The sequence below is a fragment of the Rana temporaria genome, chromosome 1 (genome assembly GCF_905171775.1).
Source record: "Rana temporaria chromosome 1, aRanTem1.1, whole genome shotgun sequence".
NCBI classification, from domain to species: Eukaryota; Metazoa; Chordata; class Amphibia; order Anura; family Ranidae; genus Rana; species Rana temporaria.
The window spans coordinates 553,816,935-553,961,113 of NC_053489.1; positions in this window are offsets into that span (position 1 = coordinate 553,816,935).

The window sequence follows — 144,179 nt, forward strand, 5'->3', positions numbered from 1 at the left end:
GAGAGAAATCTCCCTGTACTGTGGTGATCAGGAAACAGACAACCAGGAAGTGTCCAGAACAGAGAGGATTTACAGCAACATCAAAGCAAAAACGAACAATGAGGACATGAAACCGGGACTGCAGTAAGGTAAAGGAAGCTATTTAGCTAAAAAAAAATTCCTTTAGTGACCCTTTAACTGCGCTTCTGCCTATGCTTCTGTACTGCGTTGCCTGCCCGCTGCTGACCTTGGCTACTCCTGTGACTTTAACTACCGTCTCCACGTTATTTCTGAAGTGCCTGCTCTGGCTGTCACCCATATCAGCTTCAATCATCACAGTGTGTCCCTGTCTTCAGTCTGCTGGAAGCTCTGACAAGCCTTACACCCTGAGCCTGTGGTACATACACAGTGCTCCTTTACACTCAGCTATCTCATAATATACAGCTACTGCTCCTGACCCGACGTTCTGCTGGACTGTTCCAGCCTGCATCTCCTACTGCAAGTTCTACCAGCAACAACCAACTGCCACACTTGTGTTCCTCCTGACCCTTGGCACCATCTGTTCCTACTTCAGTGGGCTTTGGGCTGAAGATATGTGACATCTTCCCTGTGGACTGTAATTTAGCAGTATTCCAACACCTTTGACCTAATTATACCTGTGAGTGCATTTTATACTTTTGAATACAATTCTCATTTCTTTTACATACTACACTATGTGGGGCTTGCACTGTGTAATCTTTCCCTCTTTGTTTTGTGCACTGGCTGGAACACCCTGTCCTGAATACCTGACAGCATACCATGCATAATTAGAGTAGTTAGCATACAGTATACATAGTATTGAGCTACCCTGTGAGTTCTCTGTTTATTAGCCTTTTCTATCTACCCAATGAACAATGCAATAAGGGAGCAAGAGGTGATAAATGCAAACATCAAAAGGTGTATGCTAGTCAGAAGACTTTTCTTGGGTGTGTAAAGTTCAAGTTCAATCGCAATATTCCCATATGCACACATTCAAGCAACTGGTTGTTCAGCAATGCTGTGTGATGTAATGACCATAAGCTGGAAACTATGGATGATTAAAGTGAAAAAAATGTCAACAGCAGACAAGCTGGGCCCTGGAAATAGTATACTCATTTGAAGGGAAGTCCCCAAGGCTGCACTTAATTAAGTATTATGTCACATATAGAAGTAGATGATTATAGCAGCAATTAGTATGATTATCCATCTAAAAATGAAAGAGAAGGGCCCACATTTAAAACTCCCATTGCGTAGTCCATGGAAGTAATTGTACTATTGTAAATACGTATTTCGTAAATATGATTTGTTTAAAATATTGAATTCCTATCCTAATGTGTAAGAATTTATTGTAAACTATGAGAAGTGCATTAGCTCTCAGTTTGAAAAATATATATGTTTCTGCCTGTATTCCAGATTCCACCACCAAATGTAGATAGCATGCTAAATCTAATAAAGTTTAATTGGAGCCCATAAACAGTCCTTTTTACTATACTCCTATGATAAATTTGCAATAATGGTGAGATCCTCCTTCTGATTATCACCCAAACACATTCAAACCACATGCAAAATTTACCACATCCAAAATTGGCTTGAATGTATTTGGGTGATATTTAGGAGGAGAATCTCACCAATATTGCAAATTAATCATCGGAGTACAGAGAAAAAAATCTGTTTATGGACACTTATTGAATTTTATTTGTTATGCTGCACTATTATAATTGCTTTATCCTGATTTTTGCTCTTGAGGTAAAAACACTGTGAGATATTACAGCTAGCAACACATTTTGGTTTATCATTTATTCACATTGTTAATAAGTCATACAGTGATTGCACTGATTGTTCACAATTATATATTGTTTTGATTTATATCTTTACTGAATTTAAAGTGGTTCTAAAGGCAGAAGTTTTTTTTTTTGTTTTTTTTAATCTTAATTCCTCTTATCTGAACTACCATTGATATAATTGAGAGTATATCTCCTTCAGATGACTAAGAATACACTGATATTGAAATCTTGAACAACAATACCAATGCTCATCAGTTCCTGGACTGTGTAACTAGTGACTCTAAGTTAAAATCTACTTCAAAAAGCTAAATTATTATTTTCAGAAGACTAACTGAAATCTCAGTTCTGTTATCAATGGAACTGTAACTCCTGCAAACTGCAAAACAATAAAATGTCTTCATTCAGAGAGTCCTAAAAAGAACTGTAAGGATCTTTATCATACAGTTCATAAGTCTTCAAAGAAAGAAAGTCCTGACCTAACCTCCATCTTAAAGGGGTTTTCCACCCATTTTTTAAGTTTATTAAAAGTCAGCAGCTACAAAAAGTGTAGCTGCTGGCTTTTAATAAACTGACACTTACCTGCTCCAGCGTTCCAGCGACGCGCCGGCCGGGGGTCCGCTCCTCTCCCCCCCTCCCCGGCCGGCGTCTTCATTGTCACTGTGGGCACCCGGCCGTGACAGCTTTCGGCTTCACGGCCGGGCACCCACTGCGCATGCGCGAGCGGCACTGCGCATGCGCGCGGCCCGGCGCCGTGCTGTTTGATTGGACAGGCGATCGCCTGGGACCTGTCATGTGTCCCAGGCGATCGCCTACAGGGAGGGGCTGGCAAAAGGCGATATGACGTATCGCCTTTGCAGCCCCTCGGCGGAAGGAGGAAGTGGGACAGGAAGTCCCCTTCTCCTGAAGCCCCCACCCCCCCCCAAAAAAAATTACATGCCAAATGTGGCATGTAAGGGGGAGAGGAGTGGGATAAGAGGAAGTTCCATTTTTGGGTGGAACTCCTCTTTAAGCTGGCCATAAAATGTTCATTTGATTTTCTAATGGTTAGTGGGGTCAAACTAACATTCATATGTGATTATAGTGACAAGAAAAGTCAAAGGAACAGGATGGAAAATGTTTCTCAAATGGAAAGATTTATTAAAGTGCATGTGGCTTTCATTTGGGAAATTCCATTTATACCAAAATCAAAAGTTAAAAGCAAACAAGGTTTTAAAGTACTTTCGAATGACATTTGTCAAGTCTCATGACATGTAGTGACAAGATTTTTCATAAGCCTGTTCATTCAGAAATCTAGTAGCAGTAATCTATGTATAGAAACATAGAAAAGTGACGGCAGAAAAATACCACGTATTCCATCGAACCTGCCCATTTTTTCTAATGTTTTATTTTTTTTGTTTTGTTTTGTTTATCCAATAACTTTTTTGTCTGGGTATAGAATTATGTTTTTTTTTCAAGCATTTTTAAAGCCATTTACTATTTACTGTCTCACTGCCTCTGCTGAACTACCCTTTCAGTAAATAATACTTTCTAAAATTTGTTTTAACCAATTAAGACCTGGACCAAAATGCAGGTAAAGGACCTGGCCAGTTTTTGCGATTCGGCACTGCGTCGATTTAACTGACAATTGCGCGGTCGTGCAACGTGGTTTCCAAACAACGTACTTTTTTTTTATTTGATCACCTCTGTGGTTTTTATTTTTTGCGCTATAAACAAAAATAGACCGACAATTTTGAAAAAAATGCAATATTTTTTGCTATAATAAATATCCGCCAAAAATATCTAAAAAAAACAATTTTTTCCTCAGTTTAGGCCGATACGTATTCTTCTACCTATTTTTGTTAAAAAAAATCGCAATAAGCGTTTATCGATTGATTTGCGCAAAATTTAAAGTGTTTACAAAATAGGGGATAGTTTTATTGCATTTTTATTAATAGTTTTTTTTTTTACTACTAATGGCGGCAATCAACGATTTTTTTCATGACCGCGACATTATGGCGGAACACATCGGACAATTTTGACACATTTTTGGGACAATTGTCATTTTCACAGCAAAAAATGCTATAAAAATGCATTGTTTACTTTGAAAATGACAATTGCAGTTTGGGAGTTAACCACTAGGGGGCGCTGAAGGGGTTATGTGTGACCTCATATGTGTTTCTAACTGTAGGGGGTGGGTCTGGACTTGTGACGTCATTAATCATGCTTCCCTATATCAGGGAACACACGATCAATGACAGCGCCACAGTGAAGAACGGGGAAGCTGTGTTTACACACAGCTCTCCTCGTTCTTCAGCTCCCGGGACCGATCGTGGGACTCCAACGGCGATCAGGTCCGCGGGTCCCGCGGTCACGGAGCTTTGGACTGGACCCACGGCTGGGCTCTTAAAGAGGACGTACAGGTACGTGCTTGTGCCCAGCCGTGCCATTCTGCCGACGTATATGTGCAGGAGGCGGTCCTTAAGTGGTGAAACTTTCCTCCAGTTAGTTTGAGGTCATGTCCCCATGACTTTGACTTTGGTTTCATATTGAAAAAACTGCCCTCCTGAACCTTATTTACCTCCTTAATATATTTAAACGTTTAAGTCATGTCTCCCCTTTCCATTCTTTCCTCCAGACTGTACATATTAAGTTCCTGAATTCGCTCTTGATATGTTTTATCCCCCAGACCTTTCACCATTTTTTCTACTTGTCTCTGGACTCATTATATTTTATCAATATCTTTCTGTAAGTGAGGTCTCCAAAATTAGACACAATATTCTAAATGAAGTCTCACTAAAGATTTATATAGAGGAATTTGAACCTCCTTCCGCCTGCCTTTGAGCATCCTAGAATTCTATTTGCTTTTCCCTGGTCACAATGTTTGCTCATTTTGCAATCATCTGAAATAATTACAGCCAAAGAGTTTTGCTCTGTAGTGCTGGCCAACACTGTACTGTCTCAAGGGATTATTTTTCCATAGATAGATTATTTTACATTTAGAAAGACTGATCTGGTGTCTCCACTGCTTTGACCAATCTTCCAGCAATGCCAAATCAGGTTCCATATTACAGACACCCCCAGGGATATCAAATTACACACCTTTGTATCATCAGCAAAAATACATATCTCGCCTAACAAAACTTTATTTATATCACTTACATAGAGATAAAATAATAAAGGACCTAGTACAGAGCCTTGTGGTACACTACTAGTGACTGCTCTCTGTTCTGAGCGAACCCCATTTACAACCACACTCTGGTATACATCCTTTAGCCAACTGCATATCCGCTGAATCACCAAAGTGTTAGGTCCTAGCTTATACAACTTTTGTATTAGATCAGTATGTAAAACTGTATAAAGTGGTTTGCTGAAATCAAAATATGCTATGTCCACAGCACCACCCTGGTCATCATCCTGGTAAGGCCAACTTAAGGTAAACATTTGTCTATCAAGATCAAATTTGGCATACTTGTTATCTCAAACAGCTTTATGAATCAGGGTCAATTCTGTGCTAAACAGACCCAATCATTTTTGTGTAGGGACCGAGGGAGATAGTATAGCCTTTTACATGGTGTCCGACTTTCTCATAATGTCAAAACATACAAAAGACTTTAGGGCATTCTGGAAACAGTACAGTTTATTGCCTTTATAGATAAACAAGCGAGAAATTGAATATAATTGAACCCCAATGTCTTGAATTTATCGTGCACAGTTAAATATTTCATGTTATCGATTATTATGGTTTAAAAATTAAATATAAAAAATTGTTTTCTTCAATACATTTTAAAACTATAAGACCAAGTACTCTTGTTATAAATTCTGAACAGATTTTTCTCTAATAAGAAAGTGAGATGCTGAAAATCTCAAAATCTCATTAATTAAGAAGAGGTGAACTTCATTAACCCAGAGGGCAAGTTCATAAAGATGCATTTCAGGATAGCTAATAGCATTTAGTGAACGTACAGCACTAGCTATAAATTGTGTAATTGGCAGATTACAATGATGATGTGAGTAGGTATTAAAGGCAAGAAGGATAGACTTACAAAGATTTTTTTTATATGTAACCAGTATTAATCATATGTAATTACATAACACAGTATCCAATATTATTAAAAATCTATTTCCTACTTCTGAAGGTAATGCTGGTGACTAGGGATGAGCTCCGCGTTCGATTCGAACGTATGTTCGACTCGAACATCGGTCGTTCGATCGTTCGTCGAAACTCGAACAAAACGGGTCGTTTGCGCCAAATTCGAGTGACGCAAAACGTCCCATAATTCACTGGGGCGTTGAGCGCTGATGATTGGCCAAGCATGCTGTATGTCCCGCATGCTTGGCCAATCACAGCGCTCAAAAAACGAAGAGCCATAATTGGCCAAAGCCAGGGTGGCTTTGGCCAATTATGGCTCAGGGGGATTAGTACACGCCCCCCACTATAAAAGGCAGCCTGCACGGCTGCCTAGTGTAGTGTGTTGGCGGTTCTAGAGAAGATCAGTCAGTCAGACAGAGAGAGATAGAGAGATAGAGACACAGTGTCTTAACTAGATAGATAGATAGATAGATAGAAAGATAGATAGAGTAGGAAGTGTAGTCAGTATAGTTAAAAGTACAGTTTGTAGAGAATATATTCACATCCTTAGGCGTTGTCAATATATTTATAAACTGTACAGCTCAGCTAGTTTATCTATCAGGCAGGAGATTGTTCTACATGCAGCGCTCTAACGTGTTGTATTGCCTGCATTAGGGATTTACTTTAAATATAATTATTCTGTGTTATTTAACGTGTGCTAGTTAATTGCACACACAGACGCATTACCTGTTACTGCACGTGTGCAATTTATTTGCACAGAAGCGCAGTCGCTGTTAATGCAACTGGGCTATTGAATTGCACAGAAACGCAGTCGCTATTACTGCGTGCGTGCTGTTTAATAGCAACTAAAGGCAGTTGGTGTCACTGCGTGCGTGCTGTTAAATCGCATTTGACCGCAGTCGCTATTACTGCGTGCGTGCTGTTTAATAGCAACTAAAGGCAGTTGGTGTCACTGCGTGCGTGCTGTTAAATCGCATTTGACCGCAGTCGCTATTACTGCGTGCGTGCTGTTTAATAGCAACTAAAGGCAGTTGGTGTCACTGCGTGCGTGCTGTTAAATCGCATTTGACCGCAGTCGCTATTACTGCGTGCGTGCTGTTTAATAGCAACTAAAGGCAGTTGGTGTCACTGCGTGCGTGCTGTTAAATCGCATTTGACCGCAGTCGCTATTACTGCGTGCGTGCTGTTTAATAGCAACTAAAGGCAGTTGGTGTCACTGCGTGCGTGCTGTTAAATCGCATTTGACCGCAGTCGCTATTACTGCGTGCGTTCTGTTTAATAGCAACTAAAGGCAGTTGGTGTCACTGCGTGCGTGCTGTTAAATCGCATTTGACCGCAGTCGCTATTACTGCGTGCGTGCTGTTTAATAGCAACTAAAGGCAGTTGGTGTCACTGCGGCTATTTTGTTACTTTACACTTGAGCCAAGTCGCTCTTACTGTGTGGTTGCTGTTTAATACCATCTGGAGGGGCGTGGCTTGGCGCGCAGAGTGGATGGCCGCAGAGTAGAGGAGCTCCGACATCCAGGGAGATAAAGCAAAGTTACAACCTGATTACCTGCTGGAAAATGCCCACACCGATAAGGAAGGGACATCACAACCGATCACTGCGATCGATGGGCACCCCAAAAAGCAAGCTATCGTCAGCTAACTTGGTGAGATTCAGCTACAGCGGAGCTGGCAAGAGTCCCAAGATGGCGCCGTCTCGGAGTCCGGAACATGGAGACGACAGAGAGGACGATGAACTATCGCTTCCAGCCTCCGAGTCCTCATCGAGAGGTAATATACCCAACGACCACCCGTTGAACTACGCTATTATGACTGACATTGCAGCCGACATAAAGAACTCTTTTGCACTAGCCATCACAGACATCAAGTCAGAATTAATGAGGCTCTCGGAGCAAATGGCGGTACACGACAGAGCAGGCAAAAGGAGAGACAGGGCCCTGATCAGGCTGGACGACATAGCGACGACCCACTCTTCCCACCTCATAAATATGAACAGACAATTAGAGGATTTGGACAATCGGGGAAGAAGAAACAATATTAGGGTGAGAGGGGTCCCCGAGTCCATCACCCCTGATCAGATTAAACCCACCCTCACCTCCATCTTCAACAACCTCATGGATAGGCCTGAAGCCTCGCCCATTGAATTTGACAGGGCCCACAGAGCCCTCAAGCCCAAAGCCCCTGATGATAACCCCCCGAGGGACATTATCTGCTGCCTCCCAAACTACACCCTAAAGGAGGATATACTACAGAAAGCACGGCAGAATGATCAGATCGCTTTTAATGAAACCCCAATCCAGCTTTTTCAGGACCTGTCCCCTATAACTCTAAAGAATAGAAGAGCCTTGCGCCCGCTATTAGATGTTCTGAGGGGGAAAGGAATCACATACCGATGGAAATTCCCGTTCGCGCTGCAAACCACATACAATGGCAGGCAACACATGCTTAGAACACCGGATGAACTCCTGAAATTCTGTGAAGGCCTGCAAATCGCCCCGGTCGACTTGCCTGACTGGTACATAGACTTTCGTCTACCACCAGAAATTAATAATCATCCACCCAAACAGGGCCCATCCCCTGCTAAATCTCCCTACAGACAGGGAGCCTCCAGAAGGAACGCAGGCTGGAATGAATACAACTCCCCGGCTGCTAAGAGCCCCAAGATGTGATAGAAGGTTAGTCAACATCTAGAGCAAGATTTGACTCTTTCTTTCTCCTGACTTCCCCACGATGTCGTCCATCTTAGTTACACGGATATGCCTTTATGTTTTATTTTTCTTTTATTTTTACTTAATTTTTTCTAAATCTACTCAACGCTTACAATTGATCCTTTGGAACCTCATGTTGTCCACGGAAGACTGTTCTGTCTCCCTCCACTTGAGAGCAGTGACCTGCTGGTAACACATACTCTACATGATAGTCTCTATTTTAGACTTCCATACAACCTGAAAGATATTTGACTGCCAGCTTGCTGAGTCCAGCCCTCGTTTTAAGTATCTTTTTTTAAGTACCCCAGATGCTCTATTACCTCCCTCCTATGGTTATAACTGGAACTCACTTCACCGTAGAGGATTTTTATATACATGCAGAACTTAAAGTAAATTTTTGATGGTTTCTACACAAGCAAAATACCTATCTCTTACGACCGACACGCGCTGACAAGCACAGGACAGCACAGATTTGATCAAGCTAAAACTTCTAGCACGATCCTTTCTTTCAGGTTAAGGGCTGCCTAAAGGGAGGTCAATTTTACACTACAACCCCCAAGTTAGAAGTAGTGGCACCCTTATGTTCTCTTATGGATCAGAAATGTGATCACTGTTTTGAATGATTCCCATTTAATTATTGCTTACTTAGTTCAGCATGTACCTTTTTTTTTGTTCTGAGTTATCACCCTTTAACAGACCCTCTACCGGCTGTTCCATACCACTTCAGGAAGTCATCAATCCCTTCTGACTGAACATGATCCTCTGCAGTCAATGTTGATGGACCCCGGATAAGCAATGCCTGGTATAGTACCCGGGACACGCCTAACCTACACCTGTACTATTAAACTTTCTTCCAGAGCACGATCCTTGCACTATACGGGTTATAGTCTGTCTTGGTTGGCGCAGAGACTTTGGCCCGGAGCCAACCAACTATTTTAATTCCATAGCAGACATAACCACTAATGTCCCACTCTAGAGTTAGAGGGTCCACGCTTAAATGGGAGATATTTTGTCTGTACAGTTAAAGGAATCTGGCTACCCTGGCATTCCTCATAATTGTTGTATGGACTTTATAGATCTAACACTGTTTAACCACCGAGGGAGCAGACGGGGGAAAAATTTAATACAAGGTTCCCTGGGAGTGGAGACCCAGGGGCAGTGATTCTATCCCTGGCTCTGGCTGCTCTTTTATCCCAGCAGCAGACATAGGGCAATTTCCCATCTGCAGACTCGTGGGGAAATGTTACTAATGTTACTCATGTTTTAGTTCCTAATGTTATTTACAAACGTTTTAACTCACATAACCATTTCAGGTTGTAACTCATGTATGCTTTAATATCTTTTTTCAAATGTTCTCCCTGGTACCTAATGTTCCTCGTTACATGTTATAGTAGTCTATAAAGACCCACACCCATCCACCTTGACACCTCCCACTTTCCCCCCCTAGAGACACCAGAGGTGTTCACTTTGTAACACCTGTTATTTCTGCGCTTCTACAAGCGATATCCAGAATAAGGTCTTGTCCTACACTTACTCCCCCTCTTTCATTCCCCCCCACCTCTACCTTCCACTCAACCCCCCACCCCTCCCACCCCCCCTCCCCACCCCCCCCCACGTCCCCTCCCGCTCGTCCCCCCCAACTCCCTTTTTGGCCACCCGTACTGCTAACTGACTACAACATCTACACTCCCCTACCCCAACATGTCATACTCTCACTTAGGCAGATCGCCGACGGTGATCTCACATAATATAAACGGCCTCAACATCCCCGAGAAACGAACAAAACTTTTACGAGAACTTAAAAAGGTGAACCCCTTAGTAACTTTCCTACAAGAAACGCATTTCAAAGGTCCAAACACCCCTAAACTCACTGACAACTTCTTCACTAAAGTATATCACGCAACAAATCCCCTAGCAAAAACCAAAGGAGTTTCTATCCTTCTAAGCAAACATGCCCCCTTTGAACTGACCGGTCAATTAGCCGACCCAGACGGTCGATATATTTTCCTGAAAGGTTCATGGGCAGGGACCCCGGTCACGTTAGCAAACGTATATTTCCCAAACTCCGCACACATCACATTTTGCACCAAAATTGTATCAGAATTGAAATGGTTTGCAGAAGGCTGTATCATCCTAGGTGGGGATTTCAACATCCCCCTTACCCCCTCGCATGATACCTCCAATGGCCACTCCCATGTCCCGTATAAATCACTGAGGAGGATTAAGATTCTACTAGAATCACTTAAACTAGTGGACACCTGGAGACTCCTACACCCCACGGACAAGGATTTTTCCTTTTTCTCCCCTCCCCACAAAAAATATTCCAGGTTAGACCTGATTTTTATCTCCCAAAGGAACCTAACCGAGTTGTCAAAGGCGGACATAGGCATCATCGCACTCTCAGACCACGCCCCAGTAGCTGTGACATTATCCCTGGGTTCCAAACAGAAATCCCCGTTCAACTGGAGACTCAATGCATCCTTGTTGACTGACCCAACTGTCCATGACAGCATTCGAGAATCTATTCAAACATACTTTAGTCTAAACAAGGACTCTGACACCAACCCACTCAATAACTGGGAGGCACACAAAAGTGTTGTGAGGGGAGAGTTAATTAAATGGGGCGCGAGACGGAAAAGGGAGAGAGCAGAGGAGATCACTCGACTCTCAAATATCATTGCCAAACTCGAGACACTGCACAAGAAATCACTCTCGGAAGGAATAATGGCTGACCTGACCAGACACAGGAAATCCCTCACACAACTATTGAACTTCCAAACTCAAAAATCCCTTTTTTTCAAAAGGAACATATTTTATGAAAAAGGTGATAAAGGAGGGAAACAACTCGCCAGGGCCCTTAGAGATGCTACTTTAGCAAACCAAATTTACTCAATCCGAAATAGCGCAGGCACCCTGGAACATTCCTCGGAGAAAATAGCTACAATTTTCCATGACTTTTACGCAGGCTTATATGATCTCCCACCACAACACAAACCACACTACATACACTCATCCAAGGAAGAAATGATTCTTAAATTCTTGACGGACAGCAAACTCCCAACACTTCCTTCAGAGGAGGTCTCCATCCTAAACGAGCCCATCACAGCTAATGAAGTCCAAAAGACAATCAAAGAACTGAAAGCAGGGAAAAGCCCTGGTCCTGACGGTTACACGTCCCAATACTACAAAACATTCTCCCTTATCCTCACTGACCCACTACTTAAAGCCCTTAATCACCTTGCACAACAACCACATGACTCCAACTCCTTACTTTCAGCCCACATTGCCGTAGTCCCAAAGCCGGATAAAGACCACACAGACTTCGTAAATTACAGGCCCATCTCCCTCCTAAATCTGGATATAAAAATCCTGGCAAAAATTCTAGCAAATAGGATTAAACCCCTCCTATCGAAAATCATTGGCCCTGAGCAAGTAGGCTTTATGCCTGGTAGGGAGGCCAGGGACAACATAACCAAGTCACTGAACCTAATCCATCACGCTAACATCTCCAAAATCGAGGGCCTTCTCCTGTCCACAGATGTGGAGAAGGCCTTCGATAGGATATCATGGGACTACCTTTTTGCTGTGTGTTCCCACATTGGTCTCAGGGGAAATATCGCGGGTTGGATTAAGGCTCTCTATCAAAACCCGACTGCACGAATTAAGATCAATTCCACCTTATCTGACCCTATTAATATTCGCAATGGCACCCGACAGGGCTGCCCCCTGTCCCCTTTACTTTTTATTTTGTCACTAGAACCACTCATTAGGACTATAAACTTATCCCCAGACATCAAGGGTTTCACGGTTAAAGATAGGGAATTCAAACTAGCGGCCTATGCCGATGATCTTTTATTTTTTATTACCCAGCCACACATTTCCACGCCTAATTTATCTAAAATATTCAAAACATTCGGTTTCATATCAAACTTCAAGATTAACCCGGCCAAATCTGAAGCGCTCAACCTTACCCTACCACCTGATAAACTTAAACTACTTAAGGAAAATTTTAAATTTAAATGGGAAAAAGAATCCCTGAAGTACCTGGGAGTCAGACTCACCCCTAACCTAAACTCTCTATTTCAAACTAACTTTGTACCCTTGCTAAACTCGATCTCAGGAGACCTCAGGAGATGGAACTCCGGATTTTTCTCCTGGTTCGGTAGGGCCGCCATCTTAAAGATGGTAGTTCTCCCAAGATTATTATATCTCTTCAACGCTCTCCCAATCCACATACCAAATTCCTTCTTTTCCAAACTCCAATCAGTGCAAAGGGGATTCCTCTGGTCGCACAGGAAATCCAGAATCTCATTGAAAATTCTCAAACTCCCCAAAAATAGAGGCGGCCTGAGCTTACCAGATTACAAAAAATACCACTACGCCTCCCACATTACAAGGATAATAGATTGGCACTGTAACGGCCCTAATAAGGACTGGGTACAACTGGAATTATCATACTCCTCACGTTCCCTTTTGTACTACCCTTGGACCCTTCATTCCAAATCCTCTAAAAATTCCACCAATCCACTCATAGCCAACACGTTAAAAATATGGCACAAATTAGCTGGACCCTACAACCTAGCCACAATTCCAGGCCCTCTGACACCGATCACTGGAAACCCAGACTTTCCCCCAGGACAGAACCAAAAGTCCCTACCACTCCCTAAACCCACCAAAAAATTCCTAGTCACACATTGTATGTCTGGCAATGCGATCAAAACTCTGACATCTCTTAGGACCGAATTTGGCGACAAAAGCATAAATCCCTGGTTCTACCTACAACTTAAGGACTTACTAGTAAATAGCAAACACAAAACTTCCTTCTCTCAAAACCTGACACCCATGGAAGACATCTGCCATAGGAGGTCGCCAGTACTCAAAACCACCTCCATGGCATACAAATGGCTAGTTACCCATGACTCTGCAGAAGCTGCCAAACACAAGGAGAGATGGGAAGGTGACTTAGGCCGGCAATTTAACGAACGCCAATGGGAAAGGGCCTGTATATTTGCACATAAATGCTCACTAAGTACCAAACATCAAGAAACCTCTTATAAAGTACTTACACAATGGTATATTACCCCTGTGAAAGCCCATAAATGGTCACCAACGATCTCTGACACCTGCTGGCGCTGTAAATCAGACTTGGGCACATTCCTGCATATCTGGTGGGAATGCCCCCAAATTCGCACTTTCTGGGAAGATGTTTCTACCTGGATCAAGCACATAACTGAAACTACAATCACTTTGGATGCTGCAGCCTGCCTACTTCACGTCAACTCCTTCTCCATACGGAGGTATAAAAAATCATTAACGAGGCACCTGCTTACAGCGGCAAAGTCATTGATCCCCCTGTTCTGGAAAACAGACAGGGCCCCAGGAGTCAGAGATTGGTTAGACAAGGTGAGCTACATTCACAAAATGGAGGAACTAGTTGCAATGAAAAATGAACACAGCTCCACCTTCATTGAAAATTGGTCACCCTGGGTTACATTCACTCTCTCAAAAGAATATAAGTCCCTCTCCTCTCACTAGATTTACCATTCCATGGTCTAACACTCATTAACCTTATACTTTAACCTCTGTGACCTATACCCCTTATAGGGGAGTCTACCTACCTCCTCTTGACATTGTCTAACGATACCCCTCTCAAGCCTTCAGCCCACACACTTCAGACAAAGTGCCGTGTCCTCATGCCTCTAGATCAAACCCCCACCACTCACCCACCCCCCTCCTCTCCCTCCCTTACCCCCCCTATTTTTCCCTCCCCACCCCTTCTCCCCCCACCTTCTCTCTTTCCTTCTTTCCCAACGCCATATCAAATAAGATTATCCAATCTTCCCATATTAGAAATATGTTCATTTCTATATCAAACCAATTGTATACAACTATTTTTGCTATATAAGCATGTTATTATATCTTATTTTCTGTACAATCATACTTTTGCTTCAATAAACCTTGATTGTGAAAAAAAAAATAATACCATCTGAAAGCAGTTGGTGTGACAGCGACTATTTTGTTACTTTACACTTGAACCAAGTCGCTCTTACTGTGTGATTGCTGTTTAATACCATCTGAACGCAGTCGGTGTGACAGCGACTATTTTGTTACTTTACACTTGAGCCAAGTCGCTCTTACTGTGTGGTTGCTGTTTAATACCATCTGAACGCAGTTGGTGTGACAGCGACTATTTTGTTACTTTACACTTGAGCCAAGTCGCTCTTACTGTGTGGTTGCTGTTTAATACCATCTGAACGCAGTCGGTGTGACAGCGACTACTTTGTTACTTTACACTTGAGCCAAGTCGCTCTTACTGTGTGGTTGCTGTTTAATACCATCTGAACGCAGTTGGTGTGACAGCGACTATTTTGTTACTTTACACTTGAGCCAAGTCGCTCTTACTGTGTGGTTGCTGTTTAATACCATCTGAACGCAGTCGGTGTGACAGCGACTATTTTGTTACTTCACACTTGAGCCAAGTCGCTCTTACTGTGTGGTTGCTGTTTAATACCATCTGAAAGCAGTTGGTGTGACAGAGACTATTTTGTTACTTTACACTTGAACCAAGTCGCTCTTACTGTGTGATTGCTGTTTAATACCATCTGAACGCAGTCGGTGTGACAGCGACTATTTTGTTACTTTACACTTGAGCCAAGTCGCTCTTACTGTGTGGTTGCTGTTTAATACCATCTGAACGCAGTTGGTGTGACAGCGACTATTTTGTTACTTTACACTTGAGCCAAGTCGCTCTTACTGTGTGGTTGCTGTTTAATACCATCTGAACGCAGTCGGTGTGACAGCGACTATTTTGTTACTTTACACTTGAGCCAAGTCGCTCTTACTGTGTGGTTGCTGTTTAATACCATCTGAACGCAGTTGGTGTGACAGCGACTATTTTGTTACTTCACACTTGAGCCAAGTCGCTCTTACTGTGTGGTTGCTGTTTAATACCATCTGAACGCAGTTGGTGTGACAGCGACTATTTTGTTACTTTACACTTGAACCAAGTCGCTCTTACTGTGTGATTGCTGTTTAATACCATCTGAACGCAGTCGGTGTGACAGCGACTACTTTGTTACTTTACACTTGAGCCAAGTCGCTCTTACTGTGTGGTTGCTGTTTAATACCATCTGAACGCAGTTGGTGTGACAGCGACTATTTTGTTACTTTACACTTGAGCCAAGTCGCTCTTACTGTGTGGTTGCTGTTTAATACCATCTGAACGCAGTCGGTGTGACAGCGACTATTTTGTTACTTTACACTTGAGCCAAGTCGCTCTTACTGTGTGGTTGCTGTTTAATACCATCAGAACGCAGTTGGTGTGACAGCGACTATTTTGTTACTTTACACTTGAACCAAGTCGCTCTTACTGTGTGATTGCTGTTTAATACTATCTGAACGCAGTCGGTGTGACAGCGACTACTTTGTTACTTTACACTTGAGCCAAGTCGCTCTTACTGTGTGGTTGCTGTTTAATACCATCTGAACGCAGTTGGTGTGACAGCGACTATTTTGTTACTTTACACTTGAGCCAAGTCGCTCTTACTGTGTGGTTGCTGTTTAATACCATCTGAACGCAGTCGGTGTGACAGCGACTATTTTGTTACTTCACATTTGAGCCAAGTCGCTCTTACTGTGTGGTTGCTGTTTAATACCATCTGAAAGCAGTTGGTGTGACAGCGACTATTTTGTTACTTTACACTTGAACCAAGTCGCTCTTACTGTGTGATTGCTGTTTAATACCATCTGAACACAGTCGGTGTGACAGCGACTATTTTGTTACTTTACACTTGAGGCAAGTCGCTCTTACTGTGTGGTTGCTGTTTAATACCATCTGAACGCAGTTGGTGTGACAGCGACTATTTTGTTACATAACACCTGAACGCATAACTATGGCTGGAAGGACAAAGAGAGGCAGAGAGTCACGAGGGCAAGCAGGCTCTGCATCTAGAGGTAACGCTGGTGATGGATGTGGTGCATCCTCTTCAGCACGTGGCCGTGGCCGCTCGTCCTTCTTTTCGGGAGCTGGCCGTGTTGAGCCTGAGAAATTAGTTGAGTGGATGACCAAGCCGTCCTCATCCTCCTCATCCTCTCTCACACAGACTGATTATAGTTTGTCTGGCAAAGCAGCTGCCAAGGCGTCCTCTACCCTCTGCACAATGGGATCACACAATCCTTCCCTAGTCCCACCGTGTCCTCCTGAGGAGTCCCCCGAACTGTTTCAACACAGTGTTGGGTACATGCTAGCTGAAGATGCACAGCGTTTTGAAGACTCCGATGACGGAACACTGATAGAGGAAGGCATTGATGTGAGCCCAGGGAGAGGGGGTGGCCGAGAGGGACAACAATCTGGGAGTGATGTTCCCCCAGCTGGAGCATACTGCCAGGTTGTCGCCAGTGATGATGAGGAGGGAGGGGATGATGAGGTCATTGACTCTACCTGGGTGCCTGGTAGGAGAGAGGAGGAGGAGGAAGAGGACGAGGCACAGGCACATCTTCAAAGAGGCAGGAAGCCCTCCAGGGGTCAGCTTAAGGGCAGTACACCAACTGCATTACGTGGCGCTGCTGTGTCTCAACGGTACAGCAAAAGTTCTTTGGTGTGGGCCTTTTTTGAAACCTGTCCATCAGATGCTACCTTTGCTGTTTGCAACATATGTCTCAAGCGTATCTCGCGTGGCCAAAACATCACCCGCTTGGGCACCACATGCTTGTCCAGACATATGTCGACCTGCCATGCAGCTCGTTGGCAGGCATACCAGAAAGACCCACACCAAAGACCAAAGCGGTCCTCCCCTTGCCCTTCTGTGACCTCAAACCCCACTAGACCCCTAGTCCTCTCTGCAGCCTGCACCGAAGGTGTAGAAATAGGTGTGTCACAACGTAGTAGTGGTAGTACATCCGGCCAATCTACTGATATTACCAGACAAATTTCCCTGCCCCAGCTGCTTCCCCTACCATCTGAACGCAGTCGGTGTGACAGCGACTACTTTGTTACTTTACACTTGAGCCAAGTCGCTCTTACTGTGTGGTTGCTGTTTAATACCATCTGAACGCAGTTGGTGTGACAGCGACTATTTTGTTACTTTACACTTGAGCCAAGTCGCTCTTACTGTGTGGTTGCTGTTTAATACCATCTGAACGCAGTCGGTGTGACAGCGACTATTTTGTTACTTCACACTTGAGCCAAGTCGCTCTTACTGTGTGGTTGCTGTTTAATACCATCTGAAAGCAGTTGGTGTGACAGAGACTATTTTGTTACTTTACACTTGAACCAAGTCGCTCTTACTGTGTGATTGCTGTTTAATACCATCTGAACGCAGTCGGTGTGACAGCGACTATTTTGTTACTTTACACTTGAGCCAAGTCGCTCTTACTGTGTGGTTGCTGTTTAATACCATCTGAACGCAGTTGGTGTGACAGCGACTATTTTGTTACTTTACACTTGAGCCAAGTCGCTCTTACTGTGTGGTTGCTGTTTAATACCATCTGAACGCAGTCGGTGTGACAGCGACTATTTTGTTACTTTACACTTGAGCCAAGTCGCTCTTACTGTGTGGTTGCTGTTTAATACCATCTGAACGCAGTTGGTGTGACAGCGACTATTTTGTTACTTCACACTTGAGCCAAGTCGCTCTTACTGTGTGGTTGCTGTTTAATACCATCTGAACGCAGTCGGTGTGACAGCGACTATTTTGTTACTTTACACTTGAGCCAAGTCGCTCTTACTGTGTGGTTGCTGTTTAATACCATCTGAACGCAGTTGGTGTGACAGCGACTATTTTGTTACTTTACACTTGAACCAAGTCGCTCTTACTGTGTGATTGCTGTTTAATACCATCTGAACGCAGTCGGTGTGACAGCGACTACTTTGTTACTTTACACTTGAGCCAAGTCGCTCTTACTGTGTGGTTGCTGTTTAATACCATCTGAACGCAGTTGGTGTGACAGCGACTATTTTGTTACTTCACACTTGAGCCAAGTCGCTCTTACTGTGTGGTTGCTGTTTAATACCATCTGAACGCAGTCGGTGTGACAGCGACTATTTTGTTACTTTACACTTGAGCCAAGTCGCTCTTACTGTGTGGTTGCTGTTTAATACCATCAGAACGCAGTTGGTGTGACAGCGACTATTTTGTTACTTTACACTTGAACCAAGTCGCTCTTACTGTGTGATTGCTGTTTAATACTATCTGAACGCAGTCGGTGTGACAGCGACTACTTTGTTACTTTACACTTGAGCCAAGTCGCTCTTACTGTGTGGTTGCTGTTTAATACCATCTGAACGCAGTTGGTGTGACAGCGACTATTTTGTTACTTTACACTTGAGCCAAGTCGCTCTTACTGTGTGGTTGCTGTTTAATACCATCTGAACGCAGTCGGTGTGACAGCGACTATTTTGTTACTTCACATTTGAGCCAAGTCGCTCTTACTGTGTGGTTGCTGTTTAATACCATCTGAAAGCAGTTGGTGTGACAGCGACTATTTTGTTACTTTACACTTGAACCAAGTCGCTCTTACTGTGTGATTGCTGTTTAATACCATCTGAACACAGTCGGTGTGACAGCGACTATTTTGTTACTTTACACTTGAGGCAAGTCGCTCTTACTGTGTGGTTGCTGTTTAATACCATCTGAACGCAGTTGGTGTGACAGCGACTATTTTGTTACATAACACCTGAACGCATAACTATGGCTGGAAGGACAAAGAGAGGCAGAGAGTCACGAGGGCAAGCAGGCTCTGCATCTAGAGGTAACGCTGGTGATGGATGTGGTGCATCCTCTTCAGCACGTGGCCGTGGCCGCTCGTCCTTCTTTTCGGGAGCTGGCCGTGTTGAGCCTGAGAAATTAGTTGAGTGGATGACCAAGCCGTCCTCATCCTCCTCATCCTCTCTCACACAGACTGATTATAGTTTGTCTGGCAAAGCAGCTGCCAAGGCGTCCTCTACCCTCTGCACAATGGGATCACACAATCCTTCCCTAGTCCCACCGTGTCCTCCTGAGGAGTCCCCCGAACTGTTTCAACACAGTGTTGGGTACATGCTAGCTGAAGATGCACAGCGTTTTGAAGACTCCGATGACGGAACACTGATAGAGGAAGGCATTGATGTGAGCCCAGGGAGAGGGGGTGGCCGAGAGGGACAACAATCTGGGAGTGATGTTCCCCCAGCTGGAGCATACTGCCAGGTTGTCGCCAGTGATGATGAGGAGGGAGGGGATGATGAGGTCATTGACTCTACCTGGGTGCCTGGTAGGAGAGAGGAGGAGGAGGAAGAGGACGAGGCACAGGCACATCTTCAAAGAGGCAGGAAGCCCTCCAGGGGTCAGCTTAAGGGCAGTACACCAACTGCATTACGTGGCGCTGCTGTGTCTCAACGGTACAGCAAAAGTTCTTTGGTGTGGGCCTTTTTTGAAACCTGTCCATCAGATGCTACCTTTGCTGTTTGCAACATATGTCTCAAGCGTATCTCACGTGGCCAAAACATCACCCGCTTGGGCACCACATGCTTGTCCAGACATATGTCGACCTGCCATGCAGCTCGTTGGCAGGCATACCAGAAAGACCCACACCAAAGACCAAAGCGGTCCTCCCCTTGCCCTTCTGTGACCTCAAACCCCACTAGACCCCTAGTCCTCTCTGCAGCCTGCACCGAAGGTGTAGAAATAGGTGTGTCACAACGTAGTAGTGGTAGTACATCCGGCCAATCTACTGATATTACCAGACAAATTTCCCTGCCCCAGCTGCTGCAGCGCCGAAAGAAGTACGCTCCCAGCCATCCACATGCCCAGCGGTTGAATGCTAGCTTAGCAAAATTGCTAGCACTTCAACTGCTACCTTTTCAGTTGGTAGATTCTGCCCCCTTCCGTGAGTTTGTGGAATGTGCAGTACCTCAGTGGCAAGTACCCAAACGCCACTTTTTTCACGGAAGGCGATTCCGGCTCTCTACCGGCATGTGGAAGGCAATGTCCATACCTCGCTGGACAGGGCGGTCAGTGGTAAGGTGCATCTTACCGCTGACTCATGGTCCAGCAGGCATGGACAGGGACGTTACCTGTCTTTTACGGCCCATTGGGTGACTCTGCTAGCAGCTGGGAAGGACGCAGGTCAAGGCACAGTAGTTTTGGAGGTTGTTCCACCACCACGCCTCCAAAACACTACAACTGCTTGTGACACACCTCTCTCCTCCACCCCCTCCTCTTCTTCTTCCTCTGTGGCCTCTTCCTGTGGTGATGTTGGCTCAGAACCAGCCGTGCTCCGTAGGCGTACGACGGGCTACGCAGGAATGCAGGCCAAGAGATGCCATGCGGTCCTAGAGCTGGTGTGCTTGGGAGACAGGAGCCACACTGGGGAAGAGGTTCTTTCAGCTCTGCAGGGGCAGGCTCAGAGGTGGTTGACGCCACGCCAGCTGAAGCCTGGAATGGTGGTCAGCGATAATGGCACCAACCTCCTCTCTGCCCTGCGACGTGGAAAACTCACCCATGTGCCCTGTTTTGCGCATGTTCTCAATTTGGTGGTGCAGCGGTTCTTGGGCAGGTACCCTGGCTTACAGGATGTCCTGAGGCAGGCCAGGAAAGTCTGTGTGCATTTCCGGAGGTCATATAATGCCACTGCTGGGCTGACAGACCTCCAGAGGGAATACAACCTGCCCAAGAACCGCCTAATCTGTGACATGCCCACCAGATGGAACTCTACGTTGGCCATGCTGCAGCGGCTGCACACGCAGCAGAGGGCCATCAATGAGTACCTGTGCCAATATGGCAGCAGAACTGGCTCAGGGGAGCTTGGGTTTTTTTCACCACGCCAGTGGGCCTTGATCAGGGATGCATGCACTGTCCTGTCACCATTTGAGGAGGCCACGAGGATGGTGAGCAGTGACAGTGCATGCATCAGTGAGACTGTCCCGCTTATTCACATGTTGGAGCACACCCTACGTGGAATAATGGACAGGGCCCTTGAGGCAGAACAGAGGGAGGAAGAGGAGGACTTCCTTACCTCTCAAGGCCCCCTTTATCCAGACACTGTTCCTGCTTGCCCACCTGGAACACAGGAAGAGGAGGAGGAGGATGAGGAAGAGGAGGAGGAGGAGGATTGTATCAGCAGCATGGAGGAGGAGCCTAGCACTCAGCATCAACAGCAGCAGTCTTCAAGGGATCATTTACAGTCCCAAGGAACACGTGGACTTTTACGTGGCTGGGATGAGGTGGCTGAGGATCCTGTCGTCCTCAGTGACCCAGAGGACTGTGCCCCGAATGCCTCTGCAAACCTACGCTGCATGGCCTCCCTGATTCTGCAAAGCCTGCGTAAGGATCCTCGTGTACGTGCTATCAAGGAGAGGGATCATTACTGGCTGGCAACTCTCCTTGATCCACGTTACAAGAGTAAGGTAACGGATCTTATGTTGCCATCGCAGAGGGAGCAGAAGATGAAACTACTGCGGGAGGCCTTGCAGAAGGGTCTGTGCAATGCGTTCCCAGAACCGGGGGGATTACCAAAACCTGGCCCTGGACAACGTCTTGCTGAGGCTTCGGTGAGTCAGAGAAGGAGCGGTGGAGAAGGTGGCCGTCTGACCGATGCGTTCAGACAATTTTTTAGTCCGCAGCCCCAAGGTCTGACCGGTTCCAGCAACCATCGCCAGCGTCTGGTTTACATGGTCCGGGAATACCTAGCGGCAAGATCCGACTTGGACACCTTCCCCACGGAAAATCCTCTGGCTTACTGGGTCTTGAGGATGGATCACTGGCCAGAGCTTGCACAGTACGCAATTGAGCTACTGGCTTGCCCTGCATCCAGTGTTCTTTCAGAACGTACATTCAGTGCTGCTGGAGGCTTTGTGACCGATCACAGGGTACGCCTCTCCACCGACTCTGTTGATCGACTGACCTTCATCAAAATGAATCAGGCTTGGATCAACACCGGCTACCAAGCACCTGATGCTGATGTTACTGAATAAGAATTTTGTGTTGAAATATCAGATCCCTTTGAGACTGCTGATGCTGAGTGACTGTCCTGTTGTGCTGCTGATGGAATATCCTTCTCCTCCTCACTTTTCATGCTGTTAGCTAGTAAGAAATTTTGTTTTTCTGTGCTCCGCCACCAGTGCCTAAGGCCTAATTTTTCTGCCCCTGTTTAACAGGGGCGCCTAATAACAATTTTTGATGCAATACTTTGCACGTGGCCTAAGGCCTAATTTTTGTGCCCCTGTGTAACAGGGGCGTCTAATAACAATTTTTGATGCAATACTTTGCACGTGGCCTAAGGCCTAATTTTTGTGCCCCTGTGTAACAGGGGCGTCTAATAACAATTTTTGATGCAATACTTTGCACGTGGCCTAAGGCCTAATTTTTGTGCCCCTGTGTAACAGGGGCGTCTAATAACAATTTTTGATGCAATACTTTGCACGTGGCCTAAGGCCTAATTTTTGTGCCCCTGTGTAACAGGGGCGTCTAATAACAATTTTTGATGCAATACTTTGCACGTGGCCTAAGGCCTAATTTTTGTGCCCCTGTGTAACAGGGGCGTCTAATAACAATTTTTGATGCAATACTTTGCACGTGGCCTAAGGCCTAATTTTTGTGCCCCTGTGTAACAGGGGCGTCTAATAACAATTTTTGATGCAATACTTTGCACGTGGCCTAAGGCCTAATTTTTGTGCCCCTGTGTAACAGGGGCGTCTAATAACAATTTTTGATGCAATACTTTGCATGTGGCCTAAGGCCTAATTTTTGTGCCCCTGTGTAACAGGGGCGTCTAATAACAATTTTTGATGCAATACTTTGCACGTGGCCTAAGGCCTAATTTTTGTGCCCCTGTGTAACAGGGGCGTCTAATAACAATTTTTGATGCAATACTTTGCACGTGGCCTAAGGCCTAATTTTTGTGCCCCTGTGTAACAGGGGCGTCTAATAACAATTTTTGATGCAATACTTTGCACGTGGCCTAAGGCCTAATTTTTGTGCCCCTGTGTAACAGGGGCGTCTAATAACAATTTTTGATGCAATACTTTGCACGTGGCCTAAGGCCTAATTTTTGTGCCCCTGTGTAACAGGGGCGTCTAATAACAATTTTTGATGCAATACTTTGCACGTGGCCTAAGGCCTAATTTTTGTGCCCCTGTATAACAGGGGCGTCTAATAACAATTTTTGATGCAATACTTTGCACGTGGCCTAAGGCCTAATTTTTGTGCCCCTGTGTAACAGGGGCGTCTAATAACAATTTTTGATGCAATACTTTGCACGTGGCCTAAGGCCTAATTTTTGTGCCCCTGTATAACAGGGGCGTCTAATAACAATTTTTGATGCAATACTTTGCACGTGGCTCCTTGTTGCGCTCCAATTACAGATATTGGGAGGGGTTGCAGTGTTATGTTGCGCCTACGGACACATTTTTCTGCCCCTGTGTAACAGGGGCACCTAATAACAATTTTTGATGCAATACTTTGCACGTGGCTCCTTGTTGCGCTCCAATTACAGATATTGGGAGGGGTTGCAGTGTTATGTTGCGCCTATGGACACATTTTTATGCCCCTGTGTAACAGGGGCACCTAATAACAATTTTTGATGCAATACTTTGCACGTGGCTCCTTGTTGCGCTCCAATTACAGATATTGGGAGGGGTTGCAGTGTTATGTTGCGCCTATGGACACATTTTTATGCCCCTGTGTAACAGGGGCACCTAATAACAATTTTTGATGCAATACTTTGCACGTGGCTCCTTGTTGCGCTCCAATTACAGATATTGGGAGGGGTTGCAGTGTTATGTTGCGCCTACGGACACATTTTTATGCCCCTGTGTAACAAGGGCGCCTAATAACAATTTTTGATGCAATACTTTGCACGTGGCTCCTTGTTGCGCTCCAATTACAGATATTGGGAGGGGTTGCAGTGTTATGTTGCGCCTACGGACACATTTTTATGCCCCTGTGTAACAAGGGCGCCTAATAACAATTTTTGATGCAATACTTTGCACGTGGCTCTTTGTTGCGCTACAATTACAGTATGTTTGAGGGGTGCCCTTTTTTCTACAATTTTGCTTTCCCAAAAAGATAATGCCACCCCCCCACCACCCCTAAAATAATCGAGATATTGTTCCCACACAGCACGTGCGCAACCAGTATTAAATTACTTTGTTCTTATAATAATTTAATGTTGTGCAGGGACATTTCTAAACATGTGCCACTACTAGAGACACACAGCAGGTGTGATATTTGAAGGAATTTTTCATTTTTTTTTTTCACTTTAAACATCATTAAAATCGCTGCTCCGCAAAAACGTCCGTTTTTAAAATATTTTTTTCGATTGATACATGTTCCCTGGGGCAAGACCCGGGTTCTGAAAGACGTTTACCAACATTAAATTGAATATTGGTCTTTAAAATGATCGTTTTTGAATTCGAACGTTCGAGTCCCATAGACTTCAATGGGGTTCTAAATGTTCGCGCGAACCCGCGGTCTGTTCGAACGTTCTGATGCGAACCGAACCCGGGTATGTTCGGCTCATCCCTACTGGTGACAAATAATATGTAGTATTCCCATAGGAATCACAAAAACACATACAAATTCACAAATATAGAAAAAGGGAATTCTAGGCTATTACATTTTATTATACATAAGGGCTATACAATTGGGCCAATGTACGAAAAGGTTTCGATTTTCTCCATACGGGGAAACAAATTGGGCATAGGTAGGCTAAAAAGACATACAATTCTTGAACTTCCTATTAAATGCACAAAAAATATTTGCAAAGTGAATGTTGATGTGAATAGGGTGAACTTTTGTTAACTTTGATACCCAATTATGTGCTAGTAAATTGCTTATGTTTAATTTCTCCAACACCTGCTAAACACTAAAACGATTAAAATTCAGTTTGTAAAATAAATGTTTACTTTACTACATGAAAAGCCTCTGGCTGAAGAAAGCTTAGCATAGGGAAGCATCAGATGAGATGTATAAGGCCCAGAAATGTTTTTATTATGGGTATCATACAGTATAAAGTCTCAGGGATTCATTCAACTTGCAAGAGGACCAGCAGTGGAGGATATGGATAGAGTTTGACATTAATGCATTTGCTAACTAAGAAATACTACACACCCAAATTTGTAACACGACTGAATTCCATGCTCTTTATCGAGTTTGACTAGTAATGTGGGCCTGCTCACCATACAGATTTTTGCACCAAACCCCATTAGCCCTCACCTTTCTTATCCTCCTTCTCTACTACATATATGAAGACAACTGCCATCTGGAATAATATATTTGCAGAGCGCAATTACTTCAAACCTGGAAGTGAAGTTGTTTGAAGTAAATAACAGACACTCGACATGCTGCATGTTTAAAAACAATCACTGCACATTCACTAAAAATGGTCTTACTGTAGAGTGATCAGTCACAGACATTTCCTCGGGTTAATTTTGGACAAATCTCAGCAAATGTTGCTGTAATTATGAGTGAATGCATGTGAATCTACTATGGCAACATATTTGGATTTCTTAAAGTTCAGCTAAAAAGAATCCATAGTAAATCATATTTACGCCATTAGTAGTGATGAACCAACCAGGCAAGAGGATTAGCAAACTCAGAAAAAACATGCTAAACCCCAACATATCATCGCACCCAACAATTAAATTCTATGGGAGCCAAATCTTATTGGGACTGTCATTTAGTAGAGGTAGCCCTTGGGCATATTTTTGTTGCTATTTAATCTGCTAGTGTCAGAAACCATGAATCAGATCGAGACAGAAGTACAGTTAAAATACACTTGTGTTATAATAAAAGTAAATATAACAAACATAGTCAAAACATAGCTGAAGTTCGGTAACCGGAACCACTTCGAGAAATAGCACATGCAGTAATTTAGTATAATTTTTTTGTGAATTTTTTATTTTTTTGGTATAATTAGTCCTGAAAAAAATTGATAGTCTTTATATTGGATGCCTATTATGTAGTAATTTGATACCGAAATGTTACATGCTAAGGCATATGAGACAATGATGCCTATAGGAGGATGCAATTTATTGTCTGTATAACAATTTGTTATGGTGCTTTAAAATTATAATAATAATAATCTGTACTTTTTGTATAAATACATGGTTGTAAACTTTGGGTACCGCAAAAGTTTGGTTTGGTTCGCAGCAGAACTTGCGTACAGATGAAAAATGTGTGCAAACATTCGAACACCATTAAAGTCTATGGGACACAAACGTGAAAAATCAAAAGTGCTAATTTTAAAGGATTATATGCAAGTTATTGCCATAAAAAGTGTATGGGGACCCGGGTACTGCCCCAGGGGACATGTATCCATGCAAAAAAAAGTTTTTAAAACTGTATTTTTTTTTAGGAGCAGTAATTTTAAGAATGCTTAAAGTGAAACAATAAAAAATAAATATTCCTTTAAATACTGTGCTTGGGGGGTCCCCTTAGTCTGCCTGTAAAGTAACACATTTTCCCCATGTTTAGAAAAGTACTGAAGCAAATTTAAATTTCTAAAGGAAAAAATGTAATCTAAAATTGCTCATGGCTGTAAAGTTTTGCAGGATCCCAGCAATATACATAAAAATCATTTAATAAAAACAGTGTGACCCCCCCCCCAGTCTATACCAGGCCCTTCGGGTCTGGTATGGATATTAACCAGTTAAGGACCCGCTCCTGTACATATACATATGTGTTGGCAGAATGACATCGACAGGCAAATCGATGTATATTTACGTCAGTTTGAATTTGTCCGCCGGTGTCCCGCGATCGGGTTTACAGTGCTGAATAATGGGGAGATGCCAGTGTAAGCACAGCATCTCCCCATTCTGCCTAGTGACATGTCACTGATGTTTGCTCCCTTTCATCTGGAGCAGTGATCAGTGATGTGTCACTCATAGCCACGCCCCCTAGCAGTTAGAATCACTCCCTAGGATACACTTAACCCCTTCCTAGCCCCCTAGTGGTTAACCCCTTCACTGCCAGTCACATTTACACAGTAACCAGTGCATTTTTATAGCACTGATCACTGTATAAATGTGGTCCCAAAATAGCACCAAAAGTGTCCGCTATGTCTACCATAATGTCGCAGTCACGATAAAAATCGCTGATCGCCGCCATTACTAGTAAAAAAAATAAAATAAAAATGCCATAAAACTATCCCCTATTTGTAGACGTTATAACTTTTGCGCAAACCAATCAATAAATACTTATTGCGATTTCTTTACCAAAAATATGTAGAAGAATACGTATTGGCCTAAACTGAGGGATATTTTTGGGGATATTTATTATAGCAAAAAGTAAAAAATTGCATTTTTTTTTAAATTGTCGCTCTTTTTTTTGTTTATAGTGCTCTGGTCTTTGGCCAGCTAAATGGTCCGGGGCTCAAGTGGTTAAGGTAAACTCCACGCCAATTTTTTTTTTTTAAATGGCATGGGTGTTCCCCCTCCAAACTACATACCAAACCCAAAGGGCCTGGTATGGACGGGGGGAACCCATGACATTTTTTTTCTTAATTCCCTTAACCACTTCAATACACTATATTATATACTGTACAAGGCACTATATACCCCGCACTGTATTATATATACTACACTGAGTGCACTATATACTCTGAACTGCAGTATATATACTATATTGACTGCACTATATACTCTGCTGAAACATTGGTCCTTAGGTGTTGGTGGTGCCAGAACACTGTAACCCTTCACAGTTACTCTTGTTGGGTGTAGGAGCGTTCCCTGCAGTTAAAAATTATTTCAGAGGCTGCTTGCCCTCTTTTAGTGGCCTGTGAGTGTCTGTCTCTTCTTGGAGGCCTTCTGGATATGATGAGTATTTTTTGTTCAACACTGCATTACACTGTATTATATTATATATATATATATATATATATATATATATATATATATATATATATATATATATATATATATATATATATATATATATATATATATATATATATATATATATATATATATATATACACTGTATTATAAACTGAAGTGTATGTGAAACTGTACACACTGTATTATATACTGTGTACAGTGCCTGCACTGTATTAGAAACAGTACACCGCCCACACTGCACCATATATATATATATATATATATATATATATATAGGCTACGCTGAATGCAGAGTATATATATATATATATATATATATATATATATATATATATATATATATACATACAGTATATATCCTAGTCTGACTGAATGTATATATATATCAAATACACTGCCTGTACTGACTTAATATAGAGTTTACACTGTATATATAGGCTGCGCTGAATGCAGAGTATATATATATATATATATATATATATATATATATATATATATATATATATATATATATACAGTACAGACCAAAAGTTTGGACACACCTTCTCATTCAAAGAGTTTTCTTTATTTTCATGACTATGAAAATTGTAGATTCACACTGAAGGCATCAAAACTATGAATTAACCCTCCTAGCGGTATTCCCGAGTCAGACTCGGGCTTGCCTCGCTGCAGCAGCAGACAAAGTTACTTACCTTGTCCTTGGATCCAGCGATGCCACCGCGCTGTGTGAGCGAGCGGGACCTCTTTTGATTCACACAGTGTCCTCCTGTGCCGCCGATCTCCGTTCCCTGCGACGTTACGACGCACGGGAGCGGAGAACGGCACCAAATTCAAAAACGTAAACAAACACATTACATACAGTATACTGTAATCTTATAGATTACAGTACTGTATGTAAAAAATACACACCCCCCTTGTCCCTAGTGGTCTGTCCAGTGTCCTACATGTTCTTTTATATAATAAAAACAGTTCTTTCTCCCTGCAAACTGTAGATTGTCCATAGCAACCAAAAGTGTCCCTTTATGTCAAAAATGATTTTAGAGCAGCTAGAAAACAGCGATAATAAATTATAATCACTTGCAGAATTGTGCGATAGCGATTTGTGGGGAAATTTGTCATAAAAAAATAAAAGTAATGACAGCGACAATTCTGCAACTGAGCAAATTTCAGTGATTTTGAGTTGATTACATTATTGCATAATTTTTATTATAATTATATTATTACTTGTTATAATTATTTATAATTATTTATTATATTATAATTTATAATTTTGTTTTTAAAAAAATGGCATACCCGGGATGCCTACTAGTCTCTTGTTTGGACAGATTTAAGTGAGTTATTCCTAAAAATTACAGACCTACAGTATAAAACGCCAAATTTCCTTGCAAATAATGGTACCGCTTTCAGCACCTTTTTTCTGAAATAATCATACCGCCAGGGAGGTTAACACATGTGGAATTATACATAACAAAAAAGTGTGAAACAACTGAAAATATATTTCATATTCTAGGTTCTTCAAAGTAGCCACCTTTTGCTTTGATTACTGCTTTGCACACTCTTGGCATTCTCTTGATGAGCTTCAAGAGGTAGTCACCTGGCGCAGCATCCCATCACTCTCCTTCTTGGTAAAATAGCCCTTACACAGCCTGGAGGTGTGTTTGGGGTCATTGTCCTGTTGAGAAATAAATGATGGTCCAACTAAACGCAAACCGGATGGAATAGCATGCCGCTGCAAGATGCTGTGGTAGCCATGCTGGTTCAGTATGCCTTCAATTTTGAATAAATCCCCAACAGTGTCACCAGAAAAGTACCCCCAGACCATCACACCTCCTCCTCCATGCTTCACGGTGAGAACCAGGCATGTAGAGTCCATCCGTTCACCTTTTCTGCGTTGCACAAAGACACAGGGGTTGGAACCAAAGATCTCAAGTTTGGACTCATCAGACCAAAGCACAGATTTCCACTGGTCTAATGTCCATTCCTTGTGTTCTTTAGCCCAAACAAGTCTCTTCTGCTTGTTGCCTTTCTTTAGCAGTGGTTTCCTAGCAGATATTCTACCATGAAGGCCTGATTCACACAGTCTCCTCTTAACAGTTCTAGAGATGTGTCTGCTGCAAAAGGTGGCTACTTTGAAGAACCTAGAATATGAAATATATTTTCAGTTGTTTCACACTTTTTTGTTATGTATAATTCCACATGTGTTAATTCATAGTGTTGATGCCTTCAGTGTGAATCTACAATTTTCATAGTCATGAAAATAAAGAAAATTCTTTGAATGAGAAGGTGTGTTCAAACGTTTGGTCTGTACTGTATAAATATATATATATATATATATATATATATATATATATATATATACTAGTCCGACTGTATATATATATCTCAAATACACTGCCACTAACAAACTAACCTGCCTTCCTAACCTAGTTCAATCTCTCTATCTTAGTCCACTATAACACACTATACAGCACTGTGCAAGCAGCCTTATATAGTGTTGGCCAATTATGGCTCTTGCTGAGGAGAGAGCTGTGATTGGCCAAAGCATGCAGGTCAGATGTATGCTTTGGCCAATCATCATACAGCAATGCACTGTGGTCTCGCAGTGCTTTGTGGGGAGCTCAAATTTGCCGCAAATGCCCTATAACATTTTCTGTTTGGTGAACTTATGTTCGACTCAACTCAAAGCTCATCCCTAGCTCTTACCTGGAAATGATCATGAGTGACCAGCTCCATGTTTAAAGCATTTGTTGTACACACTACCAGGCACCAAACGAATTAGCAAAGTTAAACTTACTTGGCAAGCACAAAATAGACTGACAATGGTAGTAACACAGTTCAGCATGCAACGTGGCTAACACTAAGTGCTAAACATAAGATGACATTTAATGTCATGATCAGCATAAACAGTAGCAACGCCAACTGACATACAACTGTGAGCAGTAGTAAAACGTAATCTACCAAACCACAGGAACTTTACTGCCTGAGGCCCCATACACACGACCGAGTTTCTCGGCAGAGTCCAGCCAGAAACTCGATCAAAGCTGGATTCTGCCGAGAAACTCGGTCGTGTGTACACTTTTCAGCGAGGAAGCCGACGAGGAACTCGATGTGTTTGGCACGTCGAGTTCCTCGGACGTGTGTACGGGGCCTGAGAGCACTAATGGAAGCTATGCTAGGCCTAAACTGATTTGGTATGCACTGTCAGTATATGAAATAGCAGGAAAGGGGACACAAGAGGATTTGCAAGATGGTTTTATGGGAAGGGCAGTTCTCTAGGTTGTTTGCCTGCTAGCTATTGTTTGGGCCCTTAGAAGAAGCACTGGGGCACTTAATGATAGTGTTTATTAAACCTACATGCAGTAAGATTTAGAAAGGTGTAGTACAATTTTGGCATATAGTCATTTTGATGCGGGCCAGAGGTGGTGGCAGTTTAGAGTTGGTATAGGCGCAGTGAACTTTTATACGAGACTAGTTTATTTTTTCTTAAGTTTATTGGTTGATAAGCACTTAATGCAATACAGGAATGTATATGTACAGTACATATCACTATATAACAGGTGGCTGATATTTATTTTGTTACTGGTTATAGTAGGTGCAGCAAAATGTATGTACTGTCTTATATAGGCGCAGTAAAGGTTTGGTATGGATGCGGTATAAACATCTGGTAAATAAGTGGATTGGTTCTGCTAACAGTGGTCAGTGGGCAGGCAGCCCTTCCACCAATTCCCAGAAAATGTTGGCAGACACTTGTGGTGAAACGGGCCCCCTCGTTCTCCTCCGGGTGCTTTTGTCGCTCAGCGGTATGAAGAGGAGAGTGGAAGAACGCTTTCATCTCCCTGAGGCAATGGTACAGAAGCAGTGGTGCTGGTGATGCAGGTAAGCCTTTTGCCTTGTACACACGATCGTTTTTCCTGGCAGTAAAAAGTCAGTCGGGAAAACCGAGGGGGAAAACCGAGAACCTGCTCGGTAGCTTTTTCCCCCTACACATGGCCGCGTTTCCCAACAGGAAAACTGCCATGAGAGCTTTGGTCGGGAAAAGCGGCCATGTGTATGCTCTACTGCAGGTTTTCCCCATAGGGAAACTGCCGGCTTAAAAAACGCTGGGAATCCCGATGGGAAAAAAAGAGAACATGTTCTCTTTTTTCCCGCAGGATTCCCGGAGGTTTTCCTGATGGCAGTTTTCCTGCCAGGAAAACCGGTCATGTGTACGAGGCATCAGGCTCGAGTCTCACTGGCTTGGCCTCCTCCTATGAGATGAATACATCCTGCTGCCCAAAGGCTTTAGGGATCTGTAGTTCAGAAAGTCAGTCACTCAACTACATCTTTGCTGTCTCAGACTATATCTCCCAGGATTCCAGGCGCTCTGCAATAAAGTATATTGTCTTCCTTGATTTTAACTCTTCCCCTGCTTGTTGGAGGAGGATGATGCAACACAACATTATTATCACAATAGAGGGAAGGAGGAAAATAAAAGGGCAATGTCTCCTTCTCCATGTTGTTGTAGTCCAACACCTGTCCACACTAGTTTTAACATGTTTTAGTTTTCTGTTGTTAGGCTATTTTACTTTATTTTCCTATAGTGACCAGTAACACACTTTCTGTCATAGGGTGGCTTAGGGAGCCGCAGGGACATCCTTGGACAGCACAGTCTGGAGAAGGTAGTGTTATATGGACTAGTAAATTTAAACTAACCATCCATGGTTAATTTTGTTTTGTTCAACCAGCAGGCTGGATCTCCCCTGCTGGGACATTGTATCCTGACAGCAGGATCCACTGCTGTCAGAAAACACTTATCAGTGGTTGCAGCCACTGATCAAGAAAGGTTTTTCAACATTTCTCTTTGACAGAAGTTGACCAAGCATATGCATCTTTTGAGCAGAGATGGCTACACACTGAACTGGCTGAATTTCAAACAGCGCATGGCCAGCTAACACTTATAAGCAGAAGCATTTTTAGCATTTTTACAGAAAGTTTCTTTTCTTTTAGGATAAAAGTTCTTAGCTAAATTATTAAAAGCTGACCATTGTAAGTCTGTTATAATGGTCTGTTAAGGAAAGTTGAAAAATAACAGACTTACTGGCCAAATAAAAATAACTAAAAAAGAAAACAAATGCATCTACCACCTTTAAAAGACCACCTTTTGTAAAAAAAAAAAAAAAGCCTCTAAAGCATTGTACCCATGATCAGTGGTCGTGGGTACAATGTCAAGCTCCTGCAGACACTCAGTGTAGGTGTCTGCCCATAACTCCCATGCTGGCAGACAATTATTGAATTGCAGGAAGAGTAAATGAACTATAGAGTGCTCATCAGCGCCCTTGCCGTTAATTGAGAACTACAATCTGTCTGCTGTGGTGGAAGATGGTACTGGTAGTTTGTTCATTCACAGAGCTGTGTGACTGAATAATGCAGCTATATGGGCGAAGCCCCCACATACCCATGCTGTTTTTAAATTGCAAAGATGTGTGCGGGGAGAGGATCCCCTACCCACTGTCACAGTGGGGAGAAAGGGGGGTGCGGGGACCAGAGCACATTAATATGTTACATGTTACACCTTGTAAAAGGGATGTTACATGTTACACCCTATATACTGGTGTAACATGTAACATCTTACAAAAATTGAACCTATCCTTTAACCACTTAAGAACTGGAAGATTTTCCCACTTAATGACCAGGCCATTTTTTGCGATACGGCACTGAATTTCAGAACCAAAAGCGGTAACCCCGAGCCAGACTAGGCATCGCCTCGCAGTGTCCACAGGCAGGGTTTACTTACCTTGTCCCTGGATCCTGCAAAGCCTCCCCACTGTGTGATCGAGCGGTGTCTCCTTGCTCGATATACAGTGTCGAGTGCCGCTGAGCTCCGTTCCCTGCGACCTTACGACGCATGGGGGCGGAGATCGGTGCCAAATTCAAAAAAGTAAATAAACACAATACATACAATATACTGTAATCTTATAGATTACAGTACTGTATGAAAAAAAATACACACACCCTTTGTCCCTAGTGGTCTGTCAAGTGTCCTACATGCACTTTTATATAATAAAAACTGTTCTTTCTGCCTGGAAACTGGAGATTGTCCATAGCAACCAAAAAGTGCCCCTTTATGTCAAAAGTGGTTTTAGACTAGCTAAAAAACAGCGATAATAAATTAGAATCACTTGCAGAATTGAGCGATAGTGATTTGTGGGGAAATTCGTCATCAAACACTGAAAGTAATAATTTGTATTATTATTATATTATTTGTTATTATTATTTATATTTATTTATTAAATTATAATTTATGATTTTGTGCTTCAAATTTTATTATACCCAGGATGTCTACTAGACTATTGTTTGGACAGATTTGAGTGAATTATTCCTAAGAATTGCAGGCCTACAATATAAAATGCAAAATTTCCATGCAAAATAATGGTGCCTCTTTCAGCACCTAAAATCTGTAAGGCCCCGTACACACGTCCGAGAAACTCGACGGGCAAAACACATCGTTTTGCTCGTCGAGTTCCTTGTGAAGCCGCCGAGGATCTCGGCGAGCCAAGTTTCCTCATTGACTAACGAGGAAATAGAGAACATGTTCTCTATTTGGCTCGACGAGTTCCTCGTCGGTTTCCTCGGCCAAAAGTGTACACACGACTGGGTTTCTCGGCAGAATACGGCTCCGATCGAGTTTCTGGCTGAATTCTGCCGAGAAACTCGGTCGTGTGTACGGGACCTAAGAATCGTACCGCCAGGGAGATTAACTGACAATTGTGCGGACACTGTACCCAAACAATTGTCATTTTTTCCCACAAATATAACTTTCTTTTGGTGGTATTAGATAATCTCTGCGGTTTTTATTTTTTGCACTATAAACAAAAAAAGTCTGAGAATTTAAAAAAATAAAAACATGTTTTTACTTTTTGCTATGATAAATATCCAATAAAATGTCTTCATCAGTTTAAGCCAATACTGTATGTATTCTTCTAGATATTTTTGGTAAAAAAAATTGCTGTAAGTTATAGAGTCTACAAAATAGGGGATAGATTTGTGGCATTTTTATTATTATTATTATTTTACTAGAAATTGGTAGTGATCAGCGATTTTTAGCAGGACTGCGACATTGCGGCAGACAGATCGGACACCTTTGACACTTTTTTGGGACCAGTGACATTTATACAGTGATACGTGCTATACAAATGCAATGATTACTGTATAAATGACACTGGCAGGGAAGGGGTTAACACTAGTGGTGATAAAGGGGTTAAATGTGTTCACTGGGAGGTGTTTCTAACTGTGGGGGTAAAGGACTGACTGGGAGTACAGAGAGATCACTGTTCCTAATCACTAGGAACAGATGATCACTCTGTACTTCCCTGTCAGAACCGGGATCTGTTTGTTTACATTGACAGATCCCTGTTCTGGCTCTCTGTGGAGCGACCGCGGGTGACCGATGGACATCTCTGGCTCTCTGTGGCCGGTGGACATCGCAATTACCGGCCATGCACATCAGCTCCCCCACCATGCAGCGTGAATGCCTGCTATAGCTGTAAAACAGACCGATTTACAGCTACAGCGATTTGCAGGAAGGAGCCGACCTGCCACAGTATAATGACGGCGTCTGGTCGGCAAGTTGTTAAAGATTGGTAAGCTGTAATATATTGCATTTTAGACACTAAATAAACCAAGCGAATGCTGGTCTTTCCCATATTCAATGATGCTGAAATGCAATGGATGTATCCTGACAACCACCGACTCTCTGCAGCCTGAAGAATGAGAACTGACTAATAAGTAATGTTTGATTGCTCAGCTTTCACTGCAGAGCTGGGAGAGTCCATACTCCTCTTTAAAAGCAACTTCCAAATTATAACTCTTAGATCAACTATTAGTGATTCCTATGGGAAAATCAGGCAGAAATAAATCTCTATCTTTTCCCTTGCTTCCTAAAGACTACTCACAAGGAAAAAGAGTTTGTGCTACTGGAGGTTTCCACATTTCCTGGGCATAGTCTACAAAAGTTTTTCTGGAGATTATTCGCAAAGGGGGCAACGCAGTCTCTGAAAATGTTTATGAGGCATTATGGTGTTGAGTCTGTCTCTTTGACCACTTTTTTTATTTCAGTGACACCACCAATGCAAGTACTTTTTTTATTTAAGTGATGCCGCTGATGCAGGGAAATGTTTTCCTTTCAGTGACACCACTAACTCAGGGACATTTTTTCATCACTGTAAGGCTGCTTTCACACTGAGGCGTGCAGCCGCGGTGACGGTATAGCCGCGCTATTTGTAGTGTGGCTATACCGTCGTATTTACCGCGATATTCGGGCACTAGCGGTGAGGTTTTAACCCCCACTAGCGAAAAATGGTTAATACCGCGGTATTACCACGCTTTCCCATTGATTTCAATGGGAAGGCGTGGTATAGGAGCGGTGAACACATCGCTCCTATACCGCGGTAAAGATGCGGCTAGCAGGACTTTTGGTGCGCTCCTGCTAGCGCACCGCTTCAATGTGAAAGCCTTCGGGCTTTCACATTGAACACTACAGGGCATGATTTTTCATGCGGTATAGCAGCGCTATTTTTGGCGCTGTACCACATGAAAAATGCCCCAGTGTGCAAGGGGCCTTAGTCCTATATATTAGTGCACCTATTTGAAACTTTTCAGTTTATTGCAGTGTATAACAAACATTGGAACTATGTCATTGCATGGCACAAACATTACACACATTCTGGCACCCAGCTCTTTTAGCCCTGTCCCTTTCCCCAGTTTCCCGCAGTTTACCATCTTTGATCTGGGCACTAGATGACCTTGTCTCGGCACAGGATGTGGATACTAATAAAGTATGGCATAAAGCTACCAGGGTTTTTCTTTTATTACTTTTTTTTGGGGGGAGGAATTATTTCCACTTGGATCACCATGTATTTTTTTTTTTTTTATGTAAACTGCATGCTTAAAAAGACTGCCTATGAGAGTTTGGTTATTAGCTTTAATTCCACGTAAAACAGTTCATAACAACTTTTCACCTTATCATATTTTGCATATTGTGAAATCATTTTATTTATTAGCCAGAAAACAAAAAAAAATATAGCTTTCTTAGTTGGTGTTAGTTGTATTTATTTTAATTTTTTTAACAAAACTGTGTAATTATTTGAACTACAACAAGCATAATATATAAAACTCTAGTAAATCAAAGAGTTAATTTACAGAAGATACCTGTGTAGGGTGAGTAAAACTGTCCACTATCCTAGGGGTGTGTTCATTTAAAAATGTTCTGCAACAAAAAGGTTTGGGATGAAATGCTATCTTTCTTAAGAAATAGCACATCATGAAAGTGTTCCCTGAGGATTTTAGGATAACAGATGCATTTTATTACCAGCTATAGGAGGGGAGTGAAAAACTGATATTCAAGCTTTCATTGAAAGCCTTAATGTGGAATGCTTAGCTATTGGATACATAGGTGTATGTTCAAATATTCTGTAAGTAGTATCAATTTTTATAGCAGACATTGTTGCATGGTCATTACATGATCCAAATTACTATATATTAACTGCTTCAGCCCTGGAAGATTTGGCTGCCCAATGACCGGGCCATTTTTTGCGATACGGCACTGCGTCGCTTTAACTGGCAATTGTGCGGTCATACAAGGTTGTACCTAAACAAAATTGATGTCCTTTTTTTTCCCACAAATAAAGCTTTCTTTTGGTGGTATTTGATCACCTCTGTGGTTTTTATTTTTTGCGCTATAAACAAAAAAAGAGCAATCATTTTGAAAAAAACACAATGGGGGTTATTTACGAAAGGCAAATCCACTTTGCACTACAAGTAAAAACTGAAAAGTGCACTTGGAAGTACAGTCGCTGTAAATCTGAAGGGTAGATCTGAAATGAGGGGAAGCTCTGGTGATTTTATTATCAAACTAAAATGCTGTTTTTTATTTTCCTTGCATGTCCCCCTTGGATCTTTTAGTTTGCTTTCGTAAATAACCCCCAATATGTTTTAATCTTTGCTATAGTAAATATCCCAATTTAAAAAAAAAAAAAGTTTTCCTCAGTTTAGGCTGATATGTATTCTTCTACATATATTTAGTAAAACAAAATTGCAATAATCGTATATTGATTGGTTTGCGCAAAAGTTTTAGCATATACAAACTAGGGAAAAGATTTATGACATTTACATGGCATTTATATAAATATGATTACTATGTAAATTTCACTGGCAGGGAAGGAGTTAAAACTAGGGGGCGATCAAGGGGTTAAATGTGTTCCCTATTGTGTGTTCTAACTGTGGTGGGAATAGAACTAACTTGGAGATTTGACAGAGCGTGTTTTCTACTTTTTAGAAACACACGCTCTGCTATCACTCCTCAGACAGCATGGGGATTTGTGTGTTTACACACACAAACCTCCTGTGCTGCTGCCCGTGCACAAGATCAGACGTGTCCGGCGGCGATCGTGCCCGCTAGCACTGCACATCAGGTTCCCGACTGTGCAGTGGGCGCTCGCGTGCCCTCTGGTGGCTCTCCTGGGTGAGCCAGTGTATATACGGGATTTCGCCCAGGAGAGCCATTCTGCCGCAGTATATCTGCGTGAACTGGTCGGGAACCGGTTAAAGAAACATTATAACATATTCCTACATTTATTTTATACTGGAAAGTAATTTGTGTTTGCTTCAGATTGTGAAGTAATTCCTGTTACTTCTAATATTGAGGCTGATAAATTGAGAGTACATATATTTCAATTATCCAATATGAATAGAAAAAATATATATTATTTAATTTGCACATGGTAAATATGTATTCAAGGTGAAAACAGGAGTGGATTTACAAAAACTAGAGAGTGCAAAATCTGGTGCAGCTCGGCATAGAAACCAACCAGCTTTCAATTTTTTTATTTTTTATTTGTCAAAGCCTAACTGAATACGTTAGAAGCTGATTGGCTACCATGCACATATTCCCCAGATTTTGAACTCTCCAGTTTTGGTAAATCTACTCCAAAGTTACAATTTTTTTGGGTGAGACTTCTCAGCTCCTTTAGTAATTCAGCCTCATTCAATCAGTAGCAGAAGTTCCTATATTGTTTACCTTGAATATTATTGTATGTCAGCACTCAGCACCATCCCAAATTTCAATTAAAATGAATGTACTGTACGATGGATTGAACCTATATATTTTTCCTTTGTTTATATATTTTAAAAAAAACATGTTTAAAATGTATTTCTTTTAAAGTATATTTAAAGCCACAAGTTTTTTCTTTAGTTTTGAATACACCCCATGTCAGGTTTTTACTGCTCTCTGTGAAACCATTAGGAAGATTTAGGCATTATGCACACAGGACAAAAATGCTGCTTATTCAGGAGTTAGGGTTTTCTCTTCCAGCCTGTAGAAACGACCCTATGTTGGCCTATGTACACATGCACATTTGAGCATTTACAGGCATATTTGTAGAAAAGTTAATTTTTTGAAAGAAGCTGTCGGGCAGAAAAAAAATGTTTTAGTAATTTCCCTTGTAGTCTTACATAGAGGTGCTTTTACAGGTTGTAAAAGCAATGTTTTTTTAAGCCCATTGTGCTTAAAGTGATTGTAAACCTGTGTTTATTTTAAAATAACAAACATACACTTACCTCCACTGTGCAGTTTGTTTTGCACAGTTTGGCCCTCATGATCGTCTTCTGGGGTACCCTGGTGGCACTTGCGGCTCCTCCTCCCATCAGCAAACCCCCTGGGAAAAGCACTCTATGTGGGGGTTACCTTGCGGGCATGCTCCCGAGTCCAGCATTTGCGGCATAGACACAGAATGCGGAACTCGGCCCTGCCCCCCGTCGCCCGTGTCATTGGATTTGAGCAGCGGGAGCCAATGGCTGCTCTTCTGTCAATGTATACAATCAAGAGCCGAGAACCCCCGGGCAGAGAGGAAGAGCGCATCTCCACCGAGGGAACGAAGGGCTCAGGTGAGTAAAATGGGGGGCTGGGGGGCCAGTCAGTGTCAGAATTTTTTGCAAAAAAAACACGAGGGTTTACAACCCCTTTAAGGCCTAAATGTACGGATTGCATCAGTTTTCTTTTTTTAGAACTTGTTTTCTTTATTTTTACCTACTGATCCAACAAGTAACATGCTCCTTTTCTTAGGGTGTATTCACCATGAATGAAGGAACCATAGGGACACCTTTGGAAAGCAGAACTGTCAATTTGGGGAGAGAGTAGTGTTAGATGTGCTAGCAGATTTATAGTGATATTAAGGGCTAGTATTTTTTTGTAAATTAAAATAAAGAAAAAGTTATACTTATGCCGCGTACACACGATCGTAATTTCTGATGAAAAAAGTCAGATTGAATTTTTTCATTGGCTATTCCGACCGTGTGTGTGCCCCATCTGAGTTTTTCCCTCGGAAATTCTGATGGACTTGGAATGAGAACATGTCCTCTTTTTTTTCCAATGAAAATTCTGTTCCTCTGTATGGAACTCCGACAGATAAAAAAAAATGCATGCTCGGAATCAGGTCGATGCATGCTCGGAAGCATTGAACTTCATTTTTCTCGGCTCGTTGTAGTGTTGTACGTCACCGCGTTCTCGGCGGTCAGAATTTGGTGTGACAGTGTGAACATCTTGAACGGAATTCCGTCAGAAAAATCCGTTGGTAGTTTATCCCAACGGAAATTCCGATCGTGTGTACAAGGCATTACATGTTTTGTGCAACAATATTGTGGTAGTTTACTGCCTCTTTGGCATACCTCCACTGCTGCTCTCCACTCTGCCAGTGCCTCCTCAGCAAGTTTTGTACTCAGGGGGCACCATGTGGATGTGTTACTAGGCCTAAAACACACTCTGTGGCTTGTTTGTACCCCCACTCCCTCCTCAAAGGATTTAACAGCTTTCAATGTCTCCTGTGAAACTAGGAAGAGGGAGCATGAGTGCTGCAGATGGGACAGTGCTGGATCAGTGGAGGGGACAGCTAAGTGTTTGGGGACACAAGTAGTGGGATTTACCTTAATGCACGATGACTTGATAAATGTTGTTTGAAAGTACTTCAAAGTTTAATTTGCTTTTAACATTCAATTTTGAAATTAATGAACTTTTACAAATGAAAATCATATTCACTGTTAGGAATTATTTTGTTTAATCACTTCAGCCCCAGAAGGATTTGCCCCATTAATGACCAGGCCATTTCTTGCGATACAGCACTGCGTCGCTCTAACTGACAATTGCTTGGTCATGTGACACTGTACCCAAACAATGTCCTTTTTTTCCCATAAATAGAGCTTTATTTTGGTGGTATTTGATAACCTCTGCGGTTTTTAATTTTTTGCATTATAAACAAAAAAAGGCTGTAAATTTTGAATATATATATATATATATATATATATATATATATATATATATTTTTACATTCTGCTATAATACATACGGTATATATATAAAAAAGGTTTAAAAAAACAATCTATTCATCAGTTTTGGGCAAAATGTATTCTTCTACATAAATTTGCTAAAAAAATCACAATAAGCATCTCTGTGAAACGATCGCGGGTGGCCCATGGACATTGCGTATCAAGTATCTATTGCATGCAACGTTGTACAGGTACATCATTTTGCACAATAGAGATGACCTGCCACAGTATATGTACTGTGGCTGGTTGGCAAGTGGTTAAGAAAAAAATTCATTGTCATTTTCTTATCATTGCTGCAAAACACCAAACCCACTAATAATAAAAAATTACACAAACATTCTCAACACATAAAATGTTGAACAAAATTTCACTAGTGTATGGCCAGCTTTAGATGGACTTGAATACAAAAATTAAAGGTGAATAGTTTTTTTCAGTGTTATAGGAAATTAAATTTCCAGGGCCTGATCATAAGCCTCAGGTTCTAAGCGGTTAATTGTATGCACAATATGCAGCTATGAAGAATAACAAGCCAATGCCTGGCAGGGGCAGCAACAAACTCCAATGGATCTCATAATGGTGGACAGGGGCTATTCAACTTCTTATTAGTTATGTCTTAGGCCTAGTACACACGACCGAGGAACTCGTCGTAAATGAAACACCGTTTTCCTCGACGAATTCCTTGTCAGGCTTGTGGAGAAACTTGACAAGCTTTCTTTGCATACACACTGTTAAGACCAAATCTCCTCGTTCTCAAACGCGGTGACGTACAACACATACAATGGCAGGGGAAGTTCGATTCCACTGGCACAACCCTTGGGGCTGCTTTTGCTAATCTCATGTTACTGCGTGTTAAGTAAAAGTTTGGTAAGAGACAATTTGCACTTTTCAGACTGTTACAGTGTGACAAATGTGCTATCTCCATTACAAACGCTACTTTTACCGAAGGTGCGCTCCCGTCTCATACTTTATTCTGAGCATGCGTGGGTTTCTTAGCATACACACAAACGTCTTTCTCGTCAAAAACCAGCCCAATGAGGAACACAACAAGGAAATTGAGACTCCCGTTGAGGAAAAAGAGAACTTGTTCTCTTTTTTTCTCGTCAAGTTCCTCGACAGTTTTCGCAATGAAAAACATACACACGACCATTTTCCTTGGCAAAAAAGCTCTGCCACCAAGTTTCTTGATGAATTCTGTCGAGGAAAACGATCGTGTGTACGAGGCCTAACTGTTATAACAGGCTAGATGGTGATCCAAACTATTATTTTGTTATCTAAGGTACATCCAGTCTTTAGTTTTATTTTGAGACAAACATAATTGGTTTAGATATCCCATAGCCCATGTGTTATTTAAATGAACTTAAAAATATCAGCTTAAAGTGGAGGTTCACCCTCAAAAAAAATTCTGACATCACACGGAGTCGCGCCATCCTACCGACAGAATGCCGGTGGTTTGTTTTTTTTCTCAGCACATACCTCTTAATCCCGATTTTTACCTCACGGCAATCCCGCGGGAGTGGGCGTTCCCAAGCACTGCCTGTGATTGACAGGCTTCCAAACGGCGCATACTGCGCATCACAAGTTGCCGAAAAAACCCGAACGTCGGTGCGGCTCTATACGGCGCCTGCGCACCGTCGTTTGGGTTCTGTTGCAAACCTGTGACGTGCAGTATGCGCCGTTCGGAAGCCTGTCAATCACAGGCAGTGCTTGGGAACGCCCACTCCCGCGGGATTAACATGAGGTGAAAATCAGGATTAAGAGGTATGTGCTGAGAAAAAAAAAAAAAACACTGGCATTCTGTCAGTAGGATGGCGCGACTCCGTGTAATGTCAGAATTTTTTTTAAAGGGTGAACCTCCACTTTAAGGTTAATTTAAATCTATGTGTGGGTAGAAATGTGTTCTTTGTAGCACCAGGTAGGTGCGTTATCAAGCATCAGCATGCATTGACATGTTTTTTGATACGGCTTGAATTACATTGGTTTAAGGGCCACTGACAGAGGCTTAATAAAGTGCTTTTTTTACCTTACTAAATTCAGCATGCAGCTCCCCCCGCAGCCCCCCTAAATACATACCTGAGCCAGATCTTGATTCAGTGATGTGCACAAGAGCCAAGGCTCTCTCCCTTTCTTATTGGCTCAGATACTGTAGCAGGAGCCATTGGTTCCCGCTGCTGTCAATCACAACCATTGATGATTGAGCAGAGGGCAGGGCTGAGCTCCGCTCCGGGTGTCCCATGGACACCCAGAGCGGGGCTCAGGGGCGAGCACGCACAAGTGCCATCAAAGCGAGCGGATTGCTATGGGGGCACTAAGCAGGGAAGTGGAGCCAGGGGTGCCTGCAGGGGACCCGAGAAGAGGAGGATCAGGGCTGCTCTGTGCAATACCATTGCACAGAGCAAGTAAGCATCCCTTTGTTATTTTGACAAAAAACATGGCTTTACAATCACTTTAACTCCTGTTCCTAATGCATCAAAATGCATTTTCTGTCTATCTATCTAAAAAAATAACACCAGTGCAGCTAGGACTGGAAAGTTACAAAATATAAAAAAGTTTGTTTTGGGGTTTGTTATTGATTTAAAGCAGTAGTAAACCCAAAAGCAATCATTTATTATATAACACAACAGCTTACCAATTTTTTCGATGTGATGGCTGAATTTGTTTCCTTTTTTAGGCTTTCTTTATTCTATTTTCATCTGACAATCCAGCCAGCAAGTCTGTTGTTTTTCACAGCGCAAACTCTCCAGCAGAATGTATCAGTTTACATGGATGAGTCAAACCACTTAACACTGGCAGGGGTGATTAAAATGGTCAGCTTTTACTTATTCAGCAAAACCTTTCTCTCACAAGGAAAAAAAGAATGATTTGCTGTAACTGATTATAAAGTGTGAGCTAGATTTTGGCTTCAATTTGTTAATGCTTCTAAATCTTATACATGATTATACATTTAACACTGCTTTCTGCTGTGCATTTTCTTCTCATTCCTTTAGAGTTGTGTCTCACTAAAACCGGAGGTGTGTTACTGGCCAGATCACAAGGGGAAAACAGAGGGGAAAAGGGAAAGAAAACTCATGCAGCCACCACATCTAATGATTGATAAGCTGCAATATATAATTTTTTTGGTGTGGTGTAATACCACTTTAATTTTTCCTTAAAGGGGTTGTAAAGGTTTATTTTATTTTTTAAATAGGTTTCTTTAAGCTAGTGCATTGTTGGTTCACTTACCTTTTCCCTCGATTTTCTTTTTTTTTCTTTGTCTGAACTTCTCACTTCCTGTTTTATTCAGTAAGCTTGCCCCATCATCCGAGCTTTTTTGGCTGGGGGTTAGTCAACATGCTTGCCCCCTCCCTTGGGACTACATCCCTGCTGGGAGATGCTGTGAACACAGTAACAGAACGGGGAACTGCCTGCGTTAACAAGGTACATCTCCGTTCTGACAAGGGAGATCACACAGATCCTGTTTTTCTGCTAAGCAGGACGATGGATCTGTGTGTTTCCCCAGTCACACAGTCCCCCATACAGTTATATGTAGAAGAACAAAGTGGCCACATACTGGAACGAGAAGTTTGCTTGAAAGGAATCTTTATTGTCGCATGTCAAACAGATGATACAGGCCCAAAGTATATTGCACCTTGTTGGCCTGAGCGATGTATGTTGTGTGTTGTGGACCCCCATACAGTTAGAAAACACCTGTAGGGTACACATTTAACCCATTGATCGCCCCTGATGTTAACCCCTTCCCTGCCAGTGTCATTAGTACAATACCAGTGCATATTTTTAGCACCGATTATTGTAATTTTTTTCACAAAAAAAGTTCCAAAAATGTCAGTAAGGTGTCCAACTTGTCCGGCGTAATGTCGCAGTCCTGATAAAAATCACTGATCACCACCATTACTGGTAAAAAAAAGTAATAATGAAAATTCCATAAATCTATCCCCTATTTTGTAGACGCTATAACTTTTGCGCAAACTAATCAATGAATGCTTATTGAGATTTTTTTTAACCATAAAACAAAAAGTAGAATACATATCAGCCTAAACTGTTGAATACATTTTTTTTACATGTTTTTTTGGAAGTGTTTTATAGCAGAATGTAAACATTTTTTTTTTCAAAATTGACGCTCTCTTTTTGTTTATAAAGCAAAAAATAAAAACCACAGAGGTGATCAAATAATACCAAAATAAAGCTCTATTTGTGGTAAAAAAAAGTTCCCGTCATGTTTATGTAGCGCTACCCCCGCAGGAGCCTCTGATTTGTTATTGGGATCGGCATACTGAATTACCTTAGTGTGGCGTATGGGTGCAGTTAGAGAACAAAGCAGTGAGCGAAGGTCCAGAAATAAAGGGTTTTCCAATGCTTTATTCCAGGCCAAACATTGCCAACATCAACATTAAATGGGAAGAGCAGGTTGATGAAGAAAAATGAGAACCTTGCAGTGTCAGGCCCGGATAGCGATTGAGCAGTACTTGCTCAATAGAGTATCAAATTGTTATTCGTCGCCACTCTAGTTGGAGTGGGTAAAGTGCCCCCGGACAGACCCCTCTCACAAGCCTGGCAGCCGAAGTGTCACTTAGGATTCGCTGGGAGGAACAGGTCTCTCTCACAGACCTGGCTCTAGGGCCTCTGCCACAGGCCAATTACTTTAGGTGAGCTAGATGGATAAATGGAGCGAATCCTCCCAGTAGATTTTAGCATAGGTCACCGGATGACAGCAAAACGTACCTGTCAACATTCCGGTCACCAGATCCCCGATTGGTTCGTTCAAGCCCTGTTGGACAACATGCCTCCGGGTTCCCCTCAAGCCGACCCCCCAATCGAACGGCACCCAGCCTGGGATCCTCTCAATAGAACCCGGACCCAGTAAGTCACTGGAGTCCCCCTTTACCTCCAGGTGAGGGTTTGTGTAGACTGCAATTCTGGCCTGGTGGGCCGCGCTGGCGGGGTCCATGGATGCGTGCACCCTGAAGGTGGATGCCGCACCTGGAACCGGGACCCCACGAAACTTGCTTAGCACATGACACCTGTCCCAGATATACCCCTCCCCAGCATGCCTTGTGAGGGAGAAACTTCTCTAATTGGCTGCTGGGGAAAGTTACTCTGCCAGAACCCATCTGGTGCCAACTGCTGGCCATGGATGGTATTGCATCCCTGGAGCACAGACTGACCCAGTGGACGTTTCTGGAGTGACAGAAGCCCCAATTTTAGCAAATTGTGAATGGGAGAAAAATAACTCTCCCATTCCCCACTAACTTTAGCGTAGTGCCCATACTGAAAGTTAAGGGGGCGCTACATTTACCATAATTGCCAAACAAATATTGTTATTATTATATGCATTTGTGTTAATATATCTATGTATAACACCTTTACCACTTCAGCCCCAGAAGAATTTACCCCCTTCCTGACCAGAGCACTTTTTTGCGATTCGACACTGTGCCGCTTTACCTGACAATTGTGCGGTCGTGCAACGTGATACCCAAACAAAATTAATGTCCTTTTTTGGTGTTATTTGATCACCTCTGCGGTTTTTATTTTTTGCGCTATAAACAAAAAAAGAGCGACAATTTTGAAAACAAAAAACAATATTTTTTACTTTTTACCCCCCAAAAATATATATATATAAAAAAACTAATTTCTTTCTCAGTTTAGGCTGATATGTATTATTCTACATATTTTTGGTAAAAAAAATTGCAATAAGCGTATATTGATTGGTTTGCGCAAAAGTTATAGCGTCTACAAAATAGGGGATAGTTTTATGGCATTTTTATTATTATTTATTTTTTATTAGTAATGGCGGCGATTATCGATTTTTATCATGACTGCGACATTATGGCTTACACATCGGACACTTTTGACACTATTTTGGGGCCATTGTCACTTATACAGCGATGAGTGCTATAAAAATGGCACTGTTTACTGTATAAATGACACTGGCAGGGAAGGGGTTAAACACTAGGGGGCAATAAAGGGGTCAAGTGTGTCATTGTCATTTATACAGCGATGAGTGCTATACAAATTGCACTGTTTACTGTGTAAATGACACTGACAGGGAAGGGGTTAAACACTAGGGGGCAATAAAGGGGTTAAGTGTGTCATAGGGGATGATTCTAACTGTGTGGGGGCTAGCCTACAAGTGACATGACAGTGATCACTGCTCCGGATGACAGGGAGCAGTTGATCACTGTCCTGTCACTGTCACTAGACAGAACAGGGAAATGCCTTGTTTACATTCTGCAGCTCCGTGACACGATCGCGAGACACCAGCTGACATCGAGTCCATGGGTCCCATGGGCACGGTCACGGAGCATGTGACAGGGGTGCATGCATGCCGCCGGCTGCCCGCCCGGCGGTAAATTCAAAGCAATGTACAGGTACGTTGCTTTGCGCAGCCATGCCATTCTGCCGATGTATATGTACAGGCGGCGGTCGGCAAGTGGTTAAAAGTTCAGTAGTTGCAGTTGCTGATGGTTTAATTCCTTATGGAATCTTGTGCTTGGACTGATCCACTAGCCCAGAGCATAGTTCCACAGAGTGGTAAAAGGTTATGTAAGGGGAAACAAGTGGTTTTCTAAATAGTGTATTGAGAACCATCATATTTTGGAGTTGGAAAATATGTGAGTGATTTTGGTTCTATACAAAAGCAGGAATGGCCAGAGGCATACCTGCATTGTGCCATGGAGACTTGAAAATAAAGCATGTGAAAACTCGACAGACACTATAGATGTTGAGTATTGGATTGAAATTATAAATTAGATGTCATGAAAAATTATTCCTTTTATTGCAATGTATTGAAAAGTGAACAGATTATCTCCAACTAAAACTATGCATAGAGCTCCGACTACAGGCTGGAAATGAGTATGTAAAAACTGAGTTTTTACACTTTTTTTCTTAGTATATAAAAAAATAAGTATACAATACTTTCCCCTAAACTCTTAAAAAAAATTGTGTAATAGCATCTAATCCAAAGTCAACTTTTGTTTTTCTGTCTACCTCAATCTGCAGAATGCTGATTTCTGGTTGGTTGTCATGGTTTACTGCACATCATTGTTTTTGGTACAATGCTATTAAGCAGACAGAAAAGGACATAAGAATGGAATAGTACATGCACCCATGCATGCAGTAATTGGTACATTCAAACAGTAAATAATTCCTTGTGAATATTTATGTTTGCATCTTGTATATTCTTTTATCTGCATACAGTTCATGTTCATTGTGATTTCATTTGCTCCTTGGACAAAAGGCAAATAATGCATGCAAAAAATCACTAATCCAGTTCCATCCATTTTAAGCATTAAAATCAACTTGCAGATTAATTTACTAATTGCAAATATTTTAATAATAAGAAGAACTTTCTAAAGGCAGTTTGTTTAGTTTCATCTTTTGTTTTTGTATATAATTAGTCTTGGGCTCTGTAATCCTTTATGCTTTTCCCTTTGTTTGAAAAATCCATTTGCATTTTTGAGGTATAAAATTCTGTCTGGTGTCTTTGTTTAAGGACGAACAAAAATCTTCTACATGCTAATCAAAGTGAATACTTTTTGTGATATCTCACTTCTGACATTTGAGGATAGCTTCATGCAAATGAGCAATGTGTCTGAATTTCTACAGAAGAATATCAAACACATATGATTGGAATACAATTGAGTCTCAGTATTGACAGAAGTCCTTCATGTGCCTTTTCTCAAGTGCAAATTACTCTTAGATAACTTCACTTTTGAAGTACAGTATGCTTTGGATTTGGATATCAGTAGTGTAATTCTTGCTGATATCAGTATTCTTGTCAGCCATCATTAAACTATTGTAGTCTCGCCGTTCTGTCTTGTCAAGTTGTAACTTTAAACTTACAACTAACTGATCATCTACTGTCATATGCCTTGTACCATGAAGGTATTCCTTAAGATTTAAAGTGAAACCACACTTTTTGTGGAAAGGGATTCAGTTCATGTCAATTGCAGAGTTAAAGATTGTATTTTGCTTTTGCTAGAGACTTGCCACGCAAATTTGCTACAAATTGGCAAAGTGTCAACTAGAACTTGTGCTTCAAGTGCTCTGCCAGTGTATAACTTACCAGTGAAAATGTGCAGAAAGTTAACAGACTTACAATTCAACACTGCCACAAATTTGTGGCAAGTTATCCTTGCTATCTGGGTAGTAAATTGATGAGAATTATAACAAAAGCATGTTGATTATTTAAAGTGGAGGTCCATGCACAAACTAAAATTCCTGCATTTATAGCTTTTTTTTTTTTTTTCACAATCAAAGTTTATTGAAGCAAAAGTATGATTGTACAGAAAATAGGATATAACAACATACTTATATAGCAAAACAGTTGTATACATTTGGGATTGATAGGTAAATGAACATATATCTAACATGGAGAGTTAGACAATCATAGTTGATAAGGTACATAGGAAAAGAAAGGAAAAGAAAGGATGGGGAGTGGAGGAGGGAGGAGGGGAGGGAAGGGAGGAAGTTAAGGGGGGGAGAGGGAGGGGCGGGAAGTGGGGGTCTGATCTGGAAGGAAGAAGTAGCGACAATTTTGTCTGGAGGGTGTAAACTGAAAGCATGAGAGGAGAATCATTAGACAATATCATGAGAAAGTAGCCACCCTTATAAGGGATACAAGTCGTAGAAGTTAAAATATATGGTTAATGAGCGTTAGACCAACGGAATGGGAAATCAATGAGAAGAAAGGGACTCATATTCTTTTGAGAGAGTGAACGCAACCCAAGGCGACCAATTTTCAATGAAGGCGGAACTACGTTCATTTTTCATTGCAACTAGGTCCTCCATTTTGTAAATATAGCTCACCCTGTCCAACCAGTCTCTGACCCCTGGGATCCTGTCTGTTTTCCAGAACAGGGGGATCAATGATTTTGCTGCTGTAAGCAGGTGCCTCGTTAATGACTTTTTATACCTTCGTATAGAGAAGGAATTGATATGTAGCAGGCAGGCTGCAGCATCTAAAGTGATTGTAGTTTCAGTTATGTGCTTGATCCAGGTTGAAACCTCTTCCCAGAAAGTACGAATTTGGGGGCATTCCCACCAGATATGCAGAAATGTGCCCGTGTCTGATTTACAGCGCCAGCAGGTGTCAGAGATCGTCGGTGACCATTTGTGAGCTTTCACAGGAGTAACATACCATTGCGTAAGTACTTTATATGAAGTTTCCTGGTGTTTGGTACTTAATGAACATTTATGTGCAAATATGCAAGCTCTTTCCCATTGGCGATCGCTAAATTGCCGGCCTAAATCACCCTCCCATCTCTCCTTGTGTTTGTTAGCTTCTGCAGAGTCATGAGCGACTAGCCATTTGTATGCCAAGGAGGTAGTTTTGAGTACTGGAGACCTCTTACGGCAGATGTCTTCCATGGGTGTCAGGTTTTGAAAGAAAGAGGTTTTGTATTTACTGTTTACTAGTAAGTCCTTAAGTTGTAGGTAGAACCAAGGATTTAGGGTTGTGTCACCAAATTCAGTTTTAAGAGATGTTAGGGTTTTGACCACGTTGCCAGACATACAATGGGTGACCAGGAATTTTTTGGAGGGTTTAGGGAGTGGTAGAGATTTTTGATTCTGCCCTGGGGGGAAATCCGGGTTTCCAGTGATCGGTGTCAGAGGGCCTGGAATTGTGGCTAGATTATAAGGTCCAGCTAGTTTGTGCCATATTTTTAACGTGTTAGCTATGAGAGGGTTGGTGGAGTTTTTAGAAGATTTGGAATGAAGAGTCCAGGGATAGTAAAGAAGGGAACGTGAGGAGTAGGATAATTCTAGTTGTACCCAATCCTTATTAGGGCCATTACAGTGCCAATCTATTATCCTTGTAATGTGGGAGGCATAGTGATATTTTTTATAATCTGGTAGGCCCAGGCCACCTCTGTTTTTGGGGAGTTTGAGAATTTTCATTGAGATTCTGGATTTTTTATGTGACCAGAGGAATCCCCTTTGGGCCGATTGGAGTTTAGAGAAAAAGGAATTCGGTATGTGGACTGGGAGGGCGTTGAAAAGATATAGTAGTCTCGGGAGAACTACCATCTTTAAGATGGCTGCCCTTCCGAACCAGGAGAAAAATCCGGAGCTCCATCTCCTCAGGTCACCGGAGATCGAGTTCAACAAGGGAACAAAGTTAGTTTGAAATAGGGAGCTCAAGTCAGGGGTGAGTCTGATTCCTAGGTACTTCAGAGATTCTTTTTCCCATTTGAATTTAAAATTCTCCTTAAGTAATTTAAGTTTATCAGGTGGAAGGGTAAGGTTGAGCGCTTCAGATTTGGTCGGGTTGATCTTGAAGTTTGAAATAAAACCGAATATTTTAAATATCTTAGATAAATTTGGCATGGAAATGTGTGGTTGGGTGATAAAAAATAAAAGGTCATCGGCATATGCCGCTAGTTTAAATTCCCTATCTTTAACCGTAAAGCCCCTAATGTCTGGGGATAAGTTTATGGTCCTAATGAGTGGTTCTAATGACAAAATAAAAAGTAAAGGAGACAGGGGACAGCCCTGTCGGGTGCCATTGCGGATACTAATAGGGTCAGATAAGGTGGTATTAATCTTAATTCGTGCAGTTGGGTTTTGATAGAGGGCCTTAATCCAACCCGTGATGTTCCCCCCAAGACCGATGTGGGAACACACTGCAAAGAGGTAATCCCACGATATCCTATCGAAGGCCTTCTCCGCGTCTGTGGACAGGAGAAGGCCCTCGATTTTTGAGATGTTAGCATGATGGATTAGGTTCAATGACTTGGTTATGTTGTCCCTGGCCTCCCTACCAGGCATGAAGCCTACCTGCTCAGGGCCAATGATTTTTGATAGAAGAGGTTTAATCCTATTTGCTAGAATTTTTGCCAGGATTTTTATATCCAAATTTAGGAGGGAAATGGGCCTGTAATTTGCGGTATCTGTGTGATCCTTATCCGGCTTCGGGACTACGGCAATGTGGGCTGAGAGTAAGGAGTTGGAGTCATGTGGTTGTTGTGCTAGGTGGTTAAGGGCCTTAAGCAGTGGGTCAGTGAGGATAAGGGAGAATGTTTTGTAGTATTGAGACGTGTAACCGTCGGGGCCTGGGCTTTTCCCTGATTTCAGTTCTTTAATTGTCGTTTGGAGTTCAGTAGCGGTGATGGGCTCGTTTAGGATGGAGACCTCCTCCGGAGGAAGTGATGGGAGTTTGCTATCAGTCAAGAATTTAAGAATCATTTCTTCCTTGGAGGAATGTATATGATGTGGTTTGTGTTGTGGAGGGAGGTCATATAAGCCTGCGTAGAAATGGAAAATTGAGGCTATTTTCTCAGAGGAGTGTTCCAGGGTGCCTGAGCTATTTCGAATTGAGTAAATTTGGTTTGCTAAGGTAGCATCTCTAAGGGCCCTAGCGAGTTGTTTCCCTCCTTTGTCTCCTTTTTCATAAAATATATTTCTTTTGAAGAATAGGGATTTTTGGGTTTGGAAGGTCAGTAGTTGTGTAAGGGATTTTCTATGTCTGGTCAGGTCAGCCATTACCTCTTCTGAGAGTGATTTCTTGTGTAGTGTCTCAAGAGTAATCTCCTCTGCTCTCTCCCTTTTCCGTCTCGCGCCCCATTTAATTAACTCTCCTCTTATAACACTTTTGTGTGCCTCCCAGTTATTGAGCGGGTTGGTGTCAGAGTCTTTGTTTAGTCTAAAGTATGTTTGAATGGATTCTCGGATGCTGTCATGGACAGTCGGGTCAGTCAGCAAGGATGCATTGCGTCTCCAGTTGAATGGAGATTTCTGTTTAGGTCCCAGGGACAATGTCACAGCTACTGGGGCATGGTCTGAGAGTGCAATGATGCCTATGTCCGCCTTTGACAGTGCAGTTAAATTCCTTTGGGAGATAAAGATCAGGTCTAGCCTAGAATATTTCTTGTGGGGAGGGGAAAAAAAGGAAAAATCCTTGTCTGTGGGGTGTAAGAGTCTCCAGGTGTCTACTAGTTTAAGTGATTGTAGTAGAGTCTTAATCCTCTTCAATGACCTATACGAAACATGAGAGTGTCCATTGGAGGTATCATGCGAGGGGGTAAGAGGGATGTTGAAATCCCCACCTAGGATGATACAGCCTTCTGCAAACCATTTCAGTTCTGAGACAATTTTGGTACAGAATGTGATGTGAGCAGAGTTTGGAAAGTATACGTTTGCTAACGTGACCGGAGTCCCTGCCCATGAGCCTTTGAGGAAAATATATCGGCCTTCTGGGTCGGATAGTTGACCGGTTATTTCAAAGGGGGCATGTTTGCTCAGAAGGATAGAGACTCCTTTAGTTTTTGCTAGGGGGTTTGTGGCGTGGTATGCTTTGGTGAAGAAATTGTCAGTGAGTTTAGGGGTGTTTGTTCCTTTGAAATGTGTTTCCTGTAGGAAGGTTACTAAGGGGTTCACCTTTTTAAGTTCTCTTAGAAGCTTTGTTCGCTTCTCGGGGACGTTGAGGCCGTTGATATTATGTGAGATCACCGTGGGTGATCTGCCTAAATGGGAGTATGACATGTTGAGGTGGGGGGGTGCGGACGTTGGAGTGAGTTAGCAGCAGGGGTGACCAGAAAGGAAGTGGGTAGGGTGGGTGGGAGGGGCGTGGGGAGGGTGGGTGGGAGGGGGGGCTGTGTAGTAGGTAGAGGGGAAGAAAATGAAAGGGGAGGAGTGCGTGTAGGACGAGACTGTACTCTGGATGTCGCTTAAAAAAGCGCAGAGATATCAGGTGTTACAAAGTGAACACCCCTAGTGTCTCTAGGGGGGGAAAGTGGGAGGTGTCGAGGTGGATGTGTGTAAGTCAATATAGACTACTAGTACATATAGTAAGGAACATTAGGTTCCAGGGAGAATTTGTGAAAAATGAGAGTAAAGCACACATGAGTTACAACCCGAAATGATTATGTGAGATATAACGTTTGTAAATAACATTTGAGAATAAAACTGAAATAACATTTCCCCACGAGTGACCAAATGGGAAATTACCTTATGTCTGCTGTTTGGAAAGAAGGGCAGCTAGAGTCAGGGATAAAATCACTACCCCTGGATCTCTATTCCCAATATACCATGTATTAAACAGTCCCATCTATTACCTCAGAGGACAAACAATGACAAACCTATAGAATCTATACATCTATTATGAGGACTGCCAGGGTGGTCACATTACTTTGACTGTTCAAACATAACATCTCCCAATTAAGCGTGGACCCTCCAAATCCGGGATGGGACATTAGTGGTGTCACCGGACACGGAGATGATATAGCTGACTAACTCCGGGCTAAAGTCTAAACGCCTACTGAGACAGTCTATAACCCGTACAGTTCAGGGTCCGTACTTAGGAAACAACCCAATAGTTCAGGTGTGAATTAGGTGCGTCCCGGGTACTATACCAGACATTGTTTATCAGGGGTCCATCCTCGTTGACTGCAGAGGATCATGTTCAGTCAGAAGAGGTTGATGACTTCCTGAAGTGACATGGTTCAGTAGGTAGAGGGTCTGTTAAAGGGTGATAACTCAGAACAGAAAAAGTACAGGATGAGCAAAATAAGTAAAAATAAAATAGGAACTGTCCTGTACAGTAATCACTTCTCTATTCCATAGGGGTACATAAGGGTGCATATAATTCTAACTTAGGAGTTATAGGGTAAAACTGATACCCCTTTAAGCAGCCATTAACCAGCGAGGGAGGATCAGATCCATGCAGCCCTGTGTCTGGAAGCACGTGTCGATCGTGGGAAACAGATAATTAGCTTTGCCGCTTGTTCAGGACTCATAAAAAGTTTACTGAAAATTCTGCATATACATATAAATCCTGTGCGGTTAGGTAAGTTCCAATTATAACCGGAGAGGAAGTTATAAAGCATCTGGGGTGAGACACTTAAAACGAGGGCTGGTCTAGGCAAACTGGCATTCGAGTGTCATTCAAGCTGCGTGGAAGTATAGGGTAGAGACTGTCATGCAAACTTCGCATTAGCGGCAGACCACTGCCCTCAAGTGGAGAAAGACAGAACAATCTTCTGGGGACAACATGGGGTTCTAAAGTTTCATTCTTAAGCATCGAGCAGACTTAGAAAAAAAATTAAATAAAAATAAAACATAAAGGCAGATCCGTGCAACTAAAATGGAGGACATCGTGGGGGAAGCAGGAGAAAGAAAGAACCAAATCGTGAGCTAGGAGCTGTCTGACCTTCCATCACATCTTAGGACTCTTAGCAGCCGGGGAGTTGTAATCATTCCAGCCTGCGTTCCTTCTGGAGGCACCCTGTCTGTAGGGAGATTTAGCAGGGGATGGGCCCTGTTTGGGTGGATGGTTATTAATTTCTGGAGGCAGACGGAAGTCCATGTACCAATCAGGTAAATCAACCGGGGCGATTTGCAGGCCTTCACAGAATTTTAGGAGTTCATCCGGTGTTCTAAGCAAGTGTTGTCTGCCATTGAATGTGGTTTGCAGCGCAAATGGGAATTTCCACCGGTATGTGATTCCCTTCCCCCTTAGAACATCTAGTAGCGGACGTAGGGCTCTTCTATTCTTTAGTGTTATAGGGGATAGGTCCTGGAAAAGTTGGATCGGGGCCTCATTAAAGGCGATCTGATCGTTCTGCCGCGCCTTCTGTAATATATCCTCCTTTAGGGTGTAGTTTGGGAGGCAGCAGATAATGTCCCTCGGAGGGTTATCATCAGGGGCTTTGGGCTTAAGAGCTCTGTGAGCCCTGTCGAATTCAATGGGTGAGGCTTCAGGCCTGTCCATGAGGTTGTTGAAAATGGAGGTGAGGGTGGGTTTAATCTGATCAGGGGTGATGGATTCGGGCACCCCTCTCACCCTAATATTGTTTCTTCTACCCCTATTGTCCAAATCCTCTAATTGTCTGTTCATATTTATGAGGTGAGATGAGTGGGTCGTTGCTATATCGTCTAGCCTGATCAGGGCCCTGTCTCTCCGTTTGCCTGCTCTGTCGTGTACCGCCATTTGCTCCGAGAGCCTCATTAGTTCTGACTTGATGTCTGTGATGGCTAATGCAAAGGAGTTCTTTATGTCGGCTGCGATGTCAGTCATGATAGCGTAATTCAGCGGGTGGTCGCTGGGTATATTACCTCTAGATGAGGATTCAGAGGCTGGGAGCGATAGTTCGTCATCCTCCCTGTCGTCTCCTCGTTCCGGGCTCCGGGTCGGCGCCATCTTGGGACTCTTGCCAGCACCGCTGTAGCTGAATCTCACCAAGTTAGCTGACGATAGCTTGCTTTTTGGGGTGCCCATCGATCGCAGTGAGCGGTTGTGATGTCCCTTCCTTATCGGTGTGGGCATTTTCAGCAGAAGAGCGGGTTGTAACTTTGCTTTATCTCCCTGGATGTCGGAGCTCCTCTACTCTGCGGCCATCCACTCTGCGCGCCAAGCCACGCCCCCCTATAGCTACCAACATTCTAGCACTAACCTCTCTAGCCCTGAAAAGAGAAAATCAGTATATATACCTTTTCTACAGGCGATTTGACCCGAGATCTTATTAGTCCCTTTCTCATTCAGGACACTGATAAATGCTGGTGTATGTTTTAACTACTGTACGATCCTCATCTGTATTCTTCCATTCAAAAGAATAGCCAACCTTCCTATATTTGCCATTTGGGCTCTAAAAATGCATCCATCAGGAAACAGAGAAAATTTAAAGCGTCTTTATCAATGTATAACTGTCATGAAAACTTCCCTGGCATTCATCCCTGGCAACTAACAAATACATTTTAAATACCATAGTTTTTAATATTTCTATAAAACCAGGTCTCACCTCTCCTGCATACATATAAAAATAAAGTATATTTGAACATGATACTGCTATATCACATTTTCCTATTTAATTTTTTTTCCAGTAATTTTTATTGAAGTTTTAAGTGAATGTTAAACAGAGAAAAATGAAGTCCACAGTTATACAGTATAGTATAATGCAGGGATGCAACCCTGATTTTTGTAAAGGACACAGACATATGGTCGCAGATTACAATACGTTTCAGTCAACATTGTGGACTAGGGAGAAGTAGGGAAGGGTAGGGAAAGGTAGGGGGGGGGGGGATTACAATAACAAAATAACATAAGAAGTAAACATGTGCCAATCCAAGTAACAATTACCTTAAAAACTCAATTTTAGGTAAAGCTATCATACTGAAAGCACACAATTAGGATTCTGGAACCATAACAACCATGCTTCAGTGAATTTAACAAGAGAGGTAGTTCTGAGGGCAAACCTCCTTTCCATATCGCACCGATAATTTAAATCAATAATCATAAGGTGAAAGATGGTGTTGTGGAAGATTTCCAAAGCTTAGTGATATGACGTTTTGCTGCATATAGTAGATAGATAATAATACTTCTGGAGTTGGAAGGAAATTGTTCCAGACCCAGATGAAGTAGTGCAATTTTAGGATCTGGGCGGATTGAGTTTCCTGAGATCTCAGAGATCAGTGTAAAAATATTCTATCTAGGATGAATTTTTCAACCTTAGTTATTTTATTAATTATTGATGAGTTTTTTTGAATAAATTTGCTCTCAACATTACCATCTCCTTATTATATGTCATCATTCTACTTGTATACATATGAATTATTTTAGGTAATCAGATGTACCTATTCAATACCCACGGAAAGACATGCATCTCATTTAAAGTCCCAGTTCCCTTTCCTTTTTAATTAAACAGGGATTAAGGTACCAAGCCTCAGTGTCAGAGGTGCCTCATTTAAAGTCCCAACCTTTTCTCCATTGCAATAATAATAAACATGAGGAAAGCCTGTGCCACCACTAGTAGAGAGGTGTATTATCAAATGGGTGGCACATCTGGGCTTCTTGAATTTCCAAACATACTGGGTGAGTTGTTTTTGCATGTTATGAAAGAATTTGGTGAGTACTGGTATTAGGAGAGATCTAAACATATATAATAGTTTGGGAAGAATGACTGCAGTCCAACCTAATCTTGATAGGCCAAATGATCGATATGATTGAAGATCCTTTGATAATGTGTGCAATAAGGACTTTTAGTATGGTTTGAGAAGCTAGACAGTGGTGGGGGTTAGGTTGATCCCTAGATATGGAATTGAATTCGTGGCCCAAGCAAAGGGCAGGGACTTAGTAAGCTCTTGTTGAGTTTGCAAATGTGTGTGGAAGTTCAGGATTAGTGATTTAGACATATTCAATTTGTAGTAGGAAATCTCTGTATACTGATAAAAGGTTGGATCATATTGTGGGAAGGGATTGAAAAGGATTGGTGACCATTAATATAATATCATCTGCAAACAAACACATTTTATGTTCAGTACCTTGAAAGGGGATTTAAGAAATTGAGGGTTCTTCCCTGATTTTAGCAGCCAATGGTTCAATGAGGAGTGCAAAGTTAATGGGAGACAGTATATCCTTGCCTCGTGCCATTGGTAAAATCAAAAGTTTTGATAAAAAATCATCAGTCACCACTCTTGCAGAGGGGGAGAAGTAGAGGGAGAGAATAGCCTTTTGTAGCCCACCTGTAATAACAAACTTTTGCAAAAAAAAAAAAAAAACAATGTACAAGGTCAAATGCCTTCTCTGCATTCAGAGATAGAAGCAGAGAAAGCCTGTTCTTAGATTCTAGGCTGTAAATTAGAGAAAGCAGCTTTCTTGTGGAATTCTGTGTTTGGCAACCAGGGGTAAATCCCACCTGGTCTGAAGAAGTGGTATCTGCCTACGAGCAATCACTTTAGCATACAAATTCACATCTGCATTTATGAGAGATATTGATACTATAGTTTTGTACTAGCGCCGGGTCTTTACCTGGCTTAGGTATAGTTGTAATAACTGATTGCAGCATCTCTTTGGGCAGGGAACCAGGGGTCGCAGCATAGTTGAAGATGTCAGACAAATGGGGAAAGAGGATAGAAGTGAATTGTTTAACATATTTATTGACATATCCATTACCTGTGGTAGATTTATTTGAGGGGAGGGTTTTAATGATTGTTTCAATTTCTGTCGGAGAAAAGGGATCAGATAGCGTTTGAATTTAGGTTGGCAATAAAGCAGGGATATGTACTGTTTCTAAAAAGGTGAGAGGGTGATGGACTTTTGGCAACTTTGGTTTTAAGAGGTTGCTGTTTTATGGATTTAGTCAGAAGGGACCCACTTTTTTCCCTACGGAATAGTAGAGTGCTTTGGATTTTTTCAAGTTGAGCTCATATTTGTATAGTAACAGGGAGTGGAGTTTATTTCTGTTTATAAGTAGTGAGGAGGATAGACTAGGGGAGGGGGTATTGTAAATCCAGATACAATATATAGTACTATGGAGCAATACTGACTGGAAGAGAGAACAAAGGCAACACAATTTTGAACAGTGTAAGAAAAACTTGCAAAAAATGCAAGGGAAATGGGTAGCATCACACGCTTTTTTCATTTTGTTTGGACCTATTCTTCTAGTCTCTATTTTAAATTTGTATTTATGCTTATGTTGTTTATTGAGCCGTGCACAATATGGTTTAAGTACTAGAGTTGTTAGTAAATACATGTTTGTATTTCTTTTTCTAGCTTAAATTTATGCTGTCTTTTAAATAAAAAAATTAGAAATTAAATACATAGATTTAGTGTTTTTTATGCTACTTAATAGAAAGGGAATTGCATTTAAATGAAGCCCATTATTCTATTATTTTATTTGAAAATGTGTTTCATTCTCACCTAGAAATAAGTCGATTATTGCTAATGTAGCCTTATTGGTGCCAAGCAAACTTTTAATTTTTCTCACCAGTAACTTCCCTACAAAGTGTGATCACTGATCATATTTTATAAAAAAAGGTATTTTTTTCATTGCATCTCCTGCTGTCACAAAATTGAAACAAACATATGTATTGCTTCTGTATTCACACAATGTATCAGCAGGGTGTTTTAGAAAAAATCTTTATTTGGCTTCACGTAAAAGAAAGGTACGGTAACTAGTTTAAAATAACAATACAAAATAAAGAAAGTGACATGCAGAATCTTGTTTTCTTCAAACACATTGAATATTAGTAAATGCATTAAAATACAGTTGTTTGTATTTTATTAGTAGGTTGCAGGACAAATTGTAAAAATAAGCAAAAATACATGTTATAAAAAATGCTTTGTATTGTGTTTTGTGATTATTGTGAGAACATTTGCAGCATTCATCAAAAGTGTAATTGTCAAATTTAAAACACAGCTCCAAAATAGTTATATAGATACCCTTACCAACTCTATTTTAGCATTCATCGTTTTTTGTGTGTGACTTCTGCTTTAAAACATACCCAATAAAAAAAATGTAAAAAATTGAATTTCTTCATCAATTTAAGCCAATATGTATTCTGCTACATATTCTGGGTAAAAAAATCCTAATGCGCATATATTGATTGCTTTGCGCAAAAGTTATAGCACCTACAAACTATAGAATATTTGTATTTTATTTTTGTTTATTTTTTACTAGTAATGGTGAAGATCAGTGACTTATAGCGGGACTGCCATATTGTAGCGGACATATCGGACACCTAACTGACACTTTTGGGGGACCAGTGACACTAATACAGTGATCAGTGCTAAAAAATATGCATTGTCACTGTACTAATGACACTGGCAGGAAAGGGGTTAACATCAAGGGCAATCAAAGGGTTAACTGTGTGCCTAGGTTGTGCGTACACACTGTGGGGAGGTGTTTTGGCCAAGGGAAGGCAAAGATCTGTGTCCCTGCTTTGCAGAAAAACAGGATCAATACCTCCCCTTCTCAAACAGCAATCTGCCTTGTTTACATAGTGTCCTGTGTAATTGGAGGGAGCCAGCAAACATTGAGTCTGTGATACCCGCCACTTTTCTACCTCTGTGTATAATCAGAGTGGGCCGCCAGTGACGCATGCACGTACCCGGAAGTGTCAGATCATGTACTAGGTACGTGATTTGGCACAGAACAGCTGCTCTGCCGCAGTAAATGTACGGTGGGCAGTCTGCAAATGGCTAATAAAGAAAAAAGGTGCACTGCTTAACCATTTTAATACTAGCCAGTTTTACCCCCTTCCTACCCAGGACAATTTTCAGCTTTCAGCTCTGTTGCACTTTGAATGACAACTGATCAGTCTTAAAAACACTGGGCCAGATTCACAGAACAGATACGACAGCGTATCTCCTGATACACCGTCGTATCTCTTGTCCTATCTATGTGGCTGATTCATAGAATCAGTTCCGCATAGATAGCCCTAAGATCCGACAGGTGTAATTGACTTACACTGTCGGATCTTAGGATGCAATACTTTGTGTCGTTTTCCTGCGTCAGGTATGCTAATGAGCATTTACGGCGATCCACGGCGGTTTTCGCGTTTGTTACGTCGTCGCTAGTAATTTTTTCTCGTCGCAAATTTACACCTGCTTTAACATGGCTTAACTTTAGTCGAGCCATGTTAAAGTATGGCCGTCTTTCCTGGCTCGAATTTCAATTTTTTTTTGTTTTGGCGTAAGACGTCCAGGAATACGAATGGACGCTACGCACGTCGCCGTTCTAAATAATGACGTCACATCGTGCAAAGCACGGCGGGAAATTCTAAACTGAGCATGCGCAGTACGTCCGGCGCGGGAGCGCGCCTAATTTAAATGGTAGACGCCCCATTTGAATTGGGCGGGCTTGCGCCGGACGTGTTTACGATACACTGCCGCAAGTTTACAGGTAAGTGCTTTGTGGATCAGGCACTTACACTGAAAACTTGCGGCAGTGTAACGTAAACGGGTTACGTTGCGCCGCCGCAAATGTACGAGAATCTGGCCCACTGTACCCAAACAACATGTTTTATTGTTTTGTTCTCACAACTAGAGTTTTCTTTTGGCGGTATGTAATCACTACTGTTTTTTTTATTGTATGCTAATTGAACTAAAAAAGACTAAAATCTGGAAGAAAAAAATAATATTTTGTTTCTGTTATAAAAAAATTCAAATACATAATTGTTCTTTATAATTGCATCCCCATATAATTGGTGTGGTGGTGATTAGGGACACTGACTGGTGACAATGCAAAAAAGTTATAATAGGGGATATAGTTTGGTGTTCAGCTGCTGTTTAGAAAAAAGTATTACTTCTCCATAAGTGCAGCAAATAATATAATCACAAATAATCACCACTTTTCTGAGGTTCTAGGGCCTCAAAAAATGTAACATGTAGACCAGAAATTAGATGTGTAATTTATGCCCCTGGAAAACCTGAAGGTGCTCCTTGGATTTTGGTCCCATTTATGCAGCTAGGCTGTGGAACGGTCTCACACTTTTGGTATCCCCAACAAGTATGTTAATGCTGTGTGTTAGAAATATCTTACTAATTGACAACTTTGTGTAAAATATATATATATATATATATATATATATATATATATATATATATATATATATATATATATATATATATATATATATATATATATATCCTGCATTTTCTAAAAACTTGTGGCAAAAAACAAAAAAAACACATTAAAAAAAAGACTTACTATTCCTTTCAAGAAATACTGGGTGTTTGTTTTCTAATATGTGGCAATTTTTTAACTGTTTCACTTTTCCAGGCACTTCGGTGCCTCAAGAAATATGATAAGTAGTCTGGAAATTAGACATGTAATTTATGAAAGCCCAAAGGTACTCATTTGATTTTAGGCCCATCTTTGCCCCCACTTTGCATCAAGGCTGTAAAAGAGTCACACATGTGTGGTATCCCCATACTCAGGAGAAATGGCATGATGTGTTTTGGAGTGTAATTGCAAGTATGCATATTCTGTGTGTGATAAATTACTTGTTAAAATTATTATACAACTGAAAAAAGTGGTATTTGTACTGTCCTGGCATTTTAGGGCCTCAATAAATTAGATCTATTCTGTACAGACGTTATAACTTTCACACAGACTAAATAATATGCACTGATTTGTTTTGTTTTTTGTTTTTCACCAAAGAAATGTGACCCAAAATGAAGAAAGAGTATCTTTTTGCAAAGATTTATAACAGAAACTAAGAAACACAGGGCCAGATCCACAGAGCAAGTACGTCGGCGTATCTACTGATACGCCGGCGTACTTTCAAATTTCCCGCGTCGGATCTTTAGTTTGAATCCTCAAACCAAGATACGACGGCTTCTGGGTTCGATCCGACAGGCGTATGGCTTCGTACGCCTTCGGATCGTAGGTGCAATACTTCGGCGCCCGCTGGGTGGAGTTTGCGTTGTTTTCCGCGTCGGGTATGCAAATTAGCGATTTACGACGATCCACGAACGTACGCGCAGCCGTCACATTTTCTAACGTCGTCTGTAGTCGGCTTTTTCAGGCGTATAGTTAAAGCTGGTATTTTGCGGCATATAGATAGACTTGCCATGTTAAGTATGGCCGTCGTTCCCGCGTCGAAATTTGAAAAAAAATTGCGTAAGTCGTCCGTGAATAGGGATGGACGTAACTCACGTCTAAGTTAAAAAAATGACGTTGTTTCTAAGTAATTTCGCGCTAAGCGTGGCGGGAAATTTCTGGACGATGCATGCACAGTTCATTCGGCGCGGGGACGCGCTTCATTTAAATGAAACCCGCCCCCTAATCGGCGATTTGAATTCCGCTGCCAGAAATACACTATGCCGCCGTAACTTACGGCGCAAAATCTTTGTGGATTTGAAAGTACTCCAGGTAAGATACGGCGATGTAGCGTATCTCTGATACGCGGCGCAGGTCTAAATGTATGTGGATCTGGCCCTCAGCGTTTTGTTTTTTCCCTTAATATAGAACAGTGGTTATTAAATTCCACCAAAAGAAAGTTCCATCTTTCCAAAAAATTATATTAAACTAATTTGGGTACAGTATTAAATCACTGAGTATTTGATATACAGTCTCAGCAACAGCATACACTAGCAGCACATGGGCTAGCACAAAGGTACCTTAAATGAAAACACAACACAAAAATATAATCCAACACATATTTATTAATTGGAAAATTATATGGCCACAGTGTTATCCATAGGGGTTAATTAATTTATTTAAATAAATAAATAAGCCAACTTGGCTAAGATATAAATTACAGAGAATAACATGTTGTCCATCCAGCCAAAGCTGGACGACTAATCCCCCTTTTTGGACAGCAACATGACTTGAGGATAGGGAGGGAGGGAGGGTGGGCGACGCTGGCTGGCAGGAACGGACTGAAGAAACCGCCGCAGTGGAGCCCTTTTATGACCTCTCACCGTGCGGGCTATTCCCCCGCTCAAATTGACCAATCCGCTGCTCCTCTCTGTCCGCCAATCACACGGCTGTTGCTGCCCAGCGACGGCGCGGCTACCTGGAATAGAAAACAAGCAGGAGAACTGCACGGAGCATACATTCTCCTTTGAGCCAGCCCATGTTGGTCCAGCATATTGCTGGGACCTTTCATGGGCTAGCACAAAGGTACCTTAAATGAAAACACAACACAATATAATAAATAAATAAATGAGCCTTAAACTTAAGATATAAATTACAGAGAATAACATGTCGTCCATCCAGCCAAAGCTGGACGACTAATCCCCACCGGCCGGAGCGGGCAGAGCAGCTGCCGGCTGAGGCCCCCCCACCACTGTGGCTGCTTCTATCAGGTTTTGCAGACCCATATTGAAAATGTCAATGCCAATGGGTGACAAATGAACTCTATCTTTACGAAATAGGCCTCGGATAAAACCTTCTAATTCCGAGTGATGGAATGACACGCCGACAGAAGAAATTAGGAAACTATGAATGGTCCTGTTAAGTCTCCTCCGAATTCTGTCCAAATAGAACAAACCACTCTGAGGAGACCACAACAGTCTAGGGATAATTTCAGAAAAGACCAACACAGAACATGGAAACATGAGCCTTATCGCGTGTAAATCCCTCTTTATTTCGCATAATAGTTCCCAAGTACCCAATTTACCTAGATCGTTGGCACCAGCATGTAAAACTAAAATTTGAGGGGAAGGCCATATACCAGACAATTGTGCCAAATGTTCCTTGACATTACGCCACCGCAAACCCCTGACACCCGACCATAACAACATGAAAGATGAAGAGTCTAGACCTAGATTAGTGGAATTGGATCTGGATCCAGCATGCTTGGCCGCCCAGAAAACATAAGAGTGGCCCACTATCCACACCACCTTCCTGCCTTGATCTGAAAAAGAAATTATAAAATTAGAAGCTCAGGACGAACATATAACTTGTACCTAGAACTATTCCAGCGCCCAACATACTTTAACCTATCCTCAGAAAAACCCAAAGAATCCGCTACAGTGGCCGCCCCTATTCTAAAGGAATGGGAAGAAAAACGATAACCTGATAAATTCAAGAGTTTCAAACAAGAGGAGAAAACAGCCGAAAACTGATACCTGGTCAAAGGGGACAAATCCTTGTGAACAAAAAACGAATCAGAAGATACTGGCCTTACCGTCAAATACCTTACCACTTGAGTGACAGGGCATAGTGCTTCGTTAGATGAACTGGAAAGAGAGAACCAACAACCCTTACCCACTGGTAAAGATTTGGACCTGCAAAGGAAAAGATAAAGACAACCACCTTGCACATGAACATGACGAAACCTAAGAAAAGATGAAGAGATCTTGTTTACTGCCGTAAATTCACCGACCCTGAGAGCTCCAAAGAAATCACCTGAAAAGGCAGCTCTAAACAAAAGATTCAAACTCGGATATACATACCTCGCAAAGAGAACCAAGGAGGTCCAACAACAATTCAACCGAAATGGGACGCCTGTTGTCGATTGAAGGTCTGGACCTCCTAAAACCCTTCAGCACCTGGGTCACTTGAAAGAAAGAAGTTAAAGCTGACAGACCTGAAAACTTCAGAAAGAATGAGACCCCTGCAAGGATTTTACTTACTGAAGCCGGGGAAAGTCGAGCCTGGATAAGATTAGATTAAAAAGTTAAAGCTAACAATGAAGTGACATTCAAAGGGTTCGACCCCACATTCTGGCAAAAAGAACACCACCTGGACCAAGATAATCTATAGTCCGACCAAGTCTTACTTGAAACTGAGTTGCGTAGGTTACAGAAAATCAGCCCCATATCAAGCCCCAGAGGAATTCTGGGCAAGGGGTCCCTTGTTGATCTGCCGATGGAGCCAGGTCCCGAAACTTCGCGAACTGCAGGCGAGATAAAGCATTGACAATATTATTATGAATACCAGCTATATGTTCAGCTTTAAGCCAAATATTATAACGCATACAGTGCAATACCAAAAAACGCAGCAATTTAACAACCGGCTCGGATCTAGAGGATAAAGCATTAATGGCAAACAGGACTCCTTTGTTGTCCGTATGGACCAGTATTCTTTTATTTTCAAAAAACTCCCTCCAGATTACTACAGAAACTATGACTGGGAATAATTCCAGGAGGACCAAGTTCTGTAAAATTTCCTCCTGCAATCATTCTTCATGCCAAACACTAGCGCACCAGTGCCCATTCAGGAAAGCCCCGAAACCTGCAGAACTGGCCGTGTCCGTAAAAAATTCCATTTGACTACTAACCACAAAATCCTGTTGCCATACTGTGGAACCGTTAAAATCGCTCAAGAAGGCATCCCAGATCTTAAGGTCCCCTCTAACCCCTTTTGATAAACGGACATAAGCCCGCGGGTTCGTAAGGCCTTTAATGGCCAAGGAGAATCTGCGAGAGAAAACCCTAGCCATGGGAATGACCCTGGAAGCAAAAGCAAATAGCCCCAGCAGTGACTGGGCTTCCTTTAAAATAACTTTTTTCCTAGATAAAAATGAAGAGATCAACGATCTCAGCTTCAGCAATTTCTGCTCCTGCAATCTAAACTCCATGTGTACCGAATCGATGATTATACCAAGGAATTCGATAGACGTGGAGGGAAAAAAGGTATTTTCATGCCCCAAAAGAACACCAAAATCCTCACAGATTTCGCAAAATGCTTGTAAAGCCTCAAAACATTCCGAGGAGCCTCCCCCACCAAAAAATAAAAAATCATCTAGATAATGGAGAGCAGCCCCATGGGGAAACCTTTGGGATAAAACCCAGTGCAAAAAGGTTGTAAAAAGCTTAAAAGTAAAAGCACGATAAGGAAAACCCCATGGGCATACATTTATCAAAGAAAAATTGTCCCAAGAAATGAAAGCCCAAGGAATTGAAGCCTTGGGGGTGGACTGGCAACAACCGAAAAGCCGATTTGATGTCGGCTTTGGCTAACAAGGAACCTCTACCCATCCGCCTTAAGATGACTAAAGCTTCATCAAATGAAGAATAACACACTGGGGCTAAAATATTAGAAACTTCTTCATTCAGGGAGGATTTGGGGGGGTAAGAAAGATGGTGTATCATTCTATAGGCACCCGCCTCTTTTTTCGGGACTATACCCAGTGGGGACAAGCGAAAATTCGGGAACGGGGGAGCATGGAAAGGGCCCGCAATCCTACCCTCAGCCAGCTCCTTGGATATTTTCTCATGTACAACATCAACATGGCTATCAACTGATAGCAAATTTTTTACCATCACACAGCTCGGGCCTTGAAAAAAAAACATCTTTGAAACCATCAATTAGTAGAGCCGCCATCCTGTGGTCTGGGTAGCGCTCTAACCATGGGCGCATTTCGACTAGCCTCACTGGAGTCGGCGCCTTTTCCATGATTATCCTTGGTAACTGGCTGAAAAGAGGATGCGGCTGATTTGCGGAAACACCTGCTGGCTGCATGAGCACCGCTGCAGTAGGAGCATTCGTGCCTATACCGACAGTTTGTGAGGAACTTGCACTGTCCTTCATTGAAGGCAAAACAGAAACCTTTGCGAAAGCTGCCCTGACTACTTGTCGGGGGCCTAGGAGTGAACTGAGGCTTTGCTGGTAACATTAGGTTCAACCATAAGCCTACATCCTTTGTCCCCCAATGTAACGTAGGGTGGACTGCCAATTTCTGACGAAAATTCTCGTCATACGTGAACCAGGACGAACCCCCAAAATGGCGAAACGCTTCAGCAATGATGTCCAAGTGCTGGAATAGACCTGAGCATTTGCCGGGGAAACGTTCGCCCATCACTGCTGCATAAATGCAGAAGGCCTGCAGCCAGTTTTGAAAAGTTTTAGGCCCCGTACACACGTCCGAGGAACTCGACGTGCCAAACACATCGAGTTCCTCGTCGAGTTCTGTGTTGAAGCCGCCGAGGATCTTGGCGAGCCAACTTTCCTCATTGAACAACGAGGAAATAGAGAACATGTTCCTCGTCGGCTTCCTCGGTGAAAAGTGTACACACGACCAAGTTTCTCAGCAGAATCCAGCTCCGAGCGAGTTTCTGGCTGAATTCTGCCGAGAAACTCGGTTGTGTGTACAGGGCCTTAGGCACGGCCCGTCTCCTATCCTCCTCGGACCTATCACTTGCTTGCCTGTCAGATTTAACCAATAATTCATTGGAGGAGGGCAATAAAGATAGCAAGTCTAAAAATTCGCCCCTCCAAATTTTTTCTTTGACTGCCTTAGGCAAATGAAAGCCCAATGGGGACAGAACACACGGGAGGGGCTCCCTAAAAGAAGACTCACCCACTGTTAAAGCTGACGGCCTAATAGCCAACAAAGGGTTAATGGTATTGGAAGAGCCTCTAACAGCAACTGACTTCTTGCTGTCCTGTAACGCAGGGGCACTTGCCTCCTGCCAAATGGAATTAACATCATCCAAATAATGCATGTCATATGGCATGAATTCATTACTGACATCATGCATGCAATCAGCACCAGACACCTGTGCCCTCTGGCATTCTGCATCACTCTGCCTCTGAATGCGCTGCTCTGCACCAATAGCTTGTGCACCTGAAAATTCACAATATACATTCCTGTCACCGCATGCACCAGACCCCCGTGCACCTTGTACAGCCTTATCAGCACCACTAACATGTGCCCCTTGGAATTGTTGCAACACATTTGACAATTAATTAACCAATACTGACAGTTGTGACACATCAGGCATGGATTTCTCACCAATAGGGGACACTGGCTGCTCGCTCTCCTCCACAGGTGTAAGGTGAGTAGCGCTGCTCTCCCGCGGACGAGATGCACCTCTTGTTACAGCTACCACTTCTTTCTTCAGACCTATTAACTGAGAAAAGGGAGCTGCACTCTGACCTTTTTTCTTCCTCCCTGGCTGCTGCCTTGTTGCGCTCCCCACTGCAGCTGAGCCTTTTTTCTGCACAGGAGGAGTGAGTGTGGGCTGGACTGAGGCGTTCTCTTCCTCCAGACAGCGGAGCAGCCATTCCTCACCTCCCTTGCTTTCAGCCTTCTCCAGCAGCTGACACAGGAGGGCTTCACGGCTGCTGGTGGCGCGGCGCTTCATGCCTCTGAGACGCTGACAGGCACTGTCCCTGCTGCGACGCTGGCTGACAGGAACGGACTGAAGAGACCGCCGCGCTGGAGCCCTTTTATGACCTCTCACCGTGCGGGCTATTCCCCCGCTCAAATTGACCAATCCGCTGCTCCTCTCTGTCCGCCAATCACACGGCTGTTGCTGCCCAGCGACGGCGCGGCTACCTGGAATAGAAAACAAGCAGGAGAACTGCACAGAGCGTACATTCTCCTTTGAGCCAGCCCATGTTGGTCCAACATATTGCTGGGACCTTTCATTCTGTTACAGTTAGTTTGGCTTACATGCAACAGAAGCAAACTAATCTGATTAATTTCTGCTTTTTTTTCCAGTATCTTTAGTAGGGGCACTTTCTTTTTCATTAGACACCGAGGCTGTCCTTATTCTCAAAGATGCAAAACTGCACTGTAAAATTGTCCAATAGCCAAACATTTTCATTGAAAAAGATTTTATTTAAATGTTTTACATTTTAAAATGCATAAAAAAGTGAAGTCAGACATCATTAGATTTAGCAAAACAAACCTATACAAACAACCTATAAAAACAGCATGTAAGCACATTAAACAGAAATTACCCCAAATCTCTGACTGGTGTTCCACTAATAAATATAATAAATAATATATAACAGGTGAAACCATAACTGAAATACAAAACATAACAAAATATTAGAATTTGAGTTCAAACAGTGTATGAAACGTGCTGATTCGGCTACATATAGGGCCAGATTCACAAAGCACTTACGCCGGTGTTTCTAGAGATGCGCAGCCTAATTGAAAAATGCGCCGTGCATATCTATGCGCCGTATCCTCAAAACGAGATACGCCTGAAAACCAGCTTTTTCCGTCCGTCGTAAAAAGATTACACCGGCGCATCTTGGGACGCAAAATACGCTAGACGCACCATTGTTTTGCTAGGCAAATATGCAAATGAGGGAGATACGGCGATCCACAAAAGTACGCTTGTGCAGCGCAGGCTACGCCCTGTGCGCATCAGCTGTTTTCCCGGCGGAAAGTTACACCTTATAAAAGCAGGCTTAACTTTGCACCAGACGTGTGCAGGTCAGCTAAAGCAACATCGTTAGGGACGAGCTGAACACACACACTTGCAGGACAACAATCTGTCTGCCAACATGCCAGGGGCATCCATGCTCATAGCTATACTAGTGACTTTAGAGGCACGCAGAAGGAGGAGGGAACGGAGGAGGAGAAGGAGGGCACAGGAGAGGATATACCGCACACGCATTGACGTCTTTGGCATGGCTGCTTCTGAGGTGTATCGCACCTTCAGATTCAGCCCTGAAGCCATCGTGGAATTAATCACAACCCTGAAAGATGACATCACCAGCCCAAAACAACACTTACATGCAGTGGAGCCATTGGTCAAGGTAATGGCAACACTGCATTTCCTTGCCACTGGCTCTTTTCAGAGTACAAGTGGAGTGGTGGCTGGGATGTCACAATCCTCCTTTAGCAGATGTGTGCACCAGGTTGTCCCCACAATCCTCAGACACATGGCCAACCAAATCATCAAACCCACCCAGGAGGACCTGCGGATGAAGACAATGCGTGAATTCTACAGAATTGCACCATTCCCAGGCACCGTGGGGGCCATTGATTGCACATATGTGGCACTACAGCCCCCATGTGAGACAGAGCACATGTACCGCAATCAGAAGCACTGGCATTCCATCAACGTACAGGTGATAGCCGATGCCCAATACCTCATATGGCACGTCCGTGCCAAACACCCAGGATCCAGCCACAACAGCTACATATACCGTCAAAGCAACATCCCAAGAGAATTTGAACAGAACGTGTATGGGGACAGCTGGCTGGTTGGTAAGTGACATGGGTGTCAGGCATGTCTGTCCCCCCCATGATGCAGACATCACGAGGGGCACATGCATGACTAACATCCTCCTGTCTTTTCCCTTCCAGGTGACTCTGCATATGCACTTGGACCCCATCTCATGACTCCATTCCGCAACCCCCAAACCCCAGGAGAGGAAAGATACAATGAAGCACACATACGTACCCGTGCAATGGTGGAACGCACATTTGGCCTCCTGAAGTCCCGTTTCCGATGCCTGGATAAGTCTGGGGGTACCCTGTTGTATTCCCCAAACTTTGTGTGCCAGATCATCGGGGCATGTTGCATGCTGCACAACTTCGCCGTGAGAAGGTGCCTGTAGATTGAGCTACGTGATGACCTGACCCCCGAACCAGACAATCCCCCGTCCTGACCGAGGATACCCCGTCTTCTGAGGGAGCAACAGTCAGGAGACGCCTCGCAGAAGGCATCTTTGCACGTTAAACACACACATTAATCATGGCACAAGTAGAATGCATGCATGCACACCACTGTGGTCCCTAGCACACACACCCCACATCCTCATCGAATTGGATTAGACCAAATTACACCGCACGGTACTAGGGAGCAGCAACGCCCTGCCAAGGCTCCAATTATGTCACTGTACATTCATACATCTTTCACACGGACCTATGGGATCACTTCTCCCTGGTCCTGGGGATCCCTACTCCACCACAAATGAGGGTGACACCCCTTTTCTGGCAGGAATGTCACCCCCACATTCATACATCATTCACAAACATAAAACAAATCATAATCACAGTAAAAACCCCCAAAAAATTAGAAAAAAATGAAATCAAAAGCACATCCCAAATTAACATCGCGTGACCCACGCCTGGGCCTGCCACGGCCACGGCCCCTCAGGGGAGACTCATGGGGGGGGGAATCAGTGGAAGGAGGAGCCTCCCCTGGTGTCTGTCCACCTGCTGGCCTGCCCTCCAAGGCCAAGGCTATTCGGTTGAGGCCAACATTCAGGGCTGCCGTATTGGCCTGGACAGCCTGGGTCAGGGCATTCACCTCCTGACCCACGCCTGCTGTGGCAGTCTGCAGGTCGTTAAAGCAGTTTATGAATGCCAAGGAGTTGCAGCTCACATCATTCACTGAGTCCTTTATGGAGGCCAGGCTGTCCTCCATCTGGGCCAAAGTCCGGGTGACCTGACCCAGATGGTGGGTCTGACGGGCCTGGTCCCTCCTAAGATTTGCAGGCATAAAGTCTGCCACCCCCCTGGTCTTGTGTGTGGCCTTCCTGCCTGCAGATGAGGCTTGTAGCATGGGAGAAGGGGAGCCCCCTGGGGGGAGCCCTGTTGGGGGAGGAGTGGGAGGGGCTACCCCTGATGGAGGCCTGACTGCTGCCAGCCACAGGGGGAGCCTCATCCAAAAGGCAAAGTATTTCACTGGCAATGGTTACCTCCTCCTCAACCTCTTCCTCAACCTCCTCCCCCTCATCCTTCTCATGAGGTGAGTTGTGGCCACTCCCCTTCCCTGAGGCCTCCTGCCTTTCCTGGGGGTCTTCAGCAGCCTGATGTCCGGGGGATGGAGCAGACTGGCCAGATGGCCCAGCACCCTCCTGGCCATCTGTGGATGACACAAAACATACACAGGTTGGAGGATTCACACACTTGTCACATATTCCCTTCCCCCCCACACATGCTACACACCAGATAGAAAAAAAAAACGTACCTGTCCTCACGGCCTCATCGGAGTCAAAGCCAGGCAGGCCCACCACTTGCTGGCTGTGGAAGCACTGGGCCACTGCACGCTCCTCATCAGTCCACCTGATGGTGCAAGGTGGTCCCCCTCCAGTGCCCCTGGCATGTGCTGTAAGCTTGGCCAGCTTATCACGTACCACGCTCCTCAGATCATTAATCTTTTTTGCAATACCACTGACGGTCCTCGCCCCCCCCCCCCCCCCAAGGTATTGATATTATCAACTATCTCCTGGAGGATCTCCTTCTTCCTGGCCGGGGTGATGTCCCGGCTCTCAGGGCATGCAAAAAAAACCATGTCAGGTGATGGCCCTGGCAAGGATCTGCTTCTCTCGAACAGAGAAGTTTAGCTTTCTCCTCTTTGGTGCCATATCACCACCAAACACTCAGCACCAAACAGACACACAAATCAGACAGAACAAACAGACACAAAAATCAGACAGAACAAACAGACACACAGAGAGACAGCAAAAACCAGACACCAAAATCAAACAGCACAAACAGACAGCTAATACAGACACCAAAAAACACACAGAAAAAACAGACACAAAAAACACACAGAAAAAACAGACAACTAATACAAACTCCTACTCCAATAAATCTTTACTATAACACTCCTACACTAACCAACACACAGCCACAGACAACAGAACAAAAGCACCTTGCTTCAGGAAGGGAAACACATGGATGTACTTTTGCAATGGATGGGCGTTTGTCTGGGCCTATTTATACACAGGGCGTATCTCACTAAGTAAGCCGGGCCTAGTTCCTATGTCACTGATTGCGCCGGGCCGAGTTCTGAGCATGCGCAGTGAGGTGCAGAATCATGCGCGCATGCGCAGTCTGGCCGGCCCTTCATTTGCATGGGGTCACGGCTCATTTCAATGGAGCACGCCCACTTCCTTCCCACTTTCAATTACCCCGCCTTACGCCTCGGAATTTACGTTACGCTGGCGCAATTTTGGGCGCAAATACTCTGTGGATACGGTACTTGCGTCACAAAATTGAGCCGGTCTAAATATGCGCCGCTCTACGTGAATCTGGCCCATAGATCTTAGTTTGAGTCAAAGATATTGCAATGTGTACCTCTTTATATGTAACAAAAGCATTAAGGGCTCTAAATATCAGTGATTAAAAGCTAGCAAGTTTACTTTTAAGCACTTCAAAAGCATACCAGAATGTAAATTTAAATACAGACAAAAGGGATTGTGCTTTTTAGATACGAAATGTTTGATTGATAAAATTAAGCTATCTTTGAAAAAAAAATGTCTGCAAATGTTTATTAGTTACTCTGTCAGTCTCCTGCTGTTCCAGGTATATTAAATGTATTAAATCTTCAAATACTCCATTTAAATTGAGAGGGGTGGGAGATAATCATTCCTACTTAATATTTTGTCTGGCTGCCAAGGGACATATGTAAATCTACTGTCAATTTTTCTGGAATGAATAGGCAGGTTGACCTTCATCTTAAAAAACAAACTGCATTAGCAGTGGATTCATATCCAGTATAACTTTTGGAACCTTTATTAAATAGTCTACCATTTAATCCGAAAAAACTAAAATCAAAGAGTTGGGCAACTTTGCAAACCATGTTAGGCCCCGTACACACGACCGGATCGATCCGCTGAAACTGGTCCGACGGACCAGTTTCAGTGGATAGATCCGGTCGTGTGTAGGCCCGACCGGACAATTGTCCGGCGGATCGGACAGTTTCCAGCGGACCAAAATTTCTTAGCATGCTAAGAAATCTGTCCGCTGGAAACCTGTCCATCGGACGTGTTCGGTCGTCTGTACAGACTCACCGGACACGTCCGACCGCCCGCCATCCCTCGCATGCGTCGTACTGATTCGACGCATGCGTGAAAGCTTTGAACTTCAAGGCCGCCCACGTCGCCGCGTCATCGTCGCGGCGACGGCGCGGCCACGTCCCCGCGTATTGTTTACGCGCGGATTTCTGTCTGATGGTGTGTACAACCATCAGACAGAAATCTCCGGGCGGACATGTCCGCTGAAAACGGTACGGCGGACCGTTTTCAGCGGACTGTCCGTCCGTGTGTATGGGGCCTCAGAGTGAAGAATATCCTCCCCTGCATTAAGGGAAGGAGTTTCTACATTTATCTGGGTTTACAGTCAATTTTAGAAATTGAAATGCTAAATATGCTTAATGCATTATTATTAATTGCCACTGACAGCTCAGGGTCTCATACTAACAACTGGGAGCTGGGAGGACCAGATCCTGATCACATAATTGCTGTGATAGACTGTGATTGTAAACAGAAAAAGTGTGTTTGTAAAAAACTAAAAATAAAAATATTAATAATGAAAATAATAATAAATAAAAATAGCTAGATCAGGATCAGTGTCAGTGTCAAAAGTCAGGATTGGGGTCAAAGGTCAGGCTCAGTGTATTTTAGGGAGTATTAAAAGTAGCATAATATGTGTTGGGGTTTAATTATGTATTTTCTGTGTGTGAGAAATTAATTGCTAAAATTACAACTTTGTGAAAAAACAAAGTTTATATAATTTCTTTATTTTCCAAAAAATAGTGATACAAATTACAACTTCAAATAACTTCAAATAACTTACCATGCCTCTTGCCAAATACCTTGGACTATCTACTTTTCAAAAAGGGTCCGTTTTGAATTAATTTGTACTGTCCTAGAATTTTAGGGCCTCCAATGGAACCTGGGTTCGGTTCAAGCAGTTTTTGGGGAACTTCAAAGAATTTCGCATGCTCAACCCAAACCCCCTTTGAAATCAATGAGGGCTGAAACTGTCAAATTAAAATTGCACACTTTCCAGGCTAATGGGCAAATGTGATTATAAAAACACCTGCACTGATATATTGTTTACCTAAAAATGTGAATGCCCCAAAATGAATAAATTGTAGCCTATTCACCAACTTTACTAAAAAGGTGAACCGTGCTTAGATTCTTAGGGCCAAATCCACAGCCAGCGGCGCAAAATAAGTTTTTACTAACTTATGTCATTTAAGTTACGGCGCCCTAAGTTGGTGTCGTAATTGCCGTATCCACAGCGCATTTGCGCCCAAAAGTGCGCCTGCCGTAACGTAAATACAGAGGCGTAAGGCGGGGTTATGGCAAGTGGGAAGGAAGTGGGCGTGCTTCATTGTAATGAGCCGTGACCCCATGCAAATGAAGGTCCGGCCGTACTGCGCATGCGCGCACGAATCTGCTGCTCACTGCGCATGTGCAGAACTTTGCTTGGCGCAATCAGTGAGATAGGTAAAAGGCCAAGTGTACTTAGTTTGAGGATCGCACTGTGCTTAACTAGCTCCAGTCAAACACACTTCATTTGCAAAAGTATTTCCCTGTGTTCCCTTCCATGAGCAATTTGCTTCTGCTCTTAGTTTGTCAGTGTTTGTTGGTAAGTTGTGTTTGATAGAGAAGTGTTGGAGGAGTAGTAGATAGTAGTTGTTGTTTGTTTGTGATAAGTGTAATTTTTGTTTGATTGTTTTAGGTGTTTTTTTTTGTTCTGCTTGGATTTTGTGTTTGGTTTTTGTGTGTTTGTATTTGACTTTGTAGTAGCTGTCTGCTTGTGTGTGTATTTTTGTGTGTTTGTCCTGTTTGGCTTCTTGTTGCTGGGTGGTGTCTGTGATGGCCCCCAAACGCAGGAAGCTGAATTTTTCACATGTTGAAAAGCAAATCCTAGCCAGGTATGTCATACAATATGGAAGATATCTACATGGGCCTGATAGCCGGAACACCTCCCCGGCCCAAAGGAAGAGGATATATGCCAAAATCACAGATCACATAAATGCGGCGGGGGGAGGGGAGACGAGGACCCCCGCTGGCATTAAGAAAAAGATCAATGATCTGAGGAGCGTGGTCCGCAATAAGGTGGCCAAGCTCACTGCGCATAGGAGGGGCACTGGAGGAGGGGGACCATGCCCCATCCGGCTGACTGAGGAGGAATGGGCAGTGGCCCGGTGTTTCGAGCCAGAGCAGGTGGTGGGCCTGCCTGGTTATCAGTCTGATGTTCCTGTGAGGCCAGGTAAGGTTTTTTTTTTGTTTATTTGGTGATTAGCATGTGTGGGTGGGGGAAGGGAACATGTGGCAAGTGTGTGGATCCTCAAACCTGTGATTGTTTGGTGTCTTCCACAGATGACCAGGAGATTGCTGGGCCATCAGGCCAGGCTGCTGCACCACCCCAAAGACAGGAGGCTGCTGAGGAGTCCCCAGGGGAGGGGAGTGGCCAAACCTCCCCTCATGAGGAGGCTGAGGGGGAGGAGGATGAGGGGGAGGAGGATGAGGGGGAGGAGGAAGAAGATCTCCAGATTGGCCGGGAAATCATTATTGCCACTGATCTGATGACCTTTGATGATACCCTTGAGGCTAGCCTTGAGGCTCCCCTTGAGGCTACCCCAGAGGCTCCCCTTGAGGCTCCCCTTGAGGCTACCCCAGAGGCTCCCCTTGAGGCTCCCCTTGAGGCTACCCCAGAGGCTCCCCTTGAGGCTACCCCAGAGGATCCCCCAGAGGCTGGCACCAGTCAGGCCACCATCAGGGGTAGCCCCTCCCACTCCTCCCACAACATGCCGCAACCCACAAGGGTCACTCTATCCCCTCCTACCTGGCCACAAGCCTCAGGGGCAGGCAGGATGGCGACCCAGGACACCAGGGTGGGGTCTGAGCATATGCCGGCCAGTCTGCTGAGGGACAATGCCAAGCAGACCCGCAGTCTGGGTGACATCAAAAAAACTATGGCCAAGATGGAGCACAGCCTGGATGTAATGAGGGAGTCACTCAGTGATGTGGCCACCAATTCATTGGGTGTCATCACCTGTTTGTGGTCCCTGCATACCGCCACAACAGGCGTGGGCCAGGAGGTGACTGCCCTCACCCGGGCTGTGCAGGACAACACCCGGGCTGTGCAGAAGAACACCCGGGCTGGCCAGGCCAATACGGCTGCCATCACTGCCTGCCTGACCAGGATAGCAGTGGCCTTGGAGGGCAGGCCAGCCGGAGGTCAGACACCAGGGGAGGCTCCTCCCTCCCCTGTTCCCCCCCCAATGAAGATACTCCCTCCCCTGTTCCCCCCCCCAATGAAGATACTCCCTCCCCTGCTCCCCCCCCCAATGAAGATACTCCCTCCCCTGCTCCCCCCCCCCCGTGAAGATCCTCCAGGTGGCCGTGCCCGTGGCCGTGCCCGTGCCCGTGCCCCTGCCCGTGGGCAGCCTAGACGGAGCACTCGCCGCCGGACTTAAATACCAGGGGTACTTTTTTTTTTTGATTTTTTGATTTAAAACTTTTGGTTATTATACTGTACTTATGATTTGCTTTATGTGTGTGAATGATGTGTGAATGTGGGGGGGTGGCATTCCTGACAAAATAAGGGTGTCCCCCTCAGTTTTGGTGGAGAAGGGATCCCCAGGACCAGGGAAAAGTCATCCTAGGTTCCTGAATGGTGTATGAATGCACAGTGACATAATTGGAGCCGTGGCGGGGCGTTACTGCTCCCAAGTACCAAAGGGGGGGGGGGGGGTACTTGGATCTAATCCAATTCGATGTGCATGTGATGTGTTTGTGCTAGGGACCACAGTGGTGTGCATTCATGCATTCTCATTGTGACATAAATCATGTGCGTTTCCAGAGACAAAAACATTCTCAATGTGTCATTAAACATGTGCGTTTACTGTGCAAAGCAACATTCTCATTGTCACATAATTCATGTGCGTTTGCAGTGAAAACAAATAATAACATTGTCACATAATTCATGTGCGTTTGCATCGGAAAAAAAAAAAACATTGTGACATTTTTTCTGCCCATTTACTGAGAAAATATGCCTTCTGCCAGGCGTCTCCTGGCTACTGTGCCCTCAGTAGACCGGGTAGAGTGGGCTAGGGGGGGATTGCCTGGGTGGGGGGTCAGGTCAGCACGCAAGTTAATCTCCAGTCCCCTTCTCGTTGCAAAGTTATGAAGAATGCAACAAGCCCCTATTATTTGGCACACAAAGTCGGGGGAATACAGCAGTGTACCCCCTGTCTTGTCCAGGCATCTGAAGCGGGACTTCAGCAGGCCAAAAGTACGCTCCACTACTGCCCGGGTGCGAATATGAGCCTCGTTGTAGCGTTGCTCTCCTGGGGTTTGGGGGTTCCGGAATGGGGTCATCATGTGAGGGCCCAGGGCATATCCAGAGTCACCTGGAAGGCAAAAGACAGGAGGATATTAGTCATGCATGTGCCCCATGTGATGTCTGCATCATGGGGGGGGACATACCTGACACACATGTCACTCACCAACCAGCCAGCTGTCTCCATACACGTTCTGCTCCAATTCACGTGCTATGTTGGTCTGCCTAAAGATGTAGCTGTCATGGCACGAACCTGGAAATTTGGCACAGACATGCCAGATGAGGCCATGGGCATCCACGATTACCTGGACATTGATTGAATGCCAGTTTTTTCGATTCCTGAACAGGTGCTCTGTTTCATGGGGGGGCTGTAGTGCCACATGGGTACAGTCAATGGCCCCGATGGTCCGTGGGAATCCAGCAATCTGATAGAAATCAGCCATGCTCTTCATTCGCTGGTCCTCCTGGGTGGGCTTTTCAAATTGACTGCCCATGCGTCTCAGTATTGCAGGGACAACCTGGTGCACACACCTGCTCATCGAGGACTGTACCATCCCAGCCAGACCTCCACATGTTCTCTGAAAAGACCCAGTGGCCAGAAAATGCAGGGTGGCCATAACTTTAATATGAGCTGGCAGGGCATGGGATCGTTGGGTTGGGGTGTTCAGATCATCCTGCAGGATCCTGGTTAAGTCCAGGATGGCTTCCTGGTTTAATCTGAAGTGGCCAATGACCTCAGACGCAGTCATGCCAAAGAGATCTTGGCGTGGCCGGTAGATCCTCTCCTGTGCCCTCCTCCTCCTCCTCTGTGCCCTCCTCCTTCTCTGCGCCTGTAAAGTTGCGAGTGCCGTTATTATCATTGATGGCCCAGGCATTTTGGCAGTCTCAATGAAGTGTTGGCAGCTCTTCAGAAATCGTGTTGCTTCAACAGACCTTTACAGGGCTGGTGTAAAATTAGGGCTGCTTTTATAAAGTCTAATTTTGCTCCAGAAAACTAACAGGTGCGCACAGGGCGTTATCTACGGCGCACTCGGCGTAATCTACGGCGCACACACTTAATTTTGAGGATCGCCCTATCTCCCTCATTTGCATCTTTGCCTATCAAATAAAGCGGCGTGACTAGCGTAATTTGCGTCAGAGGATGCGCCAGAGTAATTATTTTAAGTAGGACGTAAAAACCGGATTTTTCGTTTTGAGGATCGGGCGCAAAGATACGCACGGAGTAAAATTAGAAATCTCGAGTTAAGTCGGCGCATCTGCTTTGTGGATTTGCCCCTTAGTTATTAGGTGCTACCTCAGAACTTACATCAATAAAGTGCTATGACAAAAAAGTAAAAATACAGTTATGTGCTTCAGTTAATATAGATAGGCACAAAACATACAAAGGTCAATATTATACTGTGCGTATAGGAAGTGTCCAAATATCCAAATTGAAAGTGCCACACAATTAGTCACCTCTTGTGATTAAAATTTCGCATTCGCGAACGCCGATTGCGAACTTGCGCATATGTTCGCGAATGCGCAAACCGCCATAGACTTCAATGGGCAGGCGAATTTTAAAACGCACAGGGACTCTTTCCGGCCACAATAATGATGGAAAAGTTGTTTCAAGGGGACTAACACCTGGACTGTGGCATGCCGGAGGGGGATCCATGGCAAAACTCCAATGGAAAATTACGTAGTTGTCGCAGAGTCCGTTTTTAATCCATAAAGGGTATAAATCACCTAACATTCATAAATTGTTTGGAATAACGTGCTCTAAAACATCAAGTATGATGTTATATCGATCAGGTAGTGTAAGGGTTAGGGATAGGGTTAGAGATAGGGTTAGGGTTAGGATAACAGATAGCGTTAGGGTTAGAGATAGGGTTAGGGTAACAGATAGGGTTACAGTTAGGGTTAGGGTTAGAGATAGGGTTAGGGTAACAGATAGCGTTAGGGTTAGGGTTAGGGTAGGGTTAGGGTTAGGGTTACAGACAGGGTTAGGGTTACAGTCTGTAACCCTATCTGTAACCCTAACCCTAACCCTATATGTAACCCTAACCCCATCTGTAACCCTAACCCTATCTTTAACCCTAACCCTATCTGTAACCCTAACCCTATCTGTAACCCTAACCCTATCTGTAACCCTAACCCTATCTTTAACCCTAACCCTAACCCTATCTGTAACCCTAACCCTAACCCTATCTGTAACCCTAACCCTATCTGTAACCCTAACCCTATCTGTAACCCTAACCCTATCTGCAACCCTAACCCTATCTGTAACCCTAACCCAAACCCTATCTGTAACCCTAACCCTATCTGTAACCCTAACCCTGTCTGTAATAGGGTTAGGGTTCACAGTGACAGACCAAACTCTGACAGATTAAACTCCCCGTTTAACGCACCGTAAACACCTGCAAACAGTCCATTTGCACAACCGCAAACTCCCCATTTACACAAGGTTGGATACCAAGCTAGCCATGTCCCGTTCCTTGTCCTCACTGACGTCAATGAACGTTTTTGAGATTGCAGGCAATGGGGGTTTTTCAAAGCCTATGGTCGTGCTGAGGTAGTTCAGTGACAGTTAAGTGACCCAGAAAACAATGATTCTGCAGTGTGGGCCCATTGTTGGCCTAGTAGGCTTTAATGATCACCTTAGATGATCACAAAGAAATTTAATGGTTTTTCTATGCAAAATTATCCAGCTGATCGCTTTTGGTCTGATCACAATGAAGCAACGACCTTATCATCTGGGGTGTGCCAGCATTGTCATTGCCAACACACTCATAGAGGTGGTCGCTTCATCGTGATACGCAAGCCCCTTCACCACAACAAGGTAGCAATCACGAAGGGGAATTCACACATGTTTGTGCCTTTTTTCTTGTTTTGTTTTTGCAGCCACAGTGCAGCACCAGAGGCCAGAAAAATTAGGCATGTACACATGTCTAAAAAATTAGGTATTGTTGCAGCTGCTGCTGTAGCAGTGGCCAGAAAAATTGACGTTTTCCAGGCAGAAAGTGCACTAAAACATTGAGGCTTGAACCCTAGTTGGTGGCGGATAAGCCACGCAAGTCATCCGGCAGAGATAAAATACAGCAGCGTGTGGACCATTTGTAGCCCAAGGAAGCTCATCTCATCAGGCCTTTAGTCAAATGTATCGCCCACTGTCAGTCCCTTCGGGATCCATGCCTCATTCATCTTAATAAAGGTGAGGTAATCTAGACTTTTTTGACCTAGGCGACTTCTCTTCTCAGTGACAATACCTCCTGCTGCACTGAAGGTCCTTTCTGAAAGGACACTTGAAGCGGGGCAGGACAGACGTTCTATCGCAAATTGGGATAGCTCAGGCCACAGGTCAAGCCTGCACACCCAGTAGTCAAGGGGTTCATCGCTCCTCAGAGTGTCGATATCTGCAGTTAAGGCGAGGTAGTCTGCTACCTGTCGGTCGATTCGTTCTCTGAGGGTGGACCCCGAAGGGCTGTGGCGACGCGTAGGGCTGAAAAAGCTCCGCATGTCCTCCATCAACAACACATCTGTAAAGCGTCCTGTCCTTGCCGGCGTGGTCATGGTAGGAGGAGGATTACTTTCACCTCTTCCCCTGTTAGATTCCCGTTGTGCTGCGACATCACCCTTGTATGCTGTGTAAAGCATACTTTTTAATTTATTTTGGAACTGCTGCATCCTTTCCGACTTCCGGTAATTCGGTAACATTTCAGGCACTTTCTGCTTATACCGGGGGTCTAGTAGTGTGGCCACCCAGTACAGGTCGTTCTCCTTCAGCCTTTTTATACGAGGGTCCCTCAACAGGCACGACAGCATGAAAGACCCCATTTGCACAAGGTTGCATGCCGAGCTACTCATGTCCCGTTCCTCGTCCTCACTGATCTCACTGAAGGTCTGTTCTTCCTCCCAGCCACGTACAACACCACGGGTACCAGATAGGTGACAACGAGCACCCTGGGATGCCTGCTGTGGTTGGTCTTCCTCCTCCTCAAAGCCACATTCCTCCTCTGACTCCTCTTCCTCACACTCCTCTTCCAGCGTTTCTGCAGGTCCAGCAAGCGATGCTGATAAGGTTGTTTCTGGTGGTGGTGATGGTGACCACAACTCTTCCTCTTCCTCTCGCTCATCTACGGCCTGATCCAGCACTCTTCGCAGCGCACGTTCCAGGAAGAAAACAAATGGGATGATGTCGCTGATGCTGCCTTCAGTGCGACTGACTAGGTTTGTCACCTCCTCAAAAGGACGCATGAGCCTACAGGCATTGCGCATGAGCGTCCAGTAACGTGGCAAAAAAATTCCCAGCTGCGCAGAGGCTGTCCTAGCACCCCGGTCATACAAATACTCGTTGACGGCTTTTTCTTGTTGGAGCAGGCGGTCGAACATTAGGAGTGTTGAATTCCAAAGTGTCGGGCTGTCGCAAATCATTCGCCTCACTAGTATGTTGTTTCGCCGCTGGATATCTGAAAAGTGCGCCATGGCCGTGTAGGAACGCCTGAAATGGCCACACACCTTCCTGGCCTGCTTGAGCACATCCTGTAAGTCTGGGTACTTATGCACAAAGCGTTGTACAATCAGATTCATCACATGTGCCATGCACGGACTATGTGTCAACTTGCCCAAATTCAATGCTGCCAACAAATTGCTTCCGTTGTCGCACACCACTTTGCCAATCTCCAGTTGGTGCGGAGTCAGCCACTGATCCACCTGTGTGTTCAGGGTGGACAGGAGTGCTGGTCCGGTGTGACTCTCTGCTTTCAGGCAAGTCAACCCCAAGACGGCGTGACACTGTCGTATGCGTGATGTGGAATAGCCCCTGGGGAGCTGGGGGGGTGAAGTTGATGTGGAGCAAGACGCAGCAGCAGAAGACGACTCAGCCGAGGAGGTTATCAAAGAGGATGGAGTAGGAGGAGTAGAGGAGGTGGCAGCAGACCTGCCTGCAAGTCGTGGCGGTGTCACCAACTCCTCTGCAGAGCCACGCATTACATGCTTGTCAGCCGTCAGCAGGTTTACCCAATGTGCAGTGTAGGTGATATACCTGCCCTGACCGTGCTTTGCAGACCAGGTATCAGTGGTCAGATGGACCCTTGCCCCAACACTGTGTGCCAAGGATGCCATGACTTCCTTTTGCACAATAGAGTACAGGTTGGGGATTGCCTTTTGTGAAAAGAAATTTCGGCCGGGTACCTTCCACTGCGGTGTCCCAATAGCTACAAATTTTTTGAAGGCCTCAGACTCCACCAGCTTGTATGGTAAAAGCTGGCGGGCTAAGAGTTCCGACAAGCCAGCTGTCAGACGCCGGGCAAGGGGGTGACTCTGTGACATTGGCTTCTTACGCTCAAACATGTCCTTGACAGACACCAAACTGTGGGCAGATGAGCAGGAACTGCTCAAGGTGAGAGATGGAGTGGCGGATGGTTGAGAGGGGGCAAGGAGGACAGCAGTGGTTGATGTGACTGAAGATGCTGCACCAGGAGGAGGATGGTGGCTTTGAGCTTGTGTGCTGCTTGTACTCTTCATCATGTGTTGATCCCATAGGCGTTTGTGATGTGTGATCATGTGCCTTCGCAAAGCAGTTGTACCTAGGTGGGTGTTGGATTTCCCACGACTCAGTTTCTTTTGGCACAGGTTGCAAATGGCATCACTGTTATCAGAGGCAGACACACAAAAAAAATGCCACACTGCTGAGCTTTGCAATGCCGGCATTCTGGTGGTGGCAACAGCATGTGTTGATTGGCATGCTGTCTGGCTGACCCTGGGTGCCGATACATGCTGTCTGACTGTGCCACTAGCTCCCTGCGACGACCTCCCCCTGCTTCCAACTCATCTCCTCCTCCTCTCTGTCTCCCCATCTGAACTTTCCCCCTCTTCTTCTTCTCTTCGAGCGGGCACCCACGTGACATCCCCGGACACATCGTCATCATCAACCGCTTCACTTGTATCTGACAACTCAGCAAAGGAAGCAGCAGCGGGTACATCATCATCACACCATACGTCCATGTGTGTAATGCTGCCTGACTGAGTCATATCCCTTTTATCTACAACCTCTGGCAATAATGGTTGCGCATCACTCATTTCTTCCAACTGATGTGTAAATAACTCCTCTGACGGATCAAGTGAAGCAGCTGTGATGCTAGTGTTGGTGGTGGCGGCATGCGGGCGAGTGGTAACTTGAGAGGTGCCCGAAGCTGAGCTGGAGGAGGATGGTGTGTCAAGGTAATGAGCAGAAGCTGTAGAAGATTGGGTGTCCTGTGTTAGCCAGTCAACTATGTCCTCAGAACTTTTCGAGTTCAGGGTACGTGGCCTCTGAACACTCGGCATTATTCTAGGGCCAAAGGGAATCACAGCACCACGACCACGATAGCCCTTGCGGGGTGGCCTGCCTCTGCCAGTCATTTTTTATTATTTGTTTAGTTGTACTATGCGTGCAAGCTACTGTGACACCAGATATGAGTGGCACTGTGCACTGGCAGAAGTTGGCAGAGTAGACGCTGTAGGCCTGACACACTCCTGCAGACAATTAACTGCTATTCTATTGCAGTCAAAATTGTGTTTTTTCTTTTTAAATGTAATATACTATGCCACCAGATATATGAGTGGTGGCACTGGGAAAGTGAGCACAGTTTACACTATGAGCCTGACACACGCTGGCAACTGACTACAATTCTATTGCAGTAAATTTTAGGGGTTTTTTAAATGTTATGTACTGTGCCACCAAGACAGATGGGTGGTGGGTGGCACTGGGCACAGTGTACGCTGTACCCTGACACATGCTGGCAGACAGGCAACTGACTACAATTATATTGCAGTAATAAAATTTTTTTTTTTAAATGTTATCGACTGTGCCACCAAGACAGATGGGTGGTGGGTGGCACTGGGCACAGTGTACGCTGTACCCTGACACACGCTGGCAGAGAGGCAACTGACTACAATTATATTGCAGTAATACATTTTTTTATTTTTAAATGTTATCGACTATGCCACCAAGACAGATGGGTGGTGGGTGGCACTGGGCACAGTGTACGCTGTACCCTGACACACGCTGGCAGACAGGCAACTGACTACAATTATATTGCAGTAATAAAAAAAAATATTTTTAAATGTTATCGACTGTGCCACCAAGACAGATGGGTGGTGGGTGGCACTGGGCACAGTGTACGCTGTACCCTGACACACGCTGGCAGACAGGCAACTTTTTTTTTAAATGTTATCTACTGTGCCAAGAAAGATAGATGAGTGGTGTATGGCACTGGGCACAGTTTACGCTGTGATCCTGACACACACAGGCTGCCTTCCTAGCAGGCAACTGCAATGAGATTACAGAGAAAAAAAAGCCACCAAGATAGATGAGTGGTGGATGGCACTGGGCACAGTGTATGCTGTGATCCTGACACACACAGGCTGCCTTCCTAGCAGGCAACTGCAATGAGATTACAGAGAAAAAAAAGCCACCAAGATAGATGAGTGGTGGATGGCACTGGGCACAGTGTACGCTGTGATCCTGACACACACACAGGCTGCCTTCCTAGCAGGCAACTGCAATGAGATAAGATTACAGAGAAAAAAAAGCAGACTGATATACCAGCCCTAAAAAGGTCTTTTTGGGGTGCTGTCCTTACAGCAGAGATTAGATGAGTCGTTCAGGACACTGAAAACACTACTCTAGCTATTCTTTCTCTATCAATTCAGCAGCAGCAGCACTATCCCTCCTCTCACTAAGAATGCAGGTTCGGAATGAATCTAAAATGGATGCTTCCCTAGAGGTGGGAGGGTCAGGGAGGGAGGGTATGCTGCTGATTGGCTGGAATGTGTCTGCTGACTGTGAAATTGAGGGTCAAAGTTTGCTCAATGAAAAATAATAGGAGGCGGATCGAACATCGCATATGTTCGCGCGCATCGGCGAACGCGAACGCGCAAAATTAGCCGCGATTTATTCGCCAGCGAACAGTTCTGTACATCTCTATCTATGAGATGGTTCACATCTCACGCCGAACGCCGAAACGCCGTATGCCTGCCGCCTGAAAACAAGTCCCGGACCCTTTTTTTTCAGTCGGCTTTCGGCGTTCGGCATAGACAGCAAAGTTAAACAAATCGCGGCAAAATACGCCGCGTAAGCGGCGTTACAGTGTGAATGCAGCCTTACTAACTTTTTGACATTACAAAGCATGTTCTTCCACATCTGAGATGCCTGCTGTGATGATTGAGTTATTAGCCTTCCCATACGAGAACGTATACTGTATGTACGTATAGCGGATGGTAAGCAGTAGACATGTGCAATTTGTTTAGTTTCTAATTAGTTTTTTAACGAAAATTTTGAAATTCGTTAATTCCGAATTTTCGTATTAACACATTTTTTATTTCCGAATTTTCAGACTTCCGAAAATTTTGAATTTCCGAATTTTCGGATTTCCGAAAATTTCAATTTCCGAATTTTTTAATCCCCGAAATTCAACATTTTAATTTCCGAATTTTCGTATTTTGGAAATTCGGATTTTCGGAAATTCGGAAATACGAAATTTTTTCGTTTTTAAAATTTTAGAAATCCTGAAATTTCGTATTTCCGAATTTCGGAAATTCAGATTTTCGGAAATTCGGAAATACGAAAATTGTTCGTTTTTTTTTTTATTTTCTAAATTCCAAATTTTCGAAATTTTGAATTTCCGAAAAAAGCAAAAAAATGAATAAAACGGAAAAAAAATATTTTTCGATTTTCCCGAATTTACGAATTTACGAAAAAAACAAAAAATGAATGAAACAAAAACGATTTTTTTTTTTAATTTCCCGAATTCCCAAATTTCCGAAAAAAATAAAAAAAACGAAAATAACATAAATGAAAAAAAAACATTTTTTTTGGTAGTGCACATGTCTAGGAAGCAGTTAAATTACATGCTTTTGAGTGTTCAAATCCTGCCTGTAAAGGGATGTACAGAAATTGCTGCAACAATGCTGTTAAAATTTCCTGAAAATATAATGTTTTTGTTTACAAAAGAAAAAGCACATTTGGCAGATTTGGCTTCCTTTAATGTCAGTGGGGTTTGGGTTCAACATCTGAACATCTTTGATGTTCTCCAAACCCCACCCAAACAGAACACAGGGAAATTTGTCTTAATAAATTTGTCTCATTACTAGTCACAACCAAAACGTGGACCCAGGGTGAGATGTTTCATCCCACCCAATCTTTCAAGCTCTGGACCCGAATATGGAGAAAACTGCACAGTCAGTTTAACTGCTTCCAGACGGCCAACCGCCGTTTTACAGCGGCAGGCCGGCTCCCCTGCGCGAGAGCCCGTAGTATAACGTCGGCTCTCACACAGGCCACTAGGGGCGCGCGCACGCCCCCCGCTCGCCCCCGTCTCCTGTGAGCGTGCCCGGCGGGCTCGATCGCCGCCGGGCACACGCGATCGCTCGTTACAGAGCGGGGACCGGGAGCTGTGTGTGTAAACACATGGCTCCCGGTCCTGTCAGGGGGGGAAATGCTGATCCTCTGTTCATACAATGTATGAACAGAAGATCAGTCATTTCCCCTAGTGAGGCCACCCCCCCTACAGTTAGAACACACCCAGGGAACATACTTAACCCCTTCCCCGCCCCCTAGTGTTAACCCCTTCACTGCCAGTGGCATTTTTATAGTAATCCAATGCATTTTTATAGCACTGATCGCTATAAAAATGCCAATGGTCCCAAAAATGTGTCAAAAGTGTCCGAAGTGTCCGCCATAATGTCGCAGTACCGAAAAAAAATGCTGATCGCCGCCATTACTAGTAAAAAAATAATATTAATAAAAATGCCATAAAAATACCCCCTATTTTCTAAACGCTATAACTTTTGCGCAAACCAATCAATAAACGCTTTTTTGCGTTTTTTTTTACGAAAAATATGTAGAAGAATACATATTGGCCTAAACTGAGGAAAAAAAAAGTTTTTTTAAATATTTTTGGGGGATATTTATTACAGCAAAAAGTAAAAAATATTATTTTTTTTCAAAATTGGCGCTCTATTTTTGTTTATAGCGCAAAAACTAAAAACCGCAGAGGTGATCAAATACCACCAAAAGAAAGCTCTATTTGTGGGGAAAAAAGGACGCCAATTTTGTTTGGGAGCCATGTCGCACGACCGCGCAATTGTCAGTTAAAGCGACGCAGTGCCATATCGCAAAAAATGGCCCGGTCATTGGGCAGCCAAATCCTCCGAGACTGAAGTGGTTAAATAAAGAAAAAAGTACATGTTTAACTTGAAGAGGTTTGTCCAATCTTTGTATGATTAAAATGAGCAACTATATTCAAAGACTGTGATAGAAAATGTTATTGTGATGTTAGCATTTTGATTATAAGCAAAATTTGTCCTACATCTAAAACGCTACAGTTAACACATTTTTTGCAAGAAATGTTAAAAGGAACTTCAAGGATCCATTCAACCAAAAAACTACACAATGCTGACGGCATATAAATTATGTTATCTCAGTTTACATGTCTGAATATGTTTATTAGTTGTCGAAAAGAATCAACAAAAATCACATAAATAAAACATTTATTCATATGCTTACAAGATAGATACTAGATAATCAAAACATTTGCATCCATAAGACACCTATTTTCCTCTTACATCTTTCATATGGATATATTTGCAGTCTGTGTTTGCAGTGAAATTGCTGGGCTTAGCACCAAATCAGTGAAATTGCAGTAATGCAAATTTAATGGCAAAATAAAAGCCCCTTAAGTGAACTATCTGCATTTTATTTTTTTATAGTTTGAAAAGTCAACATTTTGTAGTAATTGGTTGCATGAAATATACGTTTAGAACAACTCATTCTCACAGGTGAATTTAAAAGGAGCAGAAAATGTCATAATGCTGTAAATATTTTGTTTCAAAGTTTTTTTTAGAAATGCTGTTTAGAAAAAATATAAACATTGTGGCTTAAAGTCATATTTATAATGCAAGTCTAATATATACTATGTATGTGTGTGTATATATATATATATATATATATATATATATATATATATATATATATATATATATATATGTAGTGCTACCCCCGCAGGGATGGCGGGGGTAGCAGCTATCCCCGCTGGATAGAACAGGGATGGAGTGTTACCTTCTGTGATGTGTCTAGGGGTATGATGATGATGATGATGAGCAATGACGCAATGTCCAAACAGCAAGGTGTCTTTTTCTGTGCTTTTATTCTTGCCCAACACGGCAAACAGTGAACTTGAGGTAGATAGAATAAAGGTTGGTGAAAAGGAGAAAGTTGCTGACTCAGGCTTGGATAATACAGAAGCAGTCCTGCTTCAAATAACACTTTACTTTTGTCGCCCCTCAGCCAAGGGGGTATAGTGTACCTGGACAGGTCTCACACACCGACCTGGCAGCCAGGGTATCACTCGGAGCACTGGAAGAAGAGCAAGTCTCTGCCACAGACCTGGTGTAAATGAATAGCGGGAAAGAACCTCTGCCACAGGCCCTCTCCCCGTACGTAGGATTATGAAGTGAATCTTCTCCAGTAAATTTAGTGCCTGAATCTCCCTCAGGTAGTCTTCTTGCTTTTGGGTCACCGACTGATAAGTTGCAACATCCAACTTCTCAGTGTCCGGCAACCCTGATCCCCGATGGATTGTCTAGGCCCTGTTGGATTGCCTGCCTCCAGGCTCACCTCAGACTGACTCCCCACCGAACAGCACAACTCGCTTGGAATCTTCCTCACAGAAATTGGGGACCCAGTCGATCACTGGGGCCCCTTTACAGCTTCAATTTCTCCGGGCCAACATGGCCCAGAACTGGGAACACCGCGTAGCACGTGTGCCCCGGCCTGGTAGGCCATATCGCCCGGGCCCGTGATGTGCGCACACCCTGAAGGTGGGTGCCGCACCCGGAACAAGCACCAGAAAATGAACCCCACAAAATGGCGTCCGCTCAAGAAGTACCCTTCCCCAGCATGCCCTGCGAAGGGAAAACCCCTCCTGATTGGCTGCTGGCAAGAGGCGCTTCGGACTGAACTCCACTGCTGCCACCCGTCGCCCAGAGGTGGAAAGGTACCTCTGGAACACAGAATGAACTGGCAGTACATCCCAGCGAGAGCAGAGGCCCAATTTACATGAATTAGTTGGATGAGAGCAAACCAACTCTCTCTTCCCCTTCTAAATTTAAGATAGCACCTGGACTGAAAGTACACAGGCGCTACACATATATATATATATATATATATATATATATATATATATATATATATATATATATATATATATATATTGTGACAGGAAGTCAGGTAAATCTGTGGGTGTTGTCACAGACGGGAGATACATTTCTGCCTTGTTTAAACAATACACCAATTGTTATTAGGCGTCGGCTGCAGAAGCAGCCAGAAAAAGGTTCAAGGGCGTTGGAAGACTCCAGCTGTTCAGAATGAGGTAATTAAGGCCTCTATAAGTAATCCAGAGGATTACCACTGATTTGCTGCATCCTGAGGCTTTCTGAGTGAAAGAGAGCAGTAGCTGAAAGTCTTCTGAGGAGGTGAGGAGGATTGATTTTTCTGTGTGATAAAAATCAAAAGACTATTGTTTTTCTGCCGTATGACCAGCAGTGTCTGCCCAGCACTAGGCTGTGCCAGACTTCATAGATAGGTTCCTGTGTGGTGAAGATAGATGCCCCAAGTGGCCAGGGTTTATTTTATGTTTGATTTTGTTTATGCTGTTTGGATGCTTGCACTTGTTTCCAGCAAGATGGAAGAATAAACCAAAATCTTTGTTTTCAACTGTCTTCGACTGCCTGTCTGTATAAATTCAGTGTGTAGTGAACCCATCCAAGGGGTCACACACCCGCTACCGAGCTAACCCCTTACAATATATATAGTATCTCACAAAAGTGAGTACACCCCTCACATTTTTGTAAATATTTTATTATATCTTTTCATTTGACAACACTTGCTATCCCCTTAAAATAACTCAACACACAGCCAATAATGGCTAAACTGCTGGCAACAAAAGTAAGTACGCCCCTAAGTGAAAATGTCCAAATTAGGTCCAATTGGCCATTTTCCATCTCCGGTGTCATGTGACTCTTTAGTGTTACAAGGTCTCAGGTGTGTTAAATTTGGTATTATCACTCTCACTCTCTCAAACTGGTCATTGAAAGTTCAACATGGCACCTCATGGCGAAGAACTCTCTGAGGATCTGATAAAAAAATAAATGGTTTGTTATTAGAGTTGAGCGGACACCTGGATGTTCGGGTTCGGGTCCGAACCCGAACTTTAAAAAAAAGTTTGGGTTTAGGAACCCGAACCCGAACTCCGAACCCCATTGTAGTCAATGGGACACAGACTTTTAGAAAAAAAAAATGCGCGGAGGTCCCCGCAAATTTAATAACCAGACCCTTTAGGTCTGGTATGGATATTAAAGGGAACCCCGCCATCAATTTTTTAAACAAAATGACGTGCGGTTCCCCCTAAATATCCATAACCAGACCCTTCAGGTCTGGTGTGGATTTTAAGGGGAACTCCACCCCAAATTTAAAAAAAATGGCTTGGAGTTCCCCCTAAAATCCACACCAGACCCCTTATCCGAGCACGTTGACCTGGCCGGCCGCAGAAAAGAGGGGGGGACAGAGTGCGGTCCCCCCCTCTCCTGAACCGCACCAGGCCACATGCCCTCAACATTGGGAGGGTGCTTTGGGGTGCCCCCCAAAGCACCTTGTCCCCATGTTGATGGGGACAAGGGTCTCATCCCCACAACCCTTGCCCAGTGGTTGTGGGGGTATGCAGGCGGGAGGCTTATCAGAATCTGGAAGACCCCTTTGACAAAGGGGACCTCCAGATCCTGACCCCCCCTGTGTGAAATGGTAATGGGGTACACTGTACCCCTACCATTTCACGAAGGAAGTGAAAATAGTAGTTGTCTGAAAAAAAAACACACACACAATTGAACAAAATACTTTATTAATTAAACCAAATAAAAATCCAGGGGTGAAAATAGACGATCCATGCTGCTCCCTGATCCATCGTTGTCTTGTATCCAGCGGCAGGTGAGTTCTCCAGCGACGGGTGTTCTCGCCCACGATTGGTCCAGCGATGAGAAGATCCATCCATTCAGAGCACAGCTCCGCGAATGACACGCCGGAGCTTGACGTTTCTTTTATAGGGGAGGCGGGCCACGCGTCACGTGACTCCGTCCCCCTCTGATGCACACTGTGCTACGTCACTGGGACAGCCCTATTCCAATGTTTAGGGCATGTGGCCTGGTGAGGTTCAGGAGAGGGGGGGCCGCACTCTGTCCCCTCCTCTTTTCTGCGGTCGGCCAGGTCAACGTGCTCGGATAAGGGGTCTGGTGTGGATTTTAGGGGGAACTCCACGCCATTTTTTTTTTAAATTTGGGGTGGACTTCCCCTTAAAATCCACACCAGACCTGAAGGGTCTGGTTATGGATATTTAGGGGGAACCGCACGTCATTTTTTTTTTATTGACAGCGGGGTTCCCCTTAATATACATACCAGACCTAAAGGGTCTGGTTATTGAATTTGCGGGGACCTCCGCGCATTTTTTTTTCCCGAACTCCAAACCTAAACTTTTTCCAATTATTCGGGTTCGGGTCCTGGTTCGGAAAAAGCCAAAGTCCGTACCGAACCCAAACTTTACAGTTCGGGTTCGCTCAACTCTAGTCCCGGCAAAACAGATAAACGTCATTGAAAAAAACGGCATGGGTTCCCCCCCCAGTCCATTATCAGGCCCTTTGGGTCTGGTATGAATATTAAGGGGAACCCCGAACCAAAATGAAAATAAAAATGCGTGGGGGTCCCCCCAAATTCCATACCAGGCCCTTCAGGTCTGATATGGATATTAAGGGAAACCCTGCGCCAATTTTTCTTTTCAGAAAAGGCGTAGGGGGTCCCCCCAAAATCCATAACAGAACCATCAGGTCTGGTATGGCTCTTAAGGGGAGCACTGCGCCAAAAAATAAATAGAAATGACGTGGGGTTCCCCCAAAAATCCATATCAGACCCTTATCCAAGCACACAACCTGGCAGGCCGCAGGAAAGAGGGGGGCGAGAGAGTGCCCCCCCCCACTGAACCGTATCAGGCCACATGACCTCAACATGGGGAGGATGTCCCCATGTTGATGGGGACAAGGGCCTCGTCCCCAGAACTCTCACCCGGTGGGTATGGGGGTCTGTGGATGGGGAGCTTATCAGAATCTGGAAGCCCCTTTAACAACGGGGACCTCCAGATCCCCGCCCCCCTATGTGAATTGGTAACGGGGTACATTGTACCCCTACCATTTCACAAACAAAATGTCAAACATGTTAAAAACCACAGTACACAGCTTGGGACAAGTCCTTTATTAAAAAGAAAAACAATTCCAGTGATGTAAATCCACTCTGCGGAGTATACGGAGAAAAAAAACAACGTGACACGATCCTGCCTCCTTGGCAGGCACCTGTTGAATGACGCCATCTTGCCGTGACAGCTGTTAAATAGCTAATGGCGGGGGCCAAACGTCACGTGCAAGGGGGAAACGCCGGGGTTACCCAGTGACATGTATGAGTGACCCCACCCCCTCTGATTCAATGTTTTTTTTGTTGCATCAGAGGGGGCGGGATCACCCATACATGTCACTGGGTAACCCTGGCGTTTCCCCATTTTGCCAGAGGGAAGCGGGGTCACCCGCGCACTTGATGGGTGACCCCACCCTTAGCGATTTAACAGCTGTCACGACAAGAGAGCATCATTCGGCAGGAGCCTGCCATGAAGGCAGGATCATGTCTGCATAGTTTTTTTTACATTTTTTTCTTTTTTTTTCCTTTTTAATAAAGGACTTGTCCCAAGCTGTGTACTATGGTTTTTAAAATTGTTGACACTTATTTGTAAAATAGTAGGGGTACAATTTACCCGTTACCAATTCACATACTGTAGGGGGGTCGGGATCTGGGAGTCCCCTTTGTTAAAGGGGCTTCCAGATTCGGATAAGCCCCCCGCCCGCAGACCCCTACAACCACCGGGCAAGGATTGTGGGGATGAGGCCCTTGTCCCCATTAACATGGGGACATCCTCCCCATGTTGAAGGCATGTGACCTGGTACGGTTCAAGAGGGGAGGCGCTCTCCTGTCCCCCCTCTTTTCCCTTGGCCTGCCAGGTTGCATGTTTGGATAAGGGTCTGGTATGGATTTTTGGGGGGAACCCCACGCCATTTTTTTATTTTGGCGCAGGGTTCCCCTAAAATCCATACCAGACCTGAAGGTTCTGGTATGGATTTGAGGGGGGCCCCTACACCACTTTTTTTTTAAATTTGGTGAAGTGTTCCCCTTAATATCCATACCAGACCTGAAGGGCCTGGTAATGGACTGGGCGGGGAACCCATGCCGTTTTTTATGACTTTTATCTGTATTGCCGGGACCCGACAATTCATTATAGCCGCAAGTAGTTTTAAATGACTTTTTTCCTTTAGAAATTTCATTTTGTGCAGGGACTGTTCTAAACACGGGAAAAATGCACTATAATACTATAGACACCCCCAGGTAAGAAATGTATAGGAATATTTACTTTAACTGTTTCACTTTAAGTATTATTAAAATCACTGCTCTCGAAAAATCGAATGCTTTTAAAACTTTTTTTGCATTGATACATGTCCCTTGGGGTAGGACCCAGGTCCCCAAACACTTTTTTATGACAATAACATGCATATAAGCCTTTAAAATTAGGCACTTTTGATTTTTCACGTTGTCCCATAGACCTTAACGGTGTTTGCGTGTTCAAACAAATATTTTGCCTGTTTGCATGTTCTGCAGCAAACCGAACCGGAGGGTGTTCTGCTCATCCCTAGCAACAACCGAGCACAGTGGTGTATTGCAAGCTTTCCACCACACTCTACCATTCATTTCCCTTGCCGAGACCCTGAGGGACACTATATAATCCTGGTGGGTCTTCTACAGGATGTTGAAACAACATTTGTGTCATATTATGCCCCCAATGACAATCCAAATCCTTTCTTCCTCCGCCTCCTACAGGTCATAAGAGCTCATTGTAAAGGGACTTTATTTATGTGCGGCGAATCTAATCTAGTGCTCCACCTGCACCTATATAAATCCAAATATTCCCCAGAAGCGCATTCTCCCTCCTTTGTAATATTCCTATCTCTCCCCCAGGGGTCCTGTAATATTCCCATATCTCCACCAGGGCTCTGACATCTCCACCAACTCCGGCGCAGGGTGATGACGTCACAGTGACCTCATCTGGCTCCTCCTCGTATCCTTATTTAAACAGCCAACGCCTATTGCTTGATGTTCGTGCTAGGAACCTGATGCCAGGCAAATAGCTCCAGTAGCTGACGGCTGCCTTCTTTCACTATTGGGCCAGATAGAGCCCTGACTTCGATCTCCCTATTGGGCCGGACAGAGCCCCGACTGCCATCTCCTTTTTGGGCGGGACAGAGCCCCCCAAGTACCAACTATTGGGCCGGATAGAGCCCCTCCAACTTCCAGCTTTTGGGCCGGACAGAGCCCCTTCTATGCTGGTAGTCAGAGGCTCTCCACTGCCCTATCCTCAGTCAGCCTACTCTACAGGCAGAATCTCTTACCTACACCACTACTTCAAGCTGACCAGTATATCGCTCCAGAAGCCACTGGGTGGCACTAACAACAGAAGTCTATTCACAGCAAGTATCCCTACGTTCACGATAAACTTTATTCCTGTGTACGGCTACTATACTTAAGTTAACCCTGATGCTCCACATTGTGGCTGTGTATTACCAGACTAATTAAAATCACTTACATTTCCAAATTATCTGAGTCTTCCTTCCTGATCTCTGCCAAATTAAATTTAACTGTTAAAAATACCATATCCATAGACTTCTGAAGCTGTGATCCTCACCACCCATTATAGTAACTCTACCTGAAGCATTACATCCTTACAGGCTTCTCTGATTGACTCCTGGAGAAAATGTAATCACTCAAAAAATAACTACATGTTTTACTCCCTCCCACACAAGTCCTTCTCCAGGATAGACCATATTTTTTCCCAGTGGCATTTTCACTGATCTTGCTGAGCTCCCATATCCATCCTATCAAATGGTCTGACTACTGTGCATTTATCACTACTGTTTCATCCCTAATCCCACAATCCAGGGACCGGACCTGGTGTATGAATGATGCACATCTAACTATTAAATTCTACTGCTTTGATATACAACTCGCCCTTAAAGAATACCTCTTGCACAATTTTGGACAGCAATCTTCCACATGGCTTCGACCTTGCTCATCATTACTCTGGATCCCGACCCATTCCTTTGCGATGATGAATCATGTTACCTTAGACAGAATCCCTCAGCACCTTAAAATTTGGCAACCTTGGGTGGACCAATTCTTACCTCTGGATTTTGAAAAATCCCGTCTAGAACCTTGACACAAGTACAAGTTAACGAACTGTTAGCAGGAGACTGTATTGAAGTTTGGCCTGGGACGCCAGGTCATCCTAATTAGCTATAGCTGTAGTACCCAAGGGTCATTTATTTAGAGTTGTGTATTTACTGTATTCATTGCTTTGCTCGTTGACCGAGTAATCAGTTCTACTATTTTAATCAGTTCTACTACTTTGATCAGTTCTACTATTTTAATCAGTTCTACTACTTTGTGAGGTGTTGTAGAGAGGCAGAGAGCTGGGTGAGGTTTGGCAAGAGGGTAAATCAATGTATTTGTTTTGTTGAAAGGGGCCCTCTTGCTGTGTGTTCACACAGGTCTACATGACCTTGTCGTCAAGCTCACATTTAAGTTTTACTATTGTTATTGATACTGCAGGGATCTGCAAATCGAGTACCACTGTTTCTTCTCATGTTCCTTTGTTTCTTCTTTAACCACTTCCATATAGGGCATTTTCACCCCCTTCCTACCCAGACCAATTTTTAGTTTTCAGCGCTGTTGCACTTTGAATGACAATTGCGCGGTCATGCAACACTGTACCCAAATGAAATCTTAATGTTTTTAGCCCCATAAATAGAGCTTTGGTGGTATTTGATCATCTCTGCGGTTTTTATTTTTTGCGCTATAAACAAAAGAAGAGCAACAATTTTGAAAAAACACCATATTTTTTACTTTTTGATTTAATAAATATCAACATAAAAAAAAAAATGTCCTCAGTTTAGACTGATTAAAATTAAAATTCAATAAGCGTATATTGTTTGGTTGATTGGAAAGTTATGGGGCCAGATTCAGAGAGAACTTACGCCGACGTATCTGTTGATATGCCGCGTAAGTTCTAGGATGCGCCATCGTATCTATGTGCCATATTCACAGTACAAGATACGCCTGAATTTTGGTTTCCTACGACCGACGTAAGTCTCCTACGCCGTCGTATCTTGGGTGCATATTTACGCTGGCCGCTAGGGGCGCTTCCATTGATTTACGTGTCAAATATGTAAATGAGCAAGATACACCCATTCATGTACGTACTTACGCCCGTCGCAGTAATCTACGCCGTTTACGTAAGGCGTAAGTTTATGGGGCTAGGGCTGAATGGGGCTAGGCGTAAGTTACGTTCACGTCGTATGCATTGAGCCGTCGTATCTTAGGGAGTATATGCGACATGATTTTGAGCATGCGCGCGCATCCGCCATTCGTATGGCCATGCATTTACATGAGGTCACAATTAATTTTAATACAACACGCCCACTACCTGTCTACTTTGAATTAGGCGGGCTTACGCCAGCCTATTTACATTACACTGGCATAAATATGGGAGCAAGTGCTTTGTGAATACTCAGCTTGCCTCTCAATGTTACGTCGGCGTAGCGCATATGAGATGCGCTACACCGGCACAAAGATACGACAATGTACCTGAATCTGGCCCATAGCGTCTACAAAATAGGGGATAGATTTATGGCATTTTTTTTTACTAGTAATGAAGGCGATCTGCGATTTTTATTGTGGCCGTGACATTGCGGCGGACATATCGGACACTTTTGACACATTTTTGGGACCATTCACATTTATACAGCGATTAGTGCTATAAAACTGCACTGATTACTGTGTAAATGTAACTGGCAGGGAAGGGGTTTACACTAGGGGGCGCTGAAGGGGTTAATATGTTCCCTGGGAGTGATTTCTAACTGTAGGGGCAGGGGGACTCACAAGGTGAGGAGACCGATCTGTTTTCCTCTGTTCTGGGAATACACATGGGTCTCCTCACCTCTGAGAGGAGGTGGATCTGTGTGTTTAAACACACAGATCCACACTCCTGCCGTGTTTGCCGGCAATCGCAGGTGCCCGGCGGACATTGCGACCGCGATGCACAGGACGTCATATGACGTCCACTCTGAAGGACAGACAGTTCCTGCCGACGTCATATTTTTATGGCTCGGTAGGGAACTGGTTAAGTAAAGCATTACTTTGGTTATATTGAAGTCTGTGTCTTTCATACTGCAAGATTCCTTCATTCAAGGTAACCCCTTTTATGTGCAAAAACTGTTGTAGTGTAAAGGGATATTGTGTTTCCCCACAAGCTACTGGGGTCCACAACTCACATATTACCAGGTGTGTCAAGGGAGGGTTTTGAGCCACTTTGAGGGGTTAATCACAGAGCGTAGACCCAAAAACAACCAGCAGCTCCTCCGAGGGTAGTGCTACACCTACTTCTAGGTTACCAAATTATATTTATAGTCGCAATGGCATTCTAAAGCACTTTGTACCCCTGATACCAAGAATGCTTCTTTTGTATCCCTTGTTTATTGTATACATTGTATCGGTCTTGTGAAACCAATGAACACTGTTTGGTATTATTTTATATGTTACCAATAAAAAATTTGAACAGAAAACACAGAACTTTTGGAATAAAGAGTATCACTAAATGCCATAGACTCTACCCATCAACAGGAGAGAGAGCATCTCTAATAACTGCAGGGTGGTCTCATGTGTCTTATTAAACTCTACAGACAAATTGATACAACAATATACCATATTTTTCTCTCCATAAGACTCACCTGACCGTAAGAGGCACCTAGTTTTTGGAGCAGGAAAACAAGAAAAAAATATTCTGAACCAAATGGTGTACTAAAATATTTACCAGTGCCCATGAAATGCAGCCTGACCTGTGCCAAAGAAATGCAGCCTGACGTGTGCCATTAATGCAGCCTGACTATTGCCATTAATGCAGCCTGAACATACACTGCTCCTAAAGCGCCCCTCCCTAATGAATTCAATGGACATTCCTTACAATATGTCATTACAACATTAATAAATGAATATGTTCTCATACCTCTGAAATGGTGTGCTTTGTTCTTATGTTTCGATGTAACCAATAATAGTTAATCTATATTTCTCTTTGCAGATCTGTCATGACCCTATTGGATGACAGAGCTCAACATTTATTTTCCAGCAATCTTTAGGAAATAACCTGACATTCCTGCCCAAAAGCAAATTCAGTTCAGCAGTTGTGTCTCGCACAAATAAATTCTCCATAAGGAATGGTATTAATGGCCTGGAATGGGTGACAGCAAAAAGCATTGTATTTCCCAAGCACAACTTCCTATATGTATTGTACATGTGGAAACATCACACGTTCACAGATTACCTTGTAAGGTGACATCAAGGAAAGTTAATTGCAGTTAATTCCCTTAAAGTTATGAATCCCAGAAATGTCCCAATTCCACACCATCAGGAGCTCATCAATTTAGTGACAATACCAAACAATATTTTTGCCAAAATAATTATCAGGGGAAAACAAAAAACACTCCTTCCACCAGCCTATATAGAGGTTCACTATGGATTAAGAAATGTGATACCCATCAAGGCCCCACAGCGCTTGACATAGTAGACTCCATCAAACAAATAATAATTGTGTGTTAAAAGAAATTCAACCATCTAGTAAGATAAACTTCTGTAGCTCCCGAGAATAGGTGCTAGTGTTGCAGATTATATCTAATGGCACGCAATCCAGCTATGTGGGGTATCAAAGAATAAAGCGACCCCCACATCCAATGTGGCCTATACATGAGTAGATGTCCATCTCACAAAATTAATGTGGAGTAATACTGTGTGAAAATCTCTGATATACCCGGCCAGTCTGAACACCAAAGGCTGTAGGTACGATCAACTCATTCACTCAAATGGTCAGGTGAGTTGGTCTCCTCTCCTATAATCTTTAAAGAGGTCTGCGGGTTGCAAGAACTAAATGATTTATTGATGGAGTCGGATCCATGTCCCGTGGATCCCGTTGACAGTTGTAACAAAATATCTTTCAAGTTAAGATCCAATTTTTATCCAGTAGGATCTAGGGGCAAGGATCTTGATTCATTTCAAAAATTGGTGGAGGGGGACCTTACAAACCTGGCCCGCAACTGCCGTGATAATAGCTCTTCCCAAAATGTATCTGAGCCCGAGAAATTCGCTCTGAAGACCTTGGGAACTGATAGCAGCATTACTATCAAAAATGCTGATAAAGGGGGCACAGTGGTAGTTCTGGATTCTTTAGTTTTTAAGGAGGAGGCACTCCGCCAGTTGTCGGATGAACACACTTATCAGCCACTTAGATCAGATCCCACTGTCCCTTTTACTAAAGAGCTAACAGCGCTCCTCAACAGGGCTGTACAAGCAGGTATTTTTTCTGACTCAGAAAGTGACCTCTTCATCCCAATCCATCCCATTATGCCGGTGTTTCACCACCTACCTAAGATCCATAAAGGATTAGATCCGCTTGTGGGCAGACCGATAGTGGCTGGTATCGGTTCGCTCAATGATCGGTTAGGTGAGTGGTTGGATGGACAGCTACAACCACTAGTTGTTGAGCTTCCAGTTTTTTTACAAGACACAAAGCAATTACTTTCTAAATTATTAGCTAGATTCACATAAAGTTAGGCTGGCATATCAGTAGATACGCCAACCTAACTCGGAATCTGCGCGTCCTAAGTTTAAGTGTATTCTCAAACAGAGATACACTTAAACCTATCTAAGATACGACGGCTTGCACTGTCGTATCTTAGGGTGCAATATTTAGGCTGGCCGCTAGGTGGCGTAGAATATGTGAATCACTAGATATGCCTATTCACGAACGTACGCGCGCCCGTCGCAGTAAAGATACGCCGTCCACGTCGAAACCAATACGTCCTTGCGGCGTACTTTGCCGCAATGCACACTGGGATGTGTACACGGACGGCGCATGCGCCGTTCGTAAAAAACGTCAATCACGTCAGGTCACCCTCCATTAACACCCTCACCCTCCATTAACATAAAACACGCCCCCTCAGCATAATTTGAATTAGGCGCGCTTACGCCGGCCGCATTTACGCTACGCCACCGTAACTTAGCAGGCAAGTACTTTGTGAATACAGTACTTGCCTAGCTAACTTACGGCGGCGTAGTGTAAATACAATATGCTACGCTGCTGCAAAGATGCGGCGGACTATTTGAATCCAGCTATATATGTTTTTTTTTTTATGGGATGAGAGATACAGATGGGTCAGCTGCGATGTTACAAGCCTCTACTCAAGTATTCCACACCATCTGGGTCTCCAAGCAGTAACCTATTTTCTGAAGGAATTGGGCACATTTTCACTATATCTACAGGAGTTTATAGTGCAATCATTAGTGTCTCCTCACAATTTCTTTATGTTTGACGGGGGCTATTACCTCCAGAGATGCGGGCCCTCCATAGGAGCCAAATTTTCACCCTGCCTAGCCAACCTTTACATGGGATGGTGGGAGAGGTCCCGCATCTTTGGATGTGATAGCCCCCACCGAGATGATACTGTCCTTTACTGTCGCTACATCGATGACTTGCTATTTGTCAGTTCGGATGAGTCTGCCAACCTGAATACATGGCTCTCTTCTCTGAATGACAATAACTTAAATCTGAAGTTCACAGGCAATTTACAGATGACCACTATTGACTTCTTGGATGTCAAGCTCGTGGGCACTAATGGGTGTGTAGTCACAGGTTTACACAAGAAGAGTACAGCGGGCAATGTCCTTCTCAGAGCTGATTTGGCACACCCGAAACATACCATCAGAGGCATACCTTTTGGTCAATTTTTAAGACTAAAACGCCTTTGCAGTGCACCAAAAGATTTTTCCATAGAAGCAGCTAATATGGCTCTAAGGTTTAAAGCAAGGGGCTACTCCACTAAGATGATCAATAGGGCTTTATCAAAAGTAGATGATATACCCAGGTCCCCTCTACTTAAAGACAAACATCTTGATGGTAAACAAACCAATACCTATTTTAATAATAATAATATCCCGGTCTTTTCCACACCTTACAGTTCAGAATTTAATAAAATTAGACAGATTGTCACCAAATATCTCCCTGTCTTATATAATGACACGGCCTATCAGTCTATATTGTCGAAAGGCATCAAACCGGTTTGTCGTAGACTACACTAGGGGGCACCCTCTCACCCAGCTTATTCCAAACCAAGACGGTTACAGAAAATTGGATACATTTCAAAGGAACCTTTAGGTGTGGTTTTAAAGGGTGCAGATACTGCTGTCACATCAAGACAGGACAGTGTATGCACTCTTACACCATGAATAAAGGTTTCGAAATAAAACCGTTCATTAATTGCAATACCACATTTTTAGTTTATGTCATTAACTGTAACCAGTGCAATGTTCAATATGTGGGTCGAACCATTCGGAGATTAAAAGACAGATTGAGGGATCACCTATACAATATAGACAAGGACCATAACACTAATGTAACAAAACACTGGAATGGTGTACATTCCAAAGACACATCCAGTTTGTCTATACAGGGCGTGGAGAAGATCATTATTCCAGCCAGAGGAGGAGATAAATTTAGGCAATTGTGCAGACGCGAGGTCTACTGGATATTCCATTTAAATATGAGAATACCCAAAGGGTTAAACTTTGAGTGGGATGTTTCCCACTATTATGGCTGAGATGGATATCCGTAGACCCCGCGCCTAACATACACAGTCGTATACCTATTTCTCCTCTGCAATATACATCTCTCCCTCCTCTGAGTCTTGCCTCACTTTTCTTTGTGCTCTACTGGGATGGATTGGGTTACATTCTACCCATCCAATCCCTATCGGCTATGTATGTATCTGTGTCAGCATCCATACGACCAAATGAGATAGTCACCAAATTTGACTTATTTGGATGGATGTCAATGTGTCTATCCTATAGTCTTTTTATTTAATTTGCCTTCGGTCTGTTTCGGGTTTCTCCTAGACATGTCCAATAGCCAGGTTTTAAAGCTCATTACCTAAGAGCAATATATAGCCAATCCTATAGGTGAGGTGACTAGGACATTTAATCTATATAAGGGTCCTGTTAAACGGAATCCATCTATTAGTTACACACTTGATGTTTTCTTTCCTTTTTCCCTTTTTTTCATGAAAACTTTCAGCTTTTTGAATTGGTATACCTGAATGGGGAAAGAATACTTCAGTCAGGTTGTTTATATATGGGACATTTCTCCCATTTTATGAAGTTTTCACAACACAACCATCGAACTACACATGAAATGATGTATTCCGTCTTTGAACACTTTTTCTTTTATGTATAATGTATTTTATGATGTATTTTATGTTTTTGCAGGTGGTATATATGTTTTTATTAATACAGTTATTGGATTGGATTTTTTACATCATGAGATTTAAAAGTTGATAGGAGTTCCCTAGACATCAACATTCCACATCCATAGACATGGATGTGTGCTCTCCTTGCATGATTAGGATACAGAGGGTCACTTGTGCATGTCTGACTATTCAGATTAAATACACATGCCAGTTAGTTCATTGACATTTAATAGGATTGTCTATTTGGGTATCTCAAGCAATAGGAAACATTATATTCTTTCAACAGAATCTTTTTATTTGACTCATTTTACCTCTAGCATCAACACCGGCATCATTCTGATACACCGTGGTCAGTATTTGCCACATGTGCTTTGTTGGGATCACATATATTTGAAGTGTGTTTCATTTGCATGTTAGCCATGACTAAGCACTGATTGTAGTGTGAAACGCGTAGGCTGCTATCTCTACCTTTGCTGTATTTTGTAGTGCATTTTCCACCTATTTTACAATAAAGACAACCTAAGGGTTTTTTGCAAGTGCGGCTGTCCATTTTTCTAGCCTCTACATTTTGCCATTCACTCAAATGTTCTGACAGAGAATCGATCCCAGCTACAATCAGGCAGCCCTGGACTGGGCTGTCAGATTTATGGATCTTAGGGAGGTGATGAAAGACTGGCACCACAGGTTTATCCACAAAAAGGTATTTTATTTATTAGCCACAAAAAGCAGCATTGACAGAAAGAACACCCATCTCCTATCCCATTTGTAAATGTTTTAGAAGGGTTGATTGAAAAGCAATTGTGGGATAACAAGAGAGGGGGTGGTAGGTATCACTATCACTAAGCTGTCTGATATCTTCAGACTTATATTTTTTCTTTAGTCGTTACTACCACTGCACTCCCTGTGTCTGCCTAGTTTCCTTATGTAGATGATGTACACTTCTCCTCTGCCCATCTACCTTGAAGATCATGCATTGGTTGCAAGGGTAAAAACCTTTAATTTCTTTAAATAGAGCCACCTTAGTGGAAGGTTGTAACACATTGGGGGCAATTTTATCTCATAGATTCGATACATGTCTAAAGATCACTTCTGGTTGTGATGGGAGTATTTAAAGTGGGGGCCCATCTCAAAATTTCCCAATGTCTATTGATAATGTTCTTAACCTGCCTAAATTGACCAGAAAAGTTAGTAATGTAAGGACGAATGAAGTTTGAAACAAGACAAAGTTTACAACAGCCTCTGTCTTGTAGTATCACACACCTACTGGATAACTAAATTAAACTCCTCCTCTTTATCTTTCTCTACATCTCCACCTCAGGACAGTGAGGGGAAGTCATCCAGAGAGTGGCAGTTATGTCATAATCTTAAAAATTGGCCCTTCAGGATATTATTCAGCCACTTGGTAGCAACTATCTTTAGGGATAAAACTATTCCAGTCTGTTGCCTTCGAGAAAATCTTAGTAGTGATTGTATTCTCCGTCAACTGTAACATTAAATCTAAAAAAATATATTTTTCTCTACTCATATGAAAGTTTAATATTCAAGCTGTTATTATTCAATGCGAGCATAAAATTTTCCAAAAAGGTGGAGTCATCCTTTCATAAGAGGAGAAGGTCATCTACATTTCTTCTATAGAAAATCAATTCTGACCAGTCCCTTAAGTAGATCATGTCCTCCACCCACATGGACATAAACAGGTTAGCTAGGCTCAGGGCAAACGTAATGGGCTTAACTGTTTTTAAGGTTGAATTCAACTTCAGCCAAACCATCATGGTGAGCAGGGCTGGACTGGCACAAACATTTGGCCCTGGACTTCATCCAGACTGGCCCACTTTGATAGGTCTCTCCTATGGCAGCCGGACAACCCCCTCTTCCCCTTCACTAGCCACTAGCCGTTCTACTTTTTTAGAGTAAAACGGCTGGTACTGGTACTCTTATAGGCAGTACCAATGGGGAAGCTAGACATTATTTCACCTGGGCAAAGAATCAGTTCGGTGCCCCCCCCCCCCATGGGACAAGATTAGGCAGAAGTGAGAAACTCCCAGGCCATAGCTGTTGAGTCAGCTGTCTGTCCCCTCCCCCGTGCTCCTTCTGGTCCCCCCCCTGCTCCTCCCCCTGCTTCTCTGTTCCCCCCAGGTGAGCGCTGCAGGGAGGGAGAAACAGAGGAGTGGAGGGGGGCGGCGGTCCGCTGTCACTGAAGCCGGCCCACTAAGCCATCGGCCCACCGGGAAACTCCCTGTAGTCCCAATGGCCAGTCCATCCCTGATGGTGAGCGATGTTTGCATATAGGGATGAAACATCCACATTAACAAAGTATGTATATGCACCTACACGTACCTTATTTAAATCATTAATAACCTGCTTTGTGTCTTTGAGAAATGCTGGTGTACTTTTAACTAGGTGTTGCAGGAACCAATCCATATTTTCACTGGCCCTGTTCAATAAGGAACCAATCCGACTAATAATTGGCCTCCCAGGTGGATTCTCCAGATTTATATGAATCTTGGGGGGGTAGTTCATCTCAGGGAGTGTAGGGGCTGTCAAAGCAATAAAACACTTTTATTGTTATTTAAGATCTCTCGCTTATAGCCCACTTCCACCAAAGATTTTGCTTTTCATTTATGTTTCACAGTTGGCTCCTGGTTTACTGTATGTTAAAGGCAAACTTATGGATGAATATAAGTGTAAATCAGAACATGCAATCAGAGAATCTGCACTAGGAATACATGGCCACCTCTGGCCTGTTGAATGCAACCCATTCAGGGAAATGGGGCCCCTCCACAACCGCCCCTCAACCGGGTGTATTACAGGCGGGCATGCACAGGGAGAAATGTAAAAAAGGGAGCAACAAGTGTAAATAATGTCCATATAAACACCAATGAATTATTTATAAAAAAACGCAGAACCAAGAAACGCAGATCCAAAAAAAATTCAGAAATTGCAACATGCATATTAAAGTGCTTCACCCGAGGTGACAATCAAAATGCGCTCACCAGATTTAAGCGGCCATATTTGACCTTCAGGCATATAAAGATTCTCTCAGGATTCTTCTTGATATAATCTCTCCCAAATTGGATCAATTCCCAAAAATCCAACACAGATGGATCCTTGGTGAAAAAACTGTGTGTTTCAATCATTCAATCTGGAAAAATTCAAAACGGCTCCACCGCAATGAGCCACAAAAACAGGGATAGTGTAATACCGTTTTTATTTAAAAACGTTGCAGGGTAAAACAGTGCATACAGGCAAGTACACACACAGCTATGAATGAAGGCAGTGGTTTATCAAAGTGCGCAATATACACCCTACTTGCATCTAAGCTGTTTAAAACTTACAAACACATCGCTCCAGTGCTTCATTTAGAGCAGTGGCCATCAACACTGTCCTCAGGGCCCACTAACAGGCCAGGTTTTATGTATTACCTTGGGGAGATGCAGACTAGAATACTGCAATCACTGAGCATCAAATGATATCACCTATGATGTATTTCAGTTATCTTGCAAACCTGGCCTGTAAATGGGACCTGAGGACAGGAGTTGCTGACCATTGATTTAGAGGGTTTAAGCATAAAGTGAGGAGGTGACATATCATCTCCTCACCCCCTGTCAATTGTCTCTGAAAAGTAGCCAAGCATGGTTTTTGGAGAAGCCACAGTCCTTGCTGCAATAGTGATAGTCGGGCCACCACCAGATGCAGGGTATGTTTGCCTTTTATTTTTGGAAGTGGGCAGCCAGAACACAGCTCTGGTGTAAATAACCTAATTCTTCTCCTCCCATTCAAAACGCTATCAATTTTCAGTTGCAGCTGAAAATGCTTTTATTGCCCAAAAAATGCCATGGAGAATTTGGTTGAATTATTTCAGCACAATATCAGTAACTTGCTGCTGCTGAGTTATAATAAGGATATAATTGTATCTGATGTTGAGTAGAGAGTGCCAGGAGCATAGTGTGATGTTACAACATGCAGTGAGAAGCAATTGCCATTGGTGTTCCTGCAGCTGCAGCTTTCTGCCAAGTAAGTTTGAGTGATGCTGATGAAGAGGATGCTCTTCCAACTCCTTAATGGGATTCCTGTGATGTCATTGACCAAATATGGTCATGTCCAAGGTCCTTTTAAAAAAAATCAAAAGCTCCCAAGTCATATAGTGTAAATTCATTTACAAGCTGCCCATCAATGTAGATCCATGTCAGCCATGATGAATACGGTTACTGAAACAAAACACTCCAACTGCAAGAAATGCTATACTTCCAAAAGATTTTTACCATTTAGTCAATGACAATACTTGGGATCTTCTACCTTTTTGCTTTACATTCAGCTATCAGGTCAGGAAGTGTAATTTGTGGTGAGACTCTGTTAGGAGTGTGTCATTTCCAGTGGTCTTTGGGGGTTATTTACACAAGGGAAATCCACTTTTCGCTACAAGTGCAAACTACAAGTGCAAAGCACAGTCGCTGTAAATCTGAGGGGTAGCTGAGTGGAAGCTCTGCTGATTTTATCATCCAATCATGTGCAAGCTAAAATGCTGTTTTTTTTTATTTTCCTTGCATGTCCCCCTCGGGACTGCACTTCCAGGTGCACTTTGCTCTTGTAGTTTGCACTTGTAGTGCAAAGTGGATTTGCCTTTTGCAAATAACCCCCAATGTGGTTTGCCTCTGCCAGTGTTATTCATCGAGATTAATGTGCCTTTAAATCACTAGATGGTATAACTGATGACAGGTTTACACCATGGTACTTTTTTAAAAAAAAGGACTTTGTTAAATGTGCAGCAGGGATGTGGGGAAGAGGTCCGTGTGCCTATCACCTTGGATACAAAGTGCTTTGCCAGGTGCTTTACACCTGGACAGATACCCTCCCCAGGTTCAGGAGAGGGCTCCATGTTTGCAGCCCTCCCTTTTTTGGCTAGGACTGGAAAAGATTGTTAGGAGAAACACTTCCAGTGCACCTGTTCTTTGTTTACATTAGACATTAGGGGGCAGCAGAGTCACTTCTGAGGGAGGGAGCAGGAGGTGCTGCTGAGTTAACAAATTTGGCGCTTCTGATATGAATTTTGTCATTGGCGGTTTGGTTTAAATCCTAATTACTACTCCTTAAGAATATATTTGAATTTCTTATATTCCTACCCCAGTTACACTTTAAGGCCCTGTACACACGAGAGGACCGTTTCCAGCGGACATTTCTGCTCCCGATTTTGATCTGATGGCTGTACACACCATCAGATCAAAATCCGAGCGGAAAACATACACGGTGACGTGGCCGCGCCGTCGCCAGCGACGATGACGCGGCGACGTGTGCGACCCTGGAAGGCAAATACTTCCACGCATGCGTCGAATGACTTTGACGCATTCGAGGGATGGGGATCGCTTGGACTTATCCGGTGAGTCTGTACAGCATGCTAAGAAATTTTTATTCGCTTGAAAACCGTCAGCTGGAGAAATGTCCGCTGAAAAATGTCCGCTAGGCCGTACACACGACCGGATTTGTCTGCTGGAACTGATCCGCGGATAAATCCCAACGGACAGATCCGGTCGTGTGTACGCTGTATTTCATGTGAGCACTGGTACAACCAAAAAGTCAATAAAGATCTTTTTACAATTAAAGTAACCACAAAATAGATTATCAAAAACTGACACATAATATGCTTATCAAATATGTTCCCTATTAATTTCCATTTGGGATTAATAAAGTATTCTGATTCTGATTCTAATGTGCAGTTCCCTTTAATAATACATTTCCTAAACATAAAAATAAGTATTTTTATGGCAGCTATCATAAGAATTCGGCAGCAGGTGTGATTATCATACTAACTATACCACTAGATGCTTGGAGTCATATTACTACATCTGCTGCATAGTTGCATCTCTTGGGTGATTATACTGTGGTAATAAACACTTCTCTCTAATGACCTATTTCCTAATTAAGTATTATAATGTCTTCTATTAACAGATGCATGATTCTGTGCATAGTGCTTTAGAAGAACTATTAACACAAAATAAACATGTTATGGGTGTTTCTTGTTTTAACCTTTAAAGTTTTTACAGATTTGAATTTGATGGAATGTTACAGTATATTTTAGGCAAGTAGTATATTTTAGATTTGCAAGTAGTTTGCAACACTTTAAAATAAAAAAAAAATACATTTTCCAAGTTTTAAAGAGAAACTCTAAGGGCTCTTTCACACGTCCGTTCAGTTTTTCAGATCAGTTTTTTTTTCATCAGTTGATCTGTTTTTCCATCAGTTTTTCATCAGTTTTTGCATCAGCTTTTGCATCAGTTTTTGCATCCGTTTTTTTTTTTTTTTTTTTTGGGGGCTTTTTACATGGAAAAACGGATGTTAGCGGAACAGATGATAAACGGATCATCCGTTAACGTCCGTTTTTCGTCCGTTCCGTTTTTTAGACGGAAGAAAAATAGGGTTTTCTTCCGTCCAAAAAAACGGAACTGAACGCAGACGGATGCTAACGGACGTTAGCGGATGCTCATCCGCTAACGGACGCTAGCCCATAGGGAAGCATTGCGGTCTGTTAACGGACGTCCAAAAAACGGACGAACGGAACGGACGTGTGAAAGAGCCCTAACAGCTAAATACATTTTGTCATTTTTTAAATAAGGTTATTGTCACACATTTTCCATACAGCAAATTCTGACAAGTGGTCCACAGTTTCTATTAAACCCGGCCCACATATAAGCTGTATATTCACATTTCACAGCATGGTGCCTCATGCCAAGGATACAGTGATAGATGTTTCCTCTATTGAAAACCAGGAGGGACACTTTGCATGGCTTCTGGCTTTCAATCCCAACTATCAGGGACAGCCAAGCTCTCCATTGATAAAGAATTAATTAATAAAAGTGGTTTCCAAACATGTGTTCACGATATCAGCTCTAACATATTGATCACATAAAGGCCAAAGACTCTATTGGTAAAATTGTATTCTAATGTCAGATATAGTTGTGCTTTTAAAAATGATGGCTAATCACAGCTAATCACAACAATACACACTGAATGAATCGATGTTATTCAATAAATACGGTTGCTTATACCAGTGAAATTCATTGGTTTACCACTTAAGACCTGGACCAATATGCAGGTAAAGGACCTGGCCAGTTTTTGCGATTTGGCACTGCGTCGCTTTAACTGGCAATTGCGCGGTCGTGCGACGTGGCTCCCAAACAAAGTTGGTGTCCTTTTTTTCCCACAAATAGAGTTTTCTTTTGGTGGTATTTGATCACCTCTGCGGTTTTTATTTTTTGCACTATAAACAAAAATAGAGCGACAATTTTGAAAAAAAAAACAATATGTTTTACTTTTTGCTATAATAAATATCCCCAAAAAAGATATAAAAAAAATGTTTTTCCTCAGTTTAGGCCGATACATATTCTTCTACCTATTTTTGGTAAAAAAATAAAATAAAATCGCAATAAGCATTTATCGATTGGTTTGCGCAAAATTTATAGCGTTTACAAAATAGGGGATAGTTTTATGGCATTTTTATTAATATTTTTTTTTTTACTACTAATGGCAGCGATTAGCGATTTTATTTGTGACTGCGACATTATGGTGCACACATCGGACAATTTTGACACATTTTTGTCATTTTCATAGCAAAAAGTGCTATAAAAATGCACCGATTACTGTGAAAATTACAATTGCAGTTTAGGAGATAACCACTAGGGGGTGCTGAAGGTGTTAAGTGTGACCTCATATGTGTTTCTAACTGTAGGGGGGTGGGGCTGGACGTGTGATGTCAGTGATCGTCTTTCCCTATATGAGGGAACAGACGATCACTGACATTGCCACAATGAAGAACGGGAAAGGTTTACACACACCTCTCCCCATTCTTTAGCTTTACTGTGATTGATTGGCCAGCAAACTTGCCTGCCCTGAACCCCATAGAAAATCTATGGGGCATTGCCAAGAGAAAGATGAGAGACATGAGACCGAACAATGCAGAAGAGCTGAAGGCTGCTGAAGGCCGCTATTGAAGCATCCTGGTCTTCCATAACACCTCAGCAGTGCTGATCGCTTCCATGCCACGCTGCATTGAGGCAGTAATTGCTGCAAAAGGGAACCAAACCAAGTACTGAGTATATATGCATGCTTATACTTTTCAGAGGTCCCATATTGTTCTATGTACAATCCTTGTTTTATCGATTGCATGTAATATTAAAATTTTCTGATATTGTGGATTTGGGGTTTCCATGAGCTGTAAGCCGTAATCATCACAATTATGACAAATCACAGCTTGAACTATCTTGCTTTGCATGTAATGAGTCTATCTTATATATTAGTTCACCTTTTAAGTTGCATTAGTGAAATAAATGAACTTTTACACAATATTCTAATTTTTCGAGTATCACCTGTATGTGCCACTTTGTGTTGGTCTATCACATAAAATCCCACTAAAACACATTTACGTTTTTGGTTGCAACATAACAAAATGTGAAAATATTAATACTTTTTCAAGGCTCTGTATATATACACATTATGGGCCAGATTCACAAAGAGATACAACAGTGTATCTACAGATACACCATCGTATCTCTGACGTAAACTGGTCCTATCTATGCGCCTGATTCATAGAATAGGGCTAGATCCGACAGTGTTACACTGTGTTACACTGTCGGATCTTTTTTTAAATTTAAAAATGGCGCCAGGGGCGTTCCCGCTGATTTACAAGAAATAATATGTAAATCAGCGAGATACGCAAATTCACGAATGTACGCGGACCCGATGCAGTCTTCTTACGACGTTTCCGTAGCGGCGTACCCGTCGTTTACTTACCCTTTCTTTTATCAGGCGCAGCCAATGTTAAGTATAGCCCTCGTTCCCGCGTCGAATTTGAATTTTTTAACGTCGTTTGCGTAAGTCGTTCTCGAATACGGACGGACGTCGTTTACGTAAGCGTCGCAACCACTGACGTCCTAGCGACGTCAGTGGGAGCAATGCACGCCGGGAAATTTCGCGGACGGCGCCTGCGCATTTAAATCGGCGCGGGAACGCGCCTGATTTAAATATGACACTCCCCTAGCCGCGGAATTTGAATTCCGCTGGGGGATTTAGGATCCGCCGTCGCAAGTTTGGAGGTAAGTGGTTTGTGAATTAGCCACTTGCCTCCTAAACTTGCGGGAGCGGATCTTAATTCACGTAGATCGAGCGGATCTATAGATCCGCTGAGCTACGTGAATCTGTCCCTATATGTACAACCTAGATTATGGACTCTATGGCCCGGATTCAGGTAGATTGGAGCATCTTTCTGCCGGCGTAGCGCATCTCATATGCGCTACGCTGATGTAACACAGAGAGGCAAGCAGAGTATTCACAAAGCACTTGCTCCCTATGTTGCGCCAGAGTAACGTAAATTATTCGGCATAAGCCCCCGTCTTTTAATTTATTTATTTATTTATTTATTTTTTGGGGGAAAGGGGTGGGGGTGGGAGAGGGTAGGGATGCAAGAGAAAAAAAGAAAGAGAGAAAGGAAAAAGAAGGAAAAGAGAAGAAGTATTGCCGAAAAGGGATGGAAGCGGGAGGGGGAATGGTGGGGTGCTTATCTTTTCCTTACCATCTCTCTAATAATTTGATGATATAGTTTATGTAAGTGGTTGAACCACAATGTATAACCCTGTAAAGCAATGCTTGAAATAAATAAAGAATTAAAAAAAAAAAAAAGTAGGTGGACGGTGGGCGTGATCCATTTAAATGAACCATGACCCCATGCAAATGATGGGTTGAAAGAACGGCGCATGCGCCGTCCCGTAGACGCTTCCCAGTGCGCATGCTCAGAATCACGTCGGAAACTAGTGCCTAAGATACGTTGAATCACTGAACGTAACCTACGCCCAGCCCTATTCACGTAGTCCTACGTAAACAACGTAAAATACGACGGCTGTTCCGTGGTCCATACCTTTGCATGGGATGCGCCTTCTTTAGGTGGAATAACTTTACGCTGGACGTACGCCTTACGTAAACGGCATATATTTCTGCGACGGGCGCAAGTACTTCGTGAATCGGCGTATCTCCCTCATTTGCATATTTGCAATGAGGCGGCCAGCGTAAATATGCGCCCAAGATACGCCGGCGTAGGAAAGTTACGTCGGTCGGAGGAAGCCTATTTTCAGGCGTATCTAGTTCTATGGGCACGGCGCATAGATACGACGGCGCACATTGACACTTACGCGGCGTATCTGTAGGCATAAGTGCTACGTGAATCCGGGCCTATAACTTTCCTACAGACTAAAGAATAAACATTGATTTGGGTTATTTTCACCAACGAAATGTAGCAGAATACAGTTTGGCCTAAATTTATAAAGAAAGAATATTTATTTGCAAAAGTTTATATAGCAAAATAGAAAAAAAACCAGCAGTGATTAAATACTACAAAAACAAAGCTCTATTTTTGTGAAAAAAAAAAGGTAATCATTTCATATGGGTACAGTGTTGCATTGTCATTCAAAGTGTGACAGCGCTGAAAGCTAAAAATTGGCCTGGGCAGGAAGGATTTGCCCCCTTCATGACCAGGCCATTTTTTGCAATACAGCACTGCATTGCTTTAACTGACAATTTGTGCGACGCTGTATCCAAACAAAATTTACATCCTCTTTTCCACCACAAATAGAGCATTATTTTGGTGGTATTTGATCACATCTGCAGTTTTTATTTTTTGCACTATAAACAAATAAAGAGCGACAATTTTTGTTTTACTTTTTGCTATAATACATATCCCCCCCAAAAAACACATTTATTCATCATTTTAGGCCAATATATATTCTTGGTTTGCACAAAAGTTATTGCATGGGATAGATTTAGGGTCTTTTATAATTTTTTTTATTGTTTTTACTAGTAATGGCGACAATCTGCGATTTTTAGCAGGACTGACACATTTCGGCAGACAAATCTGACCCCAAATGACACTTTTTGGGGACCAGTGACATTATTACATTGATGCCTTTAAAAATGCACTGATCAATGTAAAAATGACACTGGCAAGGAAGGGGTTAACACTAGGGGGCAATCAAGGGGTTAAGTGTGTTCCCTAGGTGTGTAGGGGGGTGGACTCACTGGGACATGACAGAGATCACTGTTCCATTTACTGTGTTCACCTTGTTTACAAAGGCAGATCCCCGTCCTGCCTCTGTACTAGGAGATCGAGGGTCGCTGGCGGGCAGCGTGCAGCGGGAGCAAGAGTATCCCGACGGTGGCGCCTGCTAGCCAGCAACTGCGCCTGCACAAGCCGACGTACAGGTACCGCAATTTGCACAGCGCTGCCAACCTGCCGCAGTATATCTGTGCAAGATGGTCGGCAAGTAGTTAAAAAAGAAGCTAGATAATAATAAAGGTTAGGTATGGATACACCAACTGCCAGACAGTGCGTTCCAAGTATAGAAAAGGCACAATTATTCTTTTTACCTTTCCAGATAAAGTAGATAAAGAGCGAGTGTAGTTTGGTAAAATATTTTTGATGTATGAAAATGGTAACGGGTCGGAAATAATAAAGCAATTTAGGGAGAGTGACCCTTTTTAAGGCTGCTATTCTGCCTACTGTGGATAATCCTATGGTTCTCAGTTTCTCCAATTATTCAGGTAAATTGCCAAGGAAGGCTTGGAAGTTCAATGAGACATTTTTCTTTAAAGATGAGAGTAAAAGTATGCCTAAATATGTAATATGATTAGACATCTATGCGGATGGAAAAGTGGTCTGAATAGTTAATTTAACCACTTGCTGCCGGCCGTACGACTTTGTACGGCCGCAGTGTGGATCCCAATTGCCGGGAGGCCATCTATATACGGCCTCCGGCCTCCAGCCACTGGGGGGTGCGCAAGCCAGCCGCATCACTGAGATGACGATGCGCATGCCTGGCGGCCGCGATGTCCTCCAGGCAACCGCGATCGGCAGTTACACACACAAGGACGTGGATCTGTGTGTGTAAACACACAGATCCACGTCCTGTCAGGGAGAGAGGAGACCGATGCTGTGTCCCTTGTATATAGGGACACAGATCAGACACCTCCCCCAGTCAGTCCCCTTCCCCCACAGTTAGAAACACTATGCAGGGTACACATTTAACCCCTTCCTCGCCCCCTAGTGTTAACCCCTTCCCTGCCAGTCACATTTATACAGTAATTAGTGCATATTTATAGCACTGATCGCAGTATAAATGTGAATGGTGCCAAAAATGTGTCAAAAGTGTTCGATGTGTCCGCCATAATGTTGCATTACTAGTAAAAAAAAAAGAATAAAAAAAAAGAATTCTGGGCCAGATTCATGTAGAATTGCGGCCGTGTAACATAACCCGTTTACGTTACACCGCCGCAAGTTTTCAGTGCCCGATCCACAAAGCACTTACCTGTAAACTTGGCGGTGTATCGTAAACACGTCCGGCGCAAGCCCGCCCAATTCAAATGGGGCGGGTACCATTTAAATTAGGCGCACTCCCGCGCCGGAAGTACTGTGCATGCTCCGTTCGCAATTTTCCCGACGTGCTTTGCGCGAACTTACGGCGGCCCGACGTGTTTGTGAATCGCGACGTGCGTAACGTACTTACGCCGGGTAAAAAAAAAAATCGAAAGCGACGCGGGAACGACAGGCATACTTTAACATGGTGGAGTAATTTTACACCATGTTAATAGCACCCCTAACTTTGCGACGGGAAACTAAGACTTGCGCCGACGTAACGACAGGAAAAACCTTTGTGGATCGCCGTAACTGCTAATTTGCATACCCGACGCTGGAATACGACACAAACTCCACCCAGCGGCGGCCGAGGTATTGCATCCTAAGATCCGACGGTGTAAGACAATTACACCTGTCGGATCTAAGGGCTATCTATGCGTAACTGATTATATAAATCAGTCGCATAGATACTCTGAGAGATACGACGGCGTTTCAGAGATACGCCGTCGTATCTCTTCTGTGAATCTGGCCCTCTGTCCCCTATTTTGTAGGCGTTATAACTTTTGCACAAACCAGTCGCTTATTGCGATTTATTTATTTCTTTTTACCAAAAATTTGTAGAAGAATACGTATCGGCCTAGACTGAGAATTGTTTTTTCTTTTAATTGGGCTATTTATTATAGCAACAAGTAAAAAATATTGATTTTTTCTTTCAAAATTTACGCTCTTTTTTTGTTTATAGTGCAAAAAATAAAAACCACAGAGGTGATCAAATACCACCAAAAGAAAGCTCTATTTGTGGGGAAAAAAGGACGCCAATTTTGTTTGGGAGTCACGTCGCACGACTGCGCAATTGTCAGTTAAAGCGACGCAGTGCCGGAAGCTGAAATTTCACCTGGGCAGGAGGGGGGTATATGCGCCCAGTAAGCAAGTGGTTAAGAAAGGGAGGTATATTGGGGGTAATCCACAAAGATCCGGCGTAACTTAATTTTTCCCATTTAAGTTACACTGCCTTAAAATTTCTACCTAAGTGCCCGATCCACAAAGCACTTACCTAGAAATTTTTGGCTGTGTAACTTAAATTCCGCCGGCGCAAGACGTTCCTCTTTTCATGGGGGCGATTCCCATTTAAATTAGGCGTGCTCCCGCGCCGGCCGTACTGCGCATGCTCGTGACGTCATTTTCCCGACGTGCATAGCGCGAAATTACGTTACGCCGAGCTTTGTGGATTGCGACGGGTCAATAAAGTTGCGTCGAAAAAAAAAAAGATACGGCGCGAAAAAAAAAATTCAAAGCAAAAAAAAAAACGCGTCGCTGGACAGAAGGGTCTGCTTTTACATGGTGTAAACAGTTTACACTTTGTAAAAGCAGCACTAATTTTGCGTTTGCAAACTAAAACTTACGGAGAAAAAACGAAGCTGAAAAGCTTTGTGGATCTCCGTAAGTGCTAACTTGCATACCCGAGGCGGCATTTCATCACGAAATGCCCCCAGCGGCGGATGCGGTACTGCATTCTAAGATCCGGCAGTGTAAGTCCCTTACACATGCCGGATCTTCTGCCTAACTATGGAAAACTGATTCTGTGGATCAGTTCCATAGTTAGAAACAGGGATACGACGGCGTAACAGCAGTTACGCTGGTGTATCCCTTTTGAGGATCTGGCCCCATTGAGGCTAAGTATTTGGGATTTACCGTATTTCCGTTAATTTTATAATAGGAGATACTAGCAAGTAAGAATAGGTTATACTATACTGCGATAGTGAGTGTAGAGGGTTAGTGAGGACCATAATGACATTTTCTGAAAATAGTCCTATTTTTTTATGGATAGAGCCAATTTAGATGACTGTATTAATGGGGAATATCTGACCCAGTGCAACATAGGCTCCATTATAAGCACAAACATAAGCAGTGATAACGGCTAACCTTGTCTGGCCCCATTAGTGATGAAGAATGTTTGTAAAGGGGTCTTTAAACAAAGCCGTAATAGCCGAATGGTTTGGGCCATGGATTCCAAATGTCCTTAGGACTGCTTCTAGGAAGCCCCACGTCACTCGATCAAACACATTTCCGACATCTAATGCCAGAGTAAGGGTAGGTATTTTATGGAGTTCTTCATATTTATTTTGGTGGAGGGCTCTCCTGGTTGCATCAGGGGCCTGCCATTTTTTTTTATGAATCCCACCTGGTCTGATTGGATCAGTGTGTGAAGCATATCCAAGAACCAAAGAGCTAAAGCTTTTGAGTACATTTTTTAATCAGAGTTTAAAAGAGATATTGGTCTATAGTTGCAGGGTAGGGATGTATACTTATCTGGTTAAGGAATTGCAGTGGCCAATGCTTGCAGAATTTTGTTGGGAAACGACACGTGTTTATAAATAAAAACTTAGGCCCAGATTCACGTCCAGCGGCGTATCTCTGCAGCGGCGTAACGTATCCGATTTACATTACGCCGCCGCAACTTAGACGGGCAAGTGCTGTATTCTCAAAGCACTTGCTCCGTAAGTTGCAGCGGCGTAGCGTAAATTGGCCGGCGTAAGCCCGCCTAATTCAAATTTGGATCAGGGGGGTGTGTTTTATGTAAAACTACTGTGACCCGACGTGATTGACGTTTTTGTGGAACGGCGCTTGCGCCGTCTGTGGAATTTTCCAGTGTGCATTGCTCCAAAGTACGTCGCAAGGACGTCATTGGTTTCGACGTGAACGTAAATGACGTCCAGCCCCATTCACGGACGACTTACGCAAACAGCGTAACTTTTTCAAATTTCGTTGCGGGAACGACGGCCATACTTAACATTGGTACGCCGCAATTTTTCCTTAATATAGCAGTGGCAACTATACGCCGGGAAAAGCCTAACGTAAATGTCGGAACTTTACTGCGTCGGACGTGCGTACGTTCGGGAATTTGCGTATCTAGCTAATTTGCATACTCAACGTGGAATTCGACGGAAGCGCCACCTAGCGGTCAAAAAATGCAGTTAAGATCCGACGGCGTAAGAGACTTACGCCTGTCGGATCTAATGGATATCTATGCGTAACTGATTCTAAGGCCTTGTACACACGACCGAACATATCCGCTGAAACTGGTCGGACCAGTTTCCACAGACATGTCCGATCGTGTGTAGGGCCTACCGGACAGTTTTCCGGCCTAGCGGACAGGTTTCCAGCGGACAAAAGTTTCTTAGCATGCTAAGAAACTTGTCCGCTGGAAGCCTGTCCGTCGGACATGTCCGCTGGTTAGTACGACTCATCGGACATGTCCGCTGGCCCGAAATTCCGCGCATGCATCAAAGTAATTTGACGCATGCGTGGAAGCATTGAACTTTCTGGGTCGGGCACGTCGCTGCGTCATCGTCGCCACCACGTCGCCGCCACGTCACCGCGTTTTCTGTCCGCGGGGAATTTGGTCTGATGGTGTGTACACACATCAGACCACAATCTCCCAGCAGACATGTCCGATGAAAACGGTCCGCGGACGGTTTTCATCGGACATGTTCGGTCGTGTGTACGGGGCCTAAGAATCAGGCGCATAGATACGACGGGTCGGATTCGGACTTACGACGGCGTACATGGCGCTACGCCGTCGTAAGTCCTCTGAGAATCCGGGCCTATGTGGAGTGCTAAGGTTGTGGCAAATTTTTAGTAATTTTCATTGCTTTAGTGCAAAGAATGCTTTAGATTACTTTTAAACCTTCAGTGACAGTTAAGAATGGGAAGATATTCCCCTTCAGCATCACTAAGGTTAGGTATGGTTAACTGGTCAAGGAAGGAATTAATGTGTTCCCTGGTAAGTTGGGAAGTGTTTTTATCCTGGTGTAGGTTATACAGAGCAGAATAATAATCTTTTATCTGTTTAACTATTTAGGTCGTACGTTTTAGAATTATCATGGTGATTTAGCATGTTTTTTTTAAACAAGATAGAAAGGGCAGAATATATTGGATGTCAGTTTGCATAGCCCCATCCTTAAGATGAAACACATGAGAAGTCCATGAAGGTTGTATACACCGCTGTCAAGATCACTCACTCTCCAAGGGCTGCTGTAGGTGATAGACAACATGTGTGCTGGATCCTTGTAGGGAAATTGGGTTGTGCACACTCACGGTAGTTGATAGGAGAAACCGGCATCTTAGTGATCAGTAAGCAGTGATGACAACAATTTAGAGTTTTTTATGGGATAATAGTTAATTAAATTCAATGGGAGTGCATTGGTTTTAGATTGTTTAAATGTTTCAAATGGTATAACACTAATTGTAGTAACATCTTTCTCCCCACAGTGTAATTGTGAGATATTTAAGAAGATAATTAAGAGTGAGATAATTAAGAATAATGCCTTTAGACCTTATTGCATGTAAGGTCAGAGCATCTGGTGAGTTTATTATGATAGAGCACTGTGTGGTGGAGATCACAGTGATGTCTGAGTTTTTGTAAGGATAAAGTAAAGGATACATTTTCTCTAAGAAATATGTACTCACTGTGATGTTAAGTATAAAAAGAAGCGAAGACACCTATTTGTTCTGTTCATATTGAAACTTTAATATATATTTTTTGACACACGATTAGGACAATTTATGCACACTGGGCATTTTTGGTTTACTGGATCTAAAGGTTTTTTTGTTTGCTAAATATGTATTTGCCCTTTATGTGATGAGAATACCCACACTTACATTGCTTAAACCCTTCCTGACAAGATTATGCCTACATGCGGCCTCACAAAAGTGGGTGTCGGATATATAGGCCACTGTGTTTGTTTTGAGAGCACACTGCACACAGTGCTCCTAACACAGAGACCAAACTCTCACCAAGAGGTCCAGGTCTCGTACTAAGGAACGGAAACTGGGTCCTGATTACCTGATTATCGTGATAGCTTCTGACTGGCTATCACAGTGGTCAGTCACTGTACAGCCTGCACGTTTTTTTTGTCCTCTTGAATGGAGGAAGAAATATACAATATCTTTGCTATAGGGAAAAAGTTCAAACAAAGAATATGATATATAAAGAAAATAAGTAAAATAAAAATAAAATTTGATTGATCTAGGTTAGGGTTAGAGTTGAGGCAAAGGTTAGGGTCAATGGTCATGGCCAGAGTAAAAGGTTAGGGTTAAAGTTTAAGGTCAAATGTCAGGGTCTGTGTATTTTAGGTTAGGTAAACAAAAACTTTTTTTTATTTAGTATCAGTCAGTCAGTGTCAGTGTGTTTTTGGTGGGATAAAAAAAAGTTTTTTTCTACCCTACTGTCACATGGTCTCTTCTCCTCTCATTGCAGGGTGTCCAGTGGGAGGGGCTAATATTCCTGACTGTGCACACTGACCAGCTCTGAACAGCTCAGGGAGACATGGCAGCTTTCACACAGAGGAGGGGAGGAGCAGCTGCATAGGAATGCTTACTCATAGAAGGCAGAAGGAGAGAGGAGCTGCTTCACACACAGACCAAGGAAATAATAGGGAGGGAGATACAGACTCTGCACAGGGAACCTGATAATAAAAGACAAAACTGACCACACTATCATGGATCATCAGCCATGATAAATGTGGTTAGATTACAGAGAGGATTAAACACTTTAAGTTTAGAGGTCAGGAAGTGAATTGGTAGTTGATTGCTATAGCAGCAGATGGTTGCTGCAGTTCACTGTGTCCATTCAACTCAAATTCCCCTTTGACCTTAACAATGTTCATTGTTAGTTTAGACTGGTTTGTAAGAAACATTCTCAAACTGCCCTAAATTGTACCACTTGCTTGTTAAAAAGCAAAACATTGCACAGAATTACTCAGTCATGAAATGCAATACATACAACATTGGGAAGAAAGGGAAAAAAGGAAAAGCTTTGGAACAGTTAAGCCCTGTATACACTATCGGTTTGTCCGTTGAAACCGGACTGTTTTCATCGGACAAACCGATCGTGTGTGGGCCCCATCAGTGTTTTTTCCATCGGTATAAAAACATAGAACATGTCTTAAATTTGTCCTATGGATAAAAAACTGATTGTCTGTGTGGAAGTCCATCAAAGAAAAATCAACGCATGCTCAGAGTCAAGTCGACGCATGCTCGGAAGCATTGAACTTAATTTTTCTCAGCACGTCGTGGTGTTTTACGTCACTGCGTTTTGGCACGGTCGGATTTTTGACTGATGGCGTGTAGGCAAGACTGATGAAAGTCAGCTTCATCAGTTATCCGGCAAAAAAAAATCATCAGATTAGATTCCATTAGATATCCGATCGTGTGTATAGGGCTTAGGGCTAATTAGGGATGGGAAAGTAAGCAAGAAGGGGTGATATGTAAGGGCATACATATAGCCAGGGCTGGACTGGGACAAAAATTTGGCCCTGGACTTCATCCAGACTGGCCCACTTCACTTCCCCTTCACTAGCCACTAGCCATTCTACTTTATTAGCTGGTACTGGTGCTCTTATAGGCAGTACCAGTGGGGAAGCTAGACATTATTTCACCCAGGGCAAAGAATCAGTTCGGTGCCCCCCCTAATGGGACAGGATTAGGCAGAAGTGAGAAACTCCCAGGCCATAGCTGTTGAGTCAGCTGTCTGTCCCCTCCCCCATGCTCCTCTGTCGTCCCCCCTGCTCCTCTTCTCCTCCCCCTGCTTCTCTGTTCCCCCCAGGTGAGCGCTGCGGGAAGGGAGAGACAGAGAAGCGGAAGGGGGTGGCGGTCCGCTGTCACTGAAGCCGGCCCACTGAGCCATCGGCCCACCGGGAAACTCCCTGTAGTCCCAATGGCCAGTCCATCCCTGCATATAGCAAAGCATTGTGAGGTCATAAAATATAATTACTACTGCATGCTACTTGTTCGATACTATAGGGAGCCGTTTGTTTTGAGATCAATTGCTTCTCCTAGAAAACAGCTCACAACATTTTGTAAAATGATTGATCAATTAAAAAAAAAAAATCATAGCTCTAGATTGAATGAGATGTAAAAGGCTAAAAAGTGATTTTAGGAAAATACATTACCATACTTATCTAAATCAGACCAAACCATCAAATTTCCTTAGTAAAGGAATACAACTGAATATGCATTTTTACAGGGACTTCATACTGATTGTTATTACCAGTAAGCATTTAATTAACCCATCCATCATTCTTCAGACAGTTTTTTTTTCAAATTTGTGGCTTACTTATGAATCTTAAAAAAAATGTTTTATTTATTTTAAGACTCAATACATTTTTATTGAAGTTTTAAGAAAGGAACATGTATCATTAACATCATGACATAACATAAACAGAGCAATCAAGGCACGGTATCGTTAGATCTGCAAATAACATACCTACCCTTTAACCACTTCAGTCCCGGAAGGTTTTATCCCCTTCATGACCAGGCCATTTTTTGCGATATGGCACTGCGTTACTTTCACTATCAATTGCGTGGTCGTGTGATGCTGTATCCAAATAAAATGTATGTCCTTTTTTTCCCACAAATAGGGCTTTATTCTGGTGGTATTTGATCACCTCTGCGGTTTTTATTTTTTGTTTTATGAACAAAAAAAGAGACAATTTTAACCACTTGCCGACCGGCGCATGTATATGTACGTCCACAGAATGGCACGTATAGGCAGATGGGCGTACAAGTACGTCCCCGCCTTTCCACGGGTCGGGGGTCCGATCGGGACCCCCCCTGCTACATGCGGCGGTCGGATTCCCGCGGGGAGCGATCCGGGACGACGGCGCGGCTATTCGTTTATAGCCGCTCCATCGTGATCGCTCCCCGGAGCTGAAGAACAGGGAAAGCTGTATGTAAACACGGCTTCCCCGTGCTTCACTGTGGCGGCTGCATCGATCAAGTGATCCCTTTTATAGGGAGACTCGATCGATGGCGTCAGTCCTACAGCCACACCCCCCTACAGTTGTAAACACACACTAGGTGAACTCCTACAGCGCCCCCTGTGGTTAACTCCCAAACTGCAACTGTCATTTTCACAATAAACAATGCAATTTAAATGCATTTTTTGCTGTGAAAATGACAATGGTCCCAAAAATGTGTCAAAATTGTCTGAAGTGTCCGCCATAATGTCGCAGTCACGAAAAAAATCGCTGATCGCCGCCATTAGTAGTAAAAAAAAAAAAAAATAATAAAAATGCAATAAAACTATCCCCTATTTTGTAAACGCTATACATTTTGCGCAAACCAATCGATAAACGCTTATTGCGATTTTTTTTTACCAAAAATAGGTAGAAGAATACGTATCGGCCTAAACTGAGGGAAAAAAAAATATATATGTTTTTGGGGGATATTTATTATAGCAAAAAGTAAAAAATATTGCATTTTTTTCAAAATTGTCGCTCTATTTTTGTTTATAGCGCAAAAAATAAAAACCGCAGAGATGATCAAATACCACCAAAAGAAAGCTCTATTTGTGGGAAAAAAAGGACGCCAATTTTGTTTGGGAGCCACGTCGCACGACCACGCAATTGTCTGTTAAAGCGACGCAGTGCCGAATCGCAAAACCTGGCCTGGGCATTTAGCAACAAAATGGTCCGGGGCTTAAGTGGTTAAAGAAAAAAAAAATCAATATTTTTTACTTTCTGCTATAATACATATCCAATAAAACAATTAAAAATCATATGCCTTCAGTAATTTAGGCCAGTATGTATTCAGCAACATATATTTGGTAAAAAAAAATCCCAATAAGTGTATATTGATTGGTTTGCACAAAAGTTAAATTGTCTACGAACGATGGGATATTTTTATGGAATTTTTTATTTATTTTGTTTACTAGTGTAGCACTACCCCCGAAGGAGCTGCTGGTTTGATTTGGGTGGCACGTTACCTCTATATCCCCACCGTCTAGGGTACTTGATGAGAGCTGTAATAAAACCAATGTCCACATGACAGGTGTCTTTTCTGTGCTTTTATTACCCAGCCGGGTAAAAACAATAGAAGTAGAAATAGGTGAAGGGATAGAAGAAATGGGAATTGCAGATTCAGGCTTAACTGGTATTGGAAACAGTCCTGCTTCCAAAAACACAAACTTCTTCGCCACTCTAGCCAGCGTGGGTATAGTACATCTGGATAGGCCTCTCTCGCCAGCCTAGCAGCCAGAGTGTCACTCGGAACTTTAGGATGAAGTCTCTGCCACAGACCCTCCCAAATGTGGAGATAATCCAAAATCCTTCTCAACTGGATTCAGCACCCGGATCTCCTTCAACAAGTTTTAGTTACATCAGAAACTGATAGGCCTCTCCTGTGACACCAGCCTCGTGTTCGCTGTCCCCCAGACAGGTTCTCCAACGACCGGCTTCCTCCCACTTTGGACGGACAGCCTAAGACCACTTGCAATTCGTAGACTCAGTATGCATACTGAGTCCGCGAGGTAGATTAGTGCTCTGGACCAACGTCACACGACACACACCCCGGCCAAGAGGGCCACACATGGGGTGGTGGGACGACTGCCCAGGTGAAGAGAGGCAGGGCGACGACGCCCAACCAATGGCGTCTGCCCCCTAAATACCCCTTCCCAGCATGCACAGTGAGGCAATCAACCCTCCTGATTTACTGCAGAGGAGAAGTATCCACACGACCCTGACTCCTACTGCTGCCACTTAACATCTGGGGGGTGCCTGAAGTCCCCCAGACAGCAGCATGGACACACAGTACAGCCAGAGCTGACACTTTTGCCCCTTTTTGGGGACCAAAGACACTAATATAGTGATCAGTGCTAAAAACCTGCACTGTTTCTGTACTAATAACACTGACAGTGAAGGAGTTAACACCAGGGATGATCAAAGGGTTAAATGTATCCCTAGGGGATGCTTTCTAACTGTGTGGGGGATCGTTTGACTGGGGAAATAAAGAGATCCTGTTTCTGCTTAGCAAAAACACAAGCTCTCTCTCTTTCCTTGTTCACATAGGCAGATCGCAAATCTCCCTCTTCGGGGGAAAATTTTTGGGTGGCCTGCTGATCGACTCCCACTCTGGCAAAGCAGCGGTGCCTCCAACGGCGCACACGTGCCCCCCAGAGCTACTGCACAAAACAATGTACAGGTACATATTTTTTTTACAGCCGGGCCACCTTGCTGCAATACATGCGTGAAAGGTGGTCTGGAACAGGTAAAAAGAAACATGGTGATTACTCCTTTTGTTTTGGAATCTGTGTTGGCAGTGAAAACATATGGAAAGTTCCTGTGTGTGCAGGATGGTGGAGATAGGTTGCAGAAATGAGCTTCATGTGCGCACAGGACATTGCATGCAAACCCTTGATCACCCCATAGTGTTAACCCCTTCCCTGCCAGTGACATTTATACAGTAATCAGTGCATTTTTATAGCACTGATCGCTATTTGTGGGGAAAAAAGGATGTACATTTTGTTTGGGTACAACGTCGCACAACCGCGCAATTTTAAGATAAATTGACGCAGTGCTGTATCGCAAAAAATGGCTTGGTCATTGAGCAGCCAAATCTTTCAGGGCTGAAGTGGTTAATGTTGCTGTAGGCCTCTTGGCAGCCTTGACCAGTTTCTTCTCCTCTTTTCATCAATTTTGGAGAGATGTTCAGTTCTTGGTAATGTCACTGTTGTGCCATATTTTCTCCACTTGATGATGACTGTCTTCACTGTGCTCCATGGTATAGCTAATGCCTTGGAAATTCTTTTATACCCTTCTCCCGACTGATAAATTTTAACAATGAGATCCCTCTGATACTTTGGAAGCTCTCTGTGAACACTGGGGTAGATTCAGAGAGCAATTACGCCTGCGTAACCATAGATACGCAGCGTAATTGCTAAGTAGTACCGGCGTATCTACTTTCTGTATTCAGAAAGCTAGATACGCCGACTGTAGCCTAAGATACGACTGGCATAAGTCTCTTATGCCGTCGTATCTTAGGGTGCATTCTGACGCTGGCCGCTAGGTGGCGCACCCGTAGTTGTCAGCGTAGAGTATGCAAATTGCATACTAACGCCGATTCACAAATGTACGTGCGGCCGGCGCTCTTTTTTTACGTCGTTTGCGTACGTCGTTTTCGCCGTAAGGCTGATCCTGCTATTAGGAGGCGCAGCCAATGATAAGTATGGACGTCGTTCCCGCGTCGCAATTTTAAAATTTTGCGTCGTTTGCGTAACTCGTTTGTGAATGGCACTGAACGCCATTTACGTTCACGTCAAAGCCAATGTCCTTGCGACGTCATTTACCGCAATGCACGTCGGGAAATTTTCCCAACGGAGCATGCGCAGTACGTTCGGCGCGGGAACGCGCCTAATTTAAATGATCCACGCCCCCTACGGGATCATTTAAATTACGCGCGCTTACGCCGGCCCCTTTTACGATACGCCGCCGCAAATTACGGAGCAAATGCTTCGTGAATGCAGCGTAGCTCCAGTAATTTCCGGAGGCGTAGCGTAAAAACGAAACGCTGCGCCGCCGTATCAGTGCGCGCCCCTACCTGAATCTGGACCAATAGCTTTTGCTGTAGGATGTGACTAAGAAAATATCAGGAAAGAACTACGAGAACAGCTGAACTTTATTTGGGGTTAATCAGAGGCACTTTAAATGATGGCAGGTGTGTACTGACTCCAACTTAACATGAGTTTGAATGTGATTTCTTAATTCTGAACACTGCTACATCCCCAGTTATAAGAGGGTGTGCACACTTATGCAGCCACATTATTTAAGTTTTTTATTTTTACTTCACCCCTATACCCCATTCCCCAAAATATTTTAGTTTGTTTTCAATTGAGTTATACAGTTTATAGGACACATTAAAAGGTGGAAACATTTCTGAAATTATTTATCTTTGTCTATTTTTTTACATCACAGAAACCTGACATTTTAAATAGGAGTGTGTAGACTTTTTGTATCCACTGTAGATGGCCAGTTTCAAAGCAGAATTGTATATATGGTCATTCACTATCTAATAAAGCCATATAAGCAGATTACCTATATTGGTTGTTTAAAATTGTGTTAAGTTGGTAGTAGGAATAATTATGAACCATGTATTTAATTTTTAATTCAATCTGATATACCAATAAACAGAAAACAACCTTTATCCAGAATGTGGATCTGGTGCACAACCAATGCAGACATGGCTTCCTTTTCTATAAATCTCTATACATTAACCAGGAACAACTACTGACCTACTTCATGAAATTATATGGACTTATAATTCAACCACTCAATTCCATAGTGGCAAGGATTGCCACTTTTCTGAAAAGCTATCCAAGTCGTTTGAATAGCAGTGAGGAGGTTATATGTCACCTGTTACTACCTGTTTTAACCCTGTTAATTGTGCACACTGTGGCCCGGATTCTCGTACGAGTTACGCCGGGGTATCTCCAGATACGCCGTCGTAACTCTGAGTCCGAGCCGTCGTATCTATGCGCCTGATTCTTAGAATCAGTTACGCATAGATTTGTATTAGATCAGACCGGCGTAAGTCTCTTACTCCGTCGTATCTTAACTGCATATTTACGCTGGCCGCTAGGGGTGTGTATGCTGATTTACGCCTAGAAATATGTAAATCAGCTAGATACGCAAATTCACGAACATACGCACAGCCGACGCAGTACAGATACGCCATTTACATTAGGCTTTTCCCGGCGTAAAGTTACCCCTGCTATATGAGGCGTACAGGAGGTGTACCAGCATGTGGATTCCATTTATAAGGTTACAGCGAGTATGATACACATTTGTATTCTATTACATAAAAATCTGTTTGGAAAATCCATGAGTTTTGATACATAAAATTAAACAGCATCTTCAAGAATGGAATGTTTTTCATTCATTCTTACACTATTCAAATCCTCAGGAACATTTTGCATTTTTTTGTAATGATATTTTCAGAGATTGATATAAAGGGAAAGAAGTGTGAAGGAGGGTTTGCATATTGCTTAAGAACTGTTGACAGTTTAGCATACCTAACATTATGATTGTATTTCCAATAATTTTTATTGAATATAAAAGACATACAGAGGTGCAAGAAAATAACATAGAACATAGACATCGAGAGCGCCCCGAGCAAAGCTCTACAGTAGTAAAAAAACTCAAATCAAGAAAACTGTAGGTATACAATGCAATGTACAAAGAAAAAAATCAGGAAAATCTGGACGAACACAAAGTAAAAAACATTGAAGTGCTGTTCAGCTCATTAAATCTGAAAAATGAAGCAAACAGTGAGGGAAAGAAAGATCCGTCAGCACATCAGCTTTTGTAAACCGAACCATACCACTCATTCCACCTGGTCCATTTGTGTTTTATGGTGGTGTAATTACCCTGGGCCGCAGCAAACATTAGCTTATATGAGACATTAGTGTTGGTTGTTTCAATGATTTCTCTCAGCGAGGGCGGGTTTGCGTCCTTCTAATGGCGCACAATAACTAACCTAGTGCTAACAAGAATATGGGTGGTTATGGTTCTTGTAGTAACTGGGACAAAATCTAAACCTAGGGATAAAAGTGTCACCTCTGCAGAGGGAGTAATCCGAGTGCCCACAAACTGTGACAATAGCCTAAATACACTTGACCACAAGCCTTTAATGGAAGGGCATGACCACAAGACATGGTGCAACGTTCCTACCCCTCCGCAGTTCCTCCAAAATAGAGGGGAATTTTAGGGTCAAATTTAGATAATCGGTTTGGTGTTAAGTACCACTGCACCAATATTTTTGTGGGATAGTTCCCATAGATTGACGCTCTTAGACACAGAGAAAGTACTGTGCAGAGCTTTTTGTCATTGATCATCAGTGAACGTTGCTCCCAGATCTCGTTCCCATACTTCAATATTTGTAGTTTTTATAAAGACATTTTTATTATTTAAAAGGTTGTAAAACAATGAAATCCCCTTGATACTGGTTGTGGGATTAGTAAGATAAAGTGTTGCACGCCAAGGCAGCATTGTGGATGTCTGAGTTTTTTTTGGGAGAAAATTAGTTATTTGAAGGTGTCTATAGAGGTCAATATCCTCCAGACTGTACTCTAGTTGTAAATCTTTAAATGATTTGAGTGAGGGGTCTGCCAACAAGTCTTCTACAACCTTGATACCCTTAGTTACCCAATGCGCAACGTGTAAGTCTGGGATGATTAGAGGTAAGCTCGAGATGGTAAGTGGTAAAGGTTTAATCACCTGGTCAATGAAATTATGAGATAAAAACATCTTCCATGTTTGTATTGTAGCCTCCATTGTAGGAGAGAGATGTTTAAGGTCTAGCATGAGAATATTACTGGATAGCAATATGTCGGTGTCACGTACCTGGTAGCGGAGCCCAACGCGCAGGGAGTGGCCTCTCGTAAACCTCTGACTCATGAGCCCCTGGTAGAGAAGACAGGGGTCAAGAGTTCAGAGAGACACAAGCACCTGGCTGGTAGCTGGAGTAGAAGGCTGGATGCGGCTGCTGGAAGGTGCACTGGAATCCTAGCAGGACACAGACAGCAAGCCAGGAACTGAAGGCAGTAGTGCGGCACTCGTGGAGCAGGAGACAAGCAGGGTGAAGCAGACCGGGTTAAACACAGGCAGGCGGATCAGGAGCCAAGGCAGAATCCAAAGGGTAGTCAAAGTCCAGGCCGGGTCGGTACAACAGGTGAGCAGAGATCAGAGCAAGAGGGAGAGCAGGAGCGATGGTCAGACGTAGCCGGGATCAGGGGCAGGCAGTATGCAGGAGTGGTCAGGGGAAGCCGGATCAGGTAGCCAGAAGCAAACAGAGTATACAGGTACAGGAATCCTCAGGAACATGCTGTATACTGGACAGCAAGACAGTGGGGGACCTGGCTTCTTTAAATAGGCTGTTTTGGTGCCAAGTGCCGTCACCGCGCACCAACGCGCACGTGCTGGACCTGAATTCCACTGCCATTGTTGCTGATGGGCAAACTGCTGAGATGCCTTCCTTGACAGTCGGATAAATTATTAACAGGTACCTGTGCTATCTCAAGTTCTAGCCATCTAGGATTGTGGATCTGTGAGAACCATATTCTGGCCTGTGAGAGAATTGAAGCTGCGCGGTAGTCCTTCAGGAGTACATGACCAACTCCTCCAACCCTCTTGGCCGCTATCAACTTTTTCAGCTGCTCTTTGGCGTGATAAAAATGTAAACGTAGTGAGAGTCCACACAGCAACTTAGGTTTCAGCTGCAGAGGATTAGTGAACTAATCATGAACTTGTACGCCAGAGTCCTGCTGGCAAAAATGTCAAACAATAAAATGCATTTGCTTTGCTTTCATGCTTCCAATCTTAAAGTGAAATGTTGTAGATAAATCTTTCAGGCAGTGGGTAAATGCTCGCTGAATGTTTCACAGAGGCTCACACAACTGTATATTTTGCTGCGCACTTATTATACCCCACACAGGCTCCATAAGATGAATCCTCAGCTTGATCCAACCTGTACCAGGTGCAAAAGAGACCATGGTGATCTGATCCATATGCTGTGGAGATGCCCAAAGCTCCACACGTATTGGGCGGGAGTTGTGAGTACAGTAAATTCGACTTTTGGCGTGGCTCTTCCACAGGACCCGAGGGCTTGTCTCTTGGGGGCTCTGGAGGAGTACGAATGGGAGGAAGCGGACAGAGAGGCGATACACAGGGTTCTGTTCCAAGCAAGGAAACTCATTATGGTTCACTGGAGGGCTGAGGCCCCTCCGACTCTGTCTGAATGGATTAATAATATTGGGCTGGTGCTGAGGATGGAGAAAGTGGTGTATCAACACAGGGGTAGTACCCACAAATTTGAGAAATTGTGGGCAAAGTGGTTGGATGTACCAGGTCTAGCCCCGGTAGACCTTGTGATGGATAGACTTCTGGGCATCAATGTGGGGTGAGATGGGGACGGTGATACTTTGCGGGATGGTGTTGTTTGAAACGGTTTGGGGGGAGGGGGCTATACATCCTACCTATAAATACTCACTGAGTACGGGATGTCCTAACCTATGTTGTTATCTTGTCCCTGCAATGTTAAGGGGACCTTGTATAATTTGTACCTCTGCAAACTAAATAAAATTTTGTTGGATCAAAAAAAAGAAATGTTGTAGATGCTGCTCATATGACACACAGCAGATGTACAGGCTTAGTACCTGCACAATAAGGTCAGTCTTTAATGTCCAAACTGTAAAAATACTTATTAAAGCTTCTCCAAAAGGACATGGCAGACATACAGTACCTAAGTACCTGCTAATTAATGTTATTAAAGGGGTTATAAAGTCAGAAGTTTTTTTTATCTTAATGCATTCTATGTGCAGCAGCAGCATACTTACCTGAACCCTATCTCTCTACAGCGATGTCCATGAGTTCCTTGGTCGTCCTGGACTCTCCTCCTGATTGGTTGAGACACAGCAGTGGGGCCATTGACCACAGATCTCTGCCTAAAATAAATAAATAGGATCTGTCATGGTCCATACTAGGACATGTGCTCGGTGGCAAAGTGAATCCATGTTATTGTTTGACATGTTTGCAAGCAGGACTCTGGCAAGTCTGTCATGATTCATAAAAGATATAACAGGGCAGGTACTGTGCCTTAACGCTTTCGCCGACCACCGCCTGCAGATATATGTCGGTAGAATGGCACAGCTGCACAAAGCAATGTACAGGTACGCTACAGGTACGTTGCTTTGAATTTCCCATGGCAGGGGTGCAGCAAATTGACCATGTCTGCGGGACCCACAGACTTTGATGTCCGCCAGTGTCCCGTGATCATGTCACGGAGCTGCAGAACAGGGAGATGCCTGTGTAAACAAGGCATTTCCCTGTTCTGCCTTGTGACAGGACACTGATCTATTGCTCCCTGTCATCAGAAGCAGTGGTCAATGTCATGCCACTGGTAGCCCACCCCTCACACAGTTAGAATCACTCCCTAGGACACACTTAACCCCTTCCTCGCCCCCTAGTGGTTAACCCCTTTTCTGCCAGTGTCATTTACACAGTAATCAGTGCATTTTTATAGCCATGTATAAATGACAATGGTCCAAAAATAGCGTCAAAAGTGTCCGATGTGTCAGCCATAACAACGCAATCATGATAAAAATCGCAGATCGTCACCATTACTAGTAAAAAATAAATATTAATAAAAATGCCATAAATCTATCCCCTATTTTTTGGACACTAAAACTTTTGCGCAAACCAATCAATATACGCTTATTGCATTTTTTTTACCAAAAATATGTAGAAGATTACATATCGGCCTAAACTGAGAAAGAAATTAGTTTTTTTATATATTTTTGGGGATATTTATTATAGAAACCTTTTTCAAAATTGTTGCTCTTTTTTTGTTTATAGCACAAAAACTAAAAACCGCAGAGGTAATCAAATACCACCAAAAGAAAGCTCTATTTGTGGGGAAAAAAGGACATTCATTTTGTTTGGGAGCCACATCGCACGACCGCGCAGTTGTCAGTTAAAGCGACGCAGTGCCGAATCGCAAAAAATGGCCCGGTCATTGGGCAGCCAAATACTCCAGGGCTGAAGTGGTTATTGTCTACACTGTTACATACAAACAGCTTTCAACGATTTGCAAAAACAGACAACTAGGATGTGCTTATTGGAATAAAGCCAAAGCAAGCTATTATGTACACATTTTTCCTAATCTGATGGGCAAAGACATACAGCTATAGCTATAGTGTGGATCTTCTGTAACCATAGACTCATCAAAACATGGGATAATTTTGTTTGTTGGGTGAAATATTTCTACAATTAAGAATAACTAGGGATACAGCATCCACTGGATAATATTATATATTCTGAACTATTATTACACAGAGAGATCCATAATCGATGGGAAAGGGACATGTGTTCATCCCATAGGTGCTTATATACTCAAAAATGTATATGTGCATGGATGGTGTTATGCATTGGGTGTGTAAAGGAGGTTTTCCAATGTGGATTTTATTTTTAATAATTCACTATGATTTTGTTATATATATATATATTTTTTTTGTACAAAATGTAAAAATGCACACATGTAGTACAGGGTTAAGTGGGAGATGGCTTCCTCGATTGAATCTAGTCAATGTATAGTTACAATATATACGGTAGTTCAAGTCTGTAGTTTTATTGGCTGTATAACCATAAACAGTCTTTTTTTTAGTGCAATTGATAAACCTTTATTGTCGGGTGAATTAACAAATTGTGTGATACCCTGTAAACTGGGCAAATTGGCTGTAGATTTGTATAACAATACAACAATTTACTTTTAAGCTGGGTGGACTTAAAGTGGTTGTATACCCCACTTTTTTCACTTTTGCCTATAGGTAAGCCTATAATAAGGCTTACCTGTAGGTATAAAGAATATCTCCTAAACCTGTACGGTTTAGGAGATATTCCCCTCCCAATGCGCCGCTGATTGCAGCGGCGCATGCGCAGGGGGGATCCTCGGCTGAAGGGCCGGCCCCGCCGACCCATGCCGGAAAGGAAATCTCCCGCGCGCATGCGCGGGAGTGACATCATCCCCGCTCCAGCCAATCACAGCGCTGGAGCGGCGATACCCGGAAGACACGCTCGGCTCAGCTCGGCGTGGACCAGGTAAGTTACCTACCTCGTTCCGAGGTAAGTATTTCATAATGAGCTAATATGCGGTGCATATTAGCTCATTATGGCTTTTTCCTTGCAGGTGTAAAAAAAAAAAAAAATTATATGCGGGTTTACAACCGCTTTAAGAAAATTGATATAAAACTTTAAATATTTTAAAGCATGAAAAAAAGCCAACTGTTCACTTCTTCATGCATCATTTCTCCATAAAGCATGGCCACAATAAACTTAAAGAATAAAGGATAGCTCTTAATTATTAACACATAGTAATATCAGACAAACCATAGCTGAATTTAATTAAAACATGTTATTGTTAATGCAATTTTTAAATGTGATATTAAAATGGTCAATGAACACATCACTTAAACTTCAATATTAAACACAGTCAATAAAATCTTAATTTTTTTTATTGTGCTGATATAGTGGTAAAAATGATTTTACCTGAAAGAATTTTATGGTGTCTGTTCAAAAGAAAATTAATCTTTTAGGGATCTGTGTCGCATTTAAGGACAATCTTATGCATACCCTAAACTGATATTCACAGCTCACTGACAAGGACTCTACTTTTAAAGCGAAATTCATAATTTACAATAAGTATATCCATACATTTATGCAACCCACTCACTAAACTGTTTTAATTTTTAATGCGTTAATGTGTACCCATGCAAGGTCATAGGCAAATTTTTAAATTGGGAAAAGACTATTCTAAAATTGAAATACATAGCAGGACGTGCAAGGGTAAATGCAATGTGTTTATGAACCATGAATTTTATAGACAGGACAACTGAGATTTTTTTTCTTTATTTTAGCAATATGATTTTGTTTAACCATATTCAATATTACATATTATGTTAGATAACATATGTTTTGTAGAGATGTGCAACATGCACAACAGCAAAGAAAAAGTACAAAACTCTCATTAAAAAAAAATATATATATATAAAAAATAGAGATTAAAAGACAGTGTGTCTGATCTAGTTTATTTTTGAGTACTGATTATTTAGAACACCAAGTCTAACTCTCCTGCTTATTGGACTGCAAAGTAATGCTAAAATCATATTAAAGCAGATTAAAAACAAAACAAAAACAAAAACAATCATGTTACAGTATACATACAGTGCCTTGCGAAAGTATTCGGCCCCCTTGAACTTTGCGACCTTTTGCCACATTTCAGGCTTCAAACATAAAGATATAAAACTGTAAATTTTTTTGAAGAATCAACAACAAGTGGGACACAATCATGAAGTGGAACGAAATTTATTGGATATTTCAAACTTTTTTAACAAATAAAAAACTGAAAAATTGGGCGTGAAAAATTATTCAGCCCCTTTACTTTCAGTGCAGCAAACTCTCTCCAGAAGTTCAGTGAGGATCTCTGAATGATCCAATGTTGACCTAAATGACTAATGATGATAAATAGAATCCACCTGTGTGTAATCAAGTCTCTGTATAAATGCACCTGCACTGTGATAGTCTCAGAGGTCCGTTTAAAGAGCAGAGAGCATCATGAAGAACAAGGACCACACCAGGCAGGTCCGAGATACTGTTGTGGAGAAGTTTAAAGCCAGATTTGGATACAAAAAGATTTCCCAAGCTTTAAACATCCCAAGGAGCACTGTGCAAGCGATAATATTGAAATGGAAGGAGTATCAGACCACTGCAAATCTACGAAGACCTGGCCGTCAATCTAAACTTTCAGCTCATACAAGGAGAAGAATGATCAGAGATGCAGCCAAGAGGCCCATGATCACTCTGGATGAACTGCAGAGATCTACAGCTGAGGTGGGAGACTCTGTCCATAGGACAACAAACAGTCGTATACTGCACAAATCTGGTCTTTATGGAAGAGTGACAAGAAGAAAGCCATTTCTTAAATATATCCATAAAAAGTGTTGTTTAAAGTTTGCCACAAGCCACCTGGGAGACACCACACCAAACATGGAAGAAGGTGCTCTAGTCAGATGAAACCAAAATCGAACTTTTTGGCAACAATGCAAAACGTTATGTTTGGCGTAAAAGAAACACAGCTCATCACCCTGAACACACCATCCCCACTGGTGGTGGCAGCATCATGGTTTGGGCCTGCTTTTCTTCAGCAGGGACACGGAAGATGGTTAAAATTGATAGAAAGATGGATGGAGCCAAATACAGGACCATTCTGGAAGAAAACCTGATGGAGTCTGCAAAAGACCTGAGACTGGGACAGAGATTTGTCTTCCAACAAGACAATGATCCAAAACATAAAGCAAAATCTACAATGGAATGGTTGACAAATAAACATATCCAGGTGTTAGAATGGCCAAGTCAAAGTCCAGACCTGAATCCAATCGAGAATCTGTGGAAAGAACTGAAAACTGCTGCTCACAAACACTCTTCATCCAACCTCACTGAGCTCTAGCCTATTTTGCAAGGAGGAATGGGCAAAAATGTCAGTCTCTCGATGTGCAAAACTGATAGAGACATACCCCAAGCAACTTACAGCTGTAATCGCAGCAAAAGGTGGCGCTACAAAGTAATAACTTAAGGGGGCTGAATAATTTTGCACGCCCAATTTTTTATTTGTTAAATAAGTTTGAAATATCCAATAAATTTCGTCCCACTTCATGATTGTGTCCCACTTGTTGTTTTTTTTTTTTTAAACCACTTCAGGCTCCACCAGCCAACATGAGACCCGCTCACATTAAAATTTCTCATAACGTCTCAGTTTAGGTTTCGCATCATTTGTGGTTTTCTCCCCCTTTTTTTTTTTACCTCCCCCCTGATAAAAATATATATTTAGTTTACTTTGGCAGACATTTTCCTATTTACCATTATTACTTTATTTTATAAATTTTATATATAGAAACCCGTAAACCCATCCATCTAGCTCCCCCTCCCCCCCCACACCCCAGATCCGCCAGGTCCTTAACTATCTCTTTCCAGTCGGTCTTGTTCTCTATTTTATTAATTTCTTGTTATCTTATTTTCTTGTATTTTATAGCTTCCTACAGATTCCTATAAATTCCTATACATTCCTATGCTCCCATTATCTCTGCAAATTCCATTGACTGTTTAAATTCTGTCCACTGTGTCCCACTTGTTGTTGATTCTTCAAAAAAAATTACAGTTTTATATCTTTATGTTTGAAGCCTGAAATGTGGCAAAAGGTTGCAAAGTTCAAGGGGGCCAAATACTTTTGCAAGGCACTGTACTTGCTCTGTGCAGTGGTTTAGCACAGAGCAGCCCCAATCCTCCTTTTCTCCGGTACCACACTTGTGCTCCTGGCCCCTCCATCCAGCTATAATTTCTCAGTAGGTAGACAATTGGAAGGTCTTTGTTTCTCTGAGTACAGCTTTCCTTTAAACATTTTAAAATATATATTATGTTGTGTATGAAGTTAGTTAAATTGCTTTAAAGGAAATTCCCATCTACACGTTCTATAACTTTATTTTACTAAGCAAAAAATATAAGCCTTTGGGGTTGTTATTTTTTTGGGGACTCTTTACACTCCGGCTTTGATGTTAGCTTCTGCATATTAATTAATAAAGTGACTCAAGCGCTGATATGAATCCCAAATTCAACCAAAGGATAAATAAATAAAAGTTAAATAAATGATATAAGCCGCAACCAAAAAATGTGCTCTGACACTGTGCAAAATGTAAATAAATGAGCGACGGTGCGCTAAAATCAACCTTCTACTATAAACCACAATGTATAAAATAAAAGTGATTAAAACCAACAGATGACATATACAATATGAAACAACTAATAAATGTGCAGATTCAGTTAGAAAATTAAACTCATAGGGGCAGATCCACATACATCTGCGCCGGGCGCAGTGTATGTAAGATACGCTACGCCGCTGTAACTTACTTTGCTTTTGTTTGAATCCTCAACTAATTTGCGCCGTAAGTTACGGCAGCGTAGTGTATCTCTCGTGGCGTAAGGGCGCGGAATTCAAATGGATCTAATGGGGGCGTGTTTTATGTTAATACGTCGTGACCCGATGTAAACAACATTTTTTTGGAACTGCGCATGCGCTGTCCCTGGGGGTATCCCAGTGCACATGCTCGAAATTAAACTAGAACCCGCCAATGCTTACGAAGGTGACGTCATTCTACGCAAATTCCTATTCGCGAACGACTTACGCAAACGATGTAAAAAATTCAAAATTGTACGCGGGAAGGACGGCCATACTTAACATTGAGTACGCCTCAGTATAGCAGCTTTAACTATACGCCGGAAAAAGCCGAACGCAAACGACGGAATAAAAAGCGACGGGCCGACGTATGATCGTGGATCGCCATAAATAGCTCATTTGCATACTCAGCGCGGATTACGACGGGAACGCCACCTAGCGGCCGCCGAAAAATTGCATCTTAGATCCGACGGCGTACGAAGACATACGCCTGTCGGATCTAGCCGAGATGCCGTCGTATCTTGTTTTGAGGAATTTTGAAATTACGCCGGCGTATCGATAGATATGCCGGCGTAATTTCTTTGTGGATCTACCCCAAAACGTCCACAAAGCTGGTGTAAATTGCCTGATGGGATATAATCACTGAAAATGTCCCTGCTGTTTGAATATAATCCTGTTCAAAAACCAGCTGGTAAGGGGCGTGGCCGGATGTGATCGCGGCAGGACTTGTCTTCTTAGAGCTCCGGCTTCCCTCCGCTAAACCATCCTGATTCTGGCGGCTAGACCGACAAATTTGCACCGAGGAAGTGATTGATAGCTGGGGGAACTATTGAGGATCAGAACTATGCCACATTCGTCCCAAAAGAAGCAGAAGGAACAGCGGAAACAGCCTCCGTTAGAGCAGCGGCAGCTCCGCTCACAGGGCAGCATGGCGGCTAGCTCCGCCCCCGCCATCTTGCTTCCCTGCTCCTCCGTGGCGCGCGCCAAGTTTGTTCCCGCTCAGATGGAGACACAGCAGGGTGTTCCTCGGGGGGTCTTGGAGGCCTCCTCTCCCGTACCTCAGGAGATAGAGGTGGATACGGCGGCCATAACGGGTCCGATCCTCGAGGCCATTGCGGCCTCCAAAACTGAGCTGGTGGGCCGCATCGACAGCCTGGCGACGAAGTGCAACCTCATCCGCCATGACCTGGAAAAAATAAGGGGCAGACTGTCTTCAGCAGAGGATCGTATCTCCGGGGTTGAAGACGTCTCGCATGCCCATGACTCACAACTAGCGGAGCTGCAAGACATGGTCCGGGCCTTACAGCACAGGGCGGATGATGCCGAGGACCGCCAACGCCGCAATAATGTAAGAGTGGTGGGGTTACCGGAGGGGGCTGAGGGGAAGGACACTGCCAATTTTGCGGAGCGATTCTTTCTAGAGCTGCTAGATCTCGGTGATCGCCCCCCCACCTATGTTGTGGAAAGAGCCCACAGAGTGCCCACGGCTGCTAGGCCTCCGGGGGCCCCCCCGCATCCGTTTCTCGTCCGGTTCCTGAACTATAGGGACAGGGACATGCTGCTGACAGAGGCGCGAAGACAGAAGGATTTGAAATATGACAACGCCCGCATCATGCTATTTCCTGACTTTTCTGCCGAGACCCAGAAGAGGCGTCGCTCCTTCACCGATGTGAAACGACGGCTCAGGGATAAAGATTTGAAATACAGCATGCTGTACCCTAGTCGCCTCAGGGTACAGCACAAGGGATCGGTAAAGTTCTTTGATTGCCCGCAGGATGCTTGTGATTGGCTGGATCGGTTGCCGTGAAGACCGTTTTCTCTGAGGCCTCCAGATCCGTTTGGATTCGCTAGTTCTTCAGCTGGTTTGTGCTCCGATTATTTTTCCCCCTTTTGATTTGATTCGATTTTTTGATTTTTTGATTTTTGCTTTCTCTCTGCTGATAAGTGCCCCCACTGACGGTTCCCATTGTTTTTTTTTCCCTCTTGTACTGTTTCGGGTCACATTAATATGTCAGTGTGTGGACTGGGGCCTTAGGAGTTTGAGATGCAAGATACATGCTAATACATTACATCACTCCTCATAATACAATGTGCTGCAGTGCCAGTGGCTGACCTACTGGTCTTTTTTTGGTCGGTCGGCTGTGCATTACTTGTTCATTTAGCCGATGGAGCTCTGACGACGGACATAGATTTTTTGTCATCTGTTCATGCCGAACTATGATCGCAGGAGGTGAATCTCTACCTGGTTTGTCTGTTACAGGGTTCAAGCTGCATACCAGACAGTTTTTTGTTTTTTTCTGTTAAATGGGGTTTCTGGTATAACAGCAGGGGGGGGGGGGGTTTGTTTGACCAACACCATGGGTTCTACTCTCACAATTCACTTTGGGACTTGAGCTGTTTTGATTTACCTTTACATGGAACGTTTATACCTGTCTATTCTTGCATAGTTGCTTCAATACGGAGACTCTGTTATTTTGCTTCTGAAATAGATTATGGATAGTTGCATCAAGATTTTGTCCTGGAATGTCAGGGGTTTAAATAACAAATTCAAGAGGGCGGCTATGTTTCAATACCTCAAACAGGTCAGACCACATATCGTCCTCCTCCAGGAGACCCATTTGGAAGGGAGTAGGATATTGGCCCTACGTAGGCAATGGGTGCAGAGGGCGGTTCACTCCACCTACTCCACATATTCGAGGGGGGTCTCTCTCCTGATTAGCAAAGCCCTCTCCTGTGTAATCCACCAGGTCTTTACGGACCCGGGGGGTCGATATGTGGCAGTCCTTTTGGAGATATCCGCGCACAAAATCTTGCTGGTTAATATATATTTGCCTCCTCCTTTTCAGGTACAAGTACTACATGACTTATTGGTGACATTGGCCCCACACTTGCACCTACCGATGCTCATTATGGGAGATTACAATGCCATTCTCGACTCGGTACTGGACTCCTCCAATGCTGCTAGGCAGGCGTCGGGGAATCTCAGCTCCTGGGCGTCAATGGCGGGTCTGACGGAGTTGTGGAGATGGAAGCACCCCGGTGTCATTTCATACTCCCACCTTTCCACTACACACAGATCTTCTGCTAGAATAGACTTAGCGTTTGGTAACTGCTTTGCCCTACAACATGTGTATGCAATGGAATATTTGTCGGGGGGCCCCTCTGATCACAACCCACTCCTGGCCACCCTGGCATTTCCGGAGGGTGGTACCAGGGGGGGCTGGAGACTGTCCCCGGGGTGGTTAGGGGAGGATCAGGTGTCAGGTCATCTGAGCAAGTCCATAACTACATACTGGGAGTCCAATGAGGGCTCGGCTGAGCCCTCGGTGGTCTGGGATGCTTTCAAGGCAGTGACGAGGGGAGAGTGTATCTCGGCCATAAAATCAGCCAGGAAGGAATTTAACCAAGAGGGTGAGACCTTGATGGCCAACGAGCGGGAGAGTGCTAAAACACATGCAGACTCTCCCTCGGAGGCCTCATATGCTTCCCTACTGGAGGCTAGGCGCTCGCTCACCTTACATTTTTCGAACCTGGCGCACACCGAGGTTAGGAAAAGGGTTGAAAATGTTTTTGCAGAAGGGGATAAAAATGGTAAGCTTTTGGCCAACTTGGCGGCAGAACAAAAAACAACAGTTAGTGTACCTATGGTGAGGGGTAGGGGAGGAGACCTGATCACTGATCCTGAGAAAATCTTGGGGGAGTTTGTGGATTATTATGCAGCCTTGTACTCGCCCATTCCAGCGTATAGTCCGTCTGACCTAGACGAGTTGTTGCAGGATGTGGCGCTACCGCGTCTGTCGGATTCTGATGCGGCGTTCTTGGACGAACCTATCTCAGTGTTGGAGATAGAGGCAGCGATTCAGGCCTTCCCTCCGCGTAAGGCGCCGGGCCCGGACGGGTTCCCCGGGAAATTCTACAAGTCGTTTGGCTCACATCTAGCACCTAGACTTAATAAGCTTTTCAGTCACTGCTGGGAGAGGGGAGCCTTGCCGGACTCCATGAGAGAGGCCTACATGGTGCTCCTCCTGAAACCCGGTAAGGATCCACTGGCTTGTTCCTCCTATCGCCCCATAGCGCTATTAAATATGGATTTAAAAATCCTAACCAAGGTATTGGCCTCGAGATTAGCAAAAGTTATAGCGTCCATAGTAGATATCGATCAAACGGGTTTCATGCCTGGCATGTCAACGGACACAAATTTAAGGAGGCTGTTCACGCATATCAAACTGGATAATACTGACTGTATAGCCAAAGTGATTGTTTCCATTGACATAGAAAAAGCATTCGATTC